The sequence below is a fragment of the Nicotiana tabacum genome, chromosome 22 (assembly GCF_000715075.1).
Source record: "Nicotiana tabacum cultivar K326 chromosome 22, ASM71507v2, whole genome shotgun sequence".
Taxonomy (NCBI): domain Eukaryota; kingdom Viridiplantae; phylum Streptophyta; class Magnoliopsida; order Solanales; family Solanaceae; genus Nicotiana; species Nicotiana tabacum.
Genome location: NC_134101.1, coordinates 7,565,384 through 7,709,562, shown reverse-complemented (window position 1 = coordinate 7,709,562; position 144,179 = coordinate 7,565,384). Strand labels below are relative to the sequence as shown.

Sequence of the window (144,179 nt, the reverse complement as noted above, 5' to 3'; positions counted from 1 at the left end):
CTCGGCCTCTCGCGACCCTAATTGGTGGCACTGGTGGCTGACCGTCCGATCCGGTAGTACGTGTCCTCACCATCTGTGAGAGAATAGAAAAGCAGAAATTAGTTTCCAGAATCAACAAATTTGAATAACAGAATACAATAAAGTAAAATTTTCCTACGGGTTCTGCAGCCTCTCGAAGATAAGTACAGACGTCTCCGTACCGATCCGCAAGACTCTACTAAACCTGCTCATGACTCGTGAGATCTATGTTACCTAGAGCTCTAATACCAACTTGTCATGACCCAAAATCCAATCTGTCGTGATGGTGCATATCTCGATACTAGGCAAGCCAAAAATCTCAATAAAATAAAACTTCTCTTTAAGGTTGAAAATATAATATTTAAATACAATACAAACACTCCCCAAAATTTGGTGTCACTGAGTACATGAGTATCTAATATGAATACAAGTCTGGAAAATATAGTCTATAATAGTCTAAGACCAAATACAGTAAACAAAGAGATAGAGAAGGAGAGACAAGGTCTGCGGAATACGGCAGCTACCTCAAAAATCTCCTGAAAATCAACCATTCAAAAGGATCAACACCCGCTATGTCCGGGAACACCTGGATCTGCACATGAAGTGCAGGGTGTAGTATAAGTACAACTAACTCAGCAAGTAACAATAATAAATAAGGAACTGAAGATAGTAATGAGCTATACAGTTATGGTTCATTTCCAGTAATTCCAGCAAAGAATAGACATGCTATCAAATCTGGCAGTTTAATGTCAAATAAATTTTTATACGGTTCATGTTCATGTAATTCGTAAATCAACAATCTTTCAGAGATTTTACAATAATGACAGATAGCAACTAAGTGCAACAACAAATGCAAATCAGGTACAACTTCTTAGGACAACAATCACTCACTGGGCTCCCAACCCTCATCATTCCCTGGGCTCCCAACCCTTATCACTCACTCTCAAAAGGTACCCGCGCTCACTGGGGGTGTACAGACTCCAGAGGAGCTCCTACAGCCCAAGCGCTGTAAACTGCACGGACATCTCACGTGCCATAATATAAATATCTGGATCCGCACGACCAACTCACGTGCTATAGTATAATATAAGGATTCGCACGGCCAACTCACGTGTTGCACGGCCAACTCACGTGTTGCACGGCCAACTCACGTGCTACTATAGTATAATATAAGGATCTGCACGGCCAACTCACGTGCTGCACGTACAACTCACGTGCCATAGTATCAATATCTCACAATCAGGCCCTCGGCCTCACTCAGTCATAAATCTCTCCAGTCTCTCGGGCTCTCAATAATCATGAAATCAGCCCAAACAACAATGATATGATGTATCAATAATAATAACAGAGACTGAGATAAAATGTGCAAGTAAAAACTGAGACTGAGTACATATAGCATTTAGCAGGCAATTCAACAAGTACGCGACCTCTGTGGGTCCCAACAGTACTGTCACATAGCCTAAGCATGATTTCTAACATGATTTACAGTCAAATTTTATCAACACATAGAGCTCATATAGCTAACAACAAATCATCCAACTTTACAGTTTTCCGGGACGGACCAAGTCACAATCCCCTCGGTGCACGTCCACATGCCCGTCACCTAGCATGTGCGTCACCTCCAAAATAATCACATGATACCAAAATCCAGGGTTTAATACCCTCAGGACATGATTTAAAACTGTTACTTACTTCAAGCCGTGAAATTCTTATTCTGCAATGTCCTTTCCTCGTGAATTGTTCTCCAAATGCCTCGAATCTGGCCATAAATATTTTGTTTCAGTCAATAAAATTAATTGGAATTAATTCCATAAGAAATTACTAATATTTCATAAAAATTCAAAAATTAGCTCAAAAATCGTCCATGGGGCCCACGTCTGGGAACCCGACAAAAAATACAAAATCTGAAAGCCTATTCAACCACGAGTCTAATCATACAAATTTTACCAAAATCCGACCTCAACTCGACCCCCAAAGCTTCAAATCTTATTTTCAAATCCCTAAGTCCCAACCCCCGATTTACACCTCAAAAACATGTAATCTAGTCGGATTATTCGATGATAATTCAATATTATGGAGTATAAATGATCACAAGGGACTTACCTCAAGTTTTCCCGTGAAAACCTTTCTCAAAATCGCCCAACCCGAGCTTAAAATGCCCAAAAAGGGCAAAATCTCGGAACCCCTCTGTTTTTGTACTGTCCAGGGATTTTCGCATCTGCGGCAACTTGGCCGCTTCTGTTCCAACCGCATGTGCGGAAAAAGTCCCGCGTCTGCGACTTTGTCCGCATCTGTGCACCTGTTTGCGCTCCTGCGCATGCCGCTTCTGCGCGCATCCCTCCGCATCTGCGCTCACGCAGGTGTGGAATTTCCCTCGCACCTGCGACCACTTCCCCATAGTCCATTTGGGCATCTGCGCTTGCCAGGCTCTCTTCTGCGAGCTCGCACCTTCGATAGAATTTCCGCAGGTGCGATTGCAGCAGAGGGCAAAAACTTCAGCTATTTCTTCTAAGTCATAATTTGATCCGTTAACCATCCAAAACTCACCCGAGGCCCCCGGGACCACAGCCAAATGTACCAACAAGTCCTAAAACATCATACGAACTTAGTCGAGCATTCAAATCACATCCAACAACACTAAAACACGAATCACACATAGATTCAAGCCTGATGAACTTTGAAATTTCTAATTTCTACAAATAACTCCGGAACCTATCAAATCACGTCCGATTGACCACAAATTTTGCGCACAAGTCATAAATGACATAACGGAGGTACTCAAATTTTTAGAATCGGATTTCGACCCCAATATCAAAAATTCAACCCCCCGGTCAAACTTCTCAAAAATTAAACTTTCGGCATTTCAAGCCTAATTCCTCTACGGACCTTCAAATAATATTCTGGACACGCTCCTAATCCCAAAATCACCATATGGAGCTATTGGAATCATCAAAATACAAATCCGAGGTCATTTACACATACGTCCATATCCGGTCCACTAATCTAACTTAAATTTTTAATTATGAGACTAAGTATTTCATTTCACTCTGAGTTCCTTCCGGACCCGAACCAACTAACCCGATAAGTCATAAATTAATTGCAAGACATAAATTGAGCAGTAAATGGGGGAACGGAGTTATAATATTCAAAACGACCGGTCGGGTCGTTACAACAACGAAATTGAAAACATACCATTAGGAGAGGTTACAACGAATAGGAATAACTTGATGAAATACCACAAGTTCCACTACAAAACCACTGAGGTCATAGGCAACAATACAATGTGCCTCCACCTCCCCCCCCACCTCCACAACCACAAAAGACGCAACATCGGATTTTTCCTAATAAAGGATATGCAAAAGCCATAGTCCCGCCTCACATTAGGGCGGAAAACTTTCAAATTACTAATGTGACACTCACTTTGCTCGAGCAATGAGGCTATTTCACCTGGACGCCGACTCAAAATGCTTACAAGAATTTGAAAGGTTTTGTGGATACGTGTTGGGGAAACAAGCAAACAAATGTTTCGGAAAATGCTTTGCGGTAAAGGCTTTTTCCCGTCTCACTAAGGGGTAAGATTTGGATTAGTTAGAATGATTGCCTAATAATTCTATTCATACATGGGATGACTTGGCGACGAAGTTTGTTTCGAAGTTCTTCTCTCCCGGGCATATGTCAACTCTACGGGATGAAATATTGGCTTTAAAATAAAAGCCCAATGAACCTTTGCGTGAAATTTGGGAGCGGTATCGTACAATGGTGAAGGAGTGTCCGAACAAAGATATGATCGATAACATGATCCAACGAACATTTTACCGTGGTATCAATACCATGAATCAATGTGTGGTCAATCAATTAGTCGGAGACAATTTTATGACAACACCTTATGCGGAGGCATGTGAGATTCTTGATGAGATGGAGGAAACTTCTTCGGCTTGGCAATCTTGAGCTAATTTTCCCCAAGGCAATCCCAATATGATCCATCTTCATAAAGAATTGCAAGACCATGGGCAAGTTATTGCTGAATTGCCCACAACCATGACTCAACTTGTTAAGGCTCAACCTCATCAAACTCAAGCTCCTAATAAAGTTCATGCTATGGAAGGAGTGAATGTCTTGGCCAAAAATAAGAGGACTAAAGGTCCCCAATTTCAATCCTGGGTAGAGCATTATGCACATGATGATGGTAGCTATAACCAAAATGACTCTTATCAAGAGCAATAATAAGAGGTACAAATTGTGAATAATTACCAACGGCAACAGAGCAATTTTCAAGGCTCAAATCAAAATCAATGGTGTTCCCAAAATAACCAAGGCAATTGAGGTTCTAAAAACAAAGGAAATTAGTATAACAACAACAACAACAACAACAATAATAACCAAGGAAATTGGAGAGTCAAAAATCAAGGAAATTGGGGAAACAATAATAATCATACAAATTGAAGTTCGGGTTTTCCAAAACCCTCAATGTACCAACAACCAAGTAGCCCACCTCTTTATACTTCCCACGGTTCAAGTTCTTCAAGCAATGAAATGGGTCGTATTGAGAACATGTTCAAGCAAATGATGGAAAAGAATGCGGATTTGGATTCCCAACTTGCCTCACATACCACATCAATCCGTAATCTTAAAGTTCAAATGTGGAAAATTTCTCAAGCTTTTAATACTCTTCCTAAGGGTGCATTACCAAGTGACACGGTAATGAACCCGAAGGGTGGTAATAATATGGGCATGCTATGGCGATTATCACAAGAAGTGGAAGAGGCAGGAATGCACCCACCTCAAATGAAAAACAACATATGTATGATGAACAAGTGATACAATAGGAGGAGATCCCTCAAAATGATGTTCAAGTGCATGATGATGTTCAGATTGATATTGATGATAGTATGGACGAGACCCGAGAAGAGGTGAACCCATCTAGGGAACACATCATTGACATACTAGATTCGGTAGTGCAAAAGGCTAAGGAACCCTTGCCAAAGCCCCAACCTCCTTACCCTCAAAGGCTTACAAAGAAAAATGGTGAAAATCAATTCAATAAGTTCATTCAAATAATGAAAGGTCTCTCTATTAATGTTCCATTGATGGAAGCTTTGGAACAAATTCTCAGTTATGCCAAGTTTATGAAAGATCTTGTGACCAAGAAGAGGTCGATGAATTTTGAAATAATCAAGGTCACTCATCAAGTGAGTGCAATTGTTTATTCCATAGATCCTAAGTTAGAGGATCCCGGTACTTTTACAATTCCTTGTACTATTAAAAGTGCCGATTTTGCTAAAGCTCTTTCTAATCTTGAGGCGAGTATCAATTTGATGCCCTATTTGGTGTTCAAAACTTTGGGGATTGGAAAACCAAGACCCACTTCTATGAGGTTGTAAATGGCCGATTGCATAATAAAGCGACCGTTGGGAGTGATTGAGGATGTATTGGTCCGAGTTGATAAATTTATTCTTCCAGCGAACTTTGTGATTCTAGATTGTGAGGTTGATTATGAGGTGACTATCATTATTGGGAGGTCTTTACTTGCTACGAGTAAGTCCCTTTGTGATGTTGATGCCGGAGAACTCACTTTCCGGGTTGGTGATGAATTAGTGGTATTCCATATGTGCAAGTCCATGCATCAATCAAATAGCAATGAGTTGTGCTCTTTTGTGGACTTGGTGACCGATGCCATTATTGATGGAACAAGTGCTACAATCGATGTTGGTGACATGTTGGTTTCACGACCCGAAATTCCCACCTTCGGAACCGTGATAGCGCCTAACATTTCACTTTCTAGGCAAGCCAACGTCAGAATATAATTAGCCATTTTAACAAAATTGTAAATTTTTTAATAACAAGGAAACAGATGCGGAAATAAAGTCTGAAGTAAAATGAATAATCCATAATAATCGCAATATTTAAATACCATCCCAGAACTGGAGTCACAAGTGCACGAGCTTCTAGAATGATACAAATAAGGGTCTGAATAAAATAAAGCTATCTGAAAGAAAACACACAGCTAAAATAAAGTAGACGGGGACTTCAGAACTGCGGATGTTGTGCAGTTATACCTCAAGCCTCCTCTGGGAAGCTGAAATCCGAGCAAGTCTATGGTACGCCACTGGGACCAACTCTGAAATATGTACAAGAAGTGCAGAGTGTAGTATCAGTACAACCGACCCCATGTACTGGTGTGTGCCGAGCCTAACTTCGACGAAGTAGTGACGAGGCTAAGGTAGGTCACTTACATTAACATGTACGCAATAATAGTAATAACAACAATAATATAAATAAATTAGGTAACATATTTTTAACAGTTGAAGCCAACTCAGCAGTCATAACCAATTATTATTTCAATCAATTTCTGTTGCAGCGTGCAACCTGATCCCACAACATATTCATATTCAATTTTGTTGCGGCGTGCAACCCGATCCCATTATATCTTTTCAATCAATTCTGTTGCGGCGTGCAACCCGCTCCTCTAATATATTCATTTCAATCAATTCTGTTGCGACGTGAAATTCGTTACTCCAATATATTCACTTTCATTTTCGTTGCGGAGTGCAACCCGTTCCTCCAATATATTGATTTACCAATTCTTATAAAAGAAATTACTACAATAAATGCAACAATTAATATAAAATTATAAGACAACAAGCATACAATAATTATAATTTATTAGAAATAAGTGATAACAAGTAGCAATTAATTGTTGAAATTAAGGATGTAATAGGCATTTTAATAATTAGTATGCTAAACGTCAAGTGGCAATCAAGTCATATAAATCAAATAAGCATGTACCAATTATAGCATGGATTCAAGGCATGATATTGATCAAAGAACACGAGAGAAATAATTAATATAGTAATTAATTCATGATTTTTAAAAAATTATGATTTTTCAAGTAATTATGCAAACAATTAATTTGATGATGCATAAACACTCGTCACCTCGCCTATACGTCATTCACATGCATTTCACATAATAATTCATTTAAAGGTTCTATTCCCTCAAGTCAAGGTTAACCACGACACTTACCTCGCTTTGCAACCAAATTCAAGAATCCAATAAACCTTTTCCTCGCGAATTCGTATCTGAAATCCTCAAATCTAGTCATAAACAATTCAATATACTCAATATAAATCGTAGGAATTAATTCCATATGAATTTACTAATTTTCTGGATTAAAATCCAAAATTTATCTTAAAATTCATCAGTGAGACTCACATCTCGAATCTCAAAAAAATTTAAGAAATCCGAACACCCGTTCCAAGACGAGTCCAACCATACAAAAATTATTAAATTCCGATGTCAAATGGACATTCAAATCTTAAATTTTCATTTTTGGAAAGTTTTACAAAAATTCCAATTTCTCCCATCTAAATCCGAAATAAATGATGAATATAGACTTAGATTTATGAAATATAACCACTATATGATAAAGAACACTTACCCAGTTCGAAATCATGATAAACCCCTTTGAAATCGCTAAACCGAGTTCTAATTGAAGGTTTGTGAAAAATGGAAAACATCCCGTTTTGGTTCTGTTTTAAGGTCTGGGCGTCAGGCCTTCTTCGCGTTCACGAAGGGCTTGTCGCATTTGCGATGAGCAGCAGCCCGAGTGGCTTTCGCATTCGCGAGTCCTCCTGCGCGTTCGCGAGCTAATGCTTGCGTTCGCGTAGAAGAACGACTGACCCTTCCCCCCAGGTCCCTAAAGCTTGGCGTTCACGAGAAGCTGGTTGCGTTCGCGAAGGGTAAGACCCCCATTGCTTCACGTTCGCGACCCTACTACCGCATTCGCGATTAAGAAAATCACCCTACCTCAGTTTACTCTTCACGTTCGTGAGAGTACCTTCGCGAACGCGAAGAAGAACACACCAGATATCAGCTGAAGCCAAAAACCAGATTTTTCTAAGTTTCAAAACAGCTGTAACCTATCCGAAACTCGCCCGAGCCCTCGGGGATCCAAACCAATTATGCACACAAGTCCAAAAACCTCATACGAACTCACTCGCGCAAATAAAACACCAAAATAACGCCTAGAACTACGAATCAGATACCAAATCAAATGAAATTTTCAAGAAAATTTTAAAACTTCTATTTTTACAACCAAACGTCCGAATTATGCCAAATCACCTTCGTTTCTCACCACATTCGATAGACAAGTCATAAATGACATAACAGACCTATGAAAATTTTTAGATGTCAAATCCGACCCCGATATCAATAAAAGTCAATTTGTGGTCAAACTTTGAAATCTTTAAGTCTTTAGGCTTCTAGTTTTCGCCAACTAGCGATATTTCAAACTAGGGACCTCCAAATTAAATTTCGGGCATACGCCCAAGTCCCAAATCATGATACAGACCTACCGAAACTATCAAAACATTGATCCGAGTCTGTTTGCTCAAAATGTTGACCAAAGTCAACTCAATTGAGTTTTAAGGCTCTATTTCACATTTTAATCTCTTTTTCATATAAAAACTTTTCGGAAAATTATACGGACTGCGCACGCAAGTCGAGGAATGATGAATAGTGCTTTTCAAGGTCTTAGAACACAAAATTAATTATTAAATTAAAAAATGACCTTTTGGGTCATCACATTCTCCACCTCTAAAACAAACGTTCGTCCTCGAACGGAATTAGAAAAAGTACCTGAGTTGGTAAAAAGGTGTGGATATTTACTCCGCATGTCCGACTCGAACTCCCAGGTAGATGCTTCTACTGGCTGACCTTTCCATTGTACCTGAACTAAAGGATAACTCTTAGACCTCAATTGTCGGACCTGCCGGGCTAGAATAGCTATCGGCTCCTCTTCGTAAGTCAAATCCTTGTCCAATTGGACTGAGCTGAAAGCTAACACATGGGACGGATCACCATGATATTTTGGGAGCATAGACACATGGAACACCGGATGAACCACTGATAAACTAGGTGGCAATGCAAGCCTGTAGGCTACTTCGCCCACCCTTTCAAGAATTTCGAAGGGTCTTATATACCTAGGGCTCAACTTGCCCTTCTTTCCAAACCTCATTACACCTTTCATAGGTGAAACCTGGAGCAATACTCTTTATCTAACCATGAATGCAATATCACGAACTTTACAGTCGGCAAATCTCTTTTGCCTAGACTAGTTATGCGAAGTCGATCCTGAATAATTTTGACCTTATCCAAGGAATCCTGTACCAAATCGGTACCCAATAACCGAGCCTCTCCCGGTTCAAACCAGCCAACTGGAGAACGACACCGTCTTCCGTATAATGCCTCATATGGAGCCATCTCAATGCTTGACTGGTAGCTATTATTATAGGCAAACCCCGCAAGTGGCAAGAATTGGTCCCAAGAACCTCCAAAGTCTATAACACAAGCGCGAAGCATATCTTCCAATATCGGAATAGTGCGCTCTGACTGTCCATCTGTTTGTGTATGAAATGTTGTACTCAACTCAACCTGCATGCCTAACTCACATTGTACAGCCCTCTAGAAGTGTGAGGTAAAATGCCTACCTCGATCTGAAATAATAGACACTGGCACACCGTGAAGGCGGACAATCTCACGAATGTAAATTTCAGCTAACTGCTCTGAAGAATAGGTAACTGCCACTTGAATGAAATGTGTTGACTCGGTCAACCTGTCCACAATGACCCAAACTGTGTCAAATTTTTTCTGAGTCCGTGGGAGTCCAACAAAAAAATCCATAGTGATACACTCCCACTTCCACTCAAAAATTTCTAACTTCTGAAGCACACCACCATGTCTCTGATGCTCGTACTTGACTTGCTGACAATTTAGACATTGAGCTACATGTGCAACTACATCCTTCTTCATTCTCCTTCACTAGTAATATTGCCATAAATCTCGATACATTTTGGCAGCACTTGGATGAATAGAATACCTGGAACTGTGTGCCTCTTCAAGAATTAATTCATGAAGCCCGTCAACATTAGGCACACAAATACGACCCTGCATTCACAGAACTCCATCTTCCCCCACAGCAACCTATTTGGCATCACCGTGTCGCGCCGTGTCCTTATGGATAAGTAAATGAGGATCATCATATTGTCGCTCTCTGATGCGCTCATATAATGAAGACCGAGCGACTGTGCAAGCTAGAACCTGACTGGGTTCTGAATTATCTAACCTCACGAACTGATCAGCCAAAGTCTGAACATCTGCATCTTATGACCTCTCACCAATCGGAATATGCGCAAGACTTTCCATACTCACATCATTTCTACTCAAAGCATCGGCCACCACATTGGCCTTTCCAGGGTGATACAAAATAGTGATATCACAGTCTTTAAACAACTCCAACCATCTTCTCTGCCTCAAATTAAGATCTTTTTGTTTGAACAGATACTGAAAGCTATGATGATCGGTAAATACCTCACACGAGACACCGTAGAGGTAATGCCTCCAAATCTTCAGCACATGAACAATGGCTGCCAATTCTAAGTCATGAACATGATAATTCTTCTCGTGAGCTTTCAATTGTCGCGATGCGTATGCAATTACCCTACCATCTTGCATTAATACTACACCAAGCCTAATGTGAGATGCATCACAATATACCGTATAAGATCCTGAAATGGTGGGTAATACCAATACTAACGCCGTAATCAGAGCAGTCTTGAGCTTCTGAAAGCTCAACTCACACTCGTCTGACCATCTGAATGGGGCACCTTTCTGGGTCAGTCTGGTCAATGGGCTTGCTATAGATGAAAACCCTTCCACGAACCGACGATAATAACCTGCCAAACCCAGGAAACTCCGGATCTCTATAATTGAAGTAGGCCTAGGCCAATTCTGAACAACCTCAATCTTCTTAAGATCCACCTTTATGCCTTCTGCCGATACAACATGCCCCAAAAATGCAACTGAGTCTAACCAAAATTCACATTTTGAAAATTTGGCGTATAACTGATTATTTTTCAAAGTCTGGAGCACACTCTAAAGATGTTGCCCATGCTCCTCTCGACTGCTGGAGTAAATCAAGATATCATCAATGAACACAACCACAAAGGAATCCAAATAAGGCTTGAACACCCGATTCATCAAATCCATAAATGCTGCTGGAGCATTTGTCTGCCCAAATGACATCACCAAGAATTCGTAATGCCTATACCGAGTCCAAAAAGCTGTCTTAGGGACATCAGATGCCCTAATCTTCAACTGATGGTAACCAGACCTGAAGTCGATCTTTGAAAACACCTTGGCACCCTGAAGCTGATTGAATAAGTCATCAATTCTTGGTAGTGGATACTTGTTCTTGATAGTAGCATTGTTCAACTGCCGATAATCTATACACATTCGCATTGAACCATCTTTCTTCTTTACAAATAATACTGGTGCACCCTAGGGCGAGACACTGGGTCTAATGAATCCATGATCAAGCAAGTCTTGTAACTGCTCCTTCAATTCTTTCAACTCCGGCGGGGCCATACGGTATGGTGGGACAGAAATAGGATGAGTGCCCGGAGCTAAATCAATATATAAGTCCATATCTCTGTCGGGTGGCATCTCCGGCAAATCTGCAGGAAATACTTCTGGAAATTCACGAACAACTGGTACTAAGTCCATAGAAGGAACATCCGCAGTGGGATCGCGAATATAAGCCAAATAGGCTAGACACCCTTTATCGACCACACACCGATCCTTCATATAAGAAATAACCATGCTGGTAGAATGACCAGGAGTTCCTTTCCACTCTAACCAAGGTAACCTCGGAATGGCTAGGGTCACCGTCTTGGCATGACAATCCAATATAGCATGATAAGGTGACAGCCAATCCATACCCAAGATAACATCAAAATCTACCATATCAAGAAGTATAAGATCTACACTAGTCTCAAGACTACCAATAGTAACCACACACGAATGATAGACATGGTCTACTACAACAGAGTCTCCCACCGATGTAGATACACACACAGAAGCACTCAGAGAATCACGAGGCATAACCAAATATGAAGCAAAATAGGAGGATACATATGAATAAGTAGATCCTGGATCAAATAGAACCGAAGTATCTCTATGGAAAACTGGAATAATACCTGTGATCACAGCATCAGATGACTCGGCCTCAGGCCTAGCTGGAAAAGCATAAAATCGGGATTGGGTCCCACCACTCTGAACTGCGTCCCTAGGACGGCCTATAACTAGCTGGCCTCCACCTCTAATAGTCTGACCTCCACCTCTAATGGCCTGACCTCCACCTCTAGCTGCATGACCCCTACCTCTAGCGGGCTGAGCAGGCGGTGAAGCAATCGGTGCCGGTATGATGGCACGAGAATCCTGTCGAGATCTATTACTCTACAAACTAGGGGCAATACCTCCTGATGTGACCAATGTTCCCACACTCATAACACCCATCTTGTTGTCGTGGCTTCTGAAGCTGAAGTTGACCCGAACGGGCCGGATAACCACTGTAGTGACTCTTGAGTGGTGGTGCACTGATAGGAGCTGAATGTGCACTAAATGTTGGCTGCCCAGAGTAAGGTATAATAGGACTGTGACTCCCTAAAGCACCGGGAGATTCCTGAAGTGCTGAATGAAATGGTCTGGGAGGATGACCTCTACCAAAATTACCCCTGCCTCCAGACGAGGCACCACTGAAACCACCGAACTGACGAGGCCTCTTATCAGACCTCTGCCCTCTCTCCTTTGCAAGAACCATCTTGATCCTCCTCGTGACATTAGCAGCCGCCTGAAAGGAAATCTCACTTTCGGCCTCCTTGGCTATCTGAAGCCTGATAGGGTGAGTGAGTCCCTCAATAAACCTCCTCACTCTCTCTCCCTCAGTAGGCAGTAAAAGGAGAGCATGACGGGCTAAATCCACAAAACGGGATTCATACTGAGTAACAGTCATACTGCCCTGCTGTAGACGCTCAAATTGCCTGCGATAATCCTCTCTCAATATGATAGGGAGGAACTTCTCTAGAAATAGCCGTGAAAACTGTTCCCAGGTCAATGCAGGCGATCCAAGTGGTCTGGTCAATGTATAATCTCTCCACCACGTCTTGGCAGAACACGTCATCTGAAATAAAGCAAAATCGACCCCATTGGTCTCAACTATACCCATGTTCCGCAGCATCTCATGGCAGCGGTCAAGATAATCCTGTGGGTCCTCAGAAGGTGTACCACTAAAGTGAACTGGAAAGAGCTTGGTAAACTTATCCAGTCTCAATAAGGCCTCAAAAGACATGGCGGGCCTATCACCGGTCTGTGCCGCAACAACTGGCTGAACTACCCCAACTGGCGGGGCTACTAGAGCCTGATTCTGGGGAGCCACTTGCTCTAAAGCGGGAGTAGTGGGAGTTCGTGCTCCTCCCCCAGTCTGTGAGACGGCTGGTGCTATTGGAAATGTACCATTCTGGGCCATGCCCTCCATAAGACTTACCAAATGGACTAGAGCGTCCTGAAGCACTGGAGTAGCTATGAATCCTTCCGGGACCTGAACTGGTCCAACTGGTAAAGTCTGAACTACAACCTCCTCCTAAAGATCCACCTGAGGTTCTACAACAGGTGCGGTGGCTCGAGCTTTAGACTGAGCTCTGCCTCTGCCTCGTCCTCTAGCACGACCTCGGCTTCAACCTCTACCCCTGGCCATAGTTGCCACCGGGGGCTCTGGTCCCTATCCGTCGGTAGATGTATTAAGTGTTCTTGCCATCTGTGAGAGAATAAGAATAGAATGGTTCAATTATCGATGATAGAATAAAATCGCATGACAGGATAAGAAAGAAGTGATATTGTTCCTAAACTTCATAGCCTCTGAAAGATAAGTTCAGACGTCTCCGTACCGATCCTTCAGACTCTACTAAGTTCGCTCGTGAATCGTGAGACCTATGTAACCTAGTGCTCTGATACCAACTGTCACGACCCGAAATTCCCACCTTCGGAACAGTGATGGAGCCTAACATTTCACTTGCAAGACAAGCCAACGTTAGAATATAATTAGCCATTTTAAGAAAATTGTAAATTTTTTAATAAAAAGGAAACAAATGCAAAAATAAAGTCTAAAGTAAAGTGAATAATCCATAATAATCACGATATCTAAATACCATCCCAGAACTGGAGTCACAAGTGCACGAGCTTCTAGAATGATACAAATAAGGGTCTGAATAAAATAAAGTTGTCTAAAAGCAAACACAGAGCTAAAATAAAGTAGACGACGACTTCAGAACAGCAGACGTTGTGCAGTTATACCTCAAGTCTCCTCTGGGTAGCTGAAATCCGAGCAAGTCTATGGTACGCGACTGGAACCAACTCCAAAATCTGCACAAGAAGTTCAGAGTGTAGTATCAGTACAACCGACCCCATGTACTGGTAAGTGCCGAGCCTAACCTCGACGAAGTAGTGATGAGGCTAAGGCAGGTCACTTATATTAACCTGTACGCAATAATAGTAATAACAACAATAATAGAAATAAATCAGGTAACTCATTTTTAACAGTTGAAGCCAACTCAACCATCATAACCAATTATTATTTCAATCAATTTCCGTTGCGGCGTGCAACCCAGTCCCATTATATCTTTTCAATCAATTCTGTTGCGGCGTGCAACTCGCTCCTCCAATATATTCATTTCAATCAATTTTGTTGCGGCGTGCAACCCGTTCCTCCAATATATTCACTTTAATTTTCGTCGCGGCATGCAATCCGTTCCTCCAATATATTCATTTACCAATTCTTATAAAAGTAATTACTCCAATAAATACAACAATTAATATGAAAATATAAGACAACAAGCATACAATAATTATGATTTATTAGAAATAAGTGATGACAAGTAGCAATTAATTGTGGAAATTAAGGATGTAATAGGCATTTTAATAATAAGTATGCTAAACGCCAAGTGACAATCAAGTCACATAAATCAAATAACCATGTAGAAATTATAGCATGGATTCAAGGCATGATATTGATCAAAGAATACGAGAGAAACAATTAATATAGTAATTAATTCATGATTTAAAATAATTTATGATTTTTCAAGTAATTATTCAAATAATTAATTTGATGACGCATAGACACTCGTCACCTCGCCTATACGTCATTCACACGCATTTCATATTACATCTAATTTAAGGGTTCTATTCCCTCAAGTCAAGGTTAACCACGACACTTACCTCGCTTTGCAACCAAATTCAAGAATCCAATAAACCTTTGCCTCGCGAATTCGTATCTGAAATCCTCAAATCTAGTCATAAACAATTCAATATACTCAATATAAATCGTAGGAATTAATTCCATATGAATTTACTAATTTTCCGGATTAAAATCCGAAATTTATCTAAACAATCATCAGTGGACTCACGCCTCAAATCTTGAAAAAACTTATGAAATCCGAACACTCGTTCCGAGACGAGTCCAACCATACAAAAATTATCAAATTCCGATGTCAAATGGACCTTCAAATCTTAAATTTTTGTTTTTGGAAAGTTTTACAAAAACTCCAATTTCTCCCATCTAAATACGAAATAAATGATGAATATAGACTTAGATTTATGAAATATAATCATGATATGATAAAGAACACTTACCCAGTTCGAAATCGTGAAAAACTCCTTTGAAATCTCCCCTAAATCGAGTTCTAATTGAGGGTTTGTGAAAAATGGGAAAAATCCCGTTTTGGTTCTGTTTTAAGGTTTGGGGGTCAGGCCTTCTTCGCGTACGCGAAGGGCCTTTCGCGTTCGCGATGAGCAGCAGCCTGTGTGGCTTTCGCGTTTGCGAGTCCTCCTTCACGTTTGCGAAGGACTATCCTTCCTGGCCTTCGCGTTCGTGTAGAAGAACGACTGACCCTTCCCCCAGGTCCCTAAAGCTTCGCGTTCGCGAGAAGCTGGTCGCGTTCGTGAAGGGTAAGGCCCCCATTGCTTCGCGTTCGTTACCCAGCTACAGCATTCGCGATTAAGAAAATCACCCTGCCCCAGTTTACTCTTCGCGTTTGCGAGAGTACCTTCGCGAACGCGAAGAAGAACACACCAGATATCAGCTGAAGCCAAAAACTAGATTTTTCTAAGTTTCAAAACACACGTAGCCTATCTGAAACTTGCCCGAGCCCTCGGGGCTCCAAACCAATTATGCACACAAGTCCAAAAATCTCATACAAACTCGCTCTCCCGAACAAAACACCAAAATAATGCCTAGAACTAAGAATCAGACACCAAATCAAATGAAATTTTCAAGAAAACTTTAAAACTTCTATTTTCACAACCGAACGTTCGAATCACGTCAAATCAAGTTTGTTTCTCACCACATTAGACAGATAAGTCATAAATGACATAACGTACCTATAAAAATTTTCAGAACTCGAATCCGACCTCGATATCAATAAAAGTCAATTTGTAGTCAAACTTTGAAATCTTTAAGCCTTTAGGCTTTTTGTTTTTGCTAACTGGCGATAATTCAAGCTAGGGACCTCCAAATTAAACTTCGGGCATACGCTCAAGTCTCAAATCACGACACAGACCTATCAGAACTGTCAAAACACTGATCCGAATCTATTTGCTCAAAATGTTGACTAAAGTCAACTCAGTTGAGTTTTAAGGCTCTATTTCACATTTTAATCAATTTTTCATATAAAAACTTTCCGGAAAATTATACGGACTGTGCACGCATGTCAAGGAATGATGAATAGTACTTTTTGAGGTCTTAGAACACAAAATTAATTATTAAATTTAAAAATAAATTTTTGGGTCATCATAGTTGGGCCGTTTTGCTCAACTTTGACAATGATGAGATGGATGGTTTCATGGAGTGTGTAAATTCATTGCAAGGAATGTGGTCATCTTTGGTATGAATTTCTTGGCCCTTATTCTACTTTATCGATTATTATTTCCTCTTGTTTGACTAATGTACAGGTAGATTCTATATTGGCGGTGTTGCAAAAGATGAAAAAGGCTATTGGGTGGACTTTGGCGGATATCCGGGGTATAAGCCCCGTATTTTGCATGCATAAGATCAAGTTGGAGAATGGTGACAAACCATCATTTGAACATCAAAGAAGACTCAATGATACTATGAAAGAGGTGGTCAAAAAAGAGATTATCAAATGGTTGGATGCCGAGGTTGTCTACCCCATTTATGATAGTTCATAGACTTCTCCGGTCGAATGTATCCCCAAAAAGGGGGCATGAAGGTTATTACCAATGATAAGAATGAGTTAATTCTTACAAGAACGGTCACCGATTGGAGAGTTTGCATGGATTATCATAAGCTCAACAAAGTCACAAGGAATGATCACTTTCCTCTCCCTTTCATGGATCAAATGCTTGATAAGTTGGCCGACCGTGCCTTTTATTGCTTTCTTTATGGTTACTTCGGCTACAACCAAATTTTTATTGCACCGAAAGACCAAGAGAAAACCACCTTTACATATCCATATGGTACTTTTTCTTTCAAACGGATGCCTTTTGGATTGTGCAATGCACCAACTACTTTTCAATGGTGTATGATGGCTATATTCATGGACATAGTGGATGACTATCTTGAGGTCTTTATGTATGACTTTTTGGTAGTTGGGGATTCATTTGATGATTGTCTTGCTAATTTGGACAAGGTGTTGGCTAGATGTGAGGAAACAAATTTGTTACTCAATTAGGAGAAATGTCATTTCATAGTTGAGGAGGGCATTATCCTTGGCCATAAGATTTCAAAGAATGGTATTTAAGTGGATAAGGCGAAGATTGAAGGTATTTCTAAGCTTCCACACACCCCACCTCGGTGAAGGGTGAGAGGAGTTTCTTAGGTCATGCGGGATTCTACCGGTAATTTATCAAAGATTTTTCTAAAGTGGTGAACCCTTTGTGCAAACTCCCTGAGAAGGATGCCACACTTCATTTCAATGATGATTGTATGAGAGCTTTTGAACAATTAAATCTCATGTTGACAACTATTCCTATCATTACATCTCCAAATTGGAGTTTGTCGTTCGAGCTCATGTGTGATGCAAGTGATGTAGCAGTTGGAGCTGTTTTGGGGCAACATATCAATAAATTTTTCATTCAGTCTACTATGCTAGTAAGACTATGAATAGTGCTCAAGTCAATTATACCATTACGGAGAAGGAGCTTCTTGCTATTGTGTTTGCTATTGACAAGTTCCGCCCATACTTGATAGGTGCCAAAGTTATTGTCCACACAGATCATGCGGTGCTTTGCTATCTTATGATCTAAATCTAGTTTGATGAGATGGGTGTTTTTGGTTGCAAGAGTTTGATATTGACATCCAAGATAAGAAGGGAAGTGAAAATCAAGTTGCGAACCACTTGTCTCGTTTGGAGGAGGAGGGGAGGCCACATGACGACCTTGAAATCAATAACTCTTTCCCCATGGTTTGTAGATTTGGAAATTTTCCTTGTGAGTGGTATCATTCCGGATGAGTTCTTTTCAAACCAAATAAAGAAGATCAACAGGGATTGTCAAGACTACTATAGGATGAACCATACCTTTTTCTGGCTTTGCACGAATGGGGTAATTAGAAGATGTGTGCACGAGGAGGAACAAAGTGATATTCTTGGGGCTTGTCATTCTTCACCCTATGGTGGTCATCATGGTAGAGCAAGAACGGCGGCTAAAGTCCTAAGTTGTGGTTTCTATTGGCCTACTCTCTACAAAGATTCAAATGAGTTAGTGAATAAATATGATGAATGTCAACGGTCCGGTGGAATTTCAAAGAAACATGAGATGCCCCTTACAATAATCTTGGAGATTGATATCTTTGTTGTTTGGGGCATTGACTTCATGGGCCCTTTTGTGATTTCTCATGGGAACACGTACATTTTGGTCGCGGTGGATTATGTGTCTAAATGGGTTGAAGTCGTTGCTTTATCCAATAACGAGCCTAGAAGTGCGGTAGCTTTCTTGAAGAGGAATATTTTTACAAGGTTCGAGACCCCACGGGTGATCATAAGTGATAGAGGGTCACATTTTTGCAACAAGACTTTTGACACTTTACTTGGCAAGTATGGTGTCACTCACAAAGTGACAACTCCCTATCATCCACAAGCAAGTGGTCAGGTGGAAGTTCCAACCAGGAGATAAAGAATATTTTGTTCAATACGGTGAATGTAAATCATACGGATTGGTCTAAGAAGCTTTATGATTTTTTATGGGCATATAGAACAGCTTAAAAAGCACCTATCGGAATGTCTCCATACCGGTTTATGTTCGAAAAAACTTGCATATCTCGGTGGAATTAGAGCATAAGGAAATGTGGGCCTTGAAGAAATTAAATCTTGATTGGGATGTAGCTGCTAACTTACAGGTTGCACATTTGAATAAATTGGATGAATTTTGGTATCATGTATATGAGAGTTTGTCCTTGTACAAAGAAAAAATGAAATACCTTCATGACAAGTATATTTGGAACAAGGATTTCAAGGCCAGTGATATAGTGTTATTGTTCAACTCAAGGTTGAGAATGTTTCCCGGAAGCTCAAGTCAAAGTGGAGTGGTCCATTTGAAATTATTGGTGTGACACCCTTTGGTGTTTTGGACTTGAAAAATAAGAACAATGAAATATTTCGAGTCAATGGTCACCGAGTGAAGCACTACTTGGGAAAGGTTGGTGAGAGCCATGTGGTGGAGGTACTTTACTTCAATTGAGGATGTTATGGCATTGCGTCGTACCACGACATTAAATAAGGCGCTTCTTGGGAGGCAACTCAAGTTCTTTTTCTTTTTCTCTTTTAGTTAGAAGTTGATTCTTGTTTTTAACTATAGTTGAAGTATGTTGCAAGTGATCTGTCATTTAAAGAAGTCATTGTATGACTTAAATCAGAGTCCCCGGGCTTGGTTTGAAAATTTTAGTAAGGTAGTTTAGGAGTTTGGGCTGAAAATGAGCAAATGTGATCACTCAATCTTCTACCGACAATTAGTATATGACACTATATGTTAATGACATTGTCATAACATGAAGTGATTATGCAGGGATCTCTTCCCTCAAGTATTTCTTTCACACTAGGTTTCATACGATGGATTTAGGCCAATTGAAATACTATTTGGTAAGAGAAGTAAATAGAAGCAAGAAAGGAATTCTTCTGTCTCAGAGAAAGTAAAATCTTGATCTACTGGCAAAAACTGGAAAGTTGACAGCCAAACCATGTAGTACTCCAATGATTCCCAACGTGCATCTTATGAAAGATGATGGTGATCCTTTTCATGATCCGGAGAGATATAGGAGATTAGTTGGAAAGTTAAACAACCTCATAGTGACACATCCAGATATTGCTTTTGCGGTAAGTATTGTTAGCCAGTTCCTGTCAGTGCCTACGGTCAAACATTGGGCAACTTTGGAACACTTTCTATATTACTTGAAAGGAGCTTCTCAACTTGGCATGTTATATAGCAATAACGACCACACTCGTGTTGAGTGTTTTGCAGATGCTGATTGGGTTGGATCCAAAATTGATAAAAGATCTACTACATGATATTGTGTCTATGTTTGAGGGAACTTGGTATTGTGGAGGAGTAAGAAACCAAGTGTTGTATTTCAATCTAGTGCAAAATCTTAGTACAAAGCTATGTCACAATCTACATGCGAGATTATGTAGATACATCATCTCTTAAGTGAAATTGGATTGAAGCATCATACACTAGCAAAACTCTCGTGTGACCTGCTCTTTATATTGCCTCAAATTTGGTGTATCATGAAAGAATTAAATATATTGAGGTTGACTATCATTTCATTCATGAGAAGATTCAGGAAAACTTGATTTCCACTGCTACATGACAGGGAGGTTAGCAAAATGGCAAATTTTGCCACAAAGGTGTTGCATAGAACTCGAGTTGATTACCTTTGTAACAAGCAAGGCATGATCAATATCAATTGTGATGACCTAGCTGGTTGTTCTGAGTATTTTAGACCCTTTCCCCTATTTATTGCCTCTTCTATATTTATTTGTGGTCATGCGACTTGTCGGGGTGGTTGGATTGGTTTCGGGACTGTTCAGATTGAATTGGGACACTTAGTCTCAAAGTTGGAAGCTTAGGTTGGAAGAGCTGGCCAGAGTTTGAATTTTGTGTAAATGACTACAGAATAGAGTTTTGATGGTTCCAATAGCTTCGGATGGTGATTTTGGACTTAAGCGTATATTCAGATGTTGATTTGGAGGTACATAGGTTGATTTGGTATTTTTTGGCGAAAGTTGAAAAGTTGAAGGTTTGGAAGATTGATAGGTTTGACCGAGGGTTGACTTTATTGATATTGAATACAGATTGTGGTTCTGAGAGTTGGTATAGATATGTTCTGTCATTTGGGACTTGAATGCAAGATTTGAGCTCATTTAGAGTTAGTTTGATATGATTCGATGTTAGTTTTAGAAGTTGAATGTTCATTGGTTCAATAGGCTTGAACTGGGGTGCGATTCATAGATTTGATATTGTTTGATATGATTTAAGGCCTCGAATAAGTTCATGTTGTGTTTTAGGACTTGTTGGTATGTTTGGTTGAGGTCCCGAGGGCCTCTGGTGTATTACAGATGACTTTCATACCTTTTTCTTCATGTTTGGATAACTGGTCTGGTGTCTGGTGTGTGTTTCTTTGCATTCGTCACAAAGGGGTTGCATTCGCGAAGGCTTCTGGGTTGGAAGGAGAAGTGCTCTTTGCGTTCACGAGGCAGAGAGCACGTTCGTGAAGCTTTGGAGGTCAGTGCCCTTCGCGAACGTGAGATGAAGGACGCATTCGTGTAGAAGGGAGGTCGGGTGAGGGGCACTAGGACTTAAGCCTTCGTGTTAGCGAGGGAGGCGGGTTCGCATAGGCATGGATTCGTTGGTCATCGCGTTCTGACTAGTTCGTCACGTTCACGGAGGAGGATTTTTGCTGAAGGCAAAGTTGTGCTTCGCGAACGCGAGTCTTCTTCCGCATTTGCGAAGGGTAATGACTGGGCAGACTATGTAGTACTCTCTTTCGAGGGTTTGGTTCATTTTAACATATTTTGAGTTGTAAAGCTCGGTTTTGGGTGGTTTTGGAGGGGATTTTCACGATTTAGATCGGGGTAAGTGTTTTTTACTCGGTTTTGTTCATTAATCATGATTACATCATTATTTTTATCATTTAATAGTGATTTGAGTTGGAGAAATTAGGGGGTTTGTTAAAAACTTTCCTAAACCATAAATTGAGGATTTGAAGGTCGATTTGAGGTCAGAATTAGATGATTTTGGTATGGTTGGACTCATATCCGAATGAAAATTCTAAATTATTTAGTTTGGTCATTTTTGAGGTGCGGGCCCAGGGTTGACTTTTTAATTTTCATTAAAGATTGAAACTTTATTGTCCGGAATTACTTCCTATGGCTTGTATTTATGTTATTAAGTTATTTTGGCTAGATTCAAGCCGTCCAGAGTTGGATTTATACGGGAAAGCCTTATTAGGGGATTGATTTAGCTTGTTTGAGGTGAGTATCTTGTCTAACTTTGTGTGAGGGAAATACCCCTTAGGACTTGGGTTGATTTGTGTTATTTGAATTATGTGAAATACGTGTACATGAGGTGACGAATGTATATATGGGCTTATGTATGGTATTTTGACCAGATTAGACTCTTAGGCTCTTTCATGCATTTAATTAGAAATTGTAATATCATGTTATATCTTCCATTGTTAAATTTCTCTTACATGCTTTACTTGATGTTGTTATCATATGCTCTATCTTTTATTGTCTAACATGCTTTTGTATGCCTTAATTGATGTTGTTATCACTCTTATTGTCATGTGCCTTTTTAATTGTGGAGTTATTCTCATTTGAAGTTATTATTTCATGATGTCTCTTCGTGTTGAATTATTATCATGCATTTAGACGTAGTTTCTATTTCATACTATCTTTTTCGTTGTCAAGCTAATGTTATACAATTGAATTGGAAGTTGGATTTTGTGGGGATATCTTCATTTTGAGTTATTGAAGTTGTTGATTATTGAGATATCTTTCCTTGTTGAGTAATTTTCATTCATTTTGTTATTATAGGTTCTTGTTCTCGTTGTGGTTCATCTGTAAGCTATATGTCGTGGTAACTTTGGTATTGTTGATTTTTGCAAGTTGTGGCACATGGGCACTTGTGGTGCGAGTTGTTATTGTGTTGTGATATTGATGTGCATGTGGCGGTATAAGAATAGGGGTTAATGTGCATGCGGCAGAATAAGGTGAGATTTATGTGTGTGTTGCTAGTAAGGGAATTACTTGAAGCCACGCGGCACCATAAGGTGCTAAAGTGTGTGTAGCTATTTCGGAAAAAATATTTTCAAAAATATCTAAATGCAAGGCTCACGCGGTGTGATGACCCGATAGGTCATATAGAGTTTTAGACATTAATTCTGTGTTTTGAAACCTCAAATATCCCATTTTAGCCTTCCTCGAATTACGTGCATAATCCGTGTCTTTTTCCGGGAGGCTTTTATGTTAAAAAATTAACAAAATGTGAAATTGTGCCTTAAAGATCCATTTGAGTTGACTTATGTCAATGTGTTGAGCAAACGGACCCGTATCCTTGTTTTGACGATCTCAGTGGGTCCGTATCTTGATTTGGGACCTGGGCGTATGCCCGGAATCGAATTCGTAGGTCCCTAGCACGAGTTATCGCAATTTGTTGAAAATTTGAAGCTTAAGAGGTCGTTTGGTAGAGTGCATTAGAGAAAATAATGTATGCATTAGCTTTGTGTATTAGTAAAACCTTGTTTGGTACACTTTTTCAACTATGTATAACTAATACAAGCATTAGTTATACACCATATTTGGTATTATCCTATGTATAGTTAATGCATAGCAAACCATGGTTTAGCAATACCAAGGCAATTAATGCATGCATTAGAATGGTTAAAGGCAAAATTATCCTTAAAGTCCCTTAAAGCTAAAGAATATGGAGGGTATTTTTGTAAACAAATAATTTTCTTAAAATTTATGCAATGGATTTTAATTTTTAATACACCACACCAAACAATGGATAAGAAATAATCTATGCATAGATAATGCTTGCATTACTAATCCCTGCATTATTAATGCACCTTATTCAATATTATTCTTATATACCATACCAAATGACCCCTAAAGATTTAAAAAAATTATAAATTTGTCAGATGTTTGAATTTGTTGATACCGGGTCCGTATTTTGGTCTCGGAACTCGGTATAGGTCCATTACTATATTTATGACTTGTCTACCAAATTTGGTGCCAAACGGAAGTGATTCGACGTGATTCAGACGTCTGGTTGTTAAAATAGAAATTCTTGAGTTTCATTGGAAATTTCATTTGGTTTGGTGTCCGATTCGTAGTTCTAGGCGTTATTTTGGTGTTTTGATCGCGCGAGCGAGTTCGTATGAGGTTTTTGGACTTCTGTATATCTTGGTTTGGAGCCTCGAGGGCTCGGGTGAGTTTTGGATAGCCTACGAACTTTTTGATCTTTGAAAAATCTATTTTTTTTAGCTTCAGCTGTCATCTGGTGTGTTGTGCTTCGCGATCGCGAAGGGGATCTGGGACTGGGGAGGATTTTGTTCAACGCGAACGCGAGACCTCAATCATGAATGCAGAGCATTGGGGGGTTTGCTCTTCGCGAACACGACCAGTCAACGCGAACGCGTAGCGTTAGATAGGCTAGGCAGGGGAGTTGAGGTAACTCTTCGCGAACGCAAGCCTAGTCTCGTGAATGCAGATATGAGGCGGGCTAGACCTTTGCGAACGCGTGGAGTTACTCGCAATCGCGTAAGCTAGTTAGGCCATGCTCTTCGCGTACGCGTCAGGCTTCACGCAAACGCGATGAACACCTGACTCTAGTGATTTAAAACAGTTCCAAAACGGGATTTCTCCCATTTTTCATAAACCTTCCATTAGAGTTCGACCTAGAGGTGATTTTGAAGAGAAACCTCAACACCAATTCATAGGTTTGTACACTTTAACTCATTTTCTTCCATTTCTAACATCACCCATTAATTCCTAGCCCTAATATTTGTTCTTCCATGGTAGAAATTGGAGATTTGGGTAGAATTAGGGACTTTTGTAAAATTGGAATTTAGACCTCAAATTGAGGTCGGATTTCGAAACAAATTGCATAACCGGGCTCGTTGGTAAATGGGTAATCGAGTTTTGGTCCGAATTTCGGGTTTGGACCAAGCGAGCCCGGGAGTTGACTTTTGGTGACTTTTTCAATAATGACCTAAATTGAACCTTTCTCATTCGTGGGTAGTTCCTAAGGCTTATTTTGTATCGTTGGCTGATAATTTGCTAGATTTGGTTGGCTCGGAGGCTTGTTCGAAAGGAAAAGTCGTGGTTGAGCTTTAAGTTGATTTTTGAAGCGAGGTAAGTGTCGTGGTTAACCTTGACTTGAGGGATTAGGAATTGTTTGCCTATTTGCTACGTGTTTAAATATTGGATACAACGTATATGTGAGGTGACGTGTACTTATGCGTTATTTTTGGGTAAAAGCATGCGGTTGAAACTTCTTTCTCGTGATTTATTTCCTTCTTTGAATATGATATTCATGTCTAGACTAGTTTATTACTTAATTGATCATTCTTTCTGCATTTATTAATTATTTGTGATAATTGAATATTATTGGAAGTTGAGGCTCGATATTGTGGAAACATTGTTGACGTAAGGTTTATTCTAGAATATTCTTTCTACCAAATGTTATATATTCATTGCTTCATGGTAAAGGAGAGAGAGTTAAAGCACGAAGGGTGATGTCGTGCCGTATTTATCATTTTATGGAGAGAATGAGAGTAAAAGCATGAAGGGTGATATCGTGTCATTATTATTGTTTCATGGTGAGGTTGAGAGTAAAAACACGACGGGTGATGCCGTGTAGTTTATATTCATTATGTTTATCCATTTCATTGACTGAAGGTTTATTGATTGTTTCTTATTATCATTCCCTATTGTAGTTATCGTATCTTGTACCCCTTTCACATGTCCCCTCCCAATAGTACTTGTTAATTCTTTATTTGTTGTTATGTTTTACATATATTTCCGTCTGTACAAGTTTATTTACGTGAGTGTCTTGTCATAGCCTCGTCACTACCTCGTCGAGGTTAAGCTCGACACATACGGAGTACATTGGGTCGGTTGTACTCATACTACACTCTGCACTTCTTGTACAGATTTTGGTACTGGTCCCAGCTGTACGTGATGTGCATCAGCTCGGATTAGCATTTGGAGACTCGAGGTAGATCTGCTGGCGTCCGCAGACCTTGAAGTCCCCTTCCTCTTTCCGTATTAACTGTTCATCTCATTCGAGACAGTTGTATTTATTTCAGACTCTGTATGTAGAACCTCTAGAAGCTCGTGTACTTGTGACTCCAGATCCGGGTTGTACTAGATATTGTGTTATTATGCTATTTCGTACTTTATTTTGGCTCTATTTCTGTTTAATTGGTTTTACTTATTTAAATTGTTTTAAAAATTGGCTCAAGGATTTCTCTAACGTTGGCTTGCCTAGCAAGTGAAATGTTAGGCGCCATCACGGTCCCGAATGTGAGAATTCCGGGTCGTGACACACGGCGGTATAAGGAAAGTTTGTAGTTTTAAAATATGAAATGTGGATATGAGGCGTGGTACCTCGGTAGTGATTCTTGTTGTACATTATATGTTAAAGAGGCTTATTGGTTGAACCGTTTTGTTATCTCTTCATTTGCCTTATTTGTATTTGTCTGTATTTATTTCTTGTTGTTCTTATTATGTGTTCACTCCTTGCTGCCTTTATTGCTTTAAATTCCGTTATTAGCTTACATTATTGAACTGCTTTATTGTCATTCATTTCCTCGTCTTCCATTATTTGACTATACTATACTTTGTTTAGTTTTCTAGTTCTAATATGTGTCTTGACTTGGCCTCGTCACTACTCCATCGAGGTTAGTTTTGATACTTACTAGGTACCGTTGTGGTGTACTCATGCTACACTTTTACATATTTTTGTGCAGATCCAGGTAGACGCTCGCAGGACTCGCAGTTACCTTCTGTTATCTTCTCATTATTGTTTATCCCATTATCAGACAGTGTTGTATTAGAGAATTTAGAGCATCCTATAGAGCTTATGACTTAGTTCCACCGATTTTGGGGATTATGTTGTTGATGTTCCACCTTGGAGTATTTATGAGCTATATCTATTTATTTTATTATCTCAATTTTATTATTTCCATTAAGCTATCAATAAATGTTAGGCTTACCCAGTCTTAGAGAATAGGTTCCATCACGACATCCTTAAGTGAAAAATAGGGGTTGTGACATCTATGCTCCAGTTTGAGGAGGAGTGTTATCGAATAAATAGTGAGTTGTAAGATTACTTTTCATAAATAGGTGACTCAATTATCGGAGCTGATCCTTAGAATATTTTCCTTTATTTTTTTTGGTTTAGTTTCCTTTGATAGAGTCTTGTGAAAGTGCATAAATCTCTTGTATTTATGAATAGAAATACAACAAGTCATTCTCTCTGATTACCGCATTATACCTGGCTCTCGTCAATCCTCACAATGTTAGGATGCCTAGCAGGCTTCCTTGGATGTTACGTGGTGGCCTCGGGACGCGAGGACTATCAACTATGGCTTGAGAAGATTTTGTCCAAGACATACATCTACGACATGCAATACGTATCGCGAGGTCTAGGGTTGAAAGGAAAAAGAGAGCTTACTACGCGAGTTGTAGCGCTAGGTGAACTGGGCAACATGAAAATCAGGAGCACAAGAAGGAAAATCTATCTTGAACTTTGGCACGTTATGGCGCATGACAAAGCCTAGTGCCTATGGCCCAGTGTCACGACCCCAATTTCCCACACTAGGATGTCGTGAATTGAGAAATAGCATAAATAATAACTTAAACATCAAATTAACTATTAAACTATCATAACAAGACTCCAACGGTACAACTTATGAATGACTCTCAAAATCTGGTGGAACTAAGTCATAAGCTCTACAGGAGTGTGCTAATAGTCTAGAAATACAATATTGTTTGAACAGGAAGTAAACAGTAGAACATCTAAAAATAGAATGTGACTTCGAGGCCTGCGAACGTCGGACAGGTGTACCTAGAAATCTTTGAAATGGCTAATCAATCACTGATATCCAGCACGGGCAGAAGTACCTAGATCTATACAAAAAATATGTAGAAGCGTAGTATGAGTACATCATAATGATACCCAGTAAGTATCAAACCTAACCTCGGTAGAGTGGTGACAATGCCAGGTCAAGACATCTACTAGGATAAAAGAAACTGAAGAAGGTATAGTATGGCCAAATTGGAAGATGAGGAAATAAATGACAATAAAGCATTTCAATAATGTAAGCTAGCAACGGAATCTAAAACAATAAAGGTAACAAGGAATGAGAACCGATTAAGAACATCAAGAAGTCAATACGGACAAATGCAAGTAAAACAATTAAGGAAATAACAAAACTGTTCAACCAACAAGCCTCTAACAAAGAGTGTGCAACAAGATTCAAAACCGAGGTACCGCCTCGTTTCCACTTGTCAAGGTCCATTTGTCGCGTACATATTGTGGATAAACAATCACACTAATATTAATTTATCCTAATTTGATGGACATAAATTATGACTCTTAATATTTTGATTAGTACTTGTTATATTGTGAATACACGCTAGTTTAGGAGACTTACAATATTTCTACAAAGCAGAAATAAATCGTTTACAACAATGCATGGGTCAAAATTCGCCTAAGGGCACTCAACACGAAGTGATGTTGCAACAGGTAATTTGGTCGAGGTTGACGAGTAACTAATGGGATTCATCGCCGAGCAGCCAGTCATGGCCAAGGTCGAGTATCAGAGGGAGCAGTAACGGCAAGTTTAGTAATAGAACCGTTAAGAGAATATTCCGTTAGATATTCTTTATATTTGTACTTTTAGGATTAATTGGGGGTATGTCCCTATAAATAGAAAGAGATAGATCAGAGAAGGGGGTCCTCTGACAAGAACCTCCTTGATAAAACTGACTCTCTGAGAAAAGACTCCGAAATTCTTGTATTTATCTGTCATTCATCATAGTCAGAAGAGGAATCATTCATCCAATTCGATATTGGGTGAATCATTCTTCCTATTTACTTTAATGTCATTTAATGTCATTAAATGCTTGATACTTATTTTCCATTATTGATATTGATACATTAAATTCACATCTGAAGTTATTATTACTAGCTAGGCATAACCCCTCACTAAATACATTCAATTAGTTTAGCCAAAGATAATTATTTTTTGGTCAAACAAGCAACATGACTCGAATCACTAGTCGTTCAAAATCCTCACGTTACATGATGAACCCTAGTTCCCCAGCCCTAGAACAATTAGGGGTCGTTTGGTAGGGTGCATAAGAATCATGCTTAATAGAGTGTATTCGTAATACTGGTATTAATTTATGGTGACATATTTCTTATCCATTATTTGGTTTGATGTATTAAAATATTGTACAATTTTTAAAAATATTGTTTGTTTACAAAAATACCCTCATAACTAGTCCATTACTTTATCTTTTTAAAAGAAACATATGCTGAGGAATGTTTTTATATGAAAAAGGTTTTAAAAAGTTATTTGATTTGTCTACTTATATTGTAGTATAGAACTGGATACTTATTTATAAAAAAAGAAAATATGCTAAGTATTTCAAAATTGCATTAATATAATAACATATTTTAATCAAGCATAAATTTTGAAGTATAATTTTGTCTTTATCTAAGCTAATGCATGCATAATTAATCCTTGCATAACTAATACATGGGTTCAAAAGGTATACAAACAAGGTATTGTTAATACACAAAGGTAATGCATACATTATTTTATATAATGCATACTACTAAACGACCCTTTAAAGTGTATTTTCCAACACATGTAATGGTGAGCAATAAACTGATTTTCTCCAAAACATGCCCTTGTTCTTGTACTAGATTTGGCAACTACAACCCTTCTAATTTTTCAAAACGAAATTTAAAATTAAAGAGTTGCTCGGAATAATGCCAATATATCAATATTGAAAACACTGTCGATATAAAAACACTGTCCTTGTTCATGTAAATCAACGAGTTAATAGGAATACTGTCAATATATAAATATTCTAATTGGTTTATTACTTAGGAGATTTTGTTAATGTTAATAATTGAAAAGACTTATTCATCAAACCGTTGAATTTAAACATGTAAATAATTCTTATGGAATAATTTTTCAATTAGTAGTTTTACATTTTTATTCAGTACTGTCAGTATAAAGTACAAAATACAAATCAAATAATCTTGTTAATAAAATTTCATGTCTAATCAAATAATAAGTAAATATGAAATGAAACAGACAATAAATAAAACTCTATATTAATTACGTTATTAAAAAATTTGATTAATTGTTGCTATCTCATCTAGTACGGGTTGTCGCGGGAAACAACAGACAGCTGCCGTTCACGGCGGCAGCGTGAAACCCGACGGTCCTGCACTTTATTCCATTCGTATCCTTTGACGGTGATAACCACACCGGCGAGTTCGCCGACGGCATGATATTAGTTGTCCGTTTGTACAAACCGAGCCACTTGTTCTGCATAAACCGGTGTTTTCTCCACGGAGGAATGTGAAGGCCTCTGCTTTTCAACGACCGTCTCGCGGAGTCGCACATTACTCTCAATATCTGCTTTAATTCTTCACTTTTGCCAACAAACACTTTCGGCAATGACTGTTGTAATTTTCATACTGATTCGTCGGCCTCACGATTTCAAACTCAGCTGCGAAATCGAGATCGATGAAGTAACGAGTAACGATCCGATTGGCGGAATCTAATCTGAGAATGTCAATAAACTCAGTGTTGGGAATAAACCCCCACATAAAATAATATTCACGGTAATAAAACCGGAATAATAACGTTGTTTATCCGAAAAATCGGATAACGTTAAATTTAGATATGGTTCTAAGGGTATGCAAATTTCTTTGATACAAAATAACAATACAGGTATTTTTTACTATGAAATGGGAATGATGGACGGGAAGACTCGAAAATATTAGGAGAACAAGCACAATGAAATCTTAATGTATTTTATGAGGACCTTGTGTATTGCAGTCTATCTTCCTTTTTATAGTAGAGGGTCATTACTTTGTCTATAACAACATAAATAATACATATAGTGGAGAACCCATAATGGTTTGTCTCTCCCTTGATTCTCGCCAAGATTCTCTCCCTTGGTGCGGTTGTAACGGCTCTTGTCTGCGAGCTTGGCACTGACTCGAGCTCGGTGCTAGATCGAATCCCCAGTCTTAGTTCGAGCTCGGTTCTGCCTTGGAGCATCGATATTCGGGGCCTGTGTCGATCGGCATTGCCCCGTAGTCCGATTCGGATGCGGGCTCGATAATGATATCGAGTTTTGCCGTTGATTGGTCTTATAGCTCGAAGCTCGACGTCTCTACTTCGGAATTCGTCCGAGCTTGCCATGTGGATACCCTTCGATTGAAACGTCATTGTCTCGACCGGTCTTTATGACCGAGAATCGGTTTTGACCGTACACAGATAGTCCCATCGTTTCTCGGAAAGGATGTGGCGAGGAACGATATGATTTCCCTGCGGCTCGATCAAATTTATGCCGACATTTTTATCGAACCAGATCTCGACGTATGTGATAGCTGTCCCATCGGCTCGATTTTACCAAGGCATTTAATGTGTGTCAGACGGTGGTCGGCCACTGCTGATACTGAACCGTCAAGCCTTAGTCTATAAATAGTCTTTCCACATAACTTTTACCACTTTTGCGCCTTTTCTTCTTCCAAACTTTCCTATTTATCCTCTCTACTTCGCTGCTACGGGGTCGTCCATCCCAGAATTTTGGTGCTGTCTATTTCTTCCTTTGCACTCTTTCCTTTCATATCAATGGCGAAAACTTTCAAAACCGTACCTCAGAAGGAAAAGCCTCTTCCTCACGGCCGTCTGATGATAAGGCGCCGGTGGAGCCGTCAGTTCATGACTATGTTCCTGGCCCGTGCATTTTGAAAATCGATTTTAAGGTGGAGAACCCTTCCTCCGTTCCGGGTCGATATGAACACGTATCGATGTATACATGCTCTATAACGGAGGATCACCTCGAGGCCGTCCGAAAAGACTGCAACTGGGGTTCCGAGGTCGTGTTGCAAATTTCGTCTTCCGATGAGGTGTTACCACTTACGTGGAGGGGTTTTTAAGTGTTTACACTTATCCCTTCACACTAGGACCCGTCGACCCGGTGATTATTGATTTCTGCAAAAGGTATCAAGTCACCCATGGCCAAATCCATCCCTCTTTATGGCGTATAGTGATCTTATTGCGCTTCTTCTGTATCAAAGCCGGAGGGTTGGATTTTTTTCTGAACCACCTCATTCGACTGTATCGGCCTCAGATCTTTCGAGGACTAATCAGACTTCATCGTCGAGCATCGAAGGCATTGATGTCGAGCATCGATGAAGACAAGGATCGAGGTTGGATGGGTCGTTATATCCGAGTGAGGACCCATGATCTCATTCCGGAGGAGAAGATGTCGTTCCCTGAAGAATAGAATTTTGACCGTAAGTGATTTTTGTTCAATTTTCAGGTGCTTATCCGATTTTTTCTGATGTCCTTCCCTGATGTTCAGCTGCCCCTTGGATGCTACAAGCGGTGCCCGACCTCGAGGACTGGGTTTGGAAGTTAGCCTCGACCTCCTCTTACGTCGAGCGCGCTTGGCGTGATTTGGCAAAAGGCTGATGGGAGGCCAAGAACCATGGTGAGATTTGCTTCTTGTTTCCTTCGAAGTATTCTTTGCGTTCTATTCGTTACCGATTTCCTCTTGTGCAGGCGTAACCAGGGATGCCGTTTTGAGGTCTTCGAGCGGCAAGGAAGGAAACAAGTCCCTGGTCCCTAAACATGGGGAAGATAAGAAGCGAAAAGCTTCCTCTCGGTCAGAGGACCCCAAGCCCAAAACTCGCAGGGTGAAGAGAAAAACAATTGCCCTTTCGATTGACTTGGTCCAACGACTGAGAGAAGAAGAAGAAGAAGAAGAAGAAGAAGAAAATAGCTCCTCGGCTTTGGTAGTATGGTCTACGGAGGCCATCGAGGTTGCCAGAGTTCCCGAGCCGATGGCGGTTGTGCCTGTCGGGGTTGTTTCCGAAGACCAGAATCTCGACCAGAGTACTCCGAGCGATTTGCTCGGGGCTATGACAATGGGTGATTCGCCTTCTCTTCCATCTTTTTCTGAGGAGGCGCTGAAGGAAGCTCGAGAATTGAAGACTCCCGATATCGGCGTATGCTCTGGTGTAGGGGATCCTTTTAGGGATTGTTTTACTGGAGTCGACGATGGTTCCGATATCGGTGACGCTTCTCTTTTATTAAAGGAGGCTCAGCGTTTCATTACTCGGATAATGATTCTTCCATACTTGGTTTCTTTGTTCTTTTCCATACTTGACTCATGTTTCTTACTGTGCAGGCCATTAGTAGGTTTCGAGTCGATCTTAGCCAGTGTGAGGCTGAGCTCCGGAAGGTCTCAGGTGAGAGAGATGCCCTGCGGCTTCTTTGCAGCCAAAAGGACGAGGCTATAAAGGACCTCCAAGCGGATTTGGCTAAGGTTCATGAAGAAGGGGTCGAGCTCGATAAGCAGGTGAGCCTCGTTCTGTTAAAGTATGGGTCTGACTCAACCGTGGAAGTTAACCCTTCGTTGTCTCAGTTGCAGCAAAAGATCGAAAAGATCGGGTTACTTGGAGAAGAAGTCGATCAAATCCGAGCTGAATGCAATCGGTGGAAGGAGACCCTCGACCGCCTGGCAGCGGAAAAAGAAACCATCTTAACAAAATTATTATCGGCCGACGTTCAACTTCGAAGTGCCAAACAAAAGGGGTCGGTTCAAGCTAAGAAGATTGAGGAGCTTGAAACACGACTTGCTGAGGCTAAGGCGGAGGTTGAGTCGTCGAAAGTCTTGGCGGATAAGTCCATTGTTATATATCGGGTTGATGCTAAGGCTGCTCAGATGGAGGCCCGGGCAGCGGCGAAGGCCGCCGATACTTGAGCTCATTGGGTTGCCGAACTTGCTAAGTGTAGGTCTCGGAGGGAGACCCTCGAGGATATACACGCTCGAGGTTTTGACCTTACCGAAGAGGTAAAAAAGGCAAAATAGCTCGAAGCGGAAGCTGAAGCCTTGGCTTCTGATGATGATGATGATGATGGTAGCGAAAGAGGATCCGAGGACGGGGAAGAGCTCGACCAGGAAGCTTAGTTTCTAATTCTTTATGTTTGTACATTAATCTTGTAGGCAATTTTCGTATATATATGTATAATCAGGTCGACTTGTTTTTGTTTTGTGAAGACTTTTAATCGAATGTTGACCTTGTAGTCTCTCTGATCGATCAGATTTGTAGCCCCTGGGTTTGCTTGTTGAGTCAATGATTCAAATTTTGAAGGAACATAATCCGTCGAGTGAATGTTTGGAACTTGAAATATTGTAGCCCGTAGGCGTAATGGTCGAGTGCGTGCTTGCTCGAACTTGAGATAAAGGTAGCCCGTAGGCTTAATATTCGAGTGATTATTTCGAACTCGGAATGTAAGTAGCCCATAGGCTTAATGGTCGAGTGAGTGCTTTCTCGAACTCGGAATAACAGTAGCCCGTAGGCTTAATAGTCAAGTGAATGTTTCGAACTCGAAATTTAAGTAGCCTGTAGGCTTAATGGTAGAGTGAGTGCTTTGCTCGAACTCGGAATAACAATAGCCCGTAGGCTTAATAGTCGAGTGAATGTTTCGAACTCTAAATGTAAGTAGCTCGTAGGCTTAATGGTAGAGTGAGTGCTTTGCTCGAACTCGGAATAACAATAGCCCGTAGGCTTAATAGTCGGGTGAATGTTTCGAACTCAAAATGTAAGTAGCCCGTAGGCTTAAATGGTAGAGTGAGTGTTTTGCTTTGGATTCCGAGTATTGATGGTGACTTTTCTTAACATTAAGTCCCCGGGCTTGAAATGGCAAAGTTTAGTTCTTCGATTATAGTACCTTTTGATTAGTTGCTTTTGGGCGGCCAATCGGATGAGGGCAGCTTCTTGTCCTTCGTCCGATAATTCAAGGCTGGTGTTCAAAGCCTCGTTATTTGATTCTTCCGTCATGAATCGAAATCTGGGACTAGTCTTCACCGACTTCGACTAGTATCAATGCTTCGGAACCATATACTAAGGAGAATGGGGTCGCCCCCGTACTGGATTTTGACCTTGTTCGGTATGCCCAAAGGACTTCTGGCAGGATTTCTCTCTATTTTCCCTTCGCGTCGTTCAATCTCTTCTTCAGGTTTTGAAGAATAGTCTTGTTCGTTGATTCGGCCTGACCGTTCCCACTGGGGTGGTATGGTGTTGATAATATCCTTCTTATTTTATGATCTTCGAAGAATTTTGTGATTTTGCTGCCAACGAATTGCTTCCCATTGTCGCATACTATTTCGGTGGGTATCCCGAATCGGCATATGATATGATCCCAAATAAAGTCTATAACTTCTTTCTCTCTTATTTTCTCGAACGCCTGCGCTTCAACCCACTTAGAAAAATAGTCAGTCATAAATAAAATAAATTTGGCTTTACCTAGGGTCGACGGCAGAGGGCCGACGATGTCCATCCCTTATTTCATGAATGGCCACGGGGATAGGACCGAGTGAAGTTGTTCCCCGGCTTGATGGATCATTGGCGCAAACCTCTGACATTTATCACATTTTCGAACAAATTTTTTCGCATCTTTGCCCATATCGATCCAATAATACCCCGCTCTGATCACTTTTCAAACTAATGTGTCGGCACCGGAGTGATTGCCACAAGTGCCCTAGTGTACTTCCCGGAGGATGTAATTGGTATCTCCCGGACCCACGCATACCGCCATCGGTCCATCGAATGTTCTTCGATATAGTGTTCCGTCCGCAGCCAACGTAAATCGAGCAGCTTTAGTCCGTAGGGCCCTGGAATCTTTAGGGTTTGAAGGGAGCTTTCCGTTTTTCAAGTATTTAATATACTTGTTTCTCCAATCCCAGGTTAAGCTAGTAGAATTTATTTCGGCGTGCCCATTTTCTATTACCGATCTTGAAAGTTGGACGACAGTCCCCGAGCTCAAATCACCTACCTCTACCGACGATCCCAAATTTGCGAGAGCATCGGCCTCATTATTCCATTCTCGTGGAACATGTCGTAGGGTCCATTGTTTGAAATAGTGTAAGGTGATAAGCAGTTTGTCCAGATACCTTTGCATCCTACCTTCTCGGACTTCGAAGGTTTTGTTTACTTGACTCACCACTAGCAAAGAGTCAAAATGCGCCTCAATGACTTCTGCTCCCAAGTTTCTAGCTAGTTTGAGACCTGCAATCATGGCTTCATACTCAGCCTCGTTGTTAGTTAACCTGATAGTTTTAATAGCTTGCCTAATAATGTTACCCGTGGGGGGTCTCAAAACTATGCCTAACCCAGACCCCTTTATATTCGAAGCACCGTCCGTAAAAAGGATCCATACCCCGGACGATATACCTGATTTCAAAAGGAGTTCCTTTTCGACTTCGGGTATGAGGGTTGGCGTGAAGTCGGCCACGAAGTTTGCCAAAATTTGAGACTTGATGGTCGTGCGGGGTTGATATTTGATATCGTACCCACTGAGTTCGATGGCCCATTTGGCCAATCGGCCTAATAGTTCGGGCCTATGTAAAATATTACGGAGTGGGCAGGTGGTTAATACGCTTATGAGGTGACATTGAAAGTACGGCCTTAACTTTCTAGATGCGCTTACCAGGGCAAGTGCCAATTTTTCTAAGTGCGGATACCTAGTTTCCGCTTCCTCTAAGGTCCGACTTACTTAATAAACGAGAAATTGCGTACCTTGCTCTTCTCGAACTAGGACGCTGCTTACGGCGACTTCCGATACCGCCAAGTACAGGTAGAGCTGCTCGTCCGCTTTCAGAGTATGAAGCAGTGGCGGGCTCGAGAGGTATCGTTTTAATTCCTGTAACGCTTGTTGGCATTCCGGTGTCCAGGCAAAGTCGTTCTTCTTTTTGAGTAGGGAGAAAAATTTGTGACTTCGATCCGATGATCTTGAAATGAACCGGCCTAAGGCTGCAATTCTTCCTGTTAACCTTTGTACAGCTTTCACGCTGTCCACGATGGTGATGTCTTCGATGGCCTTGATTTTGTCGGGGTTGATCTCAATTCCCCGATTTGAGACCATGAAGCCGAGGAACTTGCCCGAACCAACCCCGAAAGCACATTTTTCGGGGTTGAGCTTCATGTTGTATTTCCTCAGAATCTTGAACGTTTCCTGCAAATGGGCCAAATAGTCCTCTGCGCGCAGGGACTTAACTAGCATGTCATCAATATAGACTTCCATCGTTTTACCTATTTGTTCTTCGAACATTCTGTTTACTAAGCGTTGATAAGTAGCTCCTGCATTTTTTAGCCCGAAGGGCAATACGTTATAACAATATGTTCCATATCGGGTCACAAATGAAGTTTTTTCCCGGTTGTCCGGGTTCATCTGAATTTGATTATACACGGAATAGGCGTCGAGAAAGGTGAGGATCTCGTGGCCGGCCGTGGCATCGATCATACGATCGATGTTGGGCAGTGGAAAGGAATCTTTAGGGCATGCTTTGTTCAAATCCTTATAGTCCACACACATTCTAAGTTTGTTTCCTTTTTTAGGTACAACAACCACATTGGCTTACCATTCGGGGTATTTTACTTCCCGAATAGACCCTATCTTGAGAAGTTTGGTTACCTCGTCCTTTATGAATGCGTGCTTTTCCTTGGACTGGAGTCTTCTTTTTTGCTTCACCGGTCTGAACATAGGGTTCGAGCTTAACTGGTGCGTCGTTATGTCCGGCGGGATCCCTGTTATATCTAGATGGGACCAGGCAAAACAGTCGATGTTATTGATAAGAAATTGAATGAGTTTCTTCCTGAGTTCGGGGCTCAAACCCGTTCCCAGGTATACCTTTCGTTCGGGCCAGTGTTCGATCAGTACGATTTGCTCCAATTCCTCAATTGTTGATTTGGTGGGATCAAAATCATCAGGGGTTACGAAGGATCGAGGGATCCGTCGATCATCATCGTCTTCTTCAACGTTCTGCTTACCTGGCTGGGTCGAAGCCAATGTCTGTGATTGCTATTTGGCGCTCTGCTTTGAACCTGATCCTTTTATCGGCGAAGGCGAGGATATTGATTTTGCTTCTTCGATGGAGAACATTTCCTTTGCGGCTGGTTATTCCCCGTACACTATTTTGACACCTCCCGATCTTGGGAATTTGAGGACCTGGTGTAGGGTCGAGGGTATGGCTCTCATGCTGTGGATCCACGGCCTTCCGAAGAGGGCGTTATATCTCATATCACCTTCGATCACGTGAAACTTTGTTTGCTGGATGGTTCCGGCCACATTTATCGGTAGGGTAATCTCGCCTTTAGTGGTTTTACATGTTATATTGAATCCATTTAGAACCATAGTTGCGGGTACGACCTGATCTTGCAGGCCGAGCTGTTCTACGACCCTCGATCTGATGATATTGGCCGAGCTACCTGGATCAATTAACACACGCTTACTCGTAGTTTTATTCATGAGTACGGATATTACCAGTGCATCGTTATGGGGTTGGATGATTCCCTTTGTATCTTCATCAATGAAGGATAAAGTCTATGTGGGTGTATAATCTTGAGTTCGAGATCGCTTCATAATCGACGTTTTAGTGCGTTTAAGCATCGGTCCCTGGGGGGCATCGACGCCGCCGACGATCATGTGAATGACGTGTTGCAGTTCTTCTGGCTCATTTTGCTTGCCGAATTCCTTGTCTCTAAAATGGTTCTTCGCCCTATCGCTCAGAAATTCCCGAAGGTGCCCTTTGTTAAATAAGCGGGCCACTTCCTCTCTTAGTTGCCTGCAATCTTCCGTTCTGTGGCCATGGGTGCCATGATATTCGCACATTTGATTGGGATTCCTTTGGGTAGGATCGGTTTGCATGGGTCGAGGCCATCTGGTGTCTTTGATGCGTCCGATGGCCGATACAATGGCGAATGTACCAATATTGAAGTTATACTCCGATAGTCGAGGGACTTCTATAGGATCTGTATATTTATCAAAGCCGCTATCGAGAATTTTTTCCCCGATCAATCCTTTGGTTGTTTCGAACCGTATCACATGCTGAACCGTTGTTCATCCGATCTGTGTCGTACGGTTGGTATCGGTATCTGTTCGACCTTTATTCTCTGTTGGTTTCCCTTTGATTTTTAGTGGTCGTGTGGTTCTGACGTACGGGCCCATACGGAGCTCCCAATTGATCATCTTCGACCCTGATTTTTGATTGGTACCGGTTGTGTACATCTGCCCAAGTTATTACTGGGTACTCGATCAAATTTTATTTCAGCCGACGTGATGCTGTCGAACTTAGCCCGTTCAGTCCTTGGGTGAAAGCTTGTACGGCCCAATCATCTGTGACCGGTGGCAAGTCCATACGCTCTATTTGAAATCGGGATACGAATTCCCTCAGCATTTCGTTACCCCTTTGTTTTACTTTGAAGAGGTCAGATTTCCTTGTTGCAACCTTTATGGCACCAGCATGTGATTTTACGAACGAGTCTACAAACATGGCGAAAGAATCAAATGAATTTGGTGGTAAGTTGTGATACCAGATCATTGCTCCCTTTGCGAGGGTCTCTCCAAACTTTTTCAACAACACGGATTCGATCTCATCATCCTCCAAATCGTTGCCTTTGATGGCACATGTGTAGGAGGTGACGTGTTCGTTAGGATCATTCGTACCGTTATATTTGGGAATTTCGGGCATACAGAATTTTTTGGGGATTGGTTTTGGGGCCGCGCTCGAAGGAAAAGGCTTTTGTATGAATTTTTTTGAATCGAGCCCTTTTATTACTGGCGGAGCCCCCAAAATTTGATCGACCCTAGCGTTATACGTTTCCACTTTTTTGTCGTTGGCTTCGACTCGCTTTGTGAGTTCCTCGAGCAATTTAGCAATTTCAGGAGCGGTCCCCGATTCCTGCTCGTTTGATTTCACTACGGCGGGTTCCGCTCTGGGGGTGACTTCTCGAAGAAGCGGATTGGAGTTTGGCCTGCTTTGCGTATGAGTTCGGCTCTGCAACTGAGCTATCGTTGCATGTTGATCTTGTAACATTTCAAAAATCATACGCAAGCTGACCCCGATTTCCCCCGTGCTGTAGGTGTCTCGGGCTATGGATCGAGCACCACCCTGAACGCTTCTTTTCGGTTCAAAACGCTGATTCGCTTCTAGAGCTATTTGCGAATTGATATCCAGTGGTACTTCGGCTCGAATTTCGGGTTCTTCGATTCGAGCCTCGTTGTCGTTGTCAGGTAGCCTTCCGGCCCCGGGCACCAAGTTGTTGGTTTCATCTTAAAGGCCGGCTTCGAGGTCGATAGGTAGAGCCATTGCTGATTCGAAGTTGTAAGGTGGAGTGTACTGTAGATTTATATCAAACAACCACTGTTACCCTTAGCCCCACGGTGGGCGCCAAACTGTTTACCCGAAAAATCTGATAACGTTAAATTTAGATATGGTTCTAAGGGTATGCAAATTTCTTTGATACAAAATGACAATACAGGTATTTTTTGCTATGAAATGGGAATGATGGACGGGAAGACTCGAAAATATTAGGAGAACAAGCACAATGAAATCTTAATGTATTTTATGAGGACCTTGTCTATTGCAGTCTATCTCCCTTTTTATAGTAGAGGGTCATTACTTTGTCTATAACAACATAATAAAATAATACATATAGTGGAGAACCTATGATGGTTTGTCTCTCCCTTGATTCTCGCCAAGATTCTCTCCCTTGGTGCGGTTGTAACGGCTCTTGTCTGCGAGCTTGGCGCTGACTCGAGCTCGGTGCTAGATCGAATCCCCAGTCTTAGTTCGAGCTCGGTTCTGCCTTGGAGCATCGATATTCGGGGCCTGTGTCGATCGGCGTTGCCCCGTAGTCCGATTCGGACGCGGGCTCGATAATGATATCGAGTTTTGCCGTTGATTGATCTTATAGCTCGAAGCTCGACGTCTCTACTTCGGAATTTGTCCGAGCTTGCCATGTGGATACCCTTCGATTGAAACGTCATTGTCTCAACCGGTCTTTATGACCAAGAATCGGTTTTGACCATACACAAACGTAGCACTGAGATATAGTAATTAACAAGAATAAAATAGTAACAACGATACCAAGATTTTTACGTGAAAAACCCTTTTGAATAAGGGAAAAAACCACGCCCCAAGACGAGCAGCTAATATCACTATAGCAAGGAATTTTACATTTTGTAGGTCCGAGTAAAATACTCCAAAGACCACTACAACACTCAAAAGAAATAATCCTCTTTTGATATTCTCACCTTACTACAATATCGCTCGCTCTCTATTTTTCTCACAGACTATTTCCTTATACCTTGTCTGTGAAACATCACTCTTTCTTTCTCTCTTTGTTGGTGTGTAGAAATGATAGCTGAAGCTCTCCTTTTATAGCCGAAGTCTCACTCTCTAAAGCCTACTATATTTGACAATTTGCACACACTTTTCCTTCTTTTTTCTTCAATGTTGACAATTCAACAAAGTTGGCTACCAAACCAAAGAAATTTTCCTTAGGCACATGCCTATTACTTTGGCTTTTGAATGAGATGGACCCCATCAATCTTCCCCTCCAGTCTCATTCATCTAGAGGAGGTAGCACTGTCTTCTAGTTTGAGTGCATGCCGATAGGTTCTTTGCATAGCTCAAACCTGTCTCTTGGTACTACCTTGGTCAACATATCAGCCGGATTTTCACTCGTGTGAATCTTTTGGACCTGTAAAGATTCGTTCTCCACCTGCTCACAAATCCAATGATATCCCACATCTATATGCTTTGTTCTTGCATGGTACATGGAGTTCTTGCTCAAGTCTATTGCACTTTGAATGTCACAATAGACAACATACTCCTTTTGATGCAATTCCAGCTCTTGAAGAAACCGCTTGAGCCATACCATATCCTTGCCAGATTCTGTAGCGCCAATGTACTCTGCTTCAGTTGTTGAAAGTGCAACACACTTCTGCAATTTAGACTACTATGATATAGCTCCCCCTGAAAAAGTAAATAGATATCCAGTAGTGGATTTTCTATTATCAGTATCACCGGCCATATCAGCATCCGCGAATCCCTTCAAGATTGGATCAGATCCTCCAAAACACAAGCAATCTCCTACAGTACCTCTTAAGTACCTGAGTATCAACTTGACTGCTTCCCAATGTTTCTTTCCAGGATTTTCAAGAAATATGCTAACAACACCAACTGTATGAGTAATATCAGGTATGGTGCATACCATTGCATACATCAAGCTTCCGACTGCTGAAGAATAAGGAACTCTAGCCATGTTCCCTTTCTCCTCCACTGTTGTAGGACACATCTTCTTGCTCAACTTTAGATGACTAGCAAGAGGTGTGCTGACTTGCTTAGCATTCTTCATGTTGAAGCATTCCAGTACACGTTTAATGTACTTCTCCTGAGACAACCACAACTTTCTGCTTGTTCGCTCTCGAACTATTTTCATACCCAGAATTTATTGTGTTGGGCCCAAGTCCTTCATATCAAATGACTTGGACAAATCTCTCTTCAACTTTATGATCAGCTCTTTGTCTTTTCCTTCATTTAACATGTCATTCACAAACAACAACAAAATAATAAAGTTGTTGTCAGAAATTTTTTTGAAGTATACACATGGATCATAATATGTCTTTGTGTAAGTTTCATGAATGAGTCAAACTTTTTGTACCATTGTCGTGGTGCCTGCTTCAACCCATAAAGACTCTTATTCAGTTTGCACACCATGTGTTTTCTTTCAGCTACTTCAAATCCTTTTGGTTGCTCCATATAGATCTCTTTTTTCCAAATCTCCATGAAGAAATGCAGTTTTCACGTCCAACTGCTCCACTTCAAGATCTAGGCTAGCTGCTAAGCTCAAGATTGTTCGAGTAGAAGTCATTTTGACAACATGTGAGAAAATTTTGTCAAAATCAATACCTTTCTTCCGTTCGAAGCCTTTTACCACCAATCGAGCTTTGTATCTGACCAGCTTGCCATTTCCATCTTTCTTGAGTTTAAAGACCCATTTGCATTTGAGTGGTCTTTTTCCCTTTGGAAGTTCAACCAACTTGTACGTGCCATTTTTTTGCAGTGATTCCATCTTTTCTTGCATGACTTTCATCCACTTGTTCTTTTCTGGATGGGACAACACCTCCTTAAAACTTTTTGGCTCCCCTTCATCACTGGTGAGGACATACTCTGTGGAAGGGTACCTACATGACTCTACCCTTGGCCTCTCTGATCTCCTCAGAGGTTAAGGTTGTTTTTCTTCCTGAGTGGGGTGCTCCACTTGCTTGACACCATCATCAAGTTGCTCCCCCTGCTCAATAACCTCACCAGGTTGCTCCCACTGCTCGACAACATCGTCGGTCCTACTTTCTGCACTTGTGGGATTGTTAGAAGTAGAAAGAATAGTAACAAGGTTAGGAATTATACCATTCTTGTCCTTCTCTGGCATATCATCAGCAGTTCCAACTTCACTTTCTCGGAAGACTACATCTCTGCTTCAGATGACCTTCGTCTTTATAGGATCCCACAATATGTATCCGAACACTTCATCTCCAAATCCTATGAATATGCAGGGAACAAATTTATCATCCAGCTTTGTTCTCTGCTCCTTTGGTACATGTGCAAAAGCTCTGCAACCGAACACCTTCAGATGCGAGTAGGACACCTCCTTGTTAGTCCAAACTCTCTCTGGGATGTCAAACGCCAACAGAACTGATGGACTCTTATTGATCAGGTAACATGCCGTCTGAACTGCTTCACCCTAGAATGAGTTAGGCAGTTTAGCCATTATGAGCATGCTTCTCACCTTCTCCACAATGGTGCGGTTCATCCTTTCGGCTACGCCATTGTGTTGTGGAGTTCCAGGAACTGTCTTTTCATGTCTGATACCATGGCTCGAACAGTACTCTTCAAATTCCCTTGAAGTGTACTCACTTCCATTGTCACTTCGGAGACGCTTTAGCTTTTGGCATGTCTCCATTTCCACCATAGCATGAAACTTCTGGAAAACTTGAAACACCTGATCTTTGATTTTCAAAATATAAATTCATAATTTTCATGAAGCATCATCAATAAAAGTAACAAAATATTTGTTACCGCCCATCGATTCAATTTTCATTGGACCACAAACATCAGAATATACCAAATCAAGTATATTCAATTTTCTTTCAGCCGATATTTGAAATGAGACTCTATGCTACTTTTCAAATAAACAGTAGTCACAAGGTTTTACTGTTGTACCTTTGGCATAAGAAATAAGTGATTTATTGGCAAGAATCTACAATCCCTCCTCGCTCATATGGCCCATTCTTTTGTGCTACAAATCTATAAAAATCTCATCTTGCGCCGCGTTCAATTCACCTTGGCATATTTCTGCATTTGTCCTGTACAACATGCCACGAGCAACTCTCTTTACAATCACCAATAATCCCTTGGTGAGTCTCCACTTTTGATTTGCAAAATAGTTCTTGTATCTATCTCAGTCTAAAGCAATTCCCGAGAGCAAGTTCATCCGTAAATCAGGTACATGTCGCACGTCCTTCAGAACCAATGTGCATCCGACATTTGTCTTGATACAAATATCACCAATCCCCGCAATCTTTGAGTAACTTGTGTTACCCATTCTCACAGTACCGAAATCACCTGCTACATATCTGCAAAAAAGATCTCTAACCGGTGTGGCATGGTAAGATGATGTTGTATCAACCACTCATTCTGACTATGGACCTAATAAGTGCATGCATTCCTCTTCCTCATTTATAAAGAGGACAACATTATCATTGTTTTGCCCCATGGCGGTTATGTTGTCGTCATTCTTCTGGCCACTAGTTTCACCTTTTCCCTTCCTTGGATTTGAGCAATCTCTTTTGAAGTGACCTAGTTGATCATAATTGTAGCAATTTCTAGCTCTTGATTTGGATCGGTTCTTAGACTTCCTACGAGCTCCGGATCTACCATAGTTGCTCGAACTCTTTTGAAAACTACTGCCTCTACCTTCTGTGATGAGAGCATGTCCTTGATTTTCAGGCTTCTTTCTCATCTTCTCATTGAGTAGAAGAGCCGATGTGACGTCTTTTAACTCAATGGTAGTCTTACCGTACAGGATAGTTGTTGCCAAATTATCGTACGAAGATGGCAACGAGTTCAATAGCAAGATGGCTTTATCTTCTTCCTCGATTTTCACTCCGAAGTTGGCGAGCTATGTGATTAGTCCGTTAAACACATTTAAATGTAACAAAAAATTCGTACCTTCATTCATGTGTAGGGCATATAACTGCTTCTTCAAGTACAATTTATTTGTCAGCATTTTGGACATGTATAGGCTTTCCAACCTTGTCCAAACTCCACGTGCGGTGTCTTCATCAATGATATTATTTACCACATCATCTGATAAGTGCAACCTGATTGCACTAGCAGCCCTTTCATCCAAGTCAGCCCAATCCTCAGCTTTCATTGTATCAGGCTTTTTGTCATCGGCATCAAGTACCTTGTGTAATCCTTATTGAATGAGCAGATCCTTCATCCTTCTTTGTTATGTTGAGAAACCGTTATCTCCGTTGAATTTTTCTACCTCGTACTTTACTCCAGATATTTTTTTTTCACCGAGTATAGTATTACCGATAGTGAATAGTGCTTCTGTGAACGAGCAGAACATGTGCTCTGATACCAGTTATTGAGAATAAACCCCCACATAAAATAATATTCACGGTAATAAAAGCGGAATAATAACGTAGCACTGAGATACAGTAATTAACAAGATTAAATAGTGACAACGATACCAAGATTTTTACGTGAAAAACCCTTTTGAATAAGGGAAAAAACCACGTCCCGAGACGAGCAACTGATATCACTATAGCAAGAAATTTTACTCTTTGTAGGTCCGAGTAAAATACTCCAAAGACCACTACAGCACTCAAAAAAAATAATCATCTTTTGATATTCCCAACTTACTACAATATCGCTCGTTGTCTATTTTTCTCACAGACTATTTTCTTATACCCTGTCTGTGAAATATCACTCTTTCTTTCTCTCTTTGTTGGTGTGTAGAAATGAGAGCTGAAGGTCTCTTTTATAGCCGAAGTCTCACTCTCTAAAGCCTATACTATATTTGACAATTTGCACACTTTTCCTTCTTTTTTTCTTCAATGTTGACAATTCAACAAAGGTGGCTACCAAACCAAAGAAATTCAACAAAGTTGGCTACCAACCCAAAGAAATGTTTCTTAGGCACATGCCTATTATTTTGGCTTTTGAATGGGATGGTCCCTATCACGGAGCTCTCCCATTTCCTCTTGAAAACCGCCGCATTATAACCAAAATTTCTCAAATATGCCATTACATTCCTCTGGAGTATCGATTTATTCGATTTTGCACATGAAAACACTTCCAATGCCTTAGCAATGCAAGACGCCAATACATTACGGTACAAATCGAGATCCGCTTTGAAGTTATGGTCTTTCTAAGTGGGTGTAGCCAGTAGTTCTTTATTCCCTACATATAATGACCTAAGTGTAATTTGTGGGAGAATAGGCCCACTATTATCTTGGTCTTGCATTGCTTCAAAAGGAACAGTATGCTGAAGGTGTGAGAGAATTGGAAAAGGTATAAACATCATCTCTTACAGATGTTTAAATACTGTCTTGCGACTGTCCATGCTTCACATTGTTACTTAACACTTCTTTGGCAGTGCCATTCTGAGGTGTCTACTCTGTATACAAATAGCCTCTGTTTGTTTGAAAGTTTAGGCTTCAGTCCTAATTGTTATGAAAATGTCAACGTGACAAAGTAGGTATATTTCTCCTTATAATTTTGTCATTTCTTATACATTCTTACTTTTGCTATTATTGTTTCCTTTTCATGCTCTTAGTATATTAATCCAAATGCAATTCTGTAATTAGGGATGTAGCGCGGTTGCTATTGTCACTGCTCATTCTCAATAGTTTTAACATATGAAAGTTAGCAGGCCTGATTGTCATAAATCAAGTTTTGTGAACCTTTTATCATTTCATTGGTTTATTTTCTGAGTCTCCATTTTCCATAAAACTGCCTTAAGTTCAAACTTAACTAAACTTGATCTAATTTCACCCTTATGCGTTTAGCTAAGTGATCTGATAGAAACCAGAAGTAGATAACAGAATAAATAGAACAAAGAAGTTAATATTATTGGCAATAGTTTGTGCAAGAATCTTAAATACAACTACACCAATAAAGTTGTCCGTATCGAAAGGACAATGTTCCAGAATAAAGTAGTTTTGGTTCTGATAATGATACCTACACATTACAGGATCTATTACTTATATAATAGGCTGATCATAACTACTACATAACCTATTAGGATAAAGATAAAATAACTTCTAATAACCATAATAAAACTGCTAAACAGATAATAACTGAAAGCTTCAGGAATTATTTTCTCCTAAATCTTTGCTTCTTCTGGAAGATACATGGCTTATCAGTAAACCCCTCCTGGAAAGACGACTTGTCCTCAAGGCAAAATTTGAGAAATTGTGCCCACATCAGTAGGAAACATGTCATTTTTGTCTTATCCTTCACAATCAGTGTGTCATTCTCTTCTTGCATCAACTCCAGATGAGAAAAAGTCCCAGGTTTGCAGCAATGACTAGGGCTAAACCTTTCTCCACAACCATAGCAAAGGCCTTTGTCTCGCCGAATTTATTGTTCATGAGTCAACGGGCGAGTGTTGGGAAGTGATGGTGGTTGAAAAGGACGTGTAACTGGTTGGCGGGATGGCAGAAAAGCGAAGGATTCTCGGGCCACTAGAGATGATGTCCTAACCAAAGGAGGTCGTGATACAGAAGGCAAAGTGGGTGCCTTACTGGACCGATTAGGTCCCTGTTTTCCTTCATATTCTAAAGCCAGGCTCACTGTCTTGTACACAGATCGAGTTTTGTTAATCCTAACGTCCACGTAAAGGTCTTCTTTCAGCCCACTGAGGAAAACTCCAAGCAAACAGTGTTCTGGCCAATTTTGCACATGCGCTGCTCGTTTTGCAAATTCTTGCCTATACTCAAACATTGTTCCAGTTTGTTGGATATCACAGAGATGTTCATCAGGGTTTTAAAACTCAGTAGGTCCGTAATTTTCTTGCATTACTTTCACCAATTCGTCCCAATAGTAAATGGTTTGCTCACTGTTGATCCAAGTGAAAAGATCCAATGCATCTCCTTCTAAGTACATCGAAGCCATATCGACCTTGCATTCCTCATAAGTTTGATAGTACTGGAAATACTTCTCTGCTTTTAAAATCCAGCCTCTAAGATCTTCTCCCTCATAATTTGAAAATTCCATCTTTGTCTGTGAGCACTACAAAATTTCTCGTTGCCAAGTGCTATTAACCTCACCCTCTTCTGGTATGGCTTTAGCTTTCCTTTTATTATTGTGATCTCCATCGTGGTGTGCTTTTAATGTGGCCACATCAGCGGCTAAAGCATCTATGGCTTCCAATTTCGTTGTTATAGTCGTCAATTGTTGGGAAATCGGGTCAAGAGTAGGAATGGTGGGTTCACTTTGGGAAGCGTTGGTCTGTGTGTTCACCGTGGCAGATCTTACTGCTCTGATACCAAACTGATGGAAACCAGAAGTAGATAACAGAATAAATAGAACAAAAAAGTTAATATTATTGGCAATAGTTTGTACAAGAATCTTAAACACAACTACACCAATAAAGTTGTCCGTATTGAGAGGACAATGCTCCTAAATAAAGTAGTTTTGATTCTGATAATGATACCTACACATTACAGGATCTATTACTTATATAATAGGTTGACCGTAACTACTACATAACCTATTAAGATAAAGATAAAATAACTTCTAATAACCATAATAAAACTGCTAAACAGATAATAACTAATAAACGTCTAATAACTGAAAGCTTCAGGAATTATCATCTCCTAAATCTTTGCTTCTTCTGGAATATACGTGGCTTATCAGTACACCCCTCCTGGAAAGATGACTTGTCCTCAAGGTGAAGTTTGAGAAATTGTGCCCACATCAGTAGGAAACTGATCTTGCCGAAATCACACCTCAGTTTGGGTTGTGAAGCGGCCAATTGCAATAATAATATCCAACTAGAAGTCAGGATCGAATCCACAGGGAGCGTAGATGGGATTAGGTATATATTTGGACTAAGCACGTAAAGTGTCTAAGATGCACTTCCAAAAATTGTGTTTTGATTCTACTTCTAAATTAAGCTACGGTTTGCAAATGTAAAGCTAGAGAATAATATTTTTTGTGTTGTTTTTCAAGTATGTAAAAGATCTAGGGTTGTGACTTCCACTTAGGTATTTTCCTAACGGGTTGTGGGCTTTAGGGCAGGTTTGGTAGGCTGGGGTGTAATATAACAATCAACACGTAATTACCCACTCAATACCTTTCGGTAATAGAGTGGTTTTGACCCAATTTAGCTTTCTCAAGTCCAAATGGGTAATTCGCAAAATAGTTGATAGATGCTCAAGTCGGGTTTTACTATCTCTAGATTCAACCCTTTAATTGGGACTATCAATTTCTTGAGTTCACCCAAATTTCTTGTTAGCCAAGTTTTTCTAGACTCGGTCTCTCTTTCTCAAGTAGAGACTAAGTCAAATAGGCTCAAATCAATATTTGCAACCATTAATTCTAGAATTAAAGCAAGAACTAGGCTAAATATTACACACCCAACCATAAACAAGCCCTCCCATTAGGTACCCAGTAGGTACCCACACTAGGATTGGGTCACAATCTTAGCTAGAAATTTAGCTACTCATAGATGAAAATGAAGAAATTAAAGAAGAATAGAAGATTAAACTCATATTCAATGATAAAGAGATAAATATCCAATGTAAAATAGACAAACTATCATAAAATTTCCTAAAGCAGTAAATAAAAATGGCTCCCAACTTTCAGATGTTCAAACTTAACCTAAATTTGACATAAAGAATTATTTATACACATCTAAAATTATCGGACAAAATTACCCCTGCGGAGGTTCTGCAGCCGCACAATTCTATGTGCGGTCCACACTTTGAAGTTGGTCTTGACAGGATGGACTTCTGCGGCCGCACAATTCTGGGTTGCGGCCGCAGGTCTTCAGATTCTGCGGACTGCATATTTTTGAGTGTGGCCGCACTCTTGAATTTGAGCTTGACATGAGGGACTTCTATGGACTGCACATTTTTGAGTACAGCCACACTCTTGAATTCTGCAGCCGCACAATAATAGTTTGGTCTGCATTTCTTCATGGACTCAGAACTCCATCTCTCTGAACCTCATCTTTTGCGGCCGCACAATAATTGTGCGGTCCGCACTTTGCAAAGGAATTCTGTCAGAGGTCCTTCATAGTCTGCGGCCGCACTCAATATTGTGCGGTCTGCACTTTGCTCTTTTTGCTTGGTTTTAGTCCTTGTCCAAAAATACTCCTTCTTGAGTTGAATTTCATCATTTTGGCTCTTTTTCCAATGCTCATGCAAGTAAGCACATTTTATCATTTTTTGGAAATACCTTTAAGCATTTTTGAGCTAAAACTAAAGTAAAAGAGTGCAAATAAGTAGTCAAAATCCCTACTTATCAACTCCCCCAAACGTAAGCTTTTGCTTGTCCTCAAGCAAATAAGGTAATTCTCACCTCCACAAGAAAAGATCTATTTCAGTTGGCCTAAGTTATATCAAACACACATCAATTGGGACCAACAATTACCCACACACTCATGAATTATCAACAAGGCCATGTTTTGAATGTTAAAGCACAAATAGCTCTAATGTGACACTTGAGCATTAAGAGTTGACTTTACTCATCAAGGAAGTTTTCACTTTTATGTAGGTCACTGTGGATCCCAAACTCCTCCTCCTATACTCTCCGTAAGCTCATCTCACTCAAGAATGTAGCACTCAGTTCAATGATTCGTGAATGGTTCGCTCATCACTCTCAAAAGAATGTTACAAGTACGGCTCTAAGTACCATATGTTTGCCCCTCATGTAGATCACCACTAATGTAAGCTTACTCGGCTTGAAATCACGTAGGGCTTTTTCGGCATGTAATGAAGGCTTTTGGACTAAGGAGGTAAATGTTGGAATGGAACGGGTTCATCTTTCCATTAGAACTCCATTTTCTCTTTTTGGCTCATACTTTGCCGACTCTTTGAGTCATTTTCTTTTTCCTTAGGGGAACTAGAGAGAACATCACTCTTTCTTGGTCATGATATCCATATTCTCCTTCTTTGTTTTCTCCATGCTTTGCACTTTTGCTTTCTTTTGAATCCTTTCAACCCTTCAAATTATTCATTTTCTTTTTGTGTTTTTCTTTTGTTCTTTATTTCTTTTTCTTTGCCTTTCCTTTTCTTTATTTCTTTTCTCTTCTTGTTCCTTGATACCACTTTCAAACTATTCATCTCTCCCCCAAACTTATGTTTTCATCATTTGTTTCTCATGAGTGCTAAGGAAAGCTCGGGTGCCAAGAAAGGGTCACTATAAAACGGGTAAAGGCTTGTAACATGGTTATCGAATGAAAAAGGCTTTAGGCTCAAAAGGGTTTACAAGGATAACATCATTGGTGGGCCATGGAAGTTTGAAAACGGGTCAAGGAGAGCCTACAATTACTTCTCAAGCTAAGCAAACTTAGAATTTCGCCTAGAAACACATTCGGGGCAAGTTCTAGATCATTCACACGGGTACTTGGACTTGTAACAAAATATCTCACTTCTCACACAACCGGATTGTTAAAGAGGATAGATTCGAGGTCCCACAACAATCGTATTCAAGATTGAAGATCGCTAATGGTTCAACTAAACCACCCGATGATTGCCTAAGTCAACAGAAGAGTCACAAGGTCACTAACTAGAGCCATTTCTTTCCAAAAGCTTGTTTTTAACCATAAGCGTGTAGTTAAGTGTGTTGGTACCCAGTGAAGCATGCTTGACCCTTTTTTTTATTCATTAACACTACTGTTTCTACCTAAACATCAAAAATGGACTCAATCCCTTAAGAAGGTTGTCACGCCATCTGTCGTTGGGAAGAGCCACCCGGTTCACACAAAACCCACCTTTGGAAAGAACTGTGGCATTAAGAAAAACCAAAGGCTTATTACTCACTTAAACATAAAAAGAAGCTACCGAATCAAAAAAAATCTATTAACATAAATAAGAAGCTAACCAACTAAGAAAATAAAATAAAGAAGCTATGAAATAAGCTACTGAAAGTAAGACAATTGAATATACAAACTGAGGGGAATAAAATATATACATCAAAAGAGAGGGAGGAATATATACATAATGAAAGAGAAAATAAAGATAAAAGAAAAATAGTATTAAAGTTATTACAGGCCAATGTCATCAAATCAAACCAACCAAAATAGACCACCCCCTGAATAAAAAAAGCATTATCCCCAATGCTTAGCAAAATCAAAATAAGAGAGGGTAGATACTAAAGAAAACTCCATACGTGGTCTCAGGGTGCATGGCAGCATCACCACCCTCGGGCTCCTCCAACTGGATCTCATCATCCTCTGCTCGGGGAACAACGGGGTTGGTGAACATCTGAAGCACCTCCTCGGTAGTATGAGCAGCAAGGTCTGGCTCGTCAGACTAGGCAGCTGGTGCCTCTGCTGATGGTGCTGCTGGGTCTGCTGGTACTGATGGATCTGTCTCCATCAGTAGGTCAAATGGTAAATCACAAGCTGCTGCAATCTTTGTCACCTCCTTTCTCAATCTCTCCACTGATTTCTTCGAGGCTTGGTATTTCCTCATCTTCTTCACCTGTTTGTCCAACTCCTCAATAGCTCCCTCATGTGCCGCCAATGTATCCATAATGGTCTTCTGGTTGTCCAGGATCTTATTCAATGTTTCCTCCACTAACGGAGGAACTTGTGGTGCTGCTGGTGTAGAATACTGTGCTGCAACAGCACTGGATATGTCAAACAGCTTTGAAGTAGCTGTCTGCATCCAGTTGTTGAGACTCGCCAATGTCTGGGAGACTTTCAGCACAGTGAGTGGATATGTGGATGAAGTAGGCACTGGTACTGATGGTCTAAAAGATGAAGGTGGTGGCATGTCAGTTGTCTCTATGGAAGGACCGGCTGTTGTAGAAGGCATAGGAGTTGTAGAAGGCTCAGTAGCTAACTCTGTAACCACCACCGATGGCTCATCAAATTGACCAACGGTGGTAGTTTCCTTACCCCTGAACTTTGGGTTTTCCGTACCTTGCAAGGAGTACCATGGGAAGGGCTTCTTGGCCTGCACTTTTGTATCAAAACTCCTCGGCTCCACTTTTGCATCTGTGATATATTATGTGAGGGTGTTGGGATATGGGTAGGAGCTTTCACCTTTTTGGACAACCACTGACATGTTGGCCGACATGATGGCACCCACATTGATTGGGTACCAGGCCATAATAGATGCCACCAAAACTGCTCGGGGGATTGAAAGATTGTTCTCATTCCGGCTTGGGTCAATATGGCTGCACACAAAGGTTTGCCACCCTTTTGCTTCAAAATTAAGGGTGGCCCGTGCAATAGGAACCCCTGTTGTGATCCACGGTGGTGGTGGTCCTGGAGGAGCCAAAATCTCTGCTAACCAAGGGCGAGCTGCATCACCCATAGCAAGCTTCTCCAAGTACTAGATTGCCTTTACCTCCTCGAATCCAGGTAAGTGTTCAGAGTGCTTGGGTTGAATCTGACTTTCAAATTTCTCACTTTGGTACCCTTCTTGATGTGTGCCACATTGGCATAAAACTCCCGTACCAAGTGCTCTTTGGCATCCATAACACTCTGGGTGAACCACATCCACCCCTTGCGCTCCCTGAACTGCTTAAGGATATTTGGATTGTATTTATCCAAATCCTTCAGCAAGAATTGTCGCTCAAGTGTGAGCGATCTCTAGGGCCACCACTCTCTAAACTTTGTGAAGGCAGTCAAACTCACGAATCTATCTTCCCATACTTCCTTCTTCTTCGACCTCTCTAGGTCGCCCACTCTAGTGTCACCTCCCCTACCATCATCAGGAACATCACCATCATCTACTGCGGTATCGGAACCCTGGCTCTGAACCCTGGCTACCGGTATCGGAACCATCAGAAGAACTTGATGTGGTGGAGGGTTCGTTGCGCAGTTGGTATCTCCCAGTGAATTGTGGTGGTTGGGACTGAGCCTCAGGTTGTACCTCCACTGAGTGACCCTCGGAGGCTTCCCTAGACGGGACATATGAGCTTGATTATGAGGGATATATGGCCCTACCTCTCCCAGTGGTCGGGTTTTTGGCTATAGCTTTTGATTACACTCCCAGAGGTTGAGTGCCCTTTCCTCGGCCTCGAGAGGGTTTAACCCTCCCTTTAGATATATCACATCTGCCTCGTGATCGAACCATTGTATGCAATACGAAGCACATAAGTCAGTTAAAGTTGAGAAGCATGTTAACAGTTGCAGGAAATCAGTGTACAAAAGAGACAGTCCGGACCACATAATATTGAGTGCGGCCGCAGACTACATTGTGCGGTCGCACATGCTGAAGTGCTGACCGCACAATTTTGAGTGCGGCCGTACAAAACCAGGTTCATACTACTGGTTCTCTGAAGTTCCAAAGTGTGGTCGCACACATTTTTCCGCGGACCGCACAATTTTTATGCGGACCACATAATTTTGAGTGAGGTTCGCACTTTTCCTGTATCACATTTAGCCCTAACTCAAGATCTGCGGACCGCACAATTTTGTGTGCGGCCGCACAATTCAAAAATAAAATGGCACTGACTTAGGTTTTGTAATTTTTGCACAATTTAAACATTGTATTTGATTAAACATGATGAATGATCTACCCAGTCCCCAACGAGCACACATGAAATTACCCACACAATTTCAAGCACACATGAAGAACATTTGATATTTTAGGCCTAAAAATAACTATACTAATTAAGAACAAAAACTAAAAAATTGAAAAATCTAAACATGAATTGAACATACCAGTGATGAAGGATGCAAGTAAGAATCTACACTGATGAAATGAATGTGGAGTGTGAGGTACTTTGTGTGCATTGTGCTTGCTTAGGTCTCAAAGTTCAGAGTGTGTAAAGTTGTGAATAGTGCAATGAGGTCCTATTTAAAGGTTGACCAAAGTCGGTCAAAATTGAAGCTGAGTGCCGCCGCAGAATGGCCTTTTCTCTGCAATTCAAAACTTTAGAGAGTTGGATTTTTGGGTCTCCAGTTGTGTGGCCGCACAAAGAATTGTGCGGCCGCAGATTCTTCTCTGATGTGGCATACAAAATTGTGCGGTCCGCATAATAAATGTGCGGTCCATATTTTTTCAACACTTGGCCAATTTTTTTCGAACACAGTACCTGCAATGCACACTCATTCATGCAATTCAGTTCAAAACCAGTTAGCTTAATACAAAACCTATCTAAAAAAGAATAAAATAAAAAATAAAAAGAAACATGGGTTGCCTCCCAAGAAGCGTTTGATTTAACATCGAGGCACGACGCAGATTACCATCAATCACTTGAAATGAATTAACGCAACGACGTGGCCATCGTCAATTTTGCCAAGATAATGCTTTACCCGGTGACCATTGACTCTAAACACTTCATCATTTTTGTTCTTCAAGTCTAATGCACCAAAGGGTGTCACATTCACAAACTCAAATGGACTACTCCACTTAGACTTCAACTTTACCGGAAACATTCGTAACCGATAATTGAATAATAACACAAGATCACCTTCTTTGAACTCCTTGTTCCGGATGTACTTGTCATGGAGGTACTTCATCTTGTACTTATATAAGGACGAACTTGTATAAGCATGGTACCGGAATTCATCAAGCTCATTCAATTGTGCCACCCTTAAGTTGGCGGCGACATCCCATTCAAGATTAAGGTTTTTCAATGCCCACATAGCCTTGTGCTCAAGTTCCACCGAAAGGTGACAAGATTTCCCGAACACTAACCGGTATGGAGACATACCAATTGGTGTTTTGTAAGTCGTCCTATAAGCCCAAAGAGCATCATCAAGTTTCTTTGACCAATATGTCTGGTTGGCATTCACTGTCTTTGACAAAATACTCTTGATCTCCCGGTTGGAGACTTTCACTTGCCCGCTTGCTTGAGGATGATAGGGGGTCGAGACTTTGTGAGTGACACCATACTTGGTGAGTAAGATATCAAAAGCTTTGTTGCAAAAGTGCGATCCCCCATCACTAATAATGGCCCTTGGAGTACCGAATCTTGTGAAGATGTTCTTTTTCAAAAATACCACCACACTTTGAGCTTCATTGTTGGGTAAAGCCATGGCTTCAACCCACTTTGACACATAATCTACAGCTACTAAAATGTAATTGTTCCCACAAGAGCTCACGAACGGACCCATGAAATCAATGCCCCACACATCAAAAATGTCAATCTCCAAGATGGTGGTGAGGGGCATCTCATTTTTCTTAGAAATCCCACCGTCCCTTTGACATTCATCACAACGCTTAACGAGATCGCTAGCATCCTTATAAAGAGTAGGCCAATAGAATCCACAACTCAACACTTTTGTTGCCGTTCTAGCTCCACCATGGTGAGCACCATATGGTGAAGAGTGGAAAGCCTCAAGAATTTCCACTTGTTCTTCCTCCGGTACACATCGTCGAATCACATCATCGGTACAAATCCGAAAGAGATACGGCTCATCACAATAATAGTCAAGCCAATCCTGTTTGATCTTCTTCTTTTGGTTTGAAGAGAACTCATTCGGTACAATACCAATCACAAGATAATTTGCTAAGTCGGCAAACCATGGCATCCCGGTCATTGAAATGGCTAGAAGTTACTCGTCGGGGAAGGAATCATTTATCTCAAGGCCGTCACGTGGCCTCCCCTCCTCCTCCAAACGAGACAAGTGGTCCGCCACTTGGTTTTCACTACCCTTACGGTCTTGAATCTCTTGATCAAACTCTTGCAATAGAAGAACCCACCGCATTAACCTTGCCTTTGAATCCTTTTTGCTCATTAAGTACCGAAGCATCGCATGATCAGTATGGACAATCAACTTTGTACCCATCAAGTACGGGCGAAACTTCTTCATAGCAAAGACAATAGCAAGTAGCTCTTTTTCGGTCACTATGTAGTTGATTTGGGCATCATTCATGGTCTTGCTAGCATAGTAGAGCGGATGGAAGATTTTGTTGATACGTTGCCCCAAAATCGCTCCAACCGCCACATCACTTGCATCACACATGAGCTCGAAAGGCAAGCTCTAATCTGGTGCGGTGATAATAGGAGTAGTAGTCAATTTGAACTTGAGCAATTCGAATGCCTTCATACATTCCTCGTTGAAATGGAACTTAGCATCCTTCTCCAACAGTTTACACAAGGGGTTCACCACTTTGGAAAAATTCTTGGTGAATCAGTGATAGAACCCAGCATGAACCAAGAAGCTCCTCACTCCCTTCACGGATGTAGGGGTGGGAGTTTAGAGATCATCTCTATTTTGGCCTTGTCGACCTCAATACCATGCTTTGAAATTTTGTTGTGGAGGATAATGCCTTCCTCGACCATGAAGTGACATTTCTCCCAATTCAAAACCAAGTTTGTCTCCTCACATCTTGCCAAGAACTTATCCAAGTTGTTCAAGCAATCATCAAAAGAATTTCCGACCACGAAAAAGTCATCCATGAAGACCTCAAGAAAATCTTCCACCATGTCGGTGAAGATGGCCATCATACACCGTTGAAAAGTCATTAGTGCATTGCATAACCCAAATGGAATTCGCGAGAATGCGAAAGTACTATAGGGACAAGTGAAAGTAGTCTTCTCTTGGTCCTCCGGAGCAATAAGAATTTCATTATAGCCGGAATATCCATCAAGGAAATAATATAAAGCTCAACCGGCCAACCTATCAAGAATTTGATCAACGAATGGGAGTGGGAAATGATCTTTCCAAGTGACTTTGTTGAGCTTTCGATAGTCCATACACACTCTCCACCTGGTCATCGTTCTTGTAGGGATCAACTCATTCTTGTCATTTATTACCATAGTCATGCCCCCTTGCTTTGGGACACATTGCATCGGAGAGGTCCACGAGCTATCGGGAATGGAGTAAAAAACCCCAGCATCCAACCATTTTATGATCTCCTTCTTCACCACCTCTTGCATTGCTTCATTTAATCTTCTTTGATGTTCAACGGAGGGTTTGGCATTCTCCTCCAAAATATTCTTGTGCATGCAAAAGGCAGGGCTTATACCCCGAATGTCCGCCAATGTCCATCCTACAGGTTTCTTCCTCTTTTGCAGCACCGCCAAAGTAGAGTCTATATGCACGTTTATCAAACAAGAAAAAAGAATAACCGGTAAAGTAGAACATTTCCCAAGGAATTCATACCTGAGATGTGGCGGCAATGGCTTTAACTCCAAAGTGGGAGGCTCCTCGATTGAGGGCTTTGTTGGAGGAGTCTTCCGTTTCTCAAGATCTAAGGATAACTTTCGAGGTTCATAAGTGTACTACCACATTCCTTGCAATGCATTTACATATTCCACATAAGCTTCCTTCTCATTATCATCATGATTAAGCAATACGGCCTCCAAAGTATCGTCAACATTCATCATGGCACTAGCATCATCAATAATCACATTGGTCACTAAGTCCACAAACGAACAAACTTCATTGCTATTGGGTTACCTCATAGATTTGCATACATGGAAAACCACCTTTTCATCGCCCACCCGGAAGGTGAGCTCATCGGCTTCCACATCAACAAGAGCCTTCCCCGTAGCAAGGAAAGGTCTACCCAAGATAATAGACACCTCATAGTCCACTTCGCAATCAAGAATCAAAAAGTCTGTCGGGAAGATGAACTTATCAACACGAACCAACACATCATCAATAATACCCAATGGTCTCTGAGTACGATCCGCCATTTGTAACCCCGTAGATGTGGGTCTTGGTTGCCCAATTCCCGAAGGTTTGAACACCGAGTAGGGCATCAAGTTGATACTCACTCCTAGATCACATAGAGCTTTGGAAAAGTCGGCGCTCCCAATAGTACAAGGGATTGTGAAAGCGTCGGGATCTTCCAATTTCGGAGACATTGAGTGCATAATAGCACTCACTTGATGTGTCATCTTGATAGTCTCACAATTCATTAATCTTTTCTTTGTCACCAAATCCTTCATGAACTTTGCATAGCCATGCATTTGTTCCAACGCCTCAACCAATGGCACATTAATGGATAATCTCTTCATCATGTCAATAAACTTCTTGAATTGGTTCTCTCTATTTTGCTTGGGGAGCCTTTGAGGGTATGGAGGGGGAGGCCTTGGCATTGGTGCCTTGGCCTTTGGCACTACCGGTTCTGGTATGTCAATCATGTGTTTCCTAGAAGGGTTCACTTCTTCTTGAGTCTCCTCCATATTTTCATCAATATCAATTCTCACTTCTTCATTAGCTTGAACCACATTGCTTGAAATTTCATCTTCTTGAATCACTGCATCATCATCCACAATTCTTCTTTGGTTTGAGTTTGTTGCCTCCCCACCTTTTCCCCTTCCTTGTGGTTACGGCCATGGTATGTCCGGTGTTATTCCCACCCTTCGGGTTCACCACCGTGTCACTAGGCAGTGCCCCCTTAGGATGAGTGTTTAAAGCTTGCGAGATTTGCCCTAATTGAACCTCCAAATTGCGGATTGAAGTGTTGTGAAAGGCTAGTTGAGCATCTGAGTCGGCATTTTTCTCCATCATTTGTTTGAACATATTTTCAATTCATCCCATCTCATTATTGGAAAATCTAGAACCATGAAACGGATAAGGAGGCAGGTTTCTTGGTTGTTGATACATCGGGGGCCTTTGAAAGCCCGACCCCCGATTCCCTTGGTTATTATTCCAACCCCTTTGGTTGTTGCCTCCCCAATATCATTGATTGTTTCCACCCCAATTGTCTTTGTTGCCTTGATTATTGTTATTTTTCCAATTACTGTGATTGTTGTTCCTACCACTCCAATTGCCTTGGTGGTTTTGATTGTTCCAATTTCCTTGATTTCCTTGAGATCGCCATTGTTGTTGATTCGGGCCTTGAGAGTTGTTTCTTTGACCTTGGTAGTTGTTCACATATTTCACTTCTTCCTCTTGCTCATTGTATGATTCGTCTTGGTCAAACCCACTATCATCTTGCACAAATTGTTTCACACGATTTTGCACTTGTTGACTCTTTTGCCTTCGCTTGTTCACCATCATGTTGACACCTTCCATTGCATTTACTTGCTTAGGACCTTGAACTTGTTGAAGTTTAGCTTTGGCTAATTGATTCATTATTGTGGTCAACTCGCCAATTGCTTGCCCATGATCATGCAATTCTTTGTGTAGGTGAATCACATTTGGATCACCTTGAGGAACATTAGCTCTACTTTGCCATGCCGATGAAGTATCTGCCATTTCATCTAAGATCTCACAAGCTTCGGCATATGGTGTTGTCATGAAATTTCCATCGGTAAGTTGGTTGACCACGCATTGATTGGTAGTATTGATCCCTCTATAGAAAGTTTGTTGAATCATAGCCTCAGTCATGTCATTGTCCAGGCACTCTTTCACCATAGTTCGGTACCTCTCCCATATCTCACGCAAAGTCTCATTGGATTCTTATTTAAATGCTAGAATCTCGTCTCTAGAGTAGCCATATGCTTGGGAGAAAAGAACTTGGCAATGAATTTCTCCGCCAATTCATCTCATGTATGGACGGAATGGTTTGGCAACCTTTCTAACAAATCCAAGGCTTTCCCCCATAGTAAAAAAGGAAGTAGCCTCAACCTTAATGCATCCTCGGAGACGTTTGTTTGTTTACTCCCCCAGCAAGTGTCCAAAAATCCTTTCAAGTGTTTGTATGCATTTTGATACGTACCTCCGGTGAAGAATCCTCATTGCTCTAGCAATGTGAGCATAACATTTGTGATTTAAAGTTGCCCGCCCTAATGCGGAGCGGGACTATGGCACTTGCATACCCTTCATTCGGCAACACCCGGTGTGGATCCGCTCTTGATGGATTTGGGGGTGGAACGGTAACGTTGTCTTGAGGCGGTCGGCCTCGTCTATTTGCTTAAAGTTCAAGAGGAGCCTCTTCAACTTGGTTATCTTCCACGTCCACATCCCTCAAAGGCATGTTTCCGAGAGGATCATTGTTGTTGAGAGCCATTGTTTCACCTACAATTGTTTCACCAAAAATATTAGTAACACGGAAGGAAAAGAAGACAATTCACACACAAAACCAAATATATAGCTAAATCCATTTTTAGCTCCCCGACAACGGCGCAAAAAATTGATCTCGCCGAAATCACACCTCAGTTTGGAGTTGTAAAGTGGTCGATTGCAATAATAATACCCAACTAGGAGTTGGGATCGAATTCACAGGGAGCGTATATGGGATTAGGTATATAATTGGACTAAGCACGTAAAGTGTCTAAGATGCACTTCCAAAAACTGTGTTTTGATTCTACTTCTAAATTATGCTACGGTTTGCAAATGTAAAGCTAGAGAATAATATTTTTGGTGTTGTTTTTCAAGTATGTAAAAGATCTAGGTTTGTGACTTCCACCTAGGTGTTTGCCTAACGGATTGTGGGTTTTAGGGAAGGTTTGGTAGGTCGGGGTATAATATAACAATTAACACGCAATTACCCACTCAATACCTCTCGGTAATTGAGTGGTTTTTGCCCAATTTGGCTTTCTCAAGTCCAAATGGGTAATTCACAAAATAGTTGATAGATGCTCAAGTCGGGTTTTACTATCTCTAGATTCAACCCTTTAATTGGGACTATCAATTTCTGGAGTTCACCCCAATTTCTTGTTAGCCAAGTTTTTCTAGACTCGGTCTCTCTTTCTCAAATAGAGACTAAGTAAAATAGGCTTGAATCAATGTTTGCAACCATTAATTCTACAATTAAAGCAAGAACTAGGCTAAATATTACACACCCAACCATAAACAAGCCCTAAATCAAACATCTATTAGGTACCCACACTAGGGTTGGGTCACAACCCTAGCTAGAAATTTAGCTACTCATAGATGAAAATGAAGAAATTAAAGAAGAATAGAAGATTAAACTCATATTCAATGACAAAGAAATAAATATCCAATGTAAAATAGACAAACTATCATAAAATTTCCTAAAGCAGTAAATAAAAATGGCTCCCAACTTTCAGATGTTCAAACTTAACCTAAATTTGAAAAAAAGAACTATTTATACACAGCTGAAATTATCGGACAAAATTGCCCCTGCGGAGGTTCTGCTGCCGTACAATTCTGTATGCGGTCCGTACTTTGAAGCTGCGCTTGACAGGATGGACTTCTGCGGCCGCACAATTCTGGGTTGCGGCCGCACGTCTTCAGATTCTGCGGACCGCACATTTCTGAGTGCGGCCGCACTCTTGAATTTGAGCTTGACAGGAGGGACTTCTGCGGACCGCACTTTTCTGAGTGCAGCCGCACTCTTGAATTCTGCGGCTGCACAATAATAGTGCGGTCCGCATTTCTTCATGGACTCAGAACTACATCTCTATGAACCTCATCTTCTGCGGCCGCATAATAATTAATGTGCGGTCCGCACTTTGCAAAGGAATTCTGTCAGAGGTCCTTCATAGTCTGCGGCCGCACTCAATATTATGCGGTCCGCACTTTGCTATTTTTGCTTGGTTTTAGTCCTTGTCCAAAAATACTCCTTCTTTAGTTTAATTTCATCGTTTTGGCTCTTTTTCCAATGCTCCTGCAAGTAAGTACATTTTATCATTTTTCAGGAATACCTTTAAGCATTTTTTAGCTAAAACTAAAGTAAAAGAGTGCAAATAAGTAGTCAAAATCCCTACTTATCATAAACATGTTATTTTTGTTGTTATCCTTCAAAATCTGTGTGTCGTTCTCTTCCATCAACTCTAGATGAGCAAATGTCCCAGGTTTGCAGCGATGACCAGGGCTAGACTTTTCTCCGCAACGATAGCAAAGGCCTTTGTCTCGCCGAATTTGTTGTTCAGGAGTCAACGGGCGAATGTTGGGAAGTGATGGTGGTTGAAAAGGATGTCCAACTGGTTGACGGGATGATAGAAAATCGAAGGATTCTCGAGCCACTAGAGATGATGTCCCAACTGAAGGAGGTCGTGATACAGAAGGCAAAGTGGGTGCCTTACTGGACCGATTAGGTCCCTATTTTCCTTCATGTTCTAAAGTTAGGGTCACTTCCTTGTACACATATCAAGGTTTGTGAATCATAATGTCCACGCAAAGGTCTTCTGTCAGCCCACTGAGGAAAACTCCAAGCAAACAGTGTTCTGGCCAATTTTGCACACGTGCTGCTCGTTTTGCAAATTCTTACCTATACTCAAACATTGTTCCAGTTTGTTGGATATCACAGAGATGTTCATCGGGGTTTTAAAACTCAGTAGGTCCGTAATTTTATTGCATTACTTTCACCAATTCGTCCCAATAGTAAATGGTTCGCTCACTGTTGATCCAAGCGAAAAGATCCAATGCATCTCCTTCCAAGTACATCGAAGCCACATCAACCTTGCATTCCTCATAAGTTTGATAGTACTGGAAATACTTCTCTGCTTTTAAAATCCAGCCTCTAGGATCTCCTCCCTCATACTTAGGAAATTTCATCTTTGCCTATGAGCGCCGGAAAGTTTCTCGTTGCCAAGTGTTGTTAACCTCATCCTCTTCTGGTATGGCTTTAGCTTTCCCTTTATTGTTGTGATCTCCATTGTGTTGTGCTTTTAATGCAGCCACATCAGCGGCTAAAGCATTTATGGCTTCCAATTTCGCTGCTATAGTCGTAAATTGTTGGGAAATCGGGTCAATAGTAGGAATGGTGGGTTCACTGTGGAAAGCGTGGGTCCGTGTGTTCACCATGTAAGATCTTACTGCTCTGATACCAAACTGATGAAAACAAGAAGTAGATAACAGAATAAATAGAACAAAGAAGTTAATATTATTGGCAATAGTTTGTGCAAGAATCTTAAACACAACTACACTAATAAAGTTGTCGGTATGGAGAAAATAATGCTCCAGAATAAAGTAGTTTTGATTCTGATAATGATACCTACACATTACAGGATTTATTACTTATATAATAGGCTGACCATAACTACTACATAACCTATTAGGATAAAGATAAAATAACTTCCAATAACTATAATAAAACAGCTAAACAGATAACTTCTAATAAACATCTAATAACTGAAAGCTCCAGGAATCATCTTCTCCTAAATCTTTGTTTCTTATGGAAGGTACGTGGCTTATCATGATCACATAGGGTAACCTATGTTTCTCGGACTCTCTAAAAATATTTTCGGGTGCATGTTGGATCCCCCCAAAAGTAATGCATCTTTGGAGGATCCAGTAGAGGTGCGGATGCATTTTGGAGAGTCTGTATACTCCAGTGTGATGTTTCTAGCTTGCTTGTAAAGAACATCTTGGACTTAACCATGTATTCTTCACCTTTGCTCTCAGTAAAATTTCTTTTTTAAACAAAGAAGAAGCTTAATGTAAACCTCGGGGATAAGTGCCAACAACAACAAAAAAAAACCAGTGTAATCCCACATGTAGGTTATGGGGAGGGTAGTGTGTACGTTGACCTTACCCCTACCTTCTGGAGGTAGAGAGGTTATTTTCGATAGATCCTCGACTAAAGGAACATTGAAAATAAAGTAACAAACAGTAGCAACAATAATATAATAGGAACAAATGGCACAACATGTACTATAATGAACCAGGAATAAGAAAAAAATACAAAAATGGTACTAGCACTACTGATAAGACTAAGAGACTAACCACTAATGTCAACCTTCCACCCTAATTTTTGATCTCCACCCTATCCTATTGAGGCTCATGTCCTCTGTAAGTTAGAGCAATGACATACCCTTCCTAATCACCTCACCACAATACTTCTTTGGCCTACTCCCATTACTTCGGGGATAAGTATCGAAAACGTTTATTCTATACCAACCCTAGCTACCTTCATATGTGTTAGGATCATCATGGTGGTGAACTATTTTAAAAGTTGCTCTTTGAAGTTTTTGTAAAATAGCTGTCAAGTGAAGTGCAAAGATAAATGAGCAGCTAATTATGCTAGAAAAATCGGTTGTATGTTTTTCTTTTGTTTTGATAACGGTGTTGTTCGGGCCAGCTTCTGCGCACCTTAACTATTCTATCGGATACTTGCTACCTCCACCAGCACAGGCACCGAGTAACTTTACCCACCAAATTTTAGGTAAATAAGAAGAAATTACCTAGTGATATTTTTCCGGGATTTGAGTTCACTCTCCGCACATTTCTAATTCACATATTATGAACCCATTGTCAAAGTAATGTTTTTAGTCCAATAGATGATAGGTGAGCTTGATGGGAAGATGTTCTACTTTGTTCAAAAATGGGAGGTGAGCTTGATGGGAAAATGGTTGACTTGGTTCGCATTTCTTTGTTAAGGATGAGATCATCGCAACTTAAAATAATGTTGATATTAAGGATGTTGTTTATGTTCCTAGTCAATGACAAGTGAAACTAGTGAATTATTTCATATTACCTACTCATAATGAATAAATTCCTCAAGAAACATTATCAGATAATTGTTTGTACATTATTGTAGCAAACCTATGTGCTCGTTATTGGTTGCTCTTACTAGTAGTCACTGGAGTAGTTCACGTCAAGGGCAGGCCGGCAATAGGTTCGAATCCTGCCACCTTTCTTGTGGATCATCCTGTGGTTACCGGATGGGAATATCAAAGCAGAAGTTTGGAAATAAGCACGAAATGTCAATATATGAATTATTTCATTATTCGTCAATGGTCTTTTCGTTGCATTCATATAATACCTGGAGAAATAAAAATAAAATTTCAAGACTAACATTGTGCTAAAGGGATTTTTTGTTCTCAATCCACCAAATGTAAACCAAACTACAACCTGAAGATTTCCAGTGAAACCTAAACCAGTGAAACAATTGAACTCATGCAAATTAATGCCTCCAGGCTTGGGGTTTTGCTTTGACTCCAGCAGTCAAACACTTCTCTACTTGAAGCTCAAGTTACAAGAATGTATGTTAGAACATGTTAGTTAACATACTGCCATCAGTTACTTCAAATCTTGGCACAAGAAACCAACCATAATTCATGAACTATTCATGGTTGCTGTTGTAACGACCCGATCGGTCGTTTTGAGCTCTAGCACATTGTTCGGTAGTTTGAGGCCATGAATAGCTTCACTTCAGGTATTATGACTTGCACGTATGGTCGAAATTGAATTTCGGAAAGTTCGGGGCTGACTTAGATGGAAAATTCTAATTTTGGAAACTTTAAGTTGGAAGAATTGACTAAAGTCTAGTTTTTTAGTAAACGAACTCGGAATCAGAATTTGAAAGTTCCAATAGGTTCGTATGATAATTTTAAACTTGGGCATTTATCCGGATCGGGTTTTGGATGACTCGGGAGCATTTCAGCGCTCATTGTGAAAAGTTAGCATTTTAGAAGCGTATTTTAATTTCATCGATGTCCGTTTGGAATTACGAGCCTGGGAATAGCTCTGTATGGTGATTCTGGTCTTAGAAGTGCGTCCGGATGTGGATTTGGAGGTCCATAGGTCATTTTGGGGTCATTTGGCAGAAGTTGGAAGTTGGAGGTTTTTGGAAGTTTGATCGGGGGAGGACCTTTTGATATCAGTATCGGATCTCGATTTAAGAAGTTGGAATAAGTCTGTAATGTCATTTAGGACTTGGGTGCAAAATGTGTGGTTAATTGAACGTGATTTGATAGGTTTCGGCATCGGATGTGGAAGTTAGAAGTTCCATAGTTCATTAGGCTTGAATCGATGCGCAATTCGTAGTTTCGATGTTGTTTGGCGTGATTTGAGGCCTCGACTAAGTTTGTAATGTGTTTTGGGACGTGTTGGTATATTTGGTTGAGGTCCCGAGGGCCTCGAGTGGATTCCGGATGATCAACGGATTGAGTTTGGACTTGGAAGAAGAGCTGAAGCATCTGTCTTCTGGTGTAACCGCACCTGCGAGGTTTTGGCCGCAGGTGCGGAGCCACAGAAGCAGCCAAGAGGAGGCGCAGATGCGGATTTTTGTTGGGCAATGCTGAGACCGCAAATGCGGTCATCTTACCACAGAAGCGGGACCGCACCAGTAGAGTGGGCGGCGCAGAAGCGTGGGCGCAGATGCGCATGAGGGCCGCAGAAGCGGCCAGCGACCTTGGCTTGGTTTCTCGCAGGTGCGAGACTTAGAGTCGCAGAAGCGGCTATCACAAAAGCGACCTTTTCACCGCAGAAGCGGAATTCGTGCTGGGCAGTGAGGCTTCTTTAAAACGGGGGTTTGGCCCATTTTCATCTCATTTTCGTCCATGGGAGCCGATTTTGGAGCACTTTTGGAGTGTCATCTTCATCAACTATAATGGGGTAAGTGATTTCTTCACATTGTGAGTTAAATACATGATTTTTATATGGAATCAAGCATGAAAATTTATAGAAATTGTGAGATTTTGAAAGAAACCTAGAAATCGGTATTTTTTGGATTTTGACCACGAAATTGGACATGAAATTGAGAATAAATTATATATTTGAGTTCATAATGTTATGGGTAATGGTTATCTTCAAAAAATTTCAAAATCCGGGCACGTGGATCCGAGGGTTGCTTTATCGACTTTTCGAGCGGAGTGGGGATTTGTTTAAATTGATTTGTTATGAGTATTAGAGTATATGTTTATGGGTTTGCACATTGTTTAACTAGTTTTGGAGCGACGAGCATCAGATTGAGGTGTTAGAGAGGCTTTGGAGTCGGTTATGGAACTTCGGAGCGAGGTAAGTCTCTTGTCTAACTCTGTGAGGGGGAAACTACCCCTAGGTGATGGATTTGATATGTGTTACTTGTTGCGGGGGCTACATACGCACGAGATGATGAGAGTCCGTACGTAGTTAGATCCACGTTATTGTCCGGGTAGACTTAGACTCACACCATGCTATAACTGTACTATTTGAGCAGTCCCTTATCTATTAAATTCCTTTATTTTAATTACGGCTTGAGACTATACTTGTGTAGAGCGATAGACTCACTATTGTATAGATTCGACGGGCTTCGTGATTTGCCGCGAAATAATTGTACTCCTCTTACGAATTTCTCCCGCGTTTTGCATTCTCATCGAAAGGTTTTCCCCAAAGCTTCTTATAACTCACATGTCCCTTCGTGAGTAGGGTCAAGGACCTGTCAAAGCTTCTTATTCTAATGGGATCGGGTCATTCGCCTCGGCAGGATAGATACATCTATGGTTCGTGTCATTCGACCCTCGGCAGTGCGCACACCTTATGGGATCGGGCCGTTCGCCTCGGCTGGATTATGTACTACACTCTCATGGGAGGGGGTCGTTCGCCTTAGCAATATATATAATAGATGTATCTATGGCTATATACCAGATTATGATGGGATCGGGTCGTACGCCTCGGCATTTCTGTAAAATACTTCTATGGAATCGTGCGTATTATTTGTCAAAAGGGCCAGTGTATCTGGGAATTTTCCTGATTTGAATTGTGACGACCCATTTGGTGAGGTCCATTATCTATATATATATAAACACTGGTGGTGGAGGTGACTCTGCTAATCGAGAGTTGAGCTTATTGCTGAGAGAAGGATTTCTAATCGAGAGTTGAGCTTATTGTTGAGAGAAGGATTTTACCACATATTTATACTTGTTTACTTTGTTTACTTACTCTGTCCCATATTTGTTTACTTCTTATTGTATCTGCCTTATTGGACCACTTGTAAGTATCGATGTCGACCCCTCGTCACTATTTCTCTAGGGTTAGGCTAGATACTTACTGGGTACGCATTGATTTACGTACTCATGCTACACTTGCTGCATATTTTTGTGCATGTAAATATATGTCTTGTGATCTTTTGGGCGCAGAGGCGCGGATGATGCGGGGACTTACCGTAAGCTACATTTTATGTTACGATTCGCAGCCTGCAGAGTCTCCATCTGAGTTATTTATATTCACCTGTCTAAATTGTACTCCAGACAGATGTTGTAATGTATTATATTTCCTAGTTGATGTTCATGTACTTGTGACTCCGGGTTTTGGGGTGCTTATGGGTGGTTTATTATTGTAGTCGTGAAAATATTATTAGTTACCCTGTAAAAATTATATTTCTTACTACTTAATTGATGAAATTATGATTTCAAAAATACTAAAATGAGTAATTAAGTTAATCATCCATTGTTGGCTTGTCTGATGGCGGTGTTAGGTGTCATCACGACCTTTAGCGGATTTTGGGTCGTGACAGCTGTTGGTGCTGGCAAAATGATATCTTAATCTTTGTTCTTAAGATGCCAGGCGACGTGATATATTTTGCAAAAGAGTTTGGGATGAATCTTTTCCTTTTTTTTCTTGTTAGTACATAGCAAACAAGTCTAGGATAAATCTATCAAAGTTCATTTGTTCTTATGATGAGCATAATTGAAACTATGATTTAGGGAAGTTCCTTTCGCTGAATTATGATGGTTGAAATGATGATTTTAGGGAAGTTTGCTTTGCTGAATTATGATACAGCTCTTCTTTATGTATCCTGTTAGGCGTTAGACCTTGGAAGAGGTGCGAATCCAGGAATTACATAGAAGAGATCTGGGAAGAGCTTGCGAAAGCAAAGTACTTGGAGTGGGAGCATGAATCTACAAGGCGCTCCTGGGAACTTCAGAACTTGAAGTAATAGCTCTTGCTTATGTCACTTATAAATTTCCGTTACTTTTGTTGGATTTTTATACCAATGTCGTAGGTCGTCTCCCCATCATTTTTATTGTGAAATGTGCCTCAGAGAATCCTATGAATTAGCTCTCAAGGAGAAACATGCACTTGATAGTTCTCGGAAGGAAGGGCACGTAGATGAAAACTCAAAGTCTCTTTTGAAGCAACTGGAAGCTGTGCGCGAAGTTTTCGTGAAAGCTGCAGAAGATGATACTCCAACTGAGGTGAGCATTCAAGCATTATCATCTTAGTGATTTCTCCCTTTTGAAAGCAACTGCATTGTATTATCGTTTGACACCGAGTATTTCCAGGTTCCTGATCACGTGTGCTGTAAAATCACTCTTGATATTTTTCGTGACCCTGTCATCACTCCCAGTGGTGTTACATACGTGCGGGCAGTGATCCTTGACCATTTGCAGAAGGTAAAATTTGTTTCTCATCACCTTAGGCATCTCAGATTCTCTTCCATTTACATTTTATCGATATTCCTGAGTGTGCCAATTACAATCACACGAGAACCACTTTATCCGCCCCAGTTGGTGCCAAATCTAGCCATAAAGGAAGCTGTACGCGCATATTTGGATAGGCAAGGCTGGGCATACAGGATAGAGTGAAAAAATTTCATTGGTATGATCAAAAATATCATCTGATGCATGTCAACGGTGGTGCTAGTGAAACCAAGAACAGAGCCAGAGGGAAGAGAGGACACTGGTTTTTTGTGGGAGTCATCTGGCTAACAGCTTCCAGTATTATTGAATATTAACATGGTTTCCCATGTTAATCACAGTTGTACAGTGTAGTGCTTTTGTAATGGCTCGTTGGTCTTAATTAATTGTACAGCAAAACACTGGGGCGGATCTACCACGGCATCCGCTTGCTTCGCTAAAATTCTTATTATGTACATAATATCTCTGTGAAGAAACGTATAAATGGATAGAGTGGCACTCAAAAATCATAAAGTGGAAGCGGGTGTCATTGGTTCAACCTTCTCTTTGAAAGCTTTTCTTGGCCTCATTAATGCAAGTTCGATTCCCCATTGGAGCAGCTCTTTGATTTTTCCTTTTTTCTACTTATTAAGATTTCTTTTATTTTCAGTTGAACCCTAGGGCCCCACCTCTTTTCCTTCTTTTTCGGTTCTTTCCCTCCTTTTATTACTTGCTAAGTCACTCTTCTTCATTTTTTTTAACTTTCAATCATTATTTTATTTCTATCATTATACCTTACTTTATAAACAATTATTTTCTATAGGTAATTTTAATTGATTTTAATTAGAATATAATTTTTGTATTTTTAATGAAACGATATTAATTTATATATTGGAATATAATTTGAGCAATATCTTCTATTAGGTTTTGAAAAAAAAAATTAAATGGCTTGATTGATAGTCGTTTTGAGTTGAATATAGGGTTGGCAAGTGGGCCAGTCCCGGGCCTAAACGGGCCAAGTGGGCCGGCCCAAACGGTTCCGGACCGGTCCCAAATTAAACGGGCCAAACGGGACCGGGCCTAAACGGGCTTTTTGTAGGGACCGGTCCGGGACCGGGACCGTTTGGTCCCGGGCTAAACGGTCCCGGCCCGCGGGCTAAACGAGCTAAGTGGGCTAAGTGGGCCTAACATATTATTTTAAAAAAAAATAAAAAATAAATAGATATTAGAGACAAAAGGATGTTAAAAAAAATATCTAAGACAATGCGTTGTAAATTTTATTATAGAATTGTGACCTAAATTTTAATATTCAATATTTAATATCGAATATATATAGTATATAAGATGCATATATAGTATATCGATATAAGATGTATATATAGTATATATATATAAGTAATAAGCTATATTCGATAAGCTATATATACATCTTATATACTATATATAAGATGTATATATAGTATAGTATAGTATATATATAAAAGTTATTTTCCCTTATTTTTACTAAATTTTTTTTTAAGGAAGCCATCTTAATTAATAAAGTAATAGAAAATAAATAAAACAAACAAAATTATAATATTAAAATTTAAGAGTTGGAACGAGTTTACCGAATTGACGAACAACTTGTTGAAAATTGATTATCGTTGAAGACTTCAATTCACCAACTTCACAATTGTTCCACAAATTGTAACAATAAAGTAAGCAATAGTAGCAATTATAGAAGAAAATTAGAGAGAGATTGTGATAGATTGATGATTTTGTAAGAAAAAAATGAAAGAATGAAGGGGTATTTATAGTTGAAAATAAGGAAAAAGTGTAATTATAAAAAGTTTGGGATTAAAACAAAGTTGGGGGGTTAAATGGCTATTTTATAAATAGCCAACGGCTATTTTTGACAGCCCAACGGCTATATTTTTTTTTAAAAGAAAATAGCCCTTGGGACCGTTTGGCCCGCTAAGGGACCGGTCCGGTCCCGGGCCCTGGCGGGCTAAATGGTCCCGGGCCTGGCGGGCCCAAATCATAGAACCAGCCCACAAGACCGGCTCTGGCCCACTAAAACCGGGCTAAACGGTCCTGGTCCATTTGTCCCGCGGTCCCGGGCCGCTCCCGGGCCTTGACCGGCCCACTTGCCACCCTTAGTTGAATATCATAGGTTGAATGTTGAAGGTTTTTCTTTGAAAATAATTGTCATATAACTCAACAATTAAGATGGAAAAATAAACAAAGAACAATACAAGTAAACTAATCTAGTCAAACAAAGAATATAGTGTAGTTAAGGTACTCTCTTTAAGCAAGTATTTATATTGGAGCCGCTCTTTTATGAAATGTTATTTTTTTTTTGTATTTTTATTTAGAATGTGTTTAAATTAAGAGTTAAAAATTTGAACTAAAATCGAACTTATTTACTTTGTGAATGAAAGGCCTATTCAAATTAATCAAAAACTAACTGAACCGACCATTATTCCTAATTTATCTTTTTAGCTAGTGGCATGTATATTGTATGCATAACATGGTGGCACGCGCAACCTTCGAATCCTGGATCCGCCTCTGGCAAAACATCACCATCTTTTTGTGAGATGTTACAGTTACACTGTTGATCAAATGAAACAATAGTTTTTGATATACAATGTCTGCTGTTGTGTGAAGAGGTTGACAAACTTGAACTGGCTTCTCTTAATTGGATTTTTTCTATGCACCCAACGGTGTGGCCTATCGGTGGAGCACTATAAGGTCTCATGTTGAAATCCCAATAGAGGTAAAAATATTAGGTGATTTCTTCTCATCTGTCCAATCTTCGGTTGATAGAGATACTAGCGGTATCAGGTATTCGTGGAATCAGTTGTTGTTTATTAACTCAACTTCAACAGTAGACCCCCCAATTTCGCATTTACTACTATATTCTACTGATTACAATTTACTCTGAAAACAACTGCTAGCTCCATCTACGAAGTATACGTCGATAGATATTAGGGGTGTCAAATTTAGTCCATGAAAACATAATCCGTCCAACCAATTCGGTCATTTTGCATGTACTTATTGGTAATTTAATCGGTGAATTCTCTGAAACTCTAGTCTTTGGACTTCTTTCTGGGGAAAGACGGAGTATAATTTCAAACAACATGTCTTGTAACCCTTTCACTTTGATTAAACAGAAAAGCAAATTTTGATCTGTAAGCATAGCTGATGCCACCAAAAAAGCAGAAGAAAAACTTTTAAAAATGAAGCGCAACAAAAAGACAAATGACACTTTTATTCTACTTTTGCCACATGCAAGGAAATAGCCATATCACAAACCTTTTCCGTGTATTAAATACCACCAATAATTAAATAAATAAATAAACAATATTTATATCTTTGAACAGAACCAAATCAACCAATACAGCATATCAATCAAGTTTTTTACTCAAATAGGAAACTGCCACTTGTAAGAATCAAAACTTAAAGCGTCATAAAGTCACTGAATTTTGACCCTTTGGTGTAACTGTAACCCAATCCTCAAAAGAGGGGCTATCTAACTTTACTAAGGGCACTTTGAGCTTCTGGAAATACCCTAAACTCAAGCAGGAAGCCAACGAAAGAGCCAACTACTCTTGAAAGGCCAAAACTAATTAAATAAGATATATAGCCTTATCGGATCTCTTTAAAAAATACGTTATCCATTCAACTCCATTTTTTTCATTCCCTATTTGGGATTTAAATATTTCCTCCAGCTCAGTCTCGTTAAATACTGTTATTCACCACATGTCCACAGTCTTCTCTGTTTTTCTAGCTTTTTTTTATCATTCAATGTTCAAATTTGTTGACCAGATTAATTCAGATTTTTCTGAGTTAAGGTTGGAGGAACTTAGGCTGCCATATAAACGTGAAATAATATGAGCGTCCAACCCAAAGCCTTAAAAAGTAACCAGTGGAGTGGTCCAAGACATTATAGATTACTTAAGAAATTCCTATAAAAGAATGAAAAACAAGTGCGTTTTTTCTAAAATAAAAAATGCTCTAACAAATACTTGCCTTGTCAACCCGTGGATATATTATTTGTTTGTGAAATGTGATCAGCCGCCCGATTATGAAACTGGATTTTCCATGTTGTCAAGTGTCAATGAAGCTGCTCTGACCACTGAATTAAAAATCTTAAAACTCCTACTTTCCCATATCTAATGGCACGTGAAACCTTAGCTAGACAATGCACACAAATCGCAATGTGCATTTGTCGCGTACATATTGTGGATAACAATCACACTAATATTAATTTATCCTAATTTGATAGACATAAAATGATGACTCTTAATATTCTGATTATTAAGTAATAGATTCACTTCTAACATGAAGGTTTAAAATGTAAGCTACATGACTACATGAGTAATATACTTCATTTGTTTTAATTTAGATGATACATTTCGTTTATCGAGGGTTAATTTAACTAAATTTTGAAGCTAAATTGGATTAGTTCAACTCATTATTTTAAAATTTAAATTTAGATATTCAAAAACTATATGAAAGGTACTATAATTATAATTTTTTTCATGTCAATATGATAAAAAAAATATTTTAAAATTTTGATCAAAACTCATACAATTTTACTCTCGATAAGCCAAATTATGTCATTTAAATTGAAATGGATGGAGTAGATTTTCTCCAAAACATGCCGTTGTTCATGTACCAATTTGGCAATTATACCGCTTCTACTTCTTCAAAATGAAAATTCAAATTAAAAAGCTGCTCAGAATACTGCCAATATATCATTATTAAAAACATGCTCGATGCAAAATCACAGTCCTTGTTCTTGTAAATTAAGGGGTTAATCAGAATAATGTCAATATATAAATATTCTTGGTTTATCACTCAGGAGATTTAATTAATGTTAATAATTGAAACAATTTATTCATCAAACTATTGAATTTAAACTTGTAAATAATTCTTATCGAATGATTTTTCAGTTAGTGGTTTTACATTTTCATTCAGAACACTGTCAGTATAAAGTACAAAGTACAAATCAAATAATCTTCTTAATAAAATTTCCGTGTCTAATCAAATAATAAGTAAATATGAGAAATGAAACAGACAATAAGCGATACTATTAATTACGTCATTCAAAAAATTGATTAATTGCTGCTATCTCATCTTGTACAGGTTGTCGCGGGAAACAACAGACCGCCGTTCACGGCGGCAGCGTGAAACCCGACGGTTCTGCACTTTACTCCATTCGTATCCTTTGACGGTGATAGCCACGCCGTCGAGTTCGCCGACGGCATGATATTAGTTGTCCGTTTGTACGAACCGAGCCACTTGTTCTGCATAAACCGGTGTTTTCTCCACGGAGGAATGTGAAGGCCTCTGCTTTTCAACGACCGTCTCGCGGCGTCGCTCATTACTCTCAATATCTGCTTTAATTCTTCACTTTTGCCAACAAAAACCTTCGGCAATGACTGTTGTAATTTTTCATACTGATTCGTCGGCCTCGCGATTTCAAACTCAGCTGCGAAATCGAGATCGACGAAGTAACGAGTAACGATCCGATTGGCGGAATCTAATCTGAGAATGTCAATAAACTCGTAATTTCCGGCTGCAAGTCCACCGGAGCTTTCCCATTTCATCTTGCAAACCGCCGCATTGTAACCAAAATTTCTCAAATATGCCATTACATTCCTCTGGAGTATCGATTTATTCGATTTTGCACATGAAAACACTTCCAATGCCTTAGCAATACAAGACGCCAATACATTACGGTACAAATCGAGATCGCTTTGGAAAATAGACTTCGGAGTATCTTCAATCGTGTCCGTTGATTCATACCTTGATACGTCGGTCTCAGAATCTGAGTCATTTTCAGGTGACTCGTTTTGGCCATTGTTTTCAGGATAACCGAAAACGAGATCGGAAAAACTAGGAGAAGTGACATCATAATCGGCGTGAGCGCTGTGTTCGCTTCCGCTGCTGAAGTAACCGAGTTCATATTTATCACGGCCAATGATCTGAGCCTTCACCTTTTCGTCTAACGGGTCAGTAACTCGCTTCCTTCTGCTAAAACCAGAGTACATTTTTGTTCCTTCAATATTTAGCAGAACATAATTAGCTAATGAAGTTATTTTGAAAAAAGATGTTAGATGCTTGGGGATTAAAAGGGGAAATTGAATTATTGAAATGCGAATATTCTAATGAAAGTACTCGAATTAGAAACAGAAAAAAGGAAGAGTGAATAATGCTTGTAGTATCGGTTTTATATACTGTGTTTAAAAAAAGGGGAATGAGTCATGGAAAAGGAGGATGAAGAGCATATCCTACAAGATTATTCACGTAGATGCTACTTTGATTGAACGCGTTTAAAGTTTCGTGAAGAATGGTTTAGCACGAGAATAGCACGTGATACAACTAGAGGTGGAATCGAGTACCTGATTTATCTGAACCTATAACTTTCGTAACGGAATATAAACTTATTAAAATCTTAACAAATGAATTATTAGATATGAATCCATAATTTAACGAGTTCAGTGCAAATTTAAACCCATTAAATTTAAATTTTAGATCCAACAATCGATTACAACAGTCATCGGGAGGCTTATCAAATGCTTAGTTAGAGAGTTAGGGGTTATTGCCTTATTTGGGGTATGCCTCTTCAAGAAGTCGAAAAGGTGATGGGAGAGAGAGACAAAGGGGGTAAAGACTAAAGAATACGTAATTGATTGTTGCATGGATTAGATTTTGGAGAATGGATTTGGATTGAGATGGAAAAATGTTTAGTCTTTTACCTAGAAAACTGACAGATCAAGAATTGGGATAAGCATTTCTGGCGAATTGCATATGTCATTGCATGACTGGTTGATTTATGAACGGTAATAGTAACGGAGTCAAAATTTTAAGGTTGTGAGTACTCAATTATGCAAATATAAGATTGTTACTAATCAAAGGGCATATCAGGGTGGTTATGACTTGGGTTACAAGAAACCGATGTTCACGAGTTATAATCTCCAGTTTTTGTATATATCTGATATAAATGTACAATCTAATTTTTTTGAGCCAATCAGGAAATACAGTTGCTTTTCCTTTGAATATGAAATTACGAACTGATTTTGGATACACATTGATTATGCTTATACAATATATGGATTCGAAACTTAGGACCCGTTTGGCCATGAGTTTTGCCAAATTTGAAATTTATTTAGCAAACACATGTTTGGTCATAAATTTTGCTCACATTTTGACAAAATCCCAATTCCAAAATTCCAAAATCACCTCAATTGCTGATTTTGGGCCAAAACATGACCGTTATATTTTTTAAAATTTTTATTACGACTAACTAAATATTTGATGAATATGCTCCCTTATCAGCTCAATCCTTTGTGCATCTTACTTTTGCTTCTGATTTGTAGGCTAAATGGCTTTCTGAACACTCATATCAGTTAACTTTTTCTTTTTAATTAGAAGCCGTAATTCTCTAATGGGATTTCACTGTAACTAATAATTTATATAGTTCATTATAAAAATGATAATTTTGTACCAAACTTATTTATGTTCAGGACTATGGTTTGTGATAATGGTACTATTGGGTATTTGTGATAGTTTTTAGAACTTGTTGGGGTATAAGTCATGTTTCATATTTTTTCAAATAAAAAGTGAAATATGTTTTGAAAAATTATGTCCAAACATATTTTCATCTCCAAACCAAACTTCACCCAAATCAGATTTTTCAAAACAAATTTAGAAATCTATGATCAAACGCTAGCTTAGATTACAACTTTAAGCCCAAGCAACAAAGCAAAAATATTCAGTAGCCACATAAGCGTTAGGTCAAACGGAATTTTTTTTAAAACAAACAAACCATCCTTTATTCAACAGTGGAGAGAGAAACGTTACACTTTTTGGGGGGTGGGGAGGGGGAGGGGGGAAATATGACAGAAAAAGGCAAAGCAGAAAAGGACCTCTAAGCTAGGGTAGAAATGACATCAGATAGCCATTTTAGAGGGTTATTATTTAAATATTAGTCAATATGTCCTGAATTTTAATTATCAAATTTAATTTTTCAGGACACAGAGTCCTGAAGTTAAGATCTTTAATTTAAATTTTTAGGACAAATAAGTATTGTTAATCCCTAAATAGAAGCCTTAAAAATGGCTATTTGTGTACTTCCCCCTGCCTGCTAAATTCATCACTCAATCACTTCATAGTTCATACATGTATCGTAATCCCATTTGGACTGGGCCATAAAGCTAGATGGACCAAAGTCCAGCACTATGCTCACGTTCTGTCTCATTGGAAGCCCATTAGGAGGGTTGAATAATTCTGAAATCGACTCATCAACCTCATCAAATTGCCTATGGTGTTATTTCGACGATTTCATCTACAATTTTAAGTGGTTTGCATAGTGTGTTAGTAAACTGTATTTGTAAAATAATTCTGAAGAAAATAAAATAAAATAAAAATAGAAATGTAAAAGAAACATAATTTAATCCGAGCCCACTAAATTCACAATGTTTCCTTAAGGAATTTAATCCCCTCCTAGTACCCAAGGTTATGGATTATTTTCTCCCATGATAGAATGAATTACACACTGGTGTAGCGATACTTCAAACCCCAGTGTTTCAGCGAACACAAAGATCGGTAGCAAATCACACTTACTGTTGCTTTCTTTGTAGTTAAAATAATGCAGAAGAAAGGAGGAGAAGTCAGAAATTCGTATGGAAAATCTGAGAGAAAGGACTGGTATTTATAGCCAATGTTGAGCTCAAACTGAAGAGGTGCAACTCTTCAGAAGGGTTGTTAGTGTAAAACGGCCATAAGTTAAATGGCTTTTACAAAAAACAAAGAGCATATACTATTCCGTTGGATTTAATATTAATTTTTCGTTTAAAAAAATGGATATTTAATAACATTTTGTTAATATTTACTATTAACAAATAAATTTGGTCCAAAAAATTATTCAATCAATCGATCACCAAATCCAAATTCGAAGCCGAAGCCGTAGCCGAGCGAGCGACCGAGCGACGACGGCGCGAGGATTGCCTTCTTCTTAATTCTTTAAGAGCTAGAAGAAGTACAATTGTATATATACCAATAAAAACCTTTTCCTCTTCTAATATGGGACAATGTCCCTTTGTCAAGGAGGGGAACTCAAATATTTTCAATTTTCCGTTCACCCTTTTTTAAGCTACATTTAAGCTTAAAAACCCAACAATACCCCACATGAATGGGGAATGTCTATATCACGAAAATATGCATGAAAGATTGTGTGATTCGCAAGCAAGGATTAATTGCATCTGGATAAGTAGGTTTTCCTTTGAACTTTTCGTAGTGAACTTATGTCGGATATACTCGGTCAACGGTAGATTTGATATCTTTGAACCGTCGAACTTTGGTGTATACCTAGATAACCATAAGTCACACAACCAACCCTTAACTGTCTTCGGCTCTCATTGTTATGTTCGTTTCAGCCATGAACACCGCCTAGTTTCATAAGTGCGTAGAGAATTGGCCTTACAAAATTCTCCTTGAAGCGGCTAACACTTCACACTTACAAAGGTGATTCCTAAACGTGTCATACCGTAGATATACTATTTAATATACCTCGTATCAAATTTAAAAATTATTAAAAAGCCTTAATATTTTATCCTTGGTACTGAACATTGTCCCATCACGAGAATGGACCAAACTTTTAGTTGACAATGTTGAACCGTCATTAATGACTTTGTTTGATCTCCTTAAACCTAGATCTTGGGATCTCCAGTCTTCTAGGTAGAGTTACCGCCACAATGGCTTGTTCTCGGCCATAGTCACATTCCCCTCGATGATTTCTCAACCACCTCTCTAGTTAGGCCTTTTGTAAGTGGATCCGACACATTATCGCTTGACTTTACATAGTCAATCATGATAATTCCTCTAGAGAGTAATTGCCTAACGATTTTATGTCTTCGTCATATATGACGAGATTTACCGTTATACATAACGCTCCCAGCCCTTCCAATTGCCGCTTGACTATCGCAATATATGCATATTGGTGCCAACGGTTTGGGCCAAAATGGAATATCTTCCAAGAAATTTCGGATCCATTCAACTTCTTCACCAGCTTTATCTAAGGCTATGAATTCAGCCTCCATCGTAGAGCGGACAATACAAGTTTGTTTGGACGACTTCCAAGATACCGCTCCTCCACCAATAGTGAATACATATCCACTTGTGAACTTGAAATCAGTTGATCCGGTGATCCAATTTGCATCACAGTATCCCTCAATGACTGTAGGATATTTACTATAGTGCAAAGCAAAGTCCTAGGTATGTTCTAAATATCCCAAAACTCATTTCATTGCCATCCAATAAGATTGACCTGGATTGCTCGTGTATCGACTCAATTTACTTATAGCATAAGCTAATCTGATCGTGTACAATTCATGGTATACATTAAGCATCCCAACACACGAGCATAATCCAATTGTGATATGCTTTGGCATTTGTTCTTTTCTAATGCAAGATTCACGTCAATTGGAGTCTTTGCAACTTTAAACCCTAAGTGCTTGAATTTTCCAAGTACTGTCTTAATATAATGAGATTGTGACAATGCCAGACCTTGAGGAGTTTTATTGATCTTAATTCCTAGAATTAAATCAGTAACTCCCAAGTCCTTCATATCAAACTTACTAGCTAGCATACGCTTAGTCACATTTATGTTGGCAATGTCATTATTCATTATTAGCATATCATCCACATATAAACAAATAATGACTATGTGATTTGGAACATTTTTAATGTACACATATTTATCACATTCATTTATCTTAAAACCATTTGACAACATTGTTTGGTCAAATTTTGCATGTCATTGTTTGGGTGCTTGTTTTAGTCCGTAAAGGGACTTAACAAGTCTACATACCTTCTTTTCTTTACTTGGAACCACAAACCCTTTAGGTTATTCCATGTAGATTGTTTCCTCCAAATCTCCATTTAAGAAGGTCGTCTTAACGTCCATTTGATGAATTTCAAGACCATAAACTGCAGCTAATGCTACTAACATTTGTATGGACGTAATTCTTATAACTGGAGAGTATGTATCAAAATAATCAAGACATTCTCGCTGTCTATACCCTTTGACTGCAAGTCTTGCCTTATATTTATCAATAGTGCCATCATCTTTCATTTTCCTCTTAAAAATTCATTTAGAACCCAAAGGTTTATTTCCAAGAGGAAGATCAACCAACTCCCATGTATGGTTGTTCAATATGTATTCTATTTTACTATTGACTGCCTCTTTCCAAAACAATGATTCCGAAGAAGACATAGCTTCTTTAAATGTTCGAGGCTCATTTTCCAATAAGAAAGTTAAAAAATCTGGTCCAAATGAAGTAGACGTTCTTTGACGTTTACTACGTCTTGGATCCTCCTAATTAAATGTACTTTATTTTGTTTCTTCCCTAGGTCGTTTAGATCCTTCACCAATCGACTCACATTCCTTTTTATATGAGTATATATTTTCAAAGAACTCAGCATTATCTGATTCTATAACCGTATTATTATGAATGTCGGGATTTTCTGATTTATGAACCAGAAATCGATATGCTTTACTATTGGTCGTATATCCTATGAAAACACAATCAACTGTTTTCGGTCCTATTTTTACCCTTTTGGGTTTAGGAACTTGCACTTTTGCCAAACACCCCCACACTTTAAAATAATTCAAGTTGGGCTTTCTTCCTTTCCATTTTTCATATGGAATGGATTGTGTTTTGCTATGGGGTACTCGATTTAGTATCCGGTTAGCCGTAAGAACGGCTTCCCCCCACAAGTTCTGTAGCAAACCAGAATTTATCAACAATGCGTTCATCATCTCCTTTAATGAACGATTCTTTCTTTCTGCAATTCCATTGGATTGAGGCGTGCAAGGGGCAGTTGTTTGATGAATTATTCCATATTCTAAACATATTTCTTCAAAAGGAGGTTCATATTCACCACCCCTATCACTTCTTATCATTTTGTTTTTCTTGTTAAGTTGCATTTCAACTTCATTTTTGTATTGCCTGAATGCATCTATTGCTTCATCTTTACTATTAAGTAAGTAAACATAGCAATATCGAGTACTGTCGTCAATAAAATTTATGAAATACTTCTTTCCACCGCGAGATGGTATTGACTTCATGTCACAAATATCTGTGTGAATTAAGTCTAAAGGATTTGAATTTCTTTCAACTAACTTATAAGGATGTTTAACATACTTAGATTCCACACATATTTGACATTTTGATTTGTCGCATTCAAACATAGGCAATACTTCCAAATTAATCATTTTCCGCAAGGTTTTATAATTGACATGACCCAAACGTATATGCCATAATTCATTTGACTCAAGTAAGTAAGAAGAAGCTGAAATTTTATTACTATTCTCAACAACCATTACATTTATCTTGAAAAGGCCCTCAGTGAGGTAACCTTTTTTCTACAAACATCTCAGTTTTACTTATTACAACCTTATCGGATACAAAAATACACTTAAACCCGTTCTTAACAAGAAGTCCAGCAGAGACTAAGTTCTTTCTAATCTCGGAAACATGAAGGACGTTGTTCAAAGTCACCACCTTACCAGAAGTCATTTTCATAAATATCTTCCCATATCCTTCAATTTTGGCCGTTGCAGAATTTCCCATAGAAAGCGTATCTTCGGGTCCAACAAGAGCATATGTAGCAAACGCTTCTCTAATAACACAAACATGGCGAGTGGCTCCAGAATCAATCCACCAGTCCTTAGGATTTCCCACCAGGTTGCATTCAGAAAACATAGCACACAGGTCATCGATATCTTCGTGCTTTTCAACCATTTTGCTTGACCTTCTTCTTGTCTTTCTTTGGAACACGACAATCTGTAGATCTGTGTCCAGTTTTTCCACAGTTGTAGCAATTTCCGTTGAACCGCTTCTTGCTTGGGTTGCTTTTCGGTCCATAAGCCTTCTTCCTCTTTCTATCCTCAACAATGTTTGCTCCCATTATTGTTGAGTTTCCACGGCCTTTTTTTCAGTAGCTTTGTTGTCCTCTTCGATTCTCAACCGATAATGAGATCTTCAAGGGACATCTCCTTGCATTTGTGTTTCAAGTAGTTTTTGAAGTCCTTTCACAAAGAAGGCAACTTCTCAATCATTGCTGCAACTTGAAATGTTTCATTGATGACAAGACCTTCAATGAAAATTCTGTTAGTAGAAATAATATAATTAATACTTTCAATATTAGTATTAATTTGACTTATACCTTCAGCAAGGAGATCGTGAATAATCACTTGCAATTTCTGGACTTGGGTAATAACAGACTTGCTATCTACCATTTTAATAGTCCAAAAATTTAGCGGCAACGAATTTCTTTAACCCGCCATCTTCCGTTTTGTATTTCCTTTCAAGCGCTATCCACGGTTGTTTTAACGTCTTCATATTACTATAGACGTTATACATATCGTCCTCTAGTCTGCTAAGAATTTAATTCTTGCATAGAAAATCAGAATGCTTCCACGACTCAGTCACGAGAAAGCGTTCATTTTCTGGAATTTCATCGGGCAGAACAGGAATATCTTAAGCTTGTAAGTAAACTGTATTTGTAAAATAATTCTGGAGAAGATAAAATAACATATAAACAGAAATGTAAAAGAAACAGAATTTAATCCGAGCTCACTGAATTCACAGTGTTTTCTTAAGGAATTTAATCCCCTCCTAGTACCCAAGGTTGTGGATTATTTCCTCCCAGGATAGAACGAATTACACACTGGTGTAGCGATACTTCAAACCTCAGTGTTTCAGCGAACACAAAGATCGGTAGCAAATCACGCTTACTGTTGCTTTTTTGTAGTTAAACAATGCAGAAGAAAGGAGGAGAAGTCAAAAATTCGTATGGAAAATCTGAGAGAATGGACTGATATTTATAACTAATGTTGAGCTCAAATTGAAGAGGTGCAACTCTTCAAAACTGAATGGATTTAATATTAATTTTTCGTTTTAAAAAAACGGATATTTAATAACATTCTCCGAAGCCGTAGCCGTAGCCGAAGCCGAGCGAGCGACGAATAAATTAACAAATAAATTTGGTAATCCGAAGCCGAAGCCGAAGCCGAGCGACCGACGACGACGACGGCGCGAGGATTGCTTTCTTCTTAACTTTTTAAGAGCTAGAAGAAGTGCAATTGTATATATATCCATCAAAATCTTTTCCTCTTCCAATATGGGACAATGTCCCTTTGTCAAGGAGGGAAACTCAAATATTTTCAATTTTCCCCATTTTTCATTTACCCTCTTTTAAGCTACATTTAAGCTTAAAAACCCAACATAGTGTACGTTTAATTACTTTATTATTTCTTAACAAATTCTCCACTTGCTTTGATACAAGGTTGAGTCGCGTTATTATCTAATCTAAAAGTTTATAATGTTGTTAGGGAAATTAAAGTACATTTCTAATTAGTTAATTATGCCTTCAACAGATTTATTCTAAACTTGCAACTTAAATCCAGGTCTGAAGAACAACATAAGGATAATTTCAGATAAATTCATAAATATCATTTATTTTAGCTCCAAAAGTTCGTTAACTTTGTTTTACTTATTTCCCCTCTTTCTTGTCTGTAACAGGCTATTGCTTGACACCCATAGTATGAACGTATTTTTGATATGATGACTTGAAAAGAAGCAACATTTTGGACTAAGTTATAGTCATGTCGGAGAGTATTTACTTTTGCAAATGTTGCATCTTTAACCCCTAGAGAAAATTTGTTCAGTAATAGCACCATTATCATCTCTTAATTATGACTTGTATTTAGCACAACAAACGCTGACAACTCTATTAAGTAATCCTCCAATTACTTTTTTTTACGAATAAAACAATCTAGAGCAACCAAGTATATTCTTCGTAGTAGTCTTATTCATTTTCGCAAATGTATAATAGCTCCTGCCTCTTAGGTGTCACATATTGAGAGCACACAAAAAGTTAAAACAAAGCAAAGAAGGAAAAACAAAAAATGGAAAAAAACCCTCTCCACCAGCACAGCACTCAGTGCTTAAGTATTTAATTGGTAATCTGTTTCCTTCCAATCGGCGTTTTATTATTTTTAATTGTACAGTGATTCCTTTTGTCCAGGGTTTAACTGCTTATTAAGGTTACTAATCTTGTCATCATTGAAAAGCTTAAATTTCTTGCTTCTGTGCTGTACACGTACATGACAAGGCACAGACCAAACATTTTATTATAATGTACATATAATAATTATAAAAATTGTGTAGATTTTATCTGTCCCCACTCTCTCCCGTCTCTTTTTTTTTTTTTCTTTCCCGACTAGCACTTGAATGAAGAAATAAAGAAAAATAGAAGAGAGGGCAACTTTAGAGTTAGAGACTTATTAATGTTGTTCAATTATGTGGTCATATAAAGGAACATAATTAGAATAGTGTACGTATGTCACTGTACAAGCGATCAAGGAACAATTTCTAATATTTAATTTCTCTTTCTGCTTCTTTTGCTGGTTGGCAGTGGCTACACTTGATTTATTACGAGTCCAGAACCCATTTGTGATTTTTTTTGACAAAAAGAACGAAAATACGTGTAAAAAAAAAAGATTACCTAACTATGTATAACGCTCTTTTAAAGAGTGCTATACTTTAGCGGACGTTTTGGACCTTAAGGTATATCGCTCTTTAAAAGAGCGTTATAAATATATAACGCCCTTATAAACAGTGTTATATAGTATATCGCAGTTATAAAGAGCGTTATATATGTTTTGTGGGCCCACCAATAAGTCTCATGCATTTAACTGACATAACAATAATTCAAATGGGTATAGCGCCCATTAAAAGAGCGCTATACCTAAATAAATTCAGCCCCCGAGCTAGACATTGCCTTATTTAAAGGAACATAATTAGAATAGTGTACGTATGTCACTGTACAAGCGATCAAGGAACAATTTCTAATATTTAATTTCTCTTTCTGCTTCTTTTGCTGGTTGGCAGTGGCTACACTTAATTTATTACGAGTCCAGAATCCATTTGTGGTTCTTTTTGACAAAAAGAACGAAAATGCGTGTAAAAAAAATAGTTACCTAACTATGTATAACGCCTTTTAAAGAGTGCTATACTTTAGCGGACGTTTTGGACCTTAAGATATATCGCTCTTTAAAAGAGCGTTATAAATATATAACGCCCTTATAAACAGTGTTATATAGTATATCGCAGTTATAAAGAGCGTTATACATGTTTTGTGGGCCCACCAATAAGTCTCATGCATTTAACTGACATAACAATAATTCAAATGGGTATAGCGCCCATTAAAAGAGCGCTATACCTAAATAAATTCAGCCCCCGAGCTAGGCATTGCCTTATTTAAAGGCGTTAGGATTTTACAAAAATCCATTCACAAATATTCCTAACTCTCGTGTTAAATTTTTCTTCTTGTTAAATTCTCAAGCATTTTTTCATAATGTCTGAAGAGCGAAAAGTAAGGTTTCATTATATTGGGGGGGGGGGAGGGGGAGGAGGGGGAGGTTGTGGTGGCGAATAACTCTGTGAGTTATAGTTTATCTCCACAAGGTCATGTTAAGTTGCCACTTACAATGGAGTACGATAGATTGGTATCGTTGTTATGTAATAAAATGAGTGTGAGGAAACGTTCGGTGAACCTTAAAGTAACCGAAAAATATCTGTATTCCGTCACTCCGCAAGGGGTTACTTGTTACGTTGAATTTAACATCGACGATGATGAAACTTTGAGGGATTTTTTGAGGACTCCGGATGAATACCGGAAATTTCTTGTGATAAAAATGTTGGAAATGTACGTCAAGGTCGAAGACGTTCGCAATAATGAGGTTGCGCATAGTAGGGATAACCCTCAGTCATCGGGTGGTTATTCTGGAACAGTTTTTGCCGGACAGGTTCCGGATGAAAGAGTTTGCCCTGATTTAAACTTATCACCACCGGCGAATGAGGAGAGAGGAAATAATTTCTCTCCTGCTTTAATTAATCCACAAGACGAGTGGTAAACTTTAATTTTCCTTTGTGTTTCGATGTATATTTTTGTTGTATTGAATTTGTATTAACACTCATATATTCCACAGGAGGTACCGGCCAGATATGACTTTTACAAGTTATGAACCGACGGCCAGTTGGAATATGCGTAGTTCTGGTATGTTGGATCATGGTGGGTCCATCCGGGAGTCATCACCAACAAGATAATGTCCATCAAGGAATGTCAACACATTACAACTTATAAGTGAAGTGATACAGCTATATGGAAAGTATTTATTAATTTCAGTAGCTTATTATTTTATTGTTTGTGCAGTGAAAACGAGCAAGTTGAACCACCTGTCCTGACTCAGTTGCCCGAAGACGACATATTAAATCGGGATCTGGCAGATGCATAGAGTGAGGAAGAGAATAGTGATTATGACAACAATGCCGATGATTCCGGAGACGACACGCCCTTCCCTCGTGAGGATGGTGATGAGGAGGAAGAGAATGAAGGACCTGATTTGACGAGGGAGTATGCTCCACTCCCCGTTAGACCAAGAGTGTACGAGTCCCAAGTGTCGTTTCATTCAAGGAAGATTGCCTACCTTGATTATTTTCCAAGTATGTCGGATGTGGATGCTCTGACAAGGTATTTTGATGAAATTCGGACAGCAATGTGGGATGATTCTAGACCAACGGTGCTGGCAAAGGGCATGCTTTTTCCTGATAAAGTGCTCCTAAGCAGGGCGGCGAAAATGTACAACGTAAAAGAGTGTCGTGAGATGACGGTATGGGAGTCAAGTCCGGATGTATACAAGGTTGTTTGCCGCAGATGGTTTACGAGTTGTCATTGGATGCTACGTGCGAGCAAGAAGAACATAGGTCTATGGAAAATGGGTAAATATATTCCCACCCACAGATGTGAAATGGACACATTCAATAGGAATCACTACAACTTGGATATTGACTTGATTTCTCTTATCCTTATTCCACACCTTGAAGCGTCTATAAGGTATAAAATCAAAGAGTGCATTACATCAGTCCACGAGGAATATGGCCATACCATTACCAAAAGAAAGGCATTTCTCGGGCGCAAACATACGTTTGAAATTGTTTATGGTAACTGGGATAAGTCATTTGCAGCTCTACCCAGGTACATGGCCGCACTGCAACACTTTAGTAGACCTTTGAATTTCACGCTAAAATTATTATTAGAAAACTACACTGTCATAGGAGGAAGATTTTTGATAAATATGTGAATATATATAGCGCGGTTAAATACTACGTTATGTGTTAGCATAGCGCTTATGTGTGTTGTCTTGTCAAACTGAAAAGTTGCCCGCCTGCGAAAAAGCTGTTTTGTATCCGAAAGAATCTTTAACACGCGAAGCATAGCGCGGTTAAATACTACGTTATATGTGTTGTCTTGTCGAACTGAAAAGCTGCCCGCCTGCGAAAAAGCTATTTTGTATCCCAAAGAATCTTTAACACGCGAAATATAGCGCGGTTAAATACTACATTATATGTCTTGTCTTGCCTATAAATAACGGGCGCATTCTAGTTATTTTCTGCGCTTAACAATAACCAATAGCAAAACTCTCCATAAAAGCAAGGGGGTTTTTCGCTTTAACAAATGTCTGAACGCTTTTATGTACCAAGGTGCCAGTGCGAAAAAAATGTATGATGGCCGGACTATTGGGATGATAGTGAAGTTGGGCGCCGATACTGGATGTGTGTGAATAAGATTTATAGGATTCCCGACGAACCTTTTTGCAATTTTGAGGTATGGATTGATGAACCCTATAAGCAGGAATGCTACAAACAAACTTTGTAGTATATTCATGATTTGAACAAAAGATACGAACGTGATGAGGTTATGTATAAACGAGAAATTGCGACGTTGAAGGAGAAACTAAAAGAGGTGGAAGAAGAAAAAAATAAGTTGTTGGATCAATTTGAGTGGTTGAAGAAGAGAATAGTTGACTAAACAAACCAATGTATGCGTTGAGTGTTGTATTTTATCTTTATGCTTTCCATGTCATGTATTTTTATTATGTGTGCCGAATTTAAATTATGTTAAGCTGTTGTGTTTGTGTTTGTGTAACAGTATTAAAATAATGAAGAACCCGGGAAATATATACATAATGCGCATATAACGGAAACAATAAAAATTATTGTTATTATTTACATAAAATAATATTTACATCAAATACAAAAAAAAATCAATGTGTTCCACAGCCTGTGTGCTTCAATGCAGCCGTTGGCCTGAGGTGCATCCCATTCCACCCGGCTACGCTATCAGGATCATCCTCATCATGTCGCCTCTTTATAGCAGGATGCGCTGCAACATGATCATCAATAGTGCTGGCAGGATCGGTAGAAGGGGTTGTCGGTCTAGTAGTAACCTACAGAAGAATAAGTCAGCTCAGTATAGGAAAATATATATTAAGTCACGACAATTTAAATTGTCTTACCACGATCTCGTCGGGCTCCTGCATATAATAGTCCGTCGCAGCTAGGTCAGCATCGCACAAAGCGGCCTCCGTGACGGGCGAGGATGAAGCCTTAATAAGAAAATTAATAAAGTTATTTATGAAAAATAAATGAGAAAAGAAAAAATAAATTTAAAGTAAATACTAATAAAAACATACCTGCGCCTGTGAAAGCTCTCCAGCTACCCTCGATGATGAGCCATAACTCAGCCGGCGCCCACTATCCACATCTCGGGTCGGCCGATCCTCAGCAGCGGTCGATGAGCATGGGAAGTATGCATTCCAATGCTCTCCGATAATGTCCGTGCCCGTGATCAATAATGGACCTGACGAGGTCACCTGCGAAGTCCATGGAGTGAGCTGCAGCCTAAGGCTGTATGACGGCATGCTGCTGGTATACTCGTCCGGCTCATGAAGGTCACCCGGCAAATCAGCATCAATATCATCAACAGGGGCTTCAACGCCCCCTTGCTGGGGACCACCTCCTCACCGCCCACCACGACCCCGTGGGGCAGCCCTGCCTCGTGGGGCACCCCTATCTCATGGGGCACCCCTACCTCGTGGGACACCCCTATCTCGCTGGTACTGCTCTGGTGCGACATAAGCAGGGTCGTGTCCTAAGCGCTGATCCTCTCGGGCTCGCTGCAGTGTCTGGGCAGCCACCTCTGCAACCTGCCGGCCACAATCGTGCAAAGCGGTCGCTCCCTCGCCGGCATGCTGCTGCATCTGCAATCCCATCTGGTAGACTATATGTAGGCCAATAGCCTGCACAACGTATAAAATATAAACTACAGAACACTATATTACAGTTATATAAGTAATAATACCAGAAAATATACCAGGGCCTCGTGCCGCCCGGAGAATGGAACATACCGACCGCCAACTCGATGAATGGGATTCCCGATGAAAAGTCGGGTAACGCGGCGGTACCAGGGCATATACTCATGAATAGTATCCGTCTGGCTCTGTGAGGGGGGCTGAATCAGGTCAGCTCGCCGGTCCCAAGTATCGACATGCGCCTCTAGCCATGCCATATATTCGTCGTCCACCCTGGAACGATCATCCCGCTGGTAATGTGTGGGCTCCCATGTGGTCCCTCTCGGTACAAGCTGCGGACGGCCAAACTAGCGAAGTACCTGCTCCGTGGCATGATGCTCCACAATACCGAGGCACATCAGCGGGACGAAAGTGCTCCAAATCAGTCGGCCGACCGAGCAATAATCGGGCAGGCTACCTAACAAGTCATCGTTGTATGATGTCGAGATGAACTATTAAATAACAATAGAAAACGTGAGTATGCGCAACACATGTGAAGCTACACCAAGTAAGCTTAGGTATACATTTACTTGTGCGTCCTCCAGCATATCCAACAAATCCCTGCAAAGGGGTAGATTATGTCGAGCCTCGTAGATATGTACGTATCCCCGCCGGAGAACCCACCTCCTATTTATGCCACTGCCGATGAAGAGATTTAAGAAATATAGGCGGCGAGAGGTGGCTGCAACTGCAGGAACCGCTCCCAGGCCCAAACCTAACATACAAAGTTGACGTAAAATTTAAGATAAATTTTTACTAGATATGTTATAATGAATAGAGTATTCGAATATGTTGTCACCTGTAGCAGCGGCAAAAATCCACATACGTTATGTTGGGTGCCCATGCTCGCCCGACACATCTGCATGTACAAGTAGGCGAGAACAGCAGCACCCCAGCTGTACTGGGATAAATCATCTAGCCGCTGAAGATGATGAAGAAATCTCAAGCTGACTAGGTTCCCCGAAGTGTTCGGGAACAAGACCCCTCCAAACATAAGGAGCAGCAGCAACCTCATATACCGGTGAATATGCAGATCATCTGTCTCGCCAGTGATGTCGGGGTGCAATATCTCCAAATGTTGTCGAATAGCTGTCAAACTCATGCGACTGGCCCCTGAGTGTGCAGTATCATCCTATGGCCTGAAACCAGTGAGCTGCTGCAGCATGTCCAAATACTGCCCATGCGTCATCTCTCTCATGGCCTGAGGTAGTGCAACGGGCAGTCCATCAACAGGCAGCCCATATAAAACCTCCACGTCCTGCAGTGTGATGGTGGCCTCGCCAATGGGCAGGTGGAATGTTTGCGTCTCCGGTCGCCACCGCTCTATCAGGGCCGTGACCAAAGACCAGTCGAGCTGCAGCCGCCCGATCTCCAAAATCCTGTAGAAGCCTGTAACCCGCAGGTGCTGGACTACATGGGGATGAAGATTTGTGTCCTTCATAAAATCTCACATGTCGTCCACTCTCCTGGCGCGGAGAGTCTGGGCCAGTAACTCTCCCTCCCATACGCGGGCGGACCTATGATCGCCCTGTAACACTAATAGCTCATCGCAGAAAGGTCCGGGATGCATAGGCGGCACGCCCATGTCGTCTACTGTAAATTAAAAAATATTAATTGTATGTTTGTTTTGTAAATTAAATAATTAATTTTTATAGTTATACATTATTTAATTAGACAAAGTATTCACATATGGGTTCCAGACTCGATATTTGAGGCCGAGTAGCACCAAGTTATCCTGAATTATTGTATGTGTCAATTTTATTATTTTACATGTTAGTTTCATAATTTTGTATGTTTGTTTTGTAAATTAAATAATTATTTTTATAATTATACAATATTTAATTGGACAAAGTATTCACATATGGGTTCCAGGTTCATAATTTTCTATGTTTATTTTGTAAATTAAATAATTAATTTTTATCATATTTAATTGGACAGAGTATATACCTATGGGTTTCACGCTCGATATTTGAGGCCCAGTAGCACCAAGCTATCCTGAATTCTTGTATATGTCAATTTTATTATTTTACATGTTAGTTTCATAATTTTGTATATTTTGTTGTGTAAATTAAATAATTAATTTTTATAATTATAGAATATTTAATTGGACAGAGTATTCATATATGGGTTTCAGACTCGATATTTGAGGCCCAATAGCACCAAGCTATCCTGAATTATTGTATGTGTCAATTTTATTATTTTACATTTTAGTTTCATAATTTTGTATGTTTGTTTTATAAATTAAATAATTATTTTTTATAATTATACAATATTTAATTGGACAGAGTATTCACATATGGGTTTCAGGCTCGATATTTGAGGCCCAGTAGCACCAAGCTATCCGGAATTTTTGTATGTGTCAATTTTATTATTTTAGATGTTAGTTTCATAATTTTGTATGTTTGTTTTGTAAATTAAATAATTATTTTTTATAATTATACAATATTTAATTGGACAAAGTATTCACATATGGGTTCCAGGCTCGATATTTGAGGCCCAATAGCACCAAGTTATCCTGAATTCTTGTATGTGTCAATTTTATTATTTTACATGTTAGATACAATATTTAATTGGACAAAGTATTCACATATGGGTTTCAGGCTCGATATTTGAGGCCCAGTAGCACCAAGCTATCCTAAATTCTTGTATGTGTCAATTTTATTATTTTACATGTTAGTTTCATAATTTTGTATGTTTATTTTGTAAATTAAATAATTAATTTTTGTATATTGGATAGAGTTTGTGTTTGATCTATCAGTATAAGATATACTTAAACAACAGGGATACTACGCTAAAAGGTTCTACATTTTACTAAGCTTAAAGGGCACTATATTACTAGTCTTTAAACAAATAAATAATCTAAACTAGATAAAATCAACAAATGCATTTTAATCACAAAACATTCACAAAAATACATATAAAACAGTAAAAGTAATTTATTAACATTTTTATTAACAAATAATAATGATTTCTCATTTTTTACATATTTTTTTAGAACACTAATATCTTAGTCCGGATAAAAATAACATACCAATTTAAATGCAAAAAAAAAAATACAAAACAACATGGAACACATTCAAAACACCTAATATGCATTATTTATACGAGTTTCGACATAAACAAAATCGGAATACCTCGATTTATTTTTTCGAAAAGTTGAAGAATTGAATATTTGAGTCCGAAACAAGCAAACCACAACAATAAGAATGGATGGCTAGGATGTGTGACCAACAATCTTGTCTTTTTATGGGACGGGTGGGGTTCACTTGCAGATATTTTTAAAAAAAGGGGAAGGGGACTGGTTTTAATCGTGGGGAAGAAGGGAAGGGGACCGTTTTTATCTATGTATAACGCGGTATATAACAGTGCTATACATATAGTGCTTTTATATACCGCGCTATGTCAGCCCAGGCATAACGCGGTTTATAAGGGTATTATATATTTATACCGCCCTTTTAAAGAGCGCTATACCTTAACGTCCAAAACGTCCGATAAGGTATAGCGCTCTTTAAAAGAACGTTATACATAGTTAGGTAACCTTTTTTTTTTTACACGTATTTCTATTCTTTTTGTCAAAAAGAACCACAAATGAGTTCTGGTTCAAACACACCTTTATTAATTTATTTATTTGTGTTCCTTTTCTTTTTGTTTATATTGGGGTAGCAATTGTTAGGTTCCTTAGAGAAGGCAATGAGTTAAATTTTAGGTTCCTTAGAGAAGGCAATGAGTTAAATACTTCGGTCTTTAAGCTGAAAACTATTTAAGGAATTATACGAGAACAATGTTATTCTAATTTAGTCTACTTTTTGAGAAAATATTTAAGGAGTTTTGTTTTTCTGAATTAATGATTTATATAGCTTAAATTCATTGTGGTATAGGTTTTTGCTTTGAACATCACATCAAATTGATAATAAATCTCCTCGTACTTTGCTGTAAAAACTTGAAAATGTACTGAAGGCAATGAGCTGATGCTGGTCAAAGACAATGAGTGAGCCTATATATGACAAATATATGAACAAGGAAAAGGCTGCGCAATAGTTTAGACTAGGGAGTCCAATGGACATAAATGCCTGTGGCAAAGTTGATAGTCAAATATTGCAAAAAGCAAATTAATGCCTGTGAGATACTACAATAATAACTCCATAATTGACCTGGAGCATCAAAAGACTAGCACAGTTCATAGTGTTAGATCCTCCTATTGCATAGCCATGGAAGTTGGTTGAATTTTGACCAGTTAAAAAGACCCCAAAAATAGGAAATTGCATTTATCCACGTTATCTAACTTATTTTCTCAACTACTACAGTATTAATTTCTTTAGGTGTAATATGGACTTTTTTTTTATACGAACACCAAAGTCCAAACTCCCTGTGTGAGCAGATACGGAGCCATGATTTAAATTTTATGGGTCCAGAATTGCTATCATTTAGGTTATTGGGTTCTAAGTTAATAATTTGTATATATTTAGTGAATTTCTTAAAACAAAAATAGGGTTTGAACAAAAATTATTGGGTTCGACCGAACCTGCGTTCTACACTCGGGCTCCGCCCCAATATGACATAATATTAAGTGTTTTGTATATTAGGTGAAGTACTAAGTTGGTGTTCAAATTGGACTATCATCTTGGAGTATTTAAAATTCAATGGAGGTAATTCTCGGAGGGATTATTCTGGTGCTATAAATAACTATTAAACTATCAATATTGTTTAATCAGTTGTAACATGGTATTATCCTCTTTTATAGATTGTCAACCAGTACTTGTTACAGATCATGGAATAGGTTTTTAAAGTAATTGAAACTGTATAAATTCGTTACGGTATCATGTATATAAACATTAAACGTTTGGACGGTATCTGCCTTGCAATTTTATTACATTTCAATCTTTGCCACTGTCTGGTCAAAGTAGGGAGTTATTAGCCCCTGCCTACTGCATAAATGAAAGCTTTAAAAGAAATGTAGTCTTTAATTCAACAAGGAAAGATGATTAGAACTCAAAAAATGAATATGAAGCACCTGTTTTCTTAATTGATAAACACCTCTTTGCCTGAAAAGGATACCTAACCACATGCTCCAGTTGTAAAATCCCTTTCCCTTTCTAAGTTTTGCTTCTAATTTTATTTTTCCTCAAATTGTTTTCTTGCTAGGGTAGGTACCTCTTTGTTGTATGATTGGAAATGAATAGGAGTTATGAATCTTTGATCAATTTGTTGTTAAAAAATCCTCTTACCTAGGGAAACTCTACTTAAAGACCTATTTATAGATCATAAAAAAGTTTGGCATGTCATGTATTTGGGTTTCATAACATTTTCATTTTTATTTTATTTTGTTGGATTTTAACACATGATACTAAAAATATTGGCATGTGGTAGGCTCACTAAGAAATAAAACATTCCTACCTATATACATAAGATATTTAGATGCCAAATATCTTCACAAACTAAATGTACATCCCAAGAAGAAACCAGTGGTCCATTAAGCATTTGTATCACATTTTTCTCATTCGATAAAATGTGAACTTTCTTTGTTAAGGATTAAAAATTCCAACCATTTCTCTTGCATTTGTGGCCAGAACTTGACAACTATAGCTGACACTGCGGCTGCATTTTTTGAGTATAACAATGTTAATCTCCAATCCTCATTTCCACCGCCCAAATGAGAGAGGGAAATGGAGGTTTTACAAGTCATTTGTTTTGGACATATCTTTGCCTATATACTCGATGTTTCACCACGTTTTTTTAAGAAGAGATTCCTCGACAAGAATACAGATATATACATTAGTACCATGTAAGGTGCTTATACTTTTCTCAGTCGAGTGTCTATCGGAAACAACATCTTTATCCTCACAAGGTAGGGGTAAAGTCTGCGTACACACTATCATCCTCAAATCTCACGGTGTGAGATAATATTGGGTATGTTGTCACAACCATACTACCATATAACATCATATTCACTGAATTGCCAACAGAAGTTGGCTATAACATTATTTACGGGTTTAGACAAACCTAACAATTTTACTTAGACTCTCTATTTATATATAAAAATTCAATATATTTAATTGCGAATCCAATAACTAAAATGAGGTATGAGTTCAATGGCAAATTTAAAACTCATTATCTTCAAATTTTGACTCCGGCTCTATTTGGCTACCCATCAAATATGCTTGCTAGTTAATACATTAGTTTTCCTTTGGTAATGGTAATTCATAATAGAAAAGGATAATAGATTTAGATCTGAATGTGCAGAGTTTTTGAGACATAATAATTTGTAAGTATTGCATGAATTAAAAAGATAGAAGATCCTGTTATCTTTAGATGCAGCATTCAATTGGTTCTTTAAACTATTTAATACATCTCTGATAGAATAGAATAGAACAGAACAGAATAAAACTGCAGATCCAATCATCTTTGCAGATTTTGATCATGTAATATTGCCTGAAGGTCTATTACTATATCGCTACTGCTCTGACTAGATTTACCGAGAAATATTGGAGCTTTGAAATGCAGTTACAATAAGTAAATGGTCAAAAGTAAAAATAAATCCAAAAAAATGATAAATCCTCTACATTCAGAATAGTAATTTATGATTAATATGACATGCTTAACCAGTTTGGAATTGACGTATAATTGATTGATTGACCCTTTAAAGATGATTAATATAAAATTTTAGGATAATTTTACATCCTATAGTATTTTGATTTACACCGTCACATAAAATTCACCACTTAACGAAATAATTACTCCATTAAATATGCTAGTTTGGACTTTGCTCTCAACCTTTAAACCAGCAATCTACTTAATTAATTCTGCTTGGTGCCTATGGGAAGAGAGGTGAGAAATACATGAGTTTATGTTTGTCATTGTATTTTGTATTACTATTATTGTCACTACTATTATTATATTACTACTATTATTATTATTATTATTATTATGAGTATGAAAATCCAACAGTATCCGATTTAATCGGTTAAGTTGGAATAATACAGTGATTGACCTGCCAAAAACACGTTAAACTGTTTCATTTGAAAAAACGATTTTCGCATAATAAATTATGTAGAACTAGTTCATGACATAAACGAAGAGTAATGTAGGGGAAATTTGTTGCATGAATCGATGAAAGCTTTTACGAAGGCATAGATAAAGGGATAATTGGTAATTTTCAACTTTCAACAGGGAGATTGGACTTTCGTGTTAGCTTTACGACTCATTATAAATATCAATGTAGTTACTATATGATATCATTTTTCGTGATTCGCCCAAAAATAAAAAAGATTAATATATAAAAAACATAACAGATCTTTATAAAGTCAAATTTTCTTTTATTTAAATTGTAATTTATTATAGGAGAATTTTTTATGTAACTGCAGTTTGAGGCAAATTTACAATTTAAAATGATAAACAACAAACAATAACAACAACATACTCAATGTAATTTCACAAGGGAAAAGGGTCAAATATACCCTTCGTTATACTATGAGTCCAAATATACCCTTGCCGCTATACTTTGGGTTCAAATATACCCCTCATTTAAATGGAGGGACACGCGTCATCGTCTTGTTGGCCAATTCTAAATATCTTCAAATTAATAAAAAAGACTCATTACCCATACCCGAAAAGTAATTTTTTTTGTAAAAACTGGAAAAAAAAAATTACTAAAAACTGAAAAAAACGAAAATATTTTTTTTCCTTATTATTACAAAAAATTGCTTAAAAAAAAACTGAAAAATATTTTCTAAAGCAATGTTTTTGTAAAAACTGAAAAGTAATTTTCAAAAGTAATGTTTTTGTAAAAATTGAAAAAAACTGAATTTTTTTTTAATAAAAACTGGCAAAATCGAAAATATTTTTTTTTCAGTTTTTAGAAAAATATTGCTTTAAAACAAACTGAAAAATAATTTCTAAAGCAATTCTTTTTGTAAAAACTGGAAAACAAAAACTGAAAAATAATTTTCTAAAGCAATGATTTTGTAAAAACTGGAAAAAAATAAATATTTTCATTTTTTTCAGTTTTTAGTTTTAAAAAATTCAGTTTTTTCCAGTTTTTACACGCTTTAGAAGATTGCAAAATATTTTTGTTTTTTTTCAGTTTTTAGTAAAAAAAAATCAGTTTTTTCCAGTTTTTACAAAAAAAAAATTACTTTTCGGGTATGGGTAATGAGTCTTTTTAATTAATTAGGAGATATTTAGAATTGACCAAGAGGACGATGACACGTGTCACTCCGTTTAAATGAGGGGTATATTTGAACTCAAAGTATAGCGGTAGGGGTATATTTGGACTCATATTACATTTAAATATTTTTCGAAAGTACAGGGGTATATTTGGATCTATAGTGGTAGGGTCTGCGAAAGGTTGTGTGTACGTAAACCTTACTCCTACCTTGTGATGACGGATAGACTGTTTTCGATAGAATCTCAGCTCAATAAATGCATTCCAAAGCAGTTTTAAAAAAGAAAATTAGTAATGAAGAAGCCATGAAAAAATAATAAGGAAAGCATTACAAAGCATTTGAAAAGGGGGGACATTAACAACAACAAAATAATAAGATAACTGAAGCACAAGAAATAACATGTAATAATAAAAAAATCAAAGAATAAGACAATACCAGAATAGTACTAATAGTAATACTACTAGTATGACAGAAGAAGCGGATAATGAGCTCCAAACGACCACCAAACCTCTCCCACCGGAAGCGAGACAATACTCAACTACGTGCTGACCTTCTATCTTAATCCTCATTCTCCATATCCTTCTATGTAAGGTCATGTACTCAGGTGAATTGGAGACACATTATATCATTTCTAATTATTTTTTCCCAATACTTCTTAGACCTATAGTTCACGTTACTGGTTCAATACTTCTTAGTATAGTTCACATTACTGGTTCAATTATTCTCATATACATAAACTACTGGATAAACAAAAATGTCAAAACAAAAACTTTTCCTTTCCGCCTATTTAATCTCAGTCTCTCCCATTTTATTATCCTTCCTCCTCTTTCTTTCTCTCCTCATCTTCTTTCTCCTTCTACTACCAACATTAACCAAACTCCTTCTTTCTCTCTTTTTCTCTAGCTATAAGTCCACATTTACAGAATAAGTAGGAGAAAATTAGCCATAACTCAATCTCATTCTTGTCAAAATTTGAGTTAATTTCTAGTTTCAATGGATAAAGACTACTTCTCTAATGGTGGAATTCCACCGCTCCTCCAATTTGAACCCAGAATTCCATTAAATTCCATTTCAGGGCAATCTTCAGACTGTTTTCTAAACACCCATTTGGACAATAAATCTATAGATCAATACACCAATTTCGATTCAGCTTTGAGTTCCATGGTCTCATCTCCTGTTGCCTCCAATTCTGTAAATTCCAACGATAATTTCGCACTCCGCGAATTAATTGGAAAATTAGGCACAATTTGTAGCTCTCCTCCACCTCAATTCACCGATTATGCTGTGAATTATGATCATATTAATAATATTAATAACAGTGATTCCACTATGACTTCATGTTATAGTACACCTTTAAACTCTCCTCCAAAATTACGAAATAATATACCAAATTTTGATATTTCAGTTCCAGTAAATCCTCCTCAATTTCCTACAGTGTCAGCTAATCCAGAGTTTTCACATAAAGCTGCTAAATTTTCTTGTTTTGGTAGCAGTAGTTTTAATGGCAGAACGAGTCAATTTGGGCTAAACAATACAGAATTGAGTCATAGATCTAGGAATGAGCCTATGGGAAGTGGAAAATTATCTAGAATATCGAGTAGCCCTTCTCTTGTACTACAGAACAAAAATTCAGGCCAAACCCAGGTGGAAATGATGTGTGAAAATTTGGATTTGGGCAAATTTTCAGGTCCTAATAATGCCAATTCCAATGAAGAATGTTCTGTTTCTGAACAAATCCCAAGTGGTGAAATTGGGTCAAAAACACCAAAGGAATTGAATTCTAGGAAAAGAAAAGCAGTTTCAAAAGGAAAAGGAAAGAAGTATAATGAGGCTGAAGCTGAAGATGGTACAAAGGAAAAGAGATCTAAATCAACAGAAGGTAATGGGAAGAAAAATGGAACAGTTAAAATGGAGGAAACAAATGGTAGTGAAGGTGATGAAGCTGAGAAAGAAGCAAAGGAAGAGCAAAAGCCAGCAAAGGATTGGATTCATGTTAGAGCAAGAAGAGGTCAAGCCACTGATAGTCATAGTCTAGCTGAAAGAGTAAGCCTCTTAAATTCTTGATTTCTTTTTTGTTTTTTTGTTGAACCGTGTGATCAGCTATCCTTTAGATAGGATACATTTTAATTTAACTTAAATATTTTTTAACATATATTGTTATGACAGTATGAATTATGTGACCAACTTGTCTAAATACTTAGCTCCAATTTGATCATAGATTTTGGTTCTTTTTTTCAAAAAGAATTTAAAAACACAGTTTGTTCATGGAATATGATTCCTATTTGGAAAAAAAATTGAATTTTTTTTTCGGAGAAATTTTCTTCCACTCATAATATTTCAATTTTTTCCAAATAAAATGTATGTATAAACTTAACTTCTAACTTCCAAAAATTATTTTTTAATACAACTTCAATTTATTTTTTCAAGTTTCAACCAAATTTATATTCAAACGCTAGCTTAAATTGTTAGGAGGGATACACTTTTATTTACTCAATTATATTTTTAACAGTTTGGAGGCGAAATTTTCATCTGTAGTATTATCTAATGATCGCTTTGTTTGCCATTTGCTTAGGTCCGTCGAGAGAAGATCAGTCAAAGAATGAAGTTTTTGCAAGATCTTGTACCAGGCTGTAATAAGGTTTGTCCCAAATGCTTCAGTAATTTCTTTGTTTCTGATTCTCTTTACTCTGTTTATGATCAGATGAAGATTTAACTTCCATTTTAAGTCCAATTTTAACCTGCATAAACAATTTTTACTAGGTGACTGGAAAAGCACTAATGCTTGATGAAATTATAAATTATGTACAGTCTCTCCAACGCCAAGTTGAGGTAATTCAAGATTTTGATAAAGCATGTTATGAAAATGGCACATGCAATTTCTTTGGTTCATTATCTAATTAATCAATTATCATTAATACTACATTTTGTAGTTCCTATCCATGAAGTTGGCTTCAGTGAACCCAAGAATGGATTTTCACATAGATAATTTCATCTCAAAAGATGTAAGTTTTTGACAAATTAGCTATGTTGCGCGGACTCTCCAAAATACTGCTGTACCCATGTCGGATCTTTCAAAAATGTATACTTTTGAAGGATCTAAACACGCACCCAGTACATTTTTCGAGAGTGCGAGCAACATAACAAACCAATGAATGGCTTCCTTGTAACATTTATATTACATTCTAATTGAATTTATGGGTTTTTTTCTTTTCAGATATGCCAATCAAATGGCTCTTTACAACAACATATGTTCCCATTAGATAGATCTTGTGAAAATCTTAATCAGGTAATTAACCGGGCAAAATTACTATTCATATTATATGTCCTTGGCAGTAAAAATATTTGCATTTTCTTATTTGGTTGTGTCAACTTTCTTGATCCAGCTTCACACAATCTGTGAGGATGAACTGCAAACAATTGTTCAGATGGGATTTAGCCAAAATTCTTACCAGGACCTAACATTGCAGTCACAAGCTTTTCCTGGTAAGAAAAGGGGACGTAAAATTTTATTTTATTTTATTTTTGGGGGCGGAGGAAGTAATGATGGGAAAGTGCAGCATTCAGTATTTCGGGGTTGACCATGTGTGAAAAATAAGTATAAATAGTACGAGAAGCAAGTATAAATAGAGTTAGACATGCATTTCAGAGTCCGAGATGTCTAAATTCTGAATTTGTCACTAGGAAGTGCGCTGCTTATACTATGAATTTCAGCTAATAATGAGAGAAAAATTAACTTGTGATTAATACATTTGTTTCTTTTGATGCAGTGCCTAATTCGACGTCTAACATGAAACTTGATATGTAATCACAATTCATTTATCCACAGGACCACAATTTACCCCCACAGGAGAAAGAGACTGCTTGTATATAAGCAGAGATTTTTAGTTTAATCTGCTTCATAAATTGCTAATTGACAAGATTAGGTGAAGTTTTAAGAGATTTATTTTCCTACTTACTGTAATCTATAATTGATCTGAGCATTCTAATTTTTACTTTGGATGAGCTGTAGTATCTACTGTATAATGTTAGGAAATAAGAGTTTAATTTGGGTGCATAATCTTAACAGCATCTCATGTAAGATACATTTCTCTGTAAAGCAATAAAAATAGAGATATTATTACGAGCTTTTATATTCCAAATCATTGTCGATTAGTGTTCTTTTACGTAAATCATATCAATTGACAAGATATATCCCAAATCTTCAAAAGATTTGCTTATGGTTGGTGTCAAATTATACAGTGATTAAATCAGAAGTTTTCCAACCATTTATGATTATTTAGTTATGTTGTAACCAGCTGTGTTATTGTCCTTCTTTGCTTAAAAGTCTCATATAAAATGATTAATTTGTTAGAACCCTAAGTTAGTTTGAGATGGGAGTCAAGTAGTCAACCATGATAAACAATGACAAAAATATACAAAGTGAAATTTTACGATGGGAATCTGGAAAGGGTAGTGTGTACGCAAATCTTACCCTTACCTTATTAAGGTAGAGAGACAGTTTCCGATATACGCTCGACTAAAAAGAAATATAATAATGGCGAAGTCATGGAAAAGAAGCAGTAGCAAAGCAAGAAAAATTGGATAACTGAAGCCAACAACATGTATTACTAGAAATCTAGAAATAAGAGAAAGCGGGAGAAATATTAATACTACTAATATGAAAAGGAAAACGTGTGGCTACCTACTAACCCTCTACCATACTTCTTGACTTTTACATTCTCCCATCAAGCGTATCTTTTTTTAATAACATTAGTGGTTGGATCATCTTGCGTGAACCTCGACTTTATTAATTGAGTACTTGCTATATTTTGCGTAACTAAAACTTAGATAGATTATAAGAAATCACCATAAGTTTTTCTTGTGTCCATTGAAATTTGAATTATAGTACATAATTTTCACCCTTAGATGCCACGATAGCACATTTTCTTTGGGGATAATCTTCAATAGATTAACCAGAAAGAGAAGCTTCTGTTCTTCTGTTTTACAGAGCTGAAAAGTCTAATTAAATAAAAAATAAAGTCGTAAATCTACTTACTTTCTTTCTTAATGAAAAAATGATTATCTTAAGAGGGGACATCAAAAAAATCCCAGGTTGTCAATTGGTGAGATTCTGACTAGACCCAATGAATCAGAGGACTTTAATAATTTTTCAACTAATCCAAAATAGTTAAATGAACAGGGAAAAGGTTAAGTGGAGTAGTGGAGTTCAGATATGTAAAGATACCTTAGAAAAAGATAGATTAATAATTTGATGGAACTTGGAAGAAGGTTAGTAAAAATCAAGTTTATGGGGTTTAACAATATATATTTCTGCTTTGCAGCCATATCTTGTTTTAATAAGAAAGATTCTTTCAAAAATGATTTCTTTTGTTTTTTAATAATATTTTTTAAATGATGATGTTTAAATCAGCTTACGTGCATGTAAACTATTTCATCGAATATTTGCTTGTACAATATTTCTTATATCTGTCCATCAAAGTTTAAATAGAAGAAAAAAATAGCTTTATTTTTGTGTCGCGTTAGAATTTGGATTCTGATCTTTAATATTTGCACCCACTTTATTTACCACGAGGCTACGTCCGAATTAACAATCACACAACATTTTGCTAATAATACTTCAAAATAAAAGGCCGACAGATTTGTTCCCAGCCATAAAAAGAAATTTTTTAAAAAAAGAAGAAAACAACAATCATGTAATGAGATGCGTTTGGAAGTTAAATTTCAATCTAATCCCCTATTATTGGGGTCATTTAGATCTGTGTTCACACTTAATTATACTATCAAATAATTCCAATATTAGTTTCCATTTTCCAAGGTTAGATTACGATTTTTAAAGGTAATTTTCACGACGATTTCCTGGCAGGATTTTGATGTCTTGTTCTTGGCCTAATGTAACTCTCCTTGTCTGAATAAGACAAATAATTGTGTGCATTTTAATTCTACTTTTCTTTTTCCAATCTAAAATTCAAAGACTTCAGTTTCTTTTTGAATGCAGCAGTAAGGATTAATTAGGAATGAATTGAATTGGCCAGTAAAAAGACAATTGAGACATTTGCAAAATAATTCTGGAATATTATAAATCAGCAATAATAGTTTGCATCAATTGGTTTAAAATTTTGAATCTATATCTGTCTATATATTTCATAGTAGTTGATAACTATCTTGAAAATTATGTCTACATTCACGGTGGTAGATTCGAATTTAGACGTTGTAAGTTTTAAAATATATATTTAATTCTATTTATATTTATTTTTTCACACATATATAGTTCGACGCCAAAACACTAAATTCACAAAGCTCAAAAAGCAAAAAGAGCAAAGGTAAGTGGTTTCTTTACTTCGAGTCATTTTTTTTACTTTATTACCGAATTACTCAGCTGACATAAAGAAAGTCTTTGGTAATATTTGATGTACATTTCTCTGCGAGGAACTTTCTTTCTTGGTGCCTATTGACAAAGTATACCATTAATATTTAAAAAATTAACTTAATTGGCAAACTTAAAAAGTAAATTGAACCTAGATAAGTTTGTGCTTTTATATGCAGATGAGTTAGATTAATGAAAAAGAACAGAGATTAACAGCTTGTTTGGATCACACATCGTTTCATAATGTATCGTATCATATTGTATTGTATTGTATCATTTGATGAATACAATGTTTGGATAGATTGTATCATTTGTTGTTGTTTCATGATATCACACACCAGCAATATGGAGAATAAACTTGCAATATTATAAAGAAAAATTATGATACAGGATAAATTTATTATATAAAAAGGTAGGGTACATGATAAAATAAAATTATTTAATAATAATGAAGGGTGAGATGAGAGAAAAAGACAAGATAACGATGCAACCATACCAAATTGGTCGTTACATAAAGTGGCACATTTCGTCGTTACGTAACGACGGATTTAACGATACGATACAATAAAATTTAAGTAACAATCAAAACAAACATCATATTTAAAGTAACAATACGATACAATACAATAGGTAACAACCATCCAAACAAGATGTAACGGGAAAGAAAGATGTTTTTAGAAGAGAAATTCTATCCTTGCACGTTTCAAACATTATACCAATTTGGTAATTGACTTTGTTGGTAACTCAAAATGGGCACACCTATTACAGAGCAAATGTTCAAGCAATTATTTGGTAAATGAACATGTTGCCTACATCTACAAATGTGGACTTAAGATTTTAAGTTGAAAGATGGGAGTATTATTATTATTATTATTATTTTTATTATTATTATTATTATTTTGTAACAAGAGGTGCGACTTTGTATAATTATATTTTTTAGAAAAAAGTTTCAGCTTCGCATTAGTCCTACAAAATCAAACACACAAATGTTTTTGAAAGATAGATAAACATATAAAATAACTATTCAACATATGCTTCAAAGCGATCAAAACACGAGTGTTCTTTTCACCAGGACAAACAACATAGGCCTCGTGCAAGTAGCGCCGCAAGGTGCCGTGCGCATGGGGCTAAGCTAAGTACGTGCCGGTTGCCATCGGTTGTTGTGAGTTGTGTCTGGCATCGCTCGTGGCGGCTGATGGCTTTTGGCAACGGAACGGCGAGGCCTTGTGCAAGTAGCGCCGCAAGGTGCCGTGCGCATGGGGCTAAGCTCAGTACGTTCCGATTGCCATCGATTGTTGCGGGCAACATCGGGAGGCGACATCGCTCGTGGCGGCTGATGGCTTTTGGCAGCGGAACTGCGAGGCCTCGTGCAAGTAGCGCCGCAAGGTGCCGTGCGCACGGGGCTAAGCTAAGTACGTGCCGGTTGCCATCGGTTGTTGTGAGTACATATATATGATCAGATCTTTAGGTTGACACAAAGTTTAAATACAACAATTGAAATAAATAGTCCGTATTGGTATCGGATCTGTTTTCATATTCCAATGTTTTTACAGTATAAATCAACAAAAAAAAAAAAAAAAAATGGTTGTCTACGGGGGCGGAGTTAGATCTTCGGCTACGGGTTAAGCTGAACTCAGTAATTTTAGTCCAAACCTAATATTTATCTTAAAAAATCTATTGAATATGTATCAACTATTAATTTAGAACCTATTAAATCAAATAAACAATAATCTCGATTCTATAAGTTTTAAATTCTAGTTCCGCTTTTGGTAGTGTGATAGTGTTTGTACAGTGCTAGTAAAGTCTCAAATGATGTACATCAGACATACATGTGAATAACTTCTTGTACATTTATTTAGTTCTTAAAAAGACGTTTTGTTTCATGGTCATAATCATGTGCCAAACTCTGATAATGGTTTCATACAAGGAGAAAAGCTTAGAGCCTCCGCAAATTGGACACGAGATTAAAGTGAAATATGACAAGCCAAAAAGAAGTGAAGTCTTTATCAAGAAAAGAACGTTTAGACTTTAGACAGATAGAGGTGAATAGACACTGACGCAAATTTGATGTCTTTTTGTAGGACACAAAGTTGGGACTTAAAAACAAATTACAACTGAATGACCAAATGGTTGGTCTCCTCAACACCCATTTTGCATCCTTTCTAGTTACGATGAAATTTTATGTTACATTAAGTGCATCAGAGGAGAAAAAGAACCCTATATTTTTCACTCTCTGTGAAGTACATTTAGCTAGCGTTTGACCATAAATTCTCAAATTTATTCTGAAAAATCTGATTTGGATGAAGTTTGGTTTGAAGATGAAAATGTGTTTGGACATCTGTTTTGGGTGAAGTTTGGTTTGGAAAAACATGAAACATGACTTATACCCACAAGTTCTAAAAACTATCACAAATACCCAACAGTACCATTATCAATAACATTCATTATATTATTACAAACCATAGTCCTGAACATAAATAAATTTGATATAAAATTATCATTTTTATAATGAACTACATGATACACTATCAGATGACCGAGAAGACGAAGCAACATCGTTATAAAATAATAAATGGTGGGTTCTTTTATAAAATACAAAAGTTTGGGGCAATTTTTAAAAAATATAATAGTGATATTTTGGCCTGGTTTGTGATTTGGCCAAAATGTAGGCAAAATCTATGGCAAAACATGTGTTTTCCAAATAAAACCCAAGTTTATTTTGGCAAAATATATGGCCAAACGGGTCCTTAGACTCAACCAATCTTGAAAGTGAGCAGAGGCGGAGCCCGGATCTGAAATTACTGGGTTTGGAATTTTATCCCTTTTAAATTACTGGGTTCTAAATTAATGATTTGAACATATTAAATATATATTTTTTAGATAAATATAGAGTTTGAACCAAATTTACTGAGTTCGGCAGAACCCGCACCTCAATCTCTAGCTCCGCCCCTGCCCCTGAAAGTGAGTGAGCGGCTAAACTCAGTTTTAGGACCCCTTAACATAAAAAAGCCGCGGAGTCCATAAAGCTCCTTTAAAGATAGGGGACTTCCTGTTATAGTAACAAAAAAATGTGCAAGTAAAGGTCGACGGCGTGTATTTTATTGAATATTGATCTAGAATCAACAAATTATATAGAAAAATATACTTGAACCTAAAAATCGTTAAAATGTTGGATGAGAAGAGATAGCAGCAAATGCTGTCTAATCGACCACATTTCATACACATACATAATATGTATATTATTATAGTGTTACTCAGAGGCGGATGTAGCGTATTAGCTACGGGTTTAACTGAACCCATAATTTTCGACGCGGAATAAAAATTTGTATGTAAAAATTCATTAAAATTGCAAAAATAGTAGATATGAACTCATAACTTTAAAAATATAATGAGTTCAATGTTAAAAATCTTAAAATTAAACCCACATGATTTAAATCCCGGATCCGCATATGGTGTTACTTCACACTCATTAATTTTAAATTTTGGATCCTGTTGTTGTTGTTGTTCGTACAAGTTTGATACGTAAATGTAAAAAGACATTCTCAAATTTAGAATATGGCAAGCCTGGGGGGGGGGGGGGGAAGGGAATGGTGTGGGGTGTGGACGATCAAAATTCAAAGTTAGGATTACTTGATTTACCAACCAGATAATAAAGAGCAATAATGGTGTACAACTAGTAAGATAGGGTAGTTGGAACTTGGATGTGATATTTGATCAGTTGATTTCTGTGTCATTCCATCTTTTCCAAAGTTAAAGTGGTTGTTAGCATTCACTCATGGTCGTGTTTCCTCGTTTGATGTAGGACAAGTTATATTACATACAAGTTTGGCAAACAGGAATTTGTATCAAAGCTGATATTTTGGACATCTTGAATTCGACTAATACAAAGGCAAAAGAATTATTATTAGTCCAAGGCCAAAAGCCACACTTACTTCTAGCACTAATTTGATCTTTGCGTAGTTGGCAAAAAGCATCTGAAGGCCTAGCAGTATTTGTAACACATGAAATGCACTAAAAAAAGTTTGAAAGTCTGAAGATTTATGAGTGACTTTCAGTATTTGCAACTAAAATTACTGTAGATATGAGAATCATACCTACCTGATGTCCAAACTGGCTATAAAAAAGATGCTGGAAAACACAATTTCTATAATTTTTTGTTAAAAATGTGGCAAAAGATTTTCAGAAGAAACTGAAACAACTAATCAACGCCAACAATAACAGATGAAGTCCAGGCATCAACGTCAACTCATGGTAAGATTAAAGAATACTGCATATAGAAAAATATCCTCACAAACCAAGTTGATTAACGGGTAAAAAGGAAAAACATATAAATTAGTCTCAAAAATCTAAGAGCATCAATTAAGCAGCTCCACCAGCTCCAGTCTTGCCCTTCTTCTTCTGTAATTTCTTAATATAGAACTCAAGTTCTTTGCCTTCCAAGATATACCTGTCAATAGCAATAAAATATCATAGTTTGAGTGGAACAGATGCAAAAACATTCTCATGAAGCAGGGTTGTTAAGGCGGAACTTACCCATCAGCTCTGCCACACTGACCGGGCCGAGATGAGATGCAAGCCAAGAGTCTACCAGCACCAAATTGTTCTTCAAGGTGAGCGTCAAGTTTGCGATCCTTCTGGCGCTTCTCAAGTTTCCGGGCTACATGGTTGCTCTTCTTAGTTTCCTCTGCAGCAGCAGCAGCACCCTCTCCCTCCTGCCGTGTGTCAACCAAAAATAAATTAGCAATATATATGGGAAAGAAGGAAAGTGTTACTACTTGGTCATCAATTTGGACATTCAGATTCTCAACATAAGTGCGAGGATACATTTATAAAAGTTGAATAAATTAGTTGCTGGAGTTGAATAGTTGTAGGTAAAGTGAGTTAGCAGGTAGTTGGTAAATTAGGAAAAATGGCTTCATTTAGACAACTCATGTTCTTAGTGGGTCTGTCTACGCAAAAGAGGGTGGTTATCCCTTTTGCTATTTAACATTTCAGGTATAAGTGGGACTATTTCGGATTATTTCCACCAAGGATACAGCAGAATGCAACAGAGCAGGAATCAAGCTATTAGATTACTGCATCATTCGAGGTCAAGAAGACCTATTTTTTCCCCTCACTTATACATTGCCTATCTCTTCTTTCTCAATCTTGGGCAAGTTATTTCTGATCATAACAGGAAATCATGTCCAAACAACAAACAATGTCAAAAGTCAAAACACAATTACAGATCATGGTCACCACTCACCAGTAATAATTCGCATGGCATGATGAACTACGATTGGATAGTAAAATGAAAGAGCTTTGGAGGCCAGATAGCAAGGAATCAACAGCTACTAGACAAATGATGATATTCAAGTATGGAAATAAGATAGCAAAGGTTGGGTACCTCGACAGTTTCTTTCTTAGCAGCCCCCTTCTTCTTCCTACCAATGTCAACACCGTAGTGCTGGAGGTACCACTGTTTAAAAGGTGCTGCATCAACCTGAACGATTGCACTCTTGACTAGAGTCTGCGTGCGAACAAGTTCATTGTTCGAGGCATTGTAGACCACATCAAGGATACGAGTCTTACGGGTGGTTGCCTCACTACCCCATGAATAGTTTCCTGTATCCAATCTCAGTGCCCTCCATTTCACATTGCCACCACGAACACGAATTCGTCTAACTGTCTTGTTACCTGAGATCTTAGTATTAGCAGGTTGACGGCCAAGCTCGTACCTTTAACAATAAGAAAAGCAGATTCTCACAAAATTAGCAGTGTGCCCAAATTGTTGAGTCTTTCCTCTACAACATCATACTGCAAAACCATAGTTTATCAGATTCTTTTTTTTCCGCATCAGCTATGCTAACGATATATTTTCATAGCAGTCATTTTGTTATAACTATTTTATGTCCTTTATTTTGCTTCACCATAGATATCAGTTATCACGCTTCTTTGTTTTATTATATCAAATCAACCAAAAGACCATTGAAGCAATTTCTTTTACTGCACTAATTAATTTTGACAAGGATTTACAAATCAATTTTGTTCTGTTATCTTACTTTATCTAATAATTGTTCCTATGGTCGACCCCAACTAAATTTGGATGACACATGGTTGTTTGATTGATATGGATCTCCCAAAAGATAGTTCTTGAGAAGTAAATAAACAGAACTACTATTGCTATGCAGTAGACACATAAATCATGAGCAGCAAAGCATATTATTCCTTACCCTGGTAAAATTACCAATAAAATCACTAATTCCATGAGGAGAGTGCAAGTGTTAGAAACAGCAACTACTACTATAATTACTTACTACTTCTACCTTAGAAACAACAAATACGAATAGCAAGGAATATGACTCGTTGCCGGAAATGAAGTCATTTTCTGTTGTTGGTATATTTTCCCACCAAAATGGAAATATGACTTACTTATGCATGGAAGTCTTTCTCTTTACTACTATCCCAACATTTACTCTCTACCTGTCTACCATTTGATCCAACTAACACTCAAACATCATTATCAATCTTTATAACTCAAAAAATCCATCAAAACACTATCCTATTTTGCTGACATTAATATCAATATCTAACGAATACTCTTCTGAGTAATATTTTCCACTCACCAACCTCACACGGGAGAAAACCACTTATTTCACTGAAATAACTATTACCTTCATGCCAAACACATCCTAAACAGATAGACCTACATTAATAGGACTAGTTTACGCGTTGTGTTTATATAACAGTACGGTTAAATGCAGCTTTTTTGCTAAATATACGAACTTAGAACCGAAAATGAAAAATCCGTGTAACATAGATAGAGACAGATATTTAGGAAAAAGAAAAAGGCAGCAGAACTAACTTTCGCTTCTTCCTCCAAGCTTTCTTCTTGCCACCAGTGGCACGTCTTTTGTGCATAGAATCTCGTGATATACCTTCAAATCCATAAACAAATAACGTAAAATTAATAAAATCGTCTTCTTTTTAAAGCAAATTGTACATGAAATTACAGTAGAGAAGGAAGGAGCAGGTTCAGATTCATACCCATGGTTGCTGAGAGCTAAGCAGCTAAGATACACACCCTCACAACTCTCTTCTACTTCGAACGAGCGCACTAAAACCCTAACCTTTTGAATGGACAAGTGTAGGCCATAATATTTGGGCTGGGCTGGGCTGAACTTCTATCATTCTTGGGCTTTTCAATATTGCTCATGTATCTTGCATCTCTATACCAGACAAAAGTTTGTTAACCATATCATGGATCAGTCATGTAGGCCCAATAGGGGATAGGCCCATTATATATTCTCCTTTATAAATTCGGTAGCTTTGTAGCTGTAAGAAAAAGATGTATAAGTGAGTCCAAATGTACAATACCCGGGTCCAACAATAAGAAATGGGACACACTATAATGTAAAGGAACTCAATTCATTTTTAGCTCTTAGCTTTTCATGAAATAAAAAAACAGATTGTTTCTCTCTCTCTCAAGCTAGGTTTTGTTCATTTCATTTCACAAATAGATTCGGACATACGAATCTAACAAAGTTTCATAGCAATGGAATAGATCCATCTCGTCACCAGCTATCGTCCGATTGTACCCTTCGCCGAAGTTTTTAAAGTTTTATGTTCCGAGGTTTCTTCTCAGATGGTGAAATTTTTGGGGATTTTTCGTGTTTTCTCTCCTTCAACACTCAGAGGTCCTTTCTCTTTCACTATTTGACAAAAATATCTGGTAAAAATTCTTCATTTTTCATTTGTATGCTCAAATTTGATAAAAGTTTGGTCTTCTTCCCCAAATTACTAGGGGTTTGTGGTAATTTGTTGTACTAGTTATAGTTCATTGTCGTATTTGTGAATTCTCGTTTGCTTCAACATGAGTACCACTAGTTCTACGAACTCCGGGGGTTTCGTCGAATTTACAGTAGATCCCTCCCACCCTTTCTATGTTCACCCGTCTGACAGTCCCGGTAGTCAATTAGTGACCATTCCTTTCAATGGTACTGGTTTCGTTCATTGGTGCAATAGTATGCTGACCTCTCTCTCCGCTAAGAATAAATTGGGATTAATCAAGGGTAAAATAGCCCAACCACATACTGATTCTCCTTATTATCCTTTCTGGTAGCGTTGCAATGATATGGTAAAGGCCCTGATTATCAACTCCTTAACCAGAAAACTTGCAATCAGTGTTATGTGTTTTCCTACTGCCAAAGAGGTTTGGCAGGACATTAATGATAGTATGGTCAATCGAATGGGTCCAGATATATACAAATTCAAAGAGAAATTAGTGCATCTTCTCAGGGTGCTTCTGACATAGCTAGTTATTTCACCAAAATGAGAAGCTTATGGGATGAACTCACATATGCCTATGTTGGACCAACCCGTTCTTGTGGTGCACTTCCAAAATTCATAGAACACCAACACATGTTTCAGTTTATCAGTGGGTTGAATGATTCATACTCTACTGTCAAGAGTAGTATTTTACTGATGAGCCCCCTTCCCTCCATTAGTAAGGCATACTCCCTCCTATAACAAGATGAAAGTCAGAAGGAAGTAAAATCTACACCTCCTGAGTTCTGTGGTGATTCTGCAGCATCTTTCTCTGTTTCTTCCAGCATCCCTCAACCCCCTAATAAATTCTACAACCAGAAGGTCAGTTTTGACTCTAAATGGCAATCTTCTTCTGTCTCTTGCAAGTACTGCAAGAAGCATGGGCATACTGTGGACAAGTATTATAGGCTACATGGTTTTCCAGCTGAATTTAAGTTTACTAAGAATAAAAGAGTTGTTGCATGTGCCCAAGTTGAGGAACCTAATGCTGGCATACTTGCTAGTCCTACAAATTCTTCTGATTCTGCAGCTTTTGGCCTTAGCAAGGAGCAATACCAACACCTTGTGATACTTCTTCAACAAGCACAAGTTTCACCCAACTGTATTCAATCTTTCTCTTCTGCAGAACAATTTGGTTTTGCCAATTTTGCATGTATGTGCCATCTTTCTGAAGTACAATCTGTTATTCATTGTTTGTTTGCTCAGTTAGTAGAAGTCCTTGGATTGTCGATTCAGGTGCCACTAATCATATGACCCCACACAAATATTTTTTACCCAATATTCAACCTCTAACCTCTCCCTATTTGATAACATTACCAAATTAATATAAAGTGAAAGTAATTTCTACTGGGTCTTTACATCTTAGACAAGATATAATTTTACATAATGTACTTTTAGTTTCATCTTTTTAATTCAATCTTATTTCTATTCATCAACTTCTTTCTCAGTGAAAATGCATTGCTATATTTACCAGTTTCTGTTGCTTCTTACATGGCCCTTCTCTGAAGAGGCCACTGAAAATTGGTAAGGCAGCACGCGGACTCTACTTTCTTCTTCCCAACATGCCTACACATTCAACGTTTGTTTCTAGCTGTTCCATTTGTCCCTGTAGTTCCACCTGTTTCTACTATTTCTTCTAGTATTGTATGTAGTTATGATTCTCCCACATCCCCTAGTCCCTCTTGTAATCCATCTTATGTTGTTAATAAAATGGATTGGTTTTGGCATCAAAGACTTGGTCACGTGCCTTATCACAAAATGAAATCTATCCCTTGGTTATCTCATTTGATTTCTCATAAACAATCTTTCATTTGCTCAATTTGTCCTATGGCCAGACAACAAAGGTTGTCCTTCCCTGAAAGTCACATTCATTTAACTACCCCATTTCAATTGATTCATATAGATATATGGGGCCCTTACCATACTATAACATATCATGGTTTTAGATATTTTATCACTCTAGTGGATGACTTCACTAGGGTTACATGGACAAATTTGCTTTCTTGCAAAAGCAATGCCCTGACTATTATAAAGGCATTTACCTCCATGGTCAAAGTCCACTTTAATTCCTCTGTCCAAACTTTCAGCTATGATAATGCTTTTGAACTAGGGGGCAGTTATGAAGCTTCAGTTTTCTTCACTGAAAATGGGATATTACATCAAACTACTATTCCACACACACCACAACAAAATGGAGTGGTAGAGCGAAAACATAAACACCTCCTAGAAATATCCAGGGCCTTACTTTTTCAATCCAAGCTTCCAACAAAATATTGGGGTGATTGTGTTTTGACAACCACATATATAATTAACAGATTGCCTTCCTTTGTTCTAAATAACTCCTTACCCTATGAAAAATTGCATGGTGTATCTCCCACATATGACCATATGAAATCTTTTGGATGCCTTTGCTTTGCCACCACTCCCAAAACTAGGAGAGACAAATTTCAGTCCAGAGCTAATGCTTATGTTTTCTTAGGTTATTCTTGTGGTAAGAAAGGATATAGGCTTCTAAACCTCTCCAATCATTCTATTTTCTTTTCTAGAGATGATGTGCTTCATGAACATATTTTTCCCTATTTCTCTTCCTTTTCTCCATCTACTTTTCCTTATTCCCCCATTGATCATGTCACTCCTTCTCCACCTGTTCTTTTCCCTTCTACTTCAACATCAACTTATTCTCTTTTTCTCTCTCTACGCTCTGCTCCTGCTCCTATGTCTCCTTTCTCACCCTCTGCTCATCCTTGCCCTTCTCCTTCTACACCTTCACCTCCATGTCTTTCTTATCCTGTTTTCAGTACGTCTGCACCACCTATTAGAAAGTCTACTAGAGTGTCTCACCAGCCTACTTATTTGAAAGATTATATCTGCTCTTCTGCCTCTTTTCCTTCTGTTTCTGACAACTCCAAGGTTTCAACTGCTACGCTACACTTGCACGAACCTCAGTTTTACCAACAGGCTGCCTCACACCCTGCTTGGCAAGAAGCTATGCTTAAAGAATTTCAGGCTCTTGAAGCAAACAACACTTGGGATATCATTCCATTTCCCCCTCATAAGAAACATATTTCTTGCAAATGGGTTTACAAGATTAAACAAAAGTCTGATGGTTCCATTGAGAGATATAAAGCTAGATTAGTTATTAGAGGGGATACACAAAAGAAGGGATTGATTACACTACTATTAAATGCCTTCTTTCCTTGGCTGCCAAGAAGAATTGGATTGTCTACCAACTTGATGTGAATAATGCATTCCTTCATGGTGATCTCCATGAACAGGTCTAAATGAAAATTCCCCTTGGCCTTCAGGTTTCTTCTCCTTCTTCTTCCTCTTCCCCATTGGTATATTAACTCAAGAAATCATTATATGATCTCAAACAGGCTTTTAGACAATGGTTTTCAAAATTGTCTGGAGCTTTGTTATCTCGGGACTACTCTTCAAGTAAGAATGACAATTCCTTTTTCACCAAGTCCACTGGTGAATCTTTGACTGCCTTGGCAGTCTTTGTGGATGATATTTTATTGGATGGGGATAATATTTTTGAACTTGATGATTTGAAATCTTTTCTGGATGCTCGGTTCAAAATTAAAGACCTTGGCTCCATTCATTATTTCTTGGGTTTGGAGTTCAGTAAGATCCCACAGGGGTATTTGATGACTCAGACCAAGTTTGTCACTGATTCGCTTGAAGAATTTCATTGTCAGCACTTCACACCTGTGGTTACCCCTATTGAGAGCTCAACCAAACTCACTGCCACATTGGTAGAGCATGAAGAAGACTCCTGGGAAAATTGAATTTTTTGCAGCACACCAGACCAGATATAGCATTTTTAGTCCAACACTTAAGCCAGTTTCTTCAGGCTCCACAGGTTCCTCATATGTTGGCTGTGTTGCATGTACTTAGATATTTGATGAACGACACTCGTTTGGGCATTCTCATCTTCTCTTCCTCTGATGTCTCTCTTGGCTTTCTCTGATTCTGACTGGGCTGCATGTGCCCAGTCCATAAGGTCAATAACTGGTTATTATATCACTTTTGGGAGCTCTCCTATCTCTTGGAAGAGTAAGAAGCATCCCACTATTTCTCTTCTGCTGAGGCAGAATATAGAGCCTTGCTAAAGGTTGTCGCTGAGATTTCTTGGCTTGTTCGTTTATTTGTTAATCTTGGTTTGGTGATTTCTAGTCATGTTCAGGTACTTTGCGACAGCCAGGCAGCCCTTCATATTGCCAAGAACCCCATCTTTCATGAGCACACAAAGCAAATTGATATTGATTGTCATTATGTGAGGGATTGTCTTCACTCTGGGCTGATTTCTCTTCAGCATGTTTCATCCTCTGCACAACTTGTTGACAATCTGACCAAATCCCTTCAGGGCCCTCTTCATCATTCTCTCCTTGGCAAGCTTGGAGTGTTCTTCGGCTTGGGGGTGGGGTGTTAACCATATCATGGATCAGTCATGTAGGCCCAATAAGGGATATGCCCAGTTGTATATTCTCCTTTATAAATTCTGTAGCTTTGTAGCTGTAAGAAAAAGATGTATAAGTGAGTCCAAATATACAATACCCGGGTCCAACAATAAGAAATGGGACATTCTAGAATGTAAAGGAACTCAATTCATTTTTAGCTCTTAGCTTTTCATGAAATAAAAAAACAGACCGCTTCTCTCTCTCTCAAGCTAGGTTTTGTTCATTTCATTTCACAAATAGATTCGGATACACGAATCTAACAAAGTTTCATATATATCCTTTTCTCCATTGGCCCTCTGTACTATCTACTGAATTTATGAAAAAATAATAATTAAAACTTGTATTTTAATACAAGTCATAGAGATTTATAAAGTTATAATTATCTCATAAAGAATAAATTAAAAAGTTTAAAGTTAAATTATTTCTAATAAAAATTACAATATTCTTTTTGAGACAAACTATAGAGAAAAGCACGATACTTAGACTAGGACAGAGGGAATATTTGAGTTATTTTGCTAAAGGCGTGGTCTCATTTGACCATTGAGAGCAAAGTTAGACAATTTCGTATAGTTCAATTGCAAATTTAAACATTTCTTCCTTTTACAATAATCAATAATGCATTTGAATAGAGACTGAAACTCTCTGATAAGGATAACCAAAAAAAACAATTACTACTTCTTAACCCGTCGTTTGAAAGTGGAAAAGGAGTCACTTTTTAAGAGTAGTTGGCTTTTGATAAAATAGGAAATAAGGATGCAAACTAGTGTGATAATAAGGTTACATCTTATGATTATGCGTCAATCATGAATTCATTGTACTATCCTAGATAGAAATATTTCTATTTAGCAATTTGAGCTCCTAACTTGTTGAGTTGCCAATATAACAATATATTTTAAGAAGAAAAGGTGTTTTGTGACTTAAAATTGACGTGAAAGTACTCTTTGCTGAATGCAAGTCTCATTGCTGAGATCTAGATCCTAAGAGGTATCAAGTTTAAATCTTATACAAATTGTACGGGGTAACTCTTCTTACTAGTGTATAACTGTTCTAATATTAATGAAGATTATCATTCTCTAAGGACTCATTTGATAGATTCCATACGTAATTCTATGTAAAACTTTACATTGCTAATACATTGTATGGCTTGAGGTGCAGAATTCTACATTCTTAAACAGCAATGAGGGACAAGCGTTTTTACAGTTGGTCCGACTCTTCAGCCGACGCTTAAATATGCATGTTATCAGCTGTTGATCCAACCAGTTGCCAGCATCTTTGCTTGCGGTTCATGAATCAACAGGTGAATGAACCGGTTTTTTACCTCCATCCAAATTAATTTCATTACTTCACTTAATTAAATGATTAACACAACAACAAATAACTTATGGAACACGAAAGATGCCCGATTCACCTAAAAAAACTATTACAGGAGGATCCACTTAATATCCGAAATAACCAATACAAAGTCCGAAATCTCAGTCAGCTTATTCAGCAAACACTTTTTCCTAATGTCCACTATAACGACTCGATTACACATATCAAAGCTCATCATCTCATGGAAACTATCGCTATGCCAGAAAATAATGATGATTCTTTTATGTGATGTCTCATGTCTAAGTCAAGTTATGCCTTGCTATCTATGCTCATCGGTTCTGGTTCCTTGGGAGCAGATTTCTGCACAACACAATGTCACGAGTCAATAATAGAACAAGAGGTAAAGCTGCACCAAGTCAAGGGGTTATATAGTCTGAAACTTACAGATGAATTTGCCGTTTCCAGCTTATTTAACTTGGCAAACATGTTTCCATAGAACTTCGCGTCCTTCTTATTGAATTCCTTGACTTTATCCTTCAGAGCTTTGTATTCAAGCTTCACATCCCTTCACATCATAAAAGAGTAACAAGCTTCAGCACCATGACTGACAGATATGATACATGCATGGGGCATAGTGTTACAGTAAACTTGGTTATATACCTGTTGTTAGGATCAATCTCGAGAGCTTTCTTAATGTCAAATTCAGCCAGATCCAGATCAGCCATGTTCATATATGCTTGAGCTCTGCGGTAAAGAGCTTTCACATTGGTGCTCTCCAGTTCCAACACCTGCAGCACTCACACACCATCAGTGAGAAAAACAAAGCATAGACTCTATACAAGAATAAGTTTTTAGGGAAGGGGAGGGGGATGATTTCTGCGTTTCAAGTTCTAATACCTTGGTACACAGTTTCTCAGCCTGCTTGTAGTCTTTCAATTTCAACTTGCAAGCAGCATTATTCAAGTTGCAACTGATTTTCAACGCTTTAGACTGTTTCTTCTCCTCCTCACTGAAGGAAGTATCATACTCGATGAATTTGGCAGCCTGCATTTATTAAATTGTACAGTTAGGCAAACCAGGCAGACATAGCTTCCCGCTGCTTGAGAGAATAAAGACCCAGTAATCTTGCTCCGAACTACTGTAAAAGCTAAATATCTACCTTCTCGTATCTCTTAGATGCTCTTGTGTATTTACCAGCCTTAAACAGTGCATTCCCTTCTTCTTTCTTCTTGCCAGCAGCCTCAATTTTCTCAGGAGTATTCATATCCCATGATTCCTTGTCCTACAGGCACCAATGAGAGAATATGATATACATATAGATCCAGACACATTGCCAAATAGCTAACAGTTGGAAAATAAAAAGAAAGAAAACATCACATACCTTGACAAAGGAAACAAGTTCAACCTCATAATGCACGGTTGAATTAGGAGGAATAACAGCTAAATCTTGCTTTGACTCAGAAGAACCAAAGGCATATTCGGGTGCAATTGTAAGCAGTGCCACTTCACCCTTCTTCATTGTCATTACAGCTCTATCTAGCCCATCTATAACTTGCTCTGTTCAGGGTAAATCAGAGCTCAATCAATACTAGTCAAAGAATAATAGAACAGTGAAAATCACAAAGCAATGATCTCCGGAGAGATAACAATGTATTGGAAGTCATACCTTCATCTGTCTTAAACTCAAAAAGTTCATCTTCATTTTCCCCATCATGGCCCTTCTTTATGAAGACTGTGCCATCTTGCAGCTTGCCGATCAGTTTTACTGCAATATGTAAACCGAAACAACTGTCATATCAGAGTATTCATGCATCTTACAAGCACAAACTATTAAGATTTTCCCGTGACTTACATTTAACTACAGCTCCTTCATTGGGTTTCTCATATCCTTCCCCTTCTTTCAAGATCTTCTTTACTACTTTCTTGTCATCAGTAACACTTGAAACAATTTTCCACGAGACCAACTCCAAGTTGATTTGTAGTGTGGCATTAGACGGGACTGCTCCTCCATCACTCGAGGCTGGTTTTCCTTTCTCTCCAAAGCCATCTGTAGCAAAAGAAATCAGACATGTTAATGAGATCCCTCTTATTGGAAAACGACTACAAAAGTCACTTATCAGCAAGCGTCGCTTACACTGTGGCTTCACTGTCAACTGGACCTTTTCACCTTTCTTCATAGTTTTCACAGCCTTAGCAAGAGCAGGGCAGAAATAACCTGTTCCATTAAGGATGTCAGAGCACAAACTGCATTATTTTACCTAATAAAACATTGCAGGGCATATGAAGTCAAAGATTACCATCTTGAACAGTGAACTCCACACCATCTGATTTTCCCACCACCGTGCCATTTTCGAGCAGAGCTTCGTACTTGACTAAATTATGAGGCAAAAGAAAATGCTTAATCCATGTTCCAAAAAGATATAAGCTTAGACCCCTCTGAATTGAAAATGATAAAACATACCTAGTACTTCGTCAAAATCCTTTGGGTTTTCCCATTTCTCTCCCTCTGCAAGGATCTTCTTGAAAATTCCACCGTCCTTACAAATGTCTTTTACGCTCACCCATGATAGCAATTCAACATCAAATTGCAGAGTGGCATTTGGTGGGATAGTTGGAGGAGAACCACTCTCTCCATAAGCCAGCTCCGGAGGAATAGTGAAAATAGCATTTTCACCTTTCTTCATGGTCTTTATACCTTGATCCCATCCTTTAATTACTTGTCCTATTATAAGTTGGAAAAAATCAGTATGTCAGCTTTAGCTTGAAGAAAAACCTTTCTCATCTAATGGAAAAGCTAATTACCTACACATCAGAGACTTGCTCATAATGAAGAATTCTGTATTTTCTTGGTGTTAATAGGATTTCATATACAATTCAATTTCAAACAAATCCACTATCGGTTTACATTCTTTAATAACCATCAGTCGTCTCAACCCTTAATATCTAGGATTGAGGATGATAATTGAGATCTAACTTGACATGCTAGAATCGTCCATTACAATCATCTTTTACAGAAACATGAAAACCAATCGCGGAGGAAGCTATAAAAGTGTTAATGAATCACCGTCACTGCATTTTCAGATTTTCATTTATCAAAATTTTACTGTCGTAAAGTTCAGACCTATTTAACAAGCTAAAAAGATCCTGCATTCCATTATAAAATTGAGGACAGGCTTTACAGGTTACCATATATGAACTCCGCTTCAATAAAACCCCTATGCACATTCTGCTATGATCAAGCCTCTTTCACTTCAATGATAGAAAATGTCTTAGCGATTTGTCTTTTATAGCAATTTAGAGGCTCTGGAATAGAACAGGTCCCTTGAACTCATAATATCTCTAACAGTTCAACTGGCGCATTTTCTGGCTTCATAATACAGTAAATGCAACATAAACATGCCGCATCTTGCAAATAAAATTCATTTATTATATCAAATGACAATTACTCACCGACCATTAACCAGCAACTACAAAAAAAAAAAAAAAAAAAAAAGAGTTAAGGAAACTTTCACTAACCTTGACCAAGAGTGAACTTGAACGGGTCCCCCCTATCGCGACTGGAATCGAACTTGGTTCCATCAAGCAGAGTACCAGTGTAATGAACTGACAGTTAATGCAAAAACCACGTGAGCTCAAACAACACAATAGCACGAACAAATTCAAACTTATGGCAAGGTAGATGATACAGTTGGAACTAATTCATCCAAATACCATAGCAATGAGCTAAAATTAATCCAAATATCCTTGTAAGTGCAGAAAAACACAATAAATTGAACTAATTCAGATTTATAGCAAGTTAGATCAAACAATTACAACTTAATTAATCCAAAATCCATAGCAATGAGCTCGGAATTAATCCGATGACTTGCGAGCGCAAATAAACATTAACATGAACAACTTCAGTGTTCTAGCATGGCAAATAATACAATTGCAACTAATAAATCCATTTTAATAAATTATGATTTAATACAAAGAGCATTGTGAGCACAAAAAACACATTAACATGAAAAGAATCAGGTCTTTTTGGAACTGCAGATCATACTAATGCAATAAATTAGCTTCGACTTCATTTTGAGGACAAATAACACATTAACTTGAAAAAAAATCTGATTTTTTGGCATTACAAAATACAACTGCAGTTAATTATTTACCTTCAACTTCATCGCCAGCCTCAGGAGTTTCCCATCCTTCACCTTCCTTAACAAGCTTCTTCTTCAAACCTTGATTTCCGATTTCCTTTTCCTCGCCGACTTTCATTATCGGGTCATCGGGGAGATCCATATCCTCGTCCATTCCTTCTGCCGGTGGAATATCAAAATCCTCTTCCATTCTTCCGTCAAATACAAAATGCAATTACAATAAATTGAGAGAAACAGAGAATCGAACTCAGTGAAGCAAATAATGGCGTTGTTGTGAAGGGAGAAGATGGGGAGGCTTAAATGGTGTAAAAAAAAGGGGGTTTAGGTTCTAGAGTGTTCTAAGGTTTTAGAATGAGCTTTAGCGTGAGTCGTGACGAAGGGTCAGGATGCTTCCAGATATCTTCAATTTTGTTAACTAATTATATATTTAGTTTAGACTTCAGATAATTGTGGGGACCACTGCTTGTACGATTCTAATTGATCTAACGGCTGCTCTTTAAAGTTAGAGACACGTGTGTAGCGAATGAGGTTGAGTTCGGGCGACTTAAAAAACGGGTCGGGGAAGAAATAAAATGGGCGAAATTAATAAATAGCCAGATTTACGAGTGTTAATTGAAAAATAGCTACAGTTTCAAAATTAATCGAAATTTAGCCACTTTTCATATAAAAATAAATATGAATAAAAATATTATTCAAAATATAAAAAATATTACAGCATAATATATTGAAATTCGGATTTTTTACATGTGAACTTCCAGCATAATATGCTGGAGTTCGAGCATAATATGCTAGAAGTTCATACACAGGTGCATCAATCTCCAATACATTATGCTGTAACTTTTCGTGTTGCAGCAAAATAGTGACTATTTTTCAATGATTTTGCAAACGCTGGTTTCAATTACCAGTCCAAAAACTAATTAGTTCGTGCTATTTTTACAAATAAAATTCAATCGGTCCATTTGGAAATTTGTGTGGGGAAATAATTGTAATGTAAATTTTTAATTAATTCAATCATTAATTTGCCACATAAATTGATCATTACTAATTGGGAATATAGTGGTCAGTTTTGTAATAGCTTTATTTCAACTTTAGCTCCTATGTTGATTTTTAGCAAAGATATTTGACCTTCAATTAATTAAAATGTACCTTTTAAACTCATTACTAATAGAAGTTAATGACAACTGGCGAAATCAGTTTTATGCTTCATTACAACAAAATATTTTTTGTAATATGGTCACTTGCACAAAATTTTGCAAAATTACTTTATTTATGCAAATTATAACTGACCATAAAAGATCATCCCATTCGAAGTTTACATATGATTTGCTTTAAAGTTTCAAGTAAAATAAATTTGTGAATAAAATAATTTTTCTTACGGACGAATTTTAAAAATATTAAACTACTTATTTTTAATGTTTAATTATACCCGTAAAATAATGTTTGAAATTTCTCGAAGGGAGTTTGGCATTTATATCAAATAAAATTATTTAGGAAAAAATAACTTTCACCGTTTTACTTGATTTTCCACACAGAGGTTAGGATTTAAAAGTCTATTTAAAGAAGAGAAAAAATGGTAAGCTCCATGTAACAATCATGATTTCCTTCCCATAAATAAAAAAGGACTATATTTATTTAGTCCTTTGCAATAAAGGAGAAAGGGTGTTTTGGTATTGACGGAAAACATTTTCCGGAAAATATTTTTTCATTTTTCATTGTTTGATTGCACGAAATAGTTTGAAAAATATTTTTCTAGATATCACATTTTCTTGAAATTGGAGGAAAATTTTCCCTAGAAAAAGTTAGAAAAACATTTTACAAAAACTCCACCTATCCTCGCATCTAATCCCACCCCCTCCAACTTCAATTTTCTATTTTTTTCATTTTTCTACGTCACCCACCCACTCCAACCCCTCACCCCCCCCCCCAACCTTTTTTTGTTATTTTTAATTTTCTATTTTTTTGTTTTTCTGTACCACCACCCCCTTACCCGTAATTTTTTATTTTTTATTTTCTTATATTTTCAGTTCTGGTTTTTCATTTTTCAGTTTACAGGTTCGAAATTTTACGAGTTCCAAAATTATGAGTTCAGAGGTTTATGTGTTTGGAAGGTTGCGAGTTTAGAAATTAGAGTTTACGGGTTCGAAAGTTTATGAAATTTGTGGGTTCGGAAGGTTGTTGGTTCAAAAGTTTATGACTTCATGTTTATTGTATCTAAATTATTTATGAATATTCTTGAGAAGTTGTTTTCCTTAACTTGCGTACCAAACACCAGAAAATGAGTAAGATTACTACTTGTTTTTCAAGAAAATATTTTCTCCATGGAAAACATTTTCCGTTATACCAAACACACCCAAATGCCACTTTCTTTTTCTTTTCACTATGTTGCAATAAATGTTTTTGCATTAAAAAAGAATCTTTCTATATGTATCCCCCAGTCTCTCGTTATATATTAAGACCGTAGCCACAACAATTGCATCACATTGTTGTAACGATCCGGCCAGTCATTTTAAAAGTTATAGCCCCATTCTCCTATTTACTGCTCATTCTGTACTTTATAACTGATATATGATTTGCCGGAGAAATTGGTTTAGGTTCAGTGAGGTTTTGAAATGAATTGGAATACTTAGTTCCAAGTTTTAAAACTTAAGTTCAAATAGTGACCGGATGCCGATTTATGTGCAAATGACCCCGGAATAAAATTTTGATGATTCCAACAGCTCTGTATGGTAATTTTGGGTTTAGAAATGTGTTCGGATATTTATTTGGAAGTCCGTAGTTAAATTAGGCTTGAAATGGCTAAAATAGGAAATTTAAGTTTGGAAGTTTGACAGGGGAGTTGACTTTTTGATATCGGGATCGTAATCCAGTTCTGAAAATTTTCATAGCTCAGTTATGTCATTTATGACTTGTGTGCAAAATTTGAGGTTAATCTGACTTGATTTGATAGGTTTTGACATATTGTTCTGGGAGTCTTTGGAAGTGCGGACCGCACATTTTGGGAGAGCTGAGGCAAAAGGGAAGTGAGGACCTCAGGGAAATTATGCGGACCACACAATTTTGTGTGTGGCCGCACTTCAGTCCGCAGAGGATTATGCGGGCCGCATAATTTTGTGTGCGGCCGCACTCAGGAACTCTCAGATTCGATGGTCCGACTTCAGAAGCTTATATCTTTTGATCCATAAGGAATTTTGAGATGATTCAAAAATGACAGTTATAGTCCTTCGTGTCTAGTTTTCAGAAAGATAAAGAAGTCATCATTTAGACATTTGTAAAGAAAGTTATGGCCAAAATACTAAAGCCTAGCAGTGCTGTCACCAAGAGAGTGCGGCCGCACAATTTTTGTGCGACCGCAGGAGCTGGGATGTGCGGTCGTACTTGGAATTGTGCGGACCGCACATGGTGAGTTCAGAAAATGTACTATATAACCGAGGCCTAGGGTATTATTTCATTTTTGGGACCTAGAGAGCCCGGTTTGTGACGATTTTTCGTGGGATTTTTCAAGAAATTCACCGGAGTAAGTGATTCTAACTCATATTTGGTTAACATACATGAATATATCATTGTTTTCATCATCCAATTAGTATTTTGAGATGAAAATTTGTAGAAATTTTATAAAATAATTTTTTGGGATTTGAATGTCGATTCGAAGTCGGATTTGAGTGGAACTAGTATGGTTGGACTCATAATTGAATGGGTTGTCGGATTTTGTGAGTTTCGCTGGATTCCGAGATGTGGGCCCACGGGCGATATTTTTTGAGTTAGATTCAGATTTTTATTAAAAAATATAGTATTTTCTTATGAAATTGATTCTATAATTTTTGTTGACTGTATCGAATTAATTATGACTAGATTCGAGTCGATTGGAGTCGGAAAATCGAGAAAAAGGCATACTACTTGATTAAATTGGAGCAAGTCGAGGTAAGTGACTTGTCTAATCTTGTGTGGGGGAAATTTTCCCTAGGATTAGTATTGATGTGGTTATTAAAATGTGTTGAAAGTCGTGTATACGAGGTGACGAGTATGTACACGGGCTAAATGTGAAAGATTATATTTTTAAATTGTGTAGATCACTGTTGCATATTAATTAAATTATTAAATATTATTATATTCTCCATCATTGATCTGATTTATATACTTTAAATTTGCTTGACTTTCTCCTGCTAATTATTTTTACCTGTTTAGCTGAAACTTGATTTCTTTTATTCTGTGCATTATTTGAAGGTGAAATTTCTTTAATTTAAATATTATTAATATGAAGTATTTGATATTTTAAATTTGGAACTGAGGCAGCGTATTAAATTTTTTTAAATATTATTTTTGCTGAGTTATTTAATTCCCGATTATTTTGTGAGATTTTTGTACTCATTATGATTGAGTCGTGAGCTCCCCGTTGTGGAAAATATTATTGATGTTGTTTATTTTGGCAAATTAAAATATTTGGGCACTTGAGGTGTAAATTGTGACATATTGTGATATTGATACGCATGCGGTGGTATAAGGTCTGTGTGTTGAAACACATGCGGTGAGATAAGGGTGGCTTGATGCGCGTTGCTAGTAGGGGAACTACTAGAAGTCATGCGGCGTGATAAGGGTGGCTAAAACGCGGATGTTATTTCGAAAAAATATTTTTCTTTAAAATTAAATGTGAAGGCTCCCGCGCTGATATAAGGAAATGAGATATTGTGAATTTATTTATGATTTGGGACTACGAGGTGGTAACTCGGAAGTGCCCTTGTTGATATTGATTTATGGCCGCAGTTGCCTTTGATTATTGTTGTGATCTTCTTAAAGTTGAAAAGAATTCTGTTTTGTTTTCACGGGGTATTATTTGCCATTATTTTGCGTAGTTAATTGGTGACATACTACTTACTTGATTCATTTTCATTGTCATTTCATTTTTATTATATTGTTAAACATTTCACCTTGTCTTTTATTATTCCAATAGGGCCTGACCTGACCTCGTCACTACTCTACCGAGGTTAGGCTTGACACTTACTGGGTACCGCTGTGGTATACTCATACTACGCTTATACATATTTTTTTGTGCAGATTCAGGTACATTCTACCAGCCCAGACATCAGTGAGCTACTTGTGTGTGGAGACTTCGAGGTATATCTGTCAGCGTCCGCAGACTACGGAGTCCCCTTCTATCATTATTTTGTTGCTTCCTTATTTTTCTTAGACCCTGATATATATAGATACATTGAGGATAAATTCTTAGAAGCTTGTGACTTATTCCTACCGGGTTTTGGGAGTTGAAATTATGTGAATTTGAAGATTATTTATTTCAGATTTCTATTGTTATAACGCATTGATAGGCTTACCCAATCTAAGAAATTAGGTGTCATCACGACATCCTACAGAGGAAATTTGTCATGTTGGCCAATTTGCACATTGTTCTCCTCCATCATATCCTCTTTTACCACCAGAGGCGTATCCAGGATTTTAAGAATATGGGTGCACCATTATCTTTAAGATAAATGTTTGGTTCGATTATATAAAATTTATGGTGATAACAAGTTCACGACTTCACGAGCAAAATATATTAATATTATATTCGCAAAAAATATTATTCACTTTGTAATTGTCCTCGACGAGTTTTCATACTTTGAAAACGGTCGATAATAGCATCATTACTTACAGTTTTAAATATCTTACGCTCTATATAGCAAACTAAACAATCATTGAGAATATCATCATCCATCCTATTACGTAGATCATTTTTGATGTACTTCATTGATGAGAATACTCTTTCCACGCTTGCGGTAGCAACAGGTATAAGCAAAGTCAACTTCACAAGCAAATAAATAAGTGGCCAAGTAAGATCCAATTTTGTCACTATCATCACTCTAGCAAAATCCTTAATCCCCTTTAGGTTAAGAAATTTGCTATCACTCTTTTGAGCATAGATAATAAAACTATCAAGTTGGAAACCGAGTTCTCGAAGTTTGTTATCACCAAATTTACTTGGATAATACTCTGCCCACTTCATTATCCTGTCATTATCAAAATTAGCAAATGAATCAACCGGATTCAAACTGGCCATACCAAGTAGTAAGTCAGTAGTCACACCATCAAAACAGTCATTAAGCTCTTGAAGTTTCAAATCAATAACCGTATAAAACACTTCCACATGAAAGTGATGTAAATATGAAAACTCGGACCTCTTACGCTTTGACTTTCCTATAGTATAGTTTTCATCCATTTTGGGAATTAGAATATCATGTTTACTACAAAATAAGCACACCTCATCCAACAAGAAGTTCCATTCAGTTTCTCTCATCATTTGCAATCGTTTCTTTGCACGGTCAAGCATTATCATAGCATTAACAATATCCTGATCTATCTTTTGTAAAGCTTTGTTCAATTCATTTGTAAATAACAATACCATAAATATTAAGTGCAACATAAAAATAAATCTAAATTCTTAAATCTGGCTCAAAAGATTTCCCGCTGCAAATCTATCAAGATGATATGGACAGTCACGCTTCATATCTTTAAGCACATTAATAATTGAAGGAAATAAAACCATCAAATTGTCCAAAGTTTTAAAATGATACCCCCAACGAGTATCACCCGGTCATTGGAGGCCACGTTCTTGATTCAAACCTTGCCCCGTATAGGCTTCTCCAAATTTAAGCAACTCTTCCAACTTATCTGCTTGATGTTGTCGAAGTGACTCCATGCGCTTAAATGAAGATCCAATAGTATTCAAAACATTAGTAACAACATAAAAGAAATTATCCACATCCGAATGTTTTTTAGAAAGAGCTACAAGTGGTAGTTGCAATTGATGAGCAAAACAGTGAATACAATATGTAGAAGGAGTATCTTGCAAAATTAAATACTTGAGACTACTTATTTTTCCTTACATATTACTAGCTCTATCATAGCCCTGTCTACGTATCTTGGATCTACTTAATGAATGATCCAAAAGCAAAGAATAAATTACTTTTTATAATGATGAGTAAGAAGTATCATCCGCGTGGACAATACCCAAGAATCGCTCTATCACCATTCCACTTTTGTTGACATATCGCAAAATTAAGGCCATTTGCTCCTTATGTGAGACATCCTTTGATTCATCAACCAATATTGTAAAATAATCACCATCCAAATCTTCAATGATAGCTTTAGTTATTTCTTTAGCACAAGCCTCCACAATCTCCTTTTGAATTGTTGGATAAATCATTATATCATTTTGTGGTGCATGGTGTAATATTATTCTTCCCACATCCGGATGCCGATCTCAGTGCCATTCCAAAAGTTCAAGAAAGCCACCTTTATATTCAGATTCTTCACTTTCATCGTGTCCACGAAATGAAAATCCCAAAATTAAAAGAAACCTTACCACATCAATTGAGGCATTTAAGCGCATCCGGTAATCACCTTTTACTTTTTCACTTTGCCTATCAAAAGAAGATTGAATCAGTGACGTTGATTTTTCAAATCTAGTATCCTATTGAAGCATTTGTGATGGATACTATTTACTTCACCAACATGTGCTTTGAATCTTTCCACACCCTTGTTCCAACCCCTAAAATCATCTTTTGTAAATGCATCCCCTGCATTTCCACGACTTTCAAGTTTATTCTTGAATAAATAACAACACAAAAAAAATGTCGCATCTGCTTTTATGATATACTGCAACCATTGAGAATATGATCTCCTAAACCAAGTGGGACTAAATTGACGCATTTTACTCCCAATCTTAGTTTTAGGAAAGGCATGACCAATCGGTTGACAAGGCCCTTTGTTTATATAATATCTCCTCACTTCATCTCGAATATTAGGACCATAATCCGAAATTGGCATTCTTTCTTTGGGATCCGGTTCAGAAGATTTCAAATCAAGCACTTTATCCACATTTGAAAGTAGAGAAGGATTTGTCTCTCTTTGAATTTTCGGAGCAATTTGTGAACTCATGGATGACCAACTAGCACTAGAACTTGGTTCACCATTTTTCGGCTTGGTGAGATATCTATCCATTTTAATCTTATGGATCGTTCCTACAAAATTAAATATTCACACTTCTATTTAATGTATCTTAATTCAAATAAATTGTTAAATTCAAATCAATCATATTAAAGCATGTCAGTCAACAAATGAAGAAGTTATAGCAAAAAAATTAGGCATCTGTAGTTCTGTACATATATGTTTGAACTTATACACTTTAATTGTATTTGGATTTGAGCAATTTCTTCAATAAAGCTGCAGCGAGAGAATTAAAATACAGAGCAAGGAGAGAGTAGTTAGATACATGAGGCTGAGAATTTTAAAGGAACGTGGTCGTGGAGAAGAAATCTTGCTTTCTTGAAGAATCCATTCACAGACTGTGAAGTTTATTTTTAAGAATTAGGGATTTGAAGTTTATTTTTAGGAATTAGAGATTTGATAGTATATACCCAAATTTCTCCTAAAAATGTGGGCCATATTTTTAGCCAAAAGAAACTTTTAAAAAAATTTAATATAGAAAAGGTGAAGGGACAGAGAGAGAGAGAGAGAGAGAGAGAGAGAGAGAGAGAGAGAGAGAGAGAGAGAGAGAGTTGAGAGGGAGACAGACTATGAAGTTTGTTTTTAGGAATTAGGGATTTGATAGTATATACCCAAATTTCTCCTAAAAACGTGGGCCATATTTTTAGCTAAAAGGAACTTAAAAACAAAACTTAATATAGAAAAGGTGAAGGGACAGGGATCGAACCCTTGACCTAGGGGTACACAAGAGCACCAACTTACTAACTCACCAAGGTAGTCAATTAAGCATGGGTGGTCACAAATATATTTATATAGATAATTTTAAAATTGGTATTGTTTATACATAGCCTAGGGAGGGAAGCATGGGTGCATGTACCCCACCCCCTCCATGTAAATCCGCCTCTGATTCCATAGACTGAGAATTATCCGTGTTCAATATTCTCAGTCCATGGAATTCCTTTCTTGATCTTTCTCATGTTTACAAGGTTGAAGTCCTTTATTGTTGTCACCCTTCACAGTAATAGCCTATTTGGCCAGACTTCTAAAATATGCTTATTTTGAGAAGTACTTTTTTCAAAAGTTCTTTTCAAAATAGTACTTTTGGTGAGAATCATTTTGTGTTTGTCTAATTAATTTGAAAATTACTTTTGAGCAGTAATTAGTGTTTGACCAAGCTTTTAAAAACTGCTTCTAAGTGTATTTTTCTCAAAAGTGATTCTCAGAAAAGTGCTTTGGGATAAAAGCTATATTTTTCTGCTTCTCAAAAACTACTTCTGCTTCTCCTCAAAAGCACTTTTTTCCCTTCCAAATGCTTGGCCAAACACCTTAATTTTTGGCCAAAAACACTTTTGGCCAAAAAAATAATACTTTTGGCCCAAAAAATAACTTGGCCAAACAGGCTATAAGTTAGTAAGAGTAACCAAAAGAAAATTTGTCAATATGTTTTTATTTGCATCTTCTTTACAATGATGGCGGTGGTATAGTAATGTTCCCTCTATGATCCCAATAAAGACAAAACGTTACGCGATTTTTTTCTATTTGCCTCTCTTGACGAGAAGAGTTACTGGTTACTTGCACTGATGGTGGATAATAGGTAGCCGATGAAATATCCAAGTCAACGTTTGGTAAGATCAAAAATTCAAGCCTTGCACCACAAGTTTAAATTGGGGGATTTGCATTTATACCCAATTTTGGGTCACATTTTAACTTATACCCGTTTTGCAAAAAAAAATTGCAAGCGTACCCACTTTTCGGGTAACTTCAGACATACGGGCCTGAAATAGCAAATATTTATGTCTGAAGTTTGAACTTCAGAATATTTTTCCTGAAGTGTAGCCTTATCAAAGTAAAACTTCAGATATTTTTGCCTGAAGTTTGGCCTGACTTGCAAAGGCAATCATGCAAACTTCAGTTCATAGTGCAATAGCAAACTTCAGTTCAATAAAACTACAACATGTTTTGGTTGAAGTTTTTGTTTTGTAATTGCTGAATTTCAGCATTCTAGGAGCTGAAGTTTTATTTTGTAATTGCTGAACTTTAGCATTCTAGGAGCTGCAGTTTTGTTTTGTAACTGCTGAACTTCAGCATTCTAGGAGCTGAAGTTTTGTTTTGTATTTGCTGAACTTCAGCATTCTAGGAGCTGAAATTTTTGTTTTATATTTGCTAAACTTCAGTAGTCTTAGAGTTGAAGTTGCGTTCTTCCTTTCTTTGAAGTTAGATGGCTTTAAAATATAACTTAAGCCAAATTGTGTTGAAGTTTTAACTAATTTTTTTGATAATGTTCTGAAGTTATTTTTCCTATCTTTTATTTTTCAGTTCTGTAGCCTTTTTCTATCAATTTTCCTACGGATGATATCATAATGCAAGGGGTAAACTAATTTCAAGAGATAGCGAGAGCAACTATTGTGTATAATAAATTTCACATGTATGTGCCATTCTTGTGGCAGGTAACTTGGAAGAGAGGACATGTAGTAGTCAGTTGTTGTTGCATGTTTAAGAAGGATGGATTAGGGAAAGACACAAATCACACCTACTTTAACCAGCTTGTGGAGTTTTATTTACTCGTCCTTCAAAAAGAATATGGTAGTTGATAAGATTTAATAAAATCTTTACAGATCCAATCAATAATACTTATACAAAGTCTCATGTGTTTGAGAGAGAAAAGAAAAAGAGGAAAAGAAGATGAGGAAGAAAGGAGCGCATAGGTTAGGAGGAAGAAGAGGAGGCATCTGAAGTTGTCAAAATTAGTGTATATGTTAAAGAATTTTAAAAATATAAGTATAAGTTAAATGAGGGCGACCAAATAGGGCGCCAGTGCAATTTTTACCTATTCGTATAAAAAGGCCCAAGTCTGGTTTGATAGGATATGTGAGATAAAAAAACTATAGCTAATTTTCTGGTGCATTGATTAGGTGTAAGGAAATGCACGTAACCATTCCTTTCTATGCTTGATATTCTTGAAGATTGAAACTAATTATTGATATTCATATCATAAAACAGATTTACACACATCAAAATTGGAGGAGTCAATTGAGATGCGGTGATTTTGTTGGTTTCTTCTACTATCCCGAGAGTGTTAACTGGACACAACTTTAAGAATGAAATGAAGACTTTTTAAATTATGGTTTAAAATAAACTATATAAATTTATGTGGCTAAAAACATCTCATTAAGAATAAAATATAAAGTTTAAAGTTAAATTGATATTAAATAATGTGTCATTCTTTTTTAGAGTGATTAAAAAGAAAAGAGTGTCATATAAATTAGGAGATAGGGCGTATATTATTTGATGATAATTAAGCTTTTTTAAAGAAGGTGTTCATTGAATTTATTTTTTTTCCAGGAAGAAACAAAAGAAAAGGAGATTATAAAGGGGTTGCAAATGTAAAAAAAAATAGGGATGATATTCACAAGGAGATCCTTAATAGTGATTGATGAGTGACAGAGTCTTCAGTGACCTAAGCTAAATCAGGGCACCGTTCAATTCGCCATGCACATGGGTGCATAATAATGATATATATGATGCATATTATTTCTACATGGACATACAAGGGGAGTTTTATGAGTAGTTTATAGATATGGATGCCCATGTGTGTGAATAGCTTATGGATGGACTCTCATACTTTATGTCCATCCTATGCACTATTTTACAATAGTAAATCTTCAAATGTTATGCCTATAAAAGGCGGTGTAAATGGCAATGAAAGAACACACCAGAAGAAGTGAAAATTTCCTTTTTTTCTATCTTTGTTTCCGGTTTAAGTTTTATTCAATTACTTTTATTTTATAACATGTTAGCAGCACGAAACTCTAATTTTATTCTTATCCCTGCTGAGTTGAGTCATATTTTATTAAGGTATGTATCATTATATTAATTTTGTTTATGGCAGTACATATCATATATAAATTACTTATGCTCTTGGGTATCTTAAATAATTTAAGTACATTGCAGTAATAAAACAACTATTTCCTTTGTTGCTCAACTCTTAGTAGGCGTTTGGACATAAGAAATGTAAAATTCGAAAATATGGTGAAAATTTTTTTCAAGTGAAAATGGTATTTGAAATTTAGAGTTGTGTTTGGACATAAATTTTAGTTTGGGTTATTTTTGAAGTTTTGTGAGTGAAAATTTTGAAAAACAGCCTTTTGCAGTTTTTCAAATTTTCGAAAATTTCCAAAATGCATCTTCAAGTGAAAATTGAAAATTTTATGAACAAACGTTGATTTTAAAAAAAACAATTTTTTTTTGGAAAAATCTTCAACCAAATTGTATGTCCAAACGGGCCCCAGATGACCTCAAAGTTATCTAACTAGCTACCCACTAATTACACTAATAATATCCATGGACTTCCTAGATCAAAACATACCTTTAAGGCATTTTGAAGAACCGTGAGAAATGAAGTGACAAATAATAACTTTACATTGGTTTAATTACTTTATATTTATTGTAGTGGAACATATAAATAATGTTAGTCACGTTCAATTTTATTTATCATATATATCACAACTATAAAGTGAAATAAAACAGTATCTTGTTTTCACTTTATGGCCAGAATGAAATGAAATAGTAGGTTGTTTACATGATATAGCTCTATTTCCGTTTCTTTTTCCTTTAATTATTTTTTCATTAATTGTTTATTAATATAATTATTTCTCTAATTTATTTATCTTTTATGATAGTTTTCACTATGTCAAATTTATCAAAATTTGAATTTGTGTCACTTGACATCATCAGGAATAATTATTTATCACAGGTCCTTGATGCTGAAATTCATGTTAACGCTAAAGGTTTCAGAAATACTATTATACAAGGAAATGAAGCATCAAATCAGGATAAAGCGAAGGCCATGATTTTCGTTCGTCATCATCAATATTTAACCGTAAAAGATCCACTTGAATTATAGATTAATTTGAATGATCAATATGACCACCGAAAACTTACGGTATTACCGAAAGCTCGGTATGAGTGGATACATTTAAGGTTGTAAGACTTTAAAATCGTATGTGAGTATAATTCTATTATTTTCAAAGTAAGTTCTCTGTTAAAATTATGTGGAGACTCTATCACAGATGAGGACTTATTGAAAAAAATATTTTCCACTTTTCACGCTTCAAATGTAGTGCTACAACAACAATACCGTGAGAATGATTTTGTCACGACCCAAAATCAACCGTCGTGATGGCACCTATCGTGGAACTAGGCCAGCCTCAACTCAACGACCCAACACCAACAACAATAAGTTTGAAAACGTTAACGGAAGCATTTAACATTAAAGAAAAAAAAACTGTTTGAAACATAGGAAAATCCCAAAGTAATATAATCCATCCCAAAACGAGGGTATCACTGAGTACATGAGCGCCTAGATCAGAAATAGAGTCTACTACAGTGTCTAGAGATATAAACTGAAAGTACGACAAAGATAAAGAAGGAGAGTCAAGGCCCGCGAACGCCGTGCAGCTACCTTGATAGTCTCCAAAACTCTAGGATCCTCAATCAGCAACCGCCGCTACGATCGGTATCGCCTGGATATGCACATGAGGTGCAGGGAGTAACGTGAGTATACTAACTCAATAAATAACAAGTCCAAACTTTGGACTGAAAGGTAGTGACAAACTCAACCTCAACAGGTATAACAGAAAAAAATATGCAGAAACGTAGACATGTTTTCAAGTCAAATATACAGCTCAAACAGTAAAGGAAATATAGATCTGAACAGTGTAAGGTATACAACTCAACTATCTCTACATGCCAATGCACAGACTATATGAAATGCACCATGTGCTCCACTCTCAAGTATTCAACCACTCGGTACTGTATATGGACATCCGGCCCAGGGAAATCCAACTCGGAACATATACAACACTGACTATAAGTCACCAGTACCGAGGAAAAAGGGCAATCCAACCCTGTGGAGAAATCCATCTCCAGGTATCAAGTACTTCGGACAAATCCATGTCCAGGGAAATCCATCCTTCAATAATATCATTCGCACTCACTGGGGGTGTGTTATAGACTCCAGAGGGGCTCCTACAGCCCAAGCGCTATCATAATCATCAATATAACCATTGCGGCGTACAACCCAATCCCATAACTGACACTCATAACCAGGTACTCGGCCTCACTCAGTCATCAACCTCTCTAGTCTCACCATGGGCCCACAATGCCATGAAAACAACCCGGAACAATGATATGATGAATCAATAAATAACTGAGACCGAGATATGATATAAAAATGCATGATCATGACTGAGTATGGAATAGTAAATGAAACTAGTGAGATGACAGCAAGAAATGACCGCTGACGGTCCAACCAATACCGGCACAAAGCCTAAACATGATATCTAGCACGATCTACAACTCAACTACTTTATCACCTGATGAAAACATGGATATCAACAGGATAGAGTCACTAAACGGTGCCATGGAATCACCCAGGTCACAATTCTCACGGTGCACGCCGGCGCGCCCGTCACTTGGCATGTGCATCACCTCAATACCAATCACATAGCATATAATTTGGGGTCTTGAACCCTCAGAACCAAGTTTGAAAATGTTACTTACCTCAAACCAAGCAAAGTCCTACTCTGGAATGCCCTTGCCTCTCAATTCGGCCTCCGAACGTCCCGAATCTAGCCACAAGTAATACAATACGATCAATATAGGCTAAAGCAATCAGTTCCACAAGAAAATACCAAATTATAGCCAAAATCCGAAATCAACTCAAACCCGGCCCTAGGGCCCACGTCTCGGAATCCAACAAAAATCATAAAACCCGAAAGCCCATTCACTCACGAGTCTAGTCATACCAAATTTACCAAAATCTGACCTCAATTGCCCCCCCAAAACCCCAAAGTTCACTCTCCAAATTCCTAAGCCCTAAACCCCCAAATTTTCAATTCCAATCCCTAATTAAATGATGAACAAAGCGATAGATTCATGAAAATTAGACCAATACGGGTTAGAATCACTTACCCCAACGTCCTCCTTGAAAACCTTCGAAAAATCGCCTCTCTCCCGAGCTCCCCAAGTCCAAAATTTAAAATGGAAGACAAAGCCTCGAGCTGGGGTTTTCTGCCCAGTTAAAACCGCACATGCGGTCCTAGTTCCGCACCTGCCGAACCGCAGCTGGGAATCGGGCTCCGCTTCTGCAGAAATTTATTAAAAGCCTGATTCCGCTCCTGCGATCACTTGACTGCATCTGCGGTCATCGTAGGTGCGGGACCCAAGCTGTACCTGCGATCCATCTGCGCATCTGCGCCTCCCAAACCGCTTCTGCAACCACCGCAGATGCGGATTTCCATCGCACCTGTGGTCTGAGCCTAGGTCTCCCTTAGCTGCACATGCAGAAAACACCTGTAGCAGCAGCTTCAGCTGCACTTCTCCAACTCCAAACCTTCCGTTAACCACCCGGAATCACCCCGAGGCCCTCGGGACCACAACCAAACATACCAACATATCGTATAACCTCATACAAACTTAGTCAAACCTTCGGATCACTCAAATCAACATCAAAACATCAAATTACGCCCGGATTCAAGCCTAAGAACTTCTAAACTTCCGAATTTCACAAACGATGCCGAAACCTACCAAACCACGTCCGGATGACCTCAAATTTTGCACACAAGTTAGAAATGACACCACGAACCTATTACAACTTTCAGAAATCCAATCCGACCCCGATATCAAAATTTCCACTGCCGGCCAAAATTGCCAAAATTCTAATTTTCGCCAATTCAAGCCTAATTCTACCACGGACCTCCAAATCACATTCTGGACGCGCTCTTAAGTCCAAAATAACCTAACGGAGCTAAGGAAACCATCAAAATTCAAATCCGAGGTCGTTTACACATAAGTCAACATCGGTCAACTTTTCCAACTTAAGCTCTCAACTAAGAGACTATGTGTCTCAATTCACTCCGAAACCACTCCGAACCCAAATCAACTACCCCGGTATATCATAATATAGCTGAAGAACACAACAAGAAGCAGGAAATGGGGGAACATGGCTATAACTCTCGAAACAACCGGTCGGGTCGTTGCATCCTCCCCCTCTTAAACAAATGTTCGTCCTCGAACGAGTTTAGAAACATACCTGGAGCCTCAAATAGGTGTGGATATCTGCTCCGCATCTCCCGCTCAGTCTCCCAGGTGGCCTCCTCCACAGGCTGACCTCTCCACTGCACCTTCACTGAAGCTATATCCTTTGACCTCAACTTCCGAACCTACTGCTCCAAAATGGCCACCGGCTCCACATCATAATTCATATCACTATCCAACTGAACCGTGTTGTAGTCCAAAACATGGGACGGATCGGCGATATACTTTTAGAGCATAGAAACATGAAACACTGGATGCACACTCGACAAGCTGGGTGGCAAGGCAAGCTCATAAGCCACCTCCCCTATCCTGTGAAGCACCTCAAAAGTCCCAATGAACCGGGGGCTCAACTTGCCCCTCTTCCCAAACCTCATAACACCCTTCATGGGTGATACCTTCAGCAAAACATTCTCTCCGACCATGAAAGACACATCACAGACCTTCCTATCCGCGTAACTCTTCTGCCTAGACTGCACCGTGCGAAGCCGCTCCTGAATCAATTTCACCTTATCTAATGCATCCTGGACCTAGTATGTACCCAAGAGCCTAGCCTCACCAGGCTCAAACCATCCTACTGGAGATCTACATCTCCTTCCATATAAAGCCTCGTACGGAGCCATCTGAATGCTCGACTGTTAACTGTTGTTATATGCAAACTCCGCTAGCGGCAGAAACTGGTCCCATGAACCCTCAAAATCGATGACACAAACGCGTAGCATGTCCTCCAATATCTGAATAGTGCGCTCGGACTGTCCGTCCGTCTGAGGGTGAAAGGCTGTGCTCAACTCAACCTGAGTACCCAACTCTCACTGCACGGCCCTCCAAAACTGTGATGTAAGTTGAGTGCCCCTATCTGAAATGATGGAAACTGGGACACCATGCAGGCAAACAATCTCTCGGATGTTAATCTTAGCCAACCGCTCTGAAGAGTAAGTAGTACCAACTGGAATGAAGTGCGCGGAATTGGTCAGCCGATCCACAATAACCCAAATAGCATCGAACTTCCTCAAAGTCCGTGGGAGCCCAACTATGAAGTCCATGGTGATCCGCTCCCACTTCCACTGTGGGATCTCTAACCTCTGAAGCAAACCACCCGGTCTATGATGTTCATACTTAACCTGCTGACAGTTGAGACACCGAGCCACAAACCCAAGTATATCCTTCTTCATCCGCCTCCACCAATAGTGCTGTCTCAAATCCTGGTACATCTTCGCGGCACCCGGATGGATGGAATACCGCAAGCTGTGGGCCTCTTCAAGAATCAACTCCCGAAGCCCATCCACATTGGGTACACATATCCAGCCCTGCATCCTCAACACGCCATCATCACCAATAGTCACATCTCTAGCATCACCTCGCTGAACCCTGTCCTGAAGAACGAGTAGGTGGGGGTCATCATACTGACGTTCCCTGATACGGTCATAAAGAGAAGACTTGGAGACCACACAAGCCAATACCAGACTCGACTCTGAAATATCCAATCTGACAAGCTGGCCAGCTAAGGCCTGAACATCCAATGCCAAAAGTCTCTCTGCTGCTGGAAGATATGCTAAACTCCCCAAACTCTCCGCCCGATGACTTAAAGCATCGGCCACCACATTGGCCTTCACCGGATGGTACAAAATAGTGATATCATAGTCCTTGAGAAGCTCCAACCATCTCCGCTGGCGCAAATTAAGGTCCTTCTGCTTGAACAGGTGCTGCAAACTCCGGTGATCAGTATAGATCTCACAATGAACCTCGTACAAATAGTGCCACCAAATCTTTAAGGCATGCACAATAGCTGCTAACTCAAGGTCATGGACAGGATAGTTCTTCTCATGAGTCTTCAACTGGCGCGAGGCATATGCAATCACCCTACTCTCCTGCATCAGGACACATCCAATACCTATCCTCGAAGCATCACAATACACGGTGTAAGAACCTAAAGCTGACGGCATAACTAGAACTGAAGTTGTGGTCAAAGCAGTCTTGAGCTTCTGGAAGCTCTCCTCACACTCATCCGACCACCTGAATGGAGCACCCTTTTGGGTCAATTTGGTCAAGGTCAATGCAATAGATGAAAATCCCTCCACAAAGCGACGGTAATAGCCCGCCAAACCAAGGAAGCTCCTAATCTCCGTGGCTGAGGACGGTCTGGGCCAACTCTGCACCGCCTCTATCTTCTTCGGATCCACCTGAACACCCTCGCTAGACACCATGTGCCCCAAGAACGCCTCTGAACCGAGCCAAAACTCACACTTGGAGAACTTTGCATAAAGCTTATCCTCCCTCAATCTCTGCAATACAATCCTCAGATGTTGAGCATGCTCCTCCTGGTTATGAGAGTACACCAGGATGTCATCAATGAATACAATAACGAATGAGTCCAAATAGGGTTGGAATACACTGTTCATCAAATGCATGAATGCTGCTGGGGCATTGGTCAGCCCAAAAGACATCACTAAGAACTCATAATGGCCATATAGGGTCCTGAAAGCTATCTTAAAAATATCTGAATCCCGAATCTTCAGCTGGTGATACCTGACCTCAAATCGATCTTGGAGAACACCCTCGCCCCTAAAGCTGGTCAAATAGATCATCAATACGTGGCAAAGGATACTTGTTCTTGACTGTAACCATGTTCAACTGCCTGTAGTCAATGCACATCCTCATAGAATCATCTTTCTTCTTTACAAATAGAAGGGGTGCACCCCAAGGTGACACGCTAGGCCGAATAAACCCCTTATCAAGGAGTTCCTGAAGTTGTCCCTTCAACTCCTTCAACTCCGCCGGTGCCATACTATACGGTTGAATAGAAATGGGCTGAGTGCCCAGCACCAAGTCAATACCGAAGTCAATATCCCTGTCAGGCATCATGCGCGACAGGTCTGCAGGAAACACATCCGTAAAATCACGTACCACCAGAACATAATCAATGGTAGGGGTCTCTGTACTAACATCCCTCACAAAAGCCAAATAGGATAGACAACCCTTCTCAACCATACACTGAGTCTTCAAATATGAAATCACCCTACTAGGTACATAGTCTATAGAACCGCTCCACTTAACCCTTGGCAACCCCAGCATCACCAACATCACGGTCTTAGCGTGACAATCTAGAATAGCATGACATGGAGACATCCAATCCATGCCCAATATAACATCAAAATCGACCATACTGACCAGCAAAAGATCCACTCTAGTCTCCAGACTCCCAATAGTCACCACACATGACCGATATACGTGGTCCACAATAATAGTATCACCCACAAGAGTAGATACATGAACATATAAAGCTAAAGACTCACGGGGCATATCCAGAAAATGAGCGAAATACGAGGAAACATATGAATAAGTAGAAACGAGCCTGGCCGCCCCCTGATCACCCTCCCCTTCTCGGACGGCCCCTAGCTGACTCGGCTCCACCCCTAGCTGGCTGGGCGGGTGGTGGAGGAACTGGTGCTGAAGTCGAAGGTTGACTCCTCTGCTGAGATGAACCTCCCATTAGGCGGGGACAAAACCTCTTGATATGACCCAAATCCCCACACTCAAAGCAACCTCTACCGACCACTGGGGACTGAAGGGAACCCCGAGCACAGAAATAACCGCTAAAAGGTCCTGACACAGATGAACCCTGAGCTGATGGTGCATGCGATGAACTCTGAGCTGGTAGCGCACCGAATGATGTCTGGCCCTGCTGATAACCATGGGGCCCATAACTAGATGATACACCTCGGTGCACTAGGTGAGCCATCTGAGTATGCTTGAAAGGACAACTTCTACCGTGTTGTAACTGACCCCCAGAAGGAGCACCACTAAATCCTCCCTATCCACGAGGCGTCTTGGCCTCCCTCTCAATCCTCTCCTGACCGCGAGCCATCTCAATCTGACGAGCAATGTCGACAACCTCATCAAAAGTAGCACCAGACACTCTCTTTGGTCATATGCAATCGCAACTGATAAATGAGGCCATCTATAAACCTCCTGATCCTCTCCCTGTCTGTGGGAACCAACTAGATAGAATGACAGGCCAAACTTTGAGAATCGTATCTCATACTGCGTCACAGACATATCACCCTGACGAAGCTGCTCAAACAGCCTGCGCAACTCCTCTCTGCGGGACTGATGCACGAACTTCTCCACAAAGATAACGGAGAACTGCTGCCAGGTAAGGGGTGCTACACCGACCGGCCTACGCCTCTCGTAAGCCTCCTGACAACTGAATGCAACCCCAGAGAATTGAAAGGTAGTGAACGAGACCCCACTTGTCTCCAGAATACCTGCTGTACGGAGTATCCTATGACACATGTCCAAGAAACCCTGTGCCTCCTCTCCCTCTGTACCACTGAAAGATGGAGGCTGGAGTCTCCCAAACCTCTCCAATCTACGCAGCTCATCCTTAGGCATAGCAGGAGCCACATAGTCCTGAGAAGCTGCAACCGGCTAGGCTGGTGGTGCCCCCGATGCCTGGAATCTCTGTACCACCTGCTCTGGTGTGCGGGCAGCGGGAGTCTGAGCACCTCCCCCGGCCTAAGAAGTGGCTGTTGCGGCCGGAACAGAGACCGCCTGAGCAAGATTGGTACACGCAGTCAGAATCTGAGCTAAGGCCTCCTGAAGGCCTGGAATCACAATAGGCACAGGTGGTGCTTGAGCTGGTGCATCAACAACTGGAATCTGGTCCTGATCTAGGGAAACTGGTGGATCTGCAAGTACTGCCCCAGCTACTATGCGGGCTGCACATCTGCCCCTACCGCGGCCTCTACCGTTCCCTCGGCCTCTCACGGCCCTGGCTGGTGGTACTGGTGGCTGTCCATCCTACCCGGTAGTATGAGTCCTCACCATCTGTGAGAGAATGAAACAATGGATGTTTAGTTACTAGAATCAACAGATTCGCACGAAAAGAATTCAAGAATGTGGAGTTTCCTAAGGGTTCTGCAACCTCTCGAAGATAAGTACAGACGTCTCTGTACCGATCCGCAAGACTCTACTAAACCCGCTCATGACTCGTGAGACCTATATAACCTAGGCTCTGATACCAACTTGTCATGACCCAAAATCTAACCATGGTCGTGATGGCACCTATCGTGGAACTAGGCCAGTCTCAACTCAACAACCCAACACCAACAACAATAAGTTTGAAAACGTTAACTGAAGCATTTAACATTAAAGAAAAAAAAATTGTTTGAAACATAAGAAAATCCCAAAGTGATACAATCCAGCCCAAAACCAGGGTATCACTGAGTACATGAGCGTCTAGATCAGAAATACAGTCTACTACAGTGTCTAGAGATATAAACTGAAAGTACGACAAAGATAAAGAAGGAGAGTCAAGGCCCGCAAACATCGTTCATCTACCTTGATAGTCTCCATAACTCTAGAATCCTCAATCAGCAACCGCTGCTACGACCGGTATCACCTGGATCTGCACACAAGGTGCAGGGAGTAACGTGAGTACACCAACTCAGTAAGTAATAAGTCCAAA

General features: G+C 38.6%; 5 protein-coding genes, 1 long non-coding RNA gene and 1 pseudogene across 8 annotated transcripts; 3 read left to right on the top strand and 4 right to left on the bottom strand.

The window, feature by feature from the left end:
• Positions 1-33,033: 33,033 nt before the first annotated feature.
• Positions 33,034-70,340, top strand: LOC107830605 (E3 ubiquitin-protein ligase CHIP-like; annotated as a pseudogene).
• Positions 70,341-75,097: 4,757 nt separating this feature from the next.
• Positions 75,098-76,420, bottom strand: LOC107812588 (uncharacterized). Its single transcript, XM_016637735.2, has one exon. The coding sequence runs from the start codon at positions 76,187-76,189 to the stop codon at positions 75,269-75,271; it is 921 nt and encodes a 306-aa protein (XP_016493221.2). The 5' UTR covers positions 76,190-76,420; the 3' UTR covers positions 75,098-75,268.
• Positions 76,421-99,375: 22,955 nt separating this feature from the next.
• On the top strand, positions 99,376-102,700 carry LOC107824098 (transcription factor bHLH62). 2 transcript variants are annotated; one of them, XM_016650822.2, is made up of 7 exons: positions 99,376-100,604; positions 101,134-101,199; positions 101,322-101,390; positions 101,492-101,563; positions 101,776-101,847; positions 101,945-102,044; positions 102,329-102,700. In XM_016650822.2, exons 1-7 carry the CDS (start codon positions 99,555-99,557, stop codon positions 102,364-102,366), a joined length of 1,467 nt encoding a protein of 488 aa, XP_016506308.1. In that variant the 5' UTR covers positions 99,376-99,554; the 3' UTR covers positions 102,367-102,700. The 2 variants fall into 2 exon arrangements, with proteins under 2 accessions (XP_016506308.1, XP_016506309.1); XM_016650823.2 differs by lacking the exon at positions 101,492-101,563 and having other exon boundaries at positions 99,413-100,604; positions 102,329-102,511.
• A 6,460-nt stretch (positions 102,701-109,160) lies between these two features.
• Positions 109,161-112,085, bottom strand: LOC107824096 (small ribosomal subunit protein eS8-like). Its single transcript, XM_016650820.2, has 5 exons — positions 111,952-112,085; positions 111,770-111,842; positions 110,312-110,642; positions 109,459-109,637; positions 109,161-109,372 (listed from the first exon to the last, which is right to left on the bottom strand). Exons 1-5 carry the CDS (start codon positions 111,953-111,955, stop codon positions 109,285-109,287), a joined length of 675 nt encoding a protein of 224 aa, XP_016506306.1. The 5' UTR covers positions 111,956-112,085; the 3' UTR covers positions 109,161-109,284.
• A 121-nt stretch (positions 112,086-112,206) lies between these two features.
• LOC107824097 (uncharacterized) lies at positions 112,207-117,394 on the top strand. 2 transcript variants are annotated; one of them, XR_001656783.2, is made up of 2 exons: positions 112,207-112,636; positions 116,921-117,394. It is a non-coding gene; the product is annotated as an uncharacterized LOC107824097 (long non-coding RNA). The 2 variants fall into 2 exon arrangements; XR_012705433.1 differs by having other exon boundaries at positions 116,911-117,394.
• A 1,420-nt stretch (positions 117,395-118,814) lies between these two features.
• LOC107824095 (peptidyl-prolyl cis-trans isomerase FKBP62-like) lies at positions 118,815-122,834 on the bottom strand. Its single transcript, NM_001326126.1, has 13 exons — positions 122,657-122,834; positions 122,022-122,108; positions 120,967-121,227; positions 120,803-120,877; positions 120,640-120,720; positions 120,358-120,552; positions 120,172-120,270; positions 119,887-120,062; positions 119,665-119,787; positions 119,403-119,549; positions 119,166-119,293; positions 118,950-119,070; positions 118,815-118,865 (listed from the first exon to the last, which is right to left on the bottom strand). The coding sequence occupies exons 1-13, from the start codon at positions 122,832-122,834 to the stop codon at positions 118,815-118,817; spliced, it is 1,722 nt and encodes a 573-aa protein (NP_001313055.1).
• A 5,379-nt stretch (positions 122,835-128,213) lies between these two features.
• LOC142175699 (uncharacterized) lies at positions 128,214-129,035 on the bottom strand. The gene has a single exon (XM_075242677.1). It carries the CDS (start codon positions 129,033-129,035, stop codon positions 128,214-128,216), a length of 822 nt encoding a protein of 273 aa, XP_075098778.1.
• Positions 129,036-144,179: the final 15,144 nt, after the last annotated feature.

Bases quoted from the DNA above. Each gene is read 5' to 3' on its own strand.
- LOC107824095 (NM_001326126.1), bottom strand. From the start codon at position 122,834: ATGGAAGAGGATTTTGATATTCCACCGGCAGAAGGAATGGACGAGGAT. The intron at 120,063-120,171 runs GTATGACTTCCA...TACCCTGAACAG, and splicing joins TGAGTTTAAGACAGATGAAG to AGCAAGTTATAGATGGGCTA. The intron at 119,071-119,165 runs GTATATAACCAA...TATGATGTGAAG, and splicing joins GAGATTGATCCTAACAACAG to GGATGTGAAGCTTGAATACA.
- LOC107824096 (XM_016650820.2), bottom strand. The intron at 110,643-111,769 runs GTTAGTTCTGCT...TTATTGTTAAAG, and splicing joins GCTTGGAGGAAGAAGCGAAA to GTACGAGCTTGGCCGTCAAC. The intron at 109,638-110,311 runs GTACCCAACCTT...GACACACGGCAG, and splicing joins CTAAGAAAGAAACTGTCGAG to GAGGGAGAGGGTGCTGCTGC.
- LOC142175699 (XM_075242677.1), bottom strand. From the start codon at position 129,035: ATGGTATTGTTATTTACAAATGAATTGAACAAAGCTTTACAAAAGATA.
- LOC107812588 (XM_016637735.2), bottom strand. From the start codon at position 76,189: ATGTACTCTGGTTTTAGCAGAAGGAAGCGAGTTACTGACCCGTTAGAC.
- LOC107824098 (XM_016650822.2), top strand. From the start codon at position 99,555: ATGGATAAAGACTACTTCTCTAATGGTGGAATTCCACCGCTCCTCCAA. The intron at 101,391-101,491 runs GTAATTCAAGAT...TACATTTTGTAG, and splicing joins CTCTCCAACGCCAAGTTGAG to TTCCTATCCATGAAGTTGGC. The intron at 101,848-101,944 runs GTAATTAACCGG...TTCTTGATCCAG, and splicing joins CTTGTGAAAATCTTAATCAG to CTTCACACAATCTGTGAGGA.